The sequence below is a fragment of the Callospermophilus lateralis genome, chromosome 11 (genome assembly GCF_048772815.1).
Source record: "Callospermophilus lateralis isolate mCalLat2 chromosome 11, mCalLat2.hap1, whole genome shotgun sequence".
Classification (NCBI taxonomy): domain Eukaryota; kingdom Metazoa; phylum Chordata; class Mammalia; order Rodentia; family Sciuridae; genus Callospermophilus; species Callospermophilus lateralis.
This window is the reverse complement of record NC_135315.1, coordinates 100,728,499-100,872,677: the sequence shown is the minus strand read 5'-3', so window position 1 is coordinate 100,872,677 and position 144,179 is coordinate 100,728,499. Positions and strand designations below refer to the sequence as shown.

General features: G+C 33.8%; 1 protein-coding gene across 1 annotated transcript; it reads left to right on the top strand.

Moving 5' to 3' along the window:
• The first annotated feature begins 28,062 nt into the window (after positions 1 to 28,062).
• LOC143410724 (A-kinase anchor protein 9-like) lies at positions 28,063 to 100,828 on the top strand. Its single transcript, XM_077110658.1, is given in 30 exon segments — positions 28,063 to 28,223; positions 30,149 to 30,200; positions 47,669 to 47,914; positions 48,437 to 48,481; positions 52,041 to 52,094; positions 52,464 to 52,637; positions 53,574 to 53,729; positions 54,502 to 54,699; positions 59,088 to 61,448; positions 68,816 to 69,026; positions 70,747 to 70,909; positions 81,067 to 81,166; positions 82,290 to 82,382; positions 83,139 to 83,495; positions 85,173 to 85,376; positions 86,827 to 86,967; positions 87,441 to 87,465; positions 87,468 to 87,556; positions 88,089 to 88,211; positions 89,604 to 89,694; positions 89,866 to 90,004; positions 94,869 to 94,970; positions 95,841 to 95,901; positions 96,016 to 96,051; positions 96,129 to 96,196; positions 96,307 to 96,407; positions 96,591 to 96,728; positions 97,677 to 97,753; positions 99,342 to 99,504; positions 100,515 to 100,828. Coding segments are annotated over 30 exon segments (6,243 nt in total).
• Positions 100,829 to 144,179: the final 43,351 nt, after the last annotated feature.

The window sequence follows — 144,179 nt, the reverse complement described above, 5'->3', positions numbered from 1 at the left end:
GCTATTAACTTTGGTTTGTTTCAACTTGAAGAAATCTCTATAACATTTCTTGTAAGACTGGTCTTGTAATGATAGACTTCTTTAGCTTTGTTTCAGAATATCTTTATGTCTTCTTCAACTTTAAAGACAATTTTGTCGGATATTATATTCTTGGTTGTTGCTTTTTACCTTTCTGCATTTTTTTAAAATTTTTATTATTTAGTTTTTGGCAGACACAACATTTTTGTTTGTATGTGGTGCTGAGGATCGAACCCGGACCACACGCATGCAAGGAGAGCGTGCTACCGCTTGAGCCACATCTCCAGCCCACCTTTCTGCATTGTGAAAATGTTCCACTGCTGTTTTGTCTGCAAAGTTTCTGCTGAGACAGCCATTGACTATCTCGGGGAAAATTCCCAGTATGTGATATGTCACTTTTCACTGGCTGCTCTCACAGTTCTCTTTGTGTCTGACTTTTCACATTTCAATTATAATTTCTCTCAATGTGGAATTCTTTGGGTTAATCTTATTTAGATTTCTTTGGATTTCATAAGTCTAGTTGTTCCTTTTTTAAAAATTTCAAAAGTTTTTTTCCCCATTATTTCTTTGAGTAAGTTTTTGGATCTGTCTTTTCCTTCTTGGACATTCATTATATATATCGGTCTACTCAATGGTGTATTCACCAAGCTTCCTTCATTCTTTTTCACGTTTTTCTCTTTTTATCCAATTAACTGGGTAATTTCAAATGACCTGTCTTCAAATTCAGTGATTCTTCAGCTTGATCTAGTATGATGTTTTGATGCAGACTGAATTTGTTTGGTGAATTCTTCAATGTAGTTACTGTTTTCTTTAAGGTCTAGACTTCTTTTAGCTCACATGTATCTTTGATAAAATTTTCATTTTCTTTATTCATTTTTTTCCAAGTTAATTTTGAATAATTTGCCAGGTAATTCATATATTATGTGTCAGTAAAATTGGGGTCTTGAAGTTTCATCTTGTTCCTTTTGGACAGGCATGTGTTCTTATTTGTTCATTTTGCTTGTCTCTTAGAGTTAATACATGCACATTAGAAAAAACAATCATCTTTTCCAGTATTCATAAATAGGAGTTTTATAGAACAAGACTCTCAGTAGGAAGCCCTGCCAGGGACCTTTCAAACTCTCTGTGTATGTGTCTTTGCTGGATTTGGTTGTGTAAATTCCCAGTTAGGGAAGTTCTTTTTATCTTTGTTTGCATTTATTTATTTATTTCCTTCATGAATTCATGATCTTCTGCTGCTTCTCGTTTCTGTCTATGGTATCACTGGTTTTCTGGTGCAGCAGCACACCTGGATTCTTTTGAGGTCTCAGAGGCACACAGACATTTAGATTATACCAGGTCTCATTCATGCTCTGAAAACAGTGAGACTGAAGCCAATTCTGAATGTTTGGTATATTTTTCTTTCTTCTCTCTTCATTGCAGAGATGAGCCAGGCTCTGAGATTCTCATTGATTATTTTGTGCTGAGCCAGGAGAGGGTAGAAATGACTGCATAGTAGTCCAAACTTTGCCTTTATTTTCAGTTACCCTTGTATATCTAGAATATGCCTGGTCTCACCAATGCTCTTAGACAGATGAGATAAAGTCAGTCCCTCAGACAGCCTCTGAAAGTGCTGCAACATTGCATGCTTGATCCAGCTATTCCCTTGCAGGGAAAAACTGAGATTTGGTGGTTTCTTTACCCACTTTATTGAACAACAAAGACAGGATATGTATGATAAGTACTTACTTGATAGTCTAAACTGCCACCTTTTCCCCCGGTGTCTCAGCCATCTGAGGGATACCATCAGTGCTTTTAGACAAACAAGACAGAAGCCAGTCTCTCTGGCAGCCCCTGAAAAAGTTGGAAACTTAAACATACAGTCTAATCCTTTTCCTCCTCAGTAACTGGAATTTGGTGGTTTCCATCTGCTTACTTTTCAGTTCTATGAAGTTGAGGGACTGTGGCAGGTGCATACTTGCTAGTCTAAACTACCATCTTTGTTCTCAGTGTCTCCTACATGTCCACAGCATGTCAGCTTCTCACTTGCTTCAAGATAGGTGAGAAGGAACCAGACTCTTGGGTAGAATTCAGTCCATGGAAAATTTAGAATGTTGGACACGCAGTCCATCCCTTTCCCTCCCATGAGGAACCTGGGATTTGGGGTTTCAGCAGTGAACTCTGTGCTGAGCCTTGGGAAGGGCTACAGAGCATACTTGCTTAATAGATATCCTCCTCATTTTTCTTTTTGTTCTCAGGGACTCTCACCCAGGGTCCCTTCCTGTTAGGACTCATATTCATGCAAGAAGTGAAGTACCCAAGGGTTACCCTTGGGTAGCCCTCAGGAAAGTCAGAAAATTGGATTTGGACATACAGTTCAGACCCACCCTTCCCTCCTCAGGAAGAAGCTGGTGCTGCAGTTTTCTACTGATACTCTGACACTGTGCTGGGAAGGACTTATGTTGTTAGGGTTTCATGGGTTTTGCTACCAGTTTCAATGTGGCTAGTTTTGTGCTGCTCATACAATAGCATTCTTCATATTTCACAAAGCAACTTGATCTGTGTTTCTTTGAATCTGTGTGTCCAAGAGGGAAGGAAAGGTCAAAGCTTCTCATACCATTTCTCTGAGGTCACCTCCCACTTTTTCTTTCTGCTTGACTGTCTTTGCTTTCCTTCTGCCTTCTCCATGCGGAGCTGTTTCCGCCCAACACTGACATGTTTTTGGACTAGTTTGCCTAGCTTACTGCATCCAGCATAATCAAATCTCATGTAGATCTGTCACAGGCTCATATTCATGTACATGTTTATAAATACTCATCTATCTGAATTTGGCAGTATTTACAAATATACTTTTCTGCATTTTATGTCTCAATAACATATTGTGGGAATTTTTTGAGTTAACAAGTATGGTTCTATCGTATAGTGGCTATGTAACATTCCATTATGAAAGTGCACCATTATTTTCTTCTGAAGGTAATTACGTTATCTCTACTTTTCCCCAGTACAAATATTTGCATAAGTGTTTGCAGATACTGAGGCTTTTATTTTGATGGGAATTTTCAGGAGTGGAATTTCTTAGCCAAAATGTTTTCCACCACTCCACTTTCCTAATATCCTCCTTTACTGTATTTGCAGGGAATTGTGTTATTCTCCTGTTCACATCCTCAAATAGTCCCTGTGACCTCCTGAGCTCCAGGACTTATTTGGCTGAACACCTCTAGAGAGGATTCAGTGGCCATGAGTTTCTAATTTCAAAGTGGAACAGAGAAGGGCTGTGGCTGACAAGTCAGTTTCTACATTGGGCAGGGGCTCTTGTCCTTGTTCTTACTGATAGGAAACTCAAGCTGAGCCTGTGCCCGCCTGGTCATCCAGTTAGAACCATCACAGCAGGTGAGAAATCACAGGTGCCTTTGTATACTCATCAGTGTCCTTACTCATAAGTCTAAAAGCAGTCATCTTTGAAATAAATAAAAAAAATGAATCAATGAGGTATTTATAACACCAGTAGAACTAACTATAGTTTCTGTTTCTTTTTAAATAAGAAGTTCTAGGTTGCTTGTGGTGAGTCAGCATGCGTTAGTCTGTCTACATGAAAGTATGGTTGTCACAGAATTTAAAATGTGACTCTTATCTGAAGTTGAGGGTTGGTAACCAGAAAAAAACTGGAAACACTAGAAGACATTAGCCTAATACTGGGTAGTCTTGAGAAAACAGATGTGTCTCTTTTTTAACTGTCTTTCAAACCTACATACTCACTGATTATCAAAATACAGTCTGGGACCTAGAATAATTTGACTTTTGATTTTTTCAGCTTTATGATAATGCAAAAACCATGTACATTTGGTAGAAATCTTACTTTGAAATTTTAATGTTGACCTTCTCCTTGCCAGGCAGGTTTATGGCAGATGGTCTCTTAGTACTAGGCAACAACAGCCAGCTTTGTCTCCTAATCAGCTCTGTGATCAGGAGGGGAAACAACCAACACTAACACTCTGTGGTGTTCTGTGAGTTCAGTGGGTTTTTTGGATATAGGCATTTGATAAATTAAATGAGATATTCAGTGCTTTATTATAAAATGGGTTTTATACTATAGGCTAAGGTACGTGTTCTGAGCATGCTTAACTCAGGTGAGGGAAAGTTATAATGTTCTCTAGATAAATTTGGTTTGTTAAACAAATTTTCAACTGTGATATTTTCAATTTATGACGGGTTTATTGGGAGGTAATACCATTGTAATTTGAGGAATTCCTATAATTTAAGTTATATTTCTCCCCATTATGTCAGAGAAAGTACCTCAGATGGAGGCTACCTGTTTTGGATGCAACCTCCTCTAATTGTAGATTATGATATCTTTGAACATTGGGGACAATTTTGCATTTGAGCATTAATGACAATTTAAACTCAACTTGAACCAGGGCAAGTCACTCCATGAATGTTGAATATGGAAGGAATGTCTTGCTTATTGGTATGAAAAGCTGGGAGTAAAAATAATTTTTTTCTTTCCTTTTATAAACCAAAAGTTTTTGACCACCAGCATGCTGAGTTCCCTTGTTAACTGAACTGAGGGAACTAATTCAGTCAGTGTTTTGCCTAAATCTTGGTTCATTTAGCATTACAATCTGTATGCAATATTAGCTGGAACTGTTTACAGTTGTTTTCACATGGATACAGGTTACCGTGTGTGTGTGTGTGTGTGCGTGTGTGCACACGCACACTCATGTGTATATGTATGCACACATATTTATATATTTGTGTATATATATGAATATATATATATATATATATATATATATATGTATAAATTGAGGTTTTTTGTTAGCCACCACTATTATAAACTTTTTTTCTTTCTTTTTGGGAGTGTGATGCTGTAGACTGTGAACCCAGGGCCTTGCACATGCCAAGCAAGTGCTCTGTACTGAGCTACACTTCTATCCAGGTTGAATGGCTTTTTAAGCTTCTACAATGCAATATGTACTATTTTCTTGCTTTAAACAATATAAAGGTAAATTTATCCTGATATTTGATGCTTAAGTTTGATATAGATGAAAAATAAGAATGATTACAATTTTTACCACAATTTTTAAGTTAGAAGCATTACATGGAAAGACTACAAGAGATTTTTTTTTTTCATTTAGAGTTGTTCTCTGAGCTCTAGGGTTACACAGTTTCTTTTTGAACTCTATTTCAGAGTTAATGTCATCAAATATTTTAAGCATCTAACCTAAATACTCTTATTTTTGTTTTAGCTCTTCTAACTCTCTAGAGCAGGATCTATGATTTTGGGGGGGGGTCACAGAAATATGACCTACATAAGAGAATTATGAGTCCCCCAAACCAAGTCACCAGTGAGAGATCAAGCAGAAAGGAGAAAACTGGTTTGAAAATCACTTGTAGGACTTTATGTGCTCATTGGACAACAAATATTAAAATATGATAGGGGCTGGGGATGTGGCTCAAGTGGTGGCATGCTCGCCTGGCATGCGTGCGGCCCAGGTTTGATCCTCAGCACCACATACAAAGATGTTGTGTCTGCTGAAAACTAAAAAATAAATGTTAAAAAATTCTCTCTCTCTCTCTCTCTCTCTCTCTCTTTCTCTCTCTCTCTCTCCCCCTCCCTCCCTCTCTCCCTCCCTTCCTTCCTCCCTCCCTCCCTCCCTCCCTCCATCTCTCTCTCTCTCTTAAGAAAAATATGATAATTAGATGTAAACTGAACTTCAACAGGAAGTAAGACCATATTTTATTTGGAGATTATGTCTCCACTAGGCTACTAAATGACATACCTGGGCACTGTGGTGCATGCCCATAATCCTAGCAACTTGGGATGCTGACGTAGGGGGACATGAATTCAAAGCCAGTTTCAGCAAAAGTAAAGTGCTAAGCAACTCAATGAGAGCATAACTCTAAATAAAAATAATGCAAAATAAGGCTGGGATGGCTCAGTGTTTGAGTGCCCCTGAGTCAATCCCAAACTCCCTGCCCCAAAAAATAAAAAATAAAAGATAAATAACTTCTGTTTCTATCTTTATAAAGCTTTAACCAAGGAGTGGGATAGCTGGGTCAAATGGTGGTTTCATTCCAAATTTTCTAAAGAGTTTCCATATTGCTTTCCAAAGTGGTTGTACCCATTTGCAGTCAGTCCCACCAGCAATGTATGAGTGTACCTTTTCCCCACATCCTCACCAAAACTTATTGTTTGATAACTACCATTCTGACTAGAGTGAGATGAAATCTTAGTTTTGATTTGCATTTCTCTAGTTATTACAGATGGTAAATATTATTTCATATATTTGTTGATCAACTGTATATCAGCTCCTTAGCCCATTTATTATTGGATTATTTATTTATTTATTTAGTGTTGTTGAGTTCTTTATATATCTTTATATATCCTGGAGATTAGTGCTCTATCTCTTGTGTATGTCAGAGACTTTCTCCCACTGTGTAGGCTTTGTCCTCGTATTATTCATTATTTCCTTTGCTGAGAAGAAGATTTATAGTTTTACTCTGTCCCATGTATTGATTCTTGATTTGCATTATTGTGCTTTTAGGCAAAGAAATCCTTCATATTTCATATATACCAGAAACATATTTGAGGTTTACAAAAGAGAACTGTCCTTTTTTGTGCCTGATTACTAAATATTGTGCTGTTGTCAAAATGTCCTTTGGCCAAAGTTGGTCACATGCTCAACTCAGATTCAAGGCCAAGATGTAGTCTGTGCCTGTGTATGGAAATATGTGCAGTGTCACATCACAAGGGTTTGAAAGGATGGAGTGGAAATGTGTATGTGTCTATGGTAATTGTAAGCAGCTTATATCCTGCTCATGTATGAAATTAATCTTATGATTTTGTGAGAAACAAAATTTTTTTCTGATGAAGAGAAGCTTTGAAAATGTACCTGTCATGAATGCATGAGAATTGGTAGCATGTACTGCACTTATTGTCTTGTGCTTGAAAGTTAGTTGACTTTGAGAATAGACTCCGCAGACATTGGTCCTGTTGAAATGTTTCTGATGACTGTTGTCCTTTATCTTTTCCTTTACCATACTAGTGTGAGATGGACATTTTATTATGACTGAATGTGGAAGCAGAAGCGTGTCTATCTATACTTCTTTAGGTGTTTGCCCAGCTACTATGAACACAGGGGTAAATGTTCCCAGTCTTGGGACACTTTCTCTTGCATCTACACTCACATTGTTTATGTGGGAACCACCTGCCATTCCTGTTAAGTTCCACTGCCCACTGCCTCTCCTTTCTGTTCTGATATCCTATTTATTATTTGGTTCATATGTGTTTGTGTCTGTGCACCTATGTACCAGAAAACGAGAAGCAATAGTCTTTCACAAACTCATTTTTGACTGGTTTAATTTTGATCAATTTTATTCCCCAATGATTTTAAAGTAGCTTTAAAAATTAATAGTATCAAATACAACAGCATAGGGAAAAAAGTGAAAAAAGAACCAGTAAATGGAAAATAAGTGTAGTAAAATAAAATATAACAGGAAGTTAAAAATAAATAAACTGCAACCAGAAAACACAGTGTGATATCTTGTTTTGTTCCTCAATCTGAACACACATATAGCTCTCAGTTCTTGTCTTCCAAAGACAAGGTGTGGCCAGGATGTCAACATGAAGTTGAATGAGGAACACCTCAGAAGTACTAGATAGGGTGAAAATGTGGCAGTTCCTCTCTGATGAAGAGAAAACAGATGAACTTTCAGGTCCTGTCCAATCTTGCTCTTGTTTGATGGTGATGGAGATGGAAAGAATTAACACATCTTCAGAATTTACCATATGACTGCCCAATTTTAGTTCACTGCATATTTTAACTCCTTGAATCCTCAAAACAAGCACAGGAGGTAAAGTCATTATTACCTATACTTTGCACATGAGGGAGGAAGGAGGCTGAGGAGATTGACAGCAACTCACATCTCTGAGCCTGGAGCCAGGACTGTTAACTGCACCCATCTTCTTCCTCAAGAATTATTCTGTCAGTTTTCAAGCTAACTTTATTGACCACTAATTATTAGCTTCTAGAAGCATATGACAAAGCCCCTGAAATTCTCATGTTTTTCTAATTATTGACTTTTATTTCTGTTCATTTTAGAATTTCTGCTTATTTCTTTGTTTTAAATTTGTATCACTCCTGATGTTTGGAGTCCTGTCTCCACAGCACTTTCCCTTTTCCTTGGTCTTTAGAGGAGGAGCAAGACATTTCAAGACTGCCTCATTCAGTCCCTCCTGCTGGGGGAATACCACCATTGTACCATTAAAAACCCTTCCATGGACCTGGTACATTAGTACATACCTGTGAGAAAATGAGACAAGATGATAGTAAGTTCAAGTGAACAAGAGCCACAGCAAATTAGTGAGAACTTGTCTCAAAATAAAAACTATAGAGGACTGGGGATATAGCTTAGTGGTGGAACACTTTTGTCGTATGTGTAAGGCCCTGGGTTTAATACCCAGGACTCGTGGAAGCAACCCAACTATTCCATGTGAATGAATTCTATTCCCATATAAAATGTGAGACGTAATGCAGAGAATGGATTGTCATGAATCTAACTTTGTAGGAAATGAATCCCAGGGATCTAGTGTCAGTTTGAAATTACACCCCTGGGTTCCAGATGTGGGAGTTCCACAGAGAAGCAAAAGAAGGTGACCTACCCCATTACATATCCAGTGATCAGTTTCTTTTGTATGTCCACTTACTTTTACTTTGATGGGCAAGAATTTGCTAAGGAAATCCTCATTTAAAAGGGACTGGAAATCTGATCTCAGAAACTTCGTGCTAAGGATGTGGACACAGTCACAGAGTTAGAACTGAGATATCTCGTTTTACTCACAACCTCTCCCATCACAGTAGAAAAGTGTCTTAGACAAAGCAGATACCTACTAAATGTGTTTGTTATCAGTAGCTGATCTAAACATAATTCCATGTAACACTGAGGAAAAAAAAACTTGACTGATAAATGTGAAGGATCTTCCCCTTATGGCCCATAGTTTGGTTTGTTAACTGATTCAATATTATTGTGATTCTTCTAATGGTATTCCAGAACAAACTTGGATAATGCCAAATTAAAACCAAGTGATCATGGGGCCATTATTCTTTGGTGGAGTACAGGACAGGGATTGGAGTTCCAAGTATAAAATTAATGCATACATACATTCCCATTTAGATTATTTTTTCCCAATCATTCTTCCTCTCGCTTTGTTCTTATAGGCAATTTGAACCCCAGCCCAAATGTGTGCATGAATCACTCTGGACTATCTTCCTAGGTGGTTATTAGCATGTTTGTTTATTCATAGAATCTAAGTGGCCAAAATTCAAGCATCATGGGGAAGGATCCATGTTTTCTGTACTTCCATCAGTTGGAGATGGTATTAGTTGGACTCTTGATTTGCAGTTCTCTGATTTGACACATTAGGCCCCTGCCTATATATATATATTTCTTTTGTAATATCAAGAAAGCAGAAATCCTTCTAAGCACAATAATAAACAACCGCATATATGAATGAGTAGAGCCTCATTTTTTTTAAAGTGGAATGACTACCCTTTGAAAGTCCATGGAAATGAGGCTGTACTGAACAGAAAGCTTTTAAAGTGTCTTTGCAGAAGAGAGCTGATGAGTGATAGGGATACCTAGGTGCATCTCATAGCATCTACCTACGTGTGCTGAAAATATTCAGGTAAATAATGAAAAATCTCAAGACTTCAGAACTATGACAAGAAGGGCAGTCCTTAAAGGGCCCTAATATAAATACTGATTTAGAAGGACCCACACATTGTGAGGACATGACAGGTGCCACCCCTGTGCTTTCCCAGGGCTCTGGGGTCAGAGCTGGGATCTTAAGGCCATCACTTAGAGCCTGAAAGCTATCACTAAGAGCTGACACCCTTCAACTCAGTAAGGCACAGATACCAAATCATTCTTGGCTTTGACAAATGGACAATGTGGTGGGGCCAAATAGTTCAGAGATTTTAGGCATAAACAAGAGTGGTTGACCAGTGTATCTGAGGTGCATATGGTAAAGATTTTCTACAATTCAGTAGTCTTTTTCTTTATATTATTGTTCTTTATGCTGAGAAGAAGTTTAAAGGCTGCTTCTTTTACTCTATCTCATTTATTGATTCTCGATTTTACTTCTTGTGCTTTAAAGGTCATATTAAGAAAGTAAGTTCCTAAGCTGACATGGTAGAGGTATAGGCCTACTTTTTCTTCAGTTAGTTGCAGGGTCTCTAGTGTTCTAGTGCCTAAGTCTTGATCCACTTTGAGTTTTGTGCAGGGTGAGAAGTAGTGGTTTAATTTAATTTTGCTGCATGTGTTTTTCTAGATTTCCCAGTAACATTTGTTGGAGATGCTCTCTTTTCTCTAATGCATGTTTTTGGTGCCATTTTCTAGTATTAGATAACTGTATTTATGTGGGTTTTCCTCTGTGTCTTCTGTTCTTTACCATTGTTCTGTGTGTATGTTTTGGTGCCAATACCATGCTGTTTTTGTTACCATGGCTTGGTGGTGTAAGTTTAAGATCTGGTATTGATTTTGATGCCTCCTGCATCACTTTTCTTGCTAATGACTGCTTTGGATATTATGGTTTTCTAATATTTCCAAATGTATTTTATGGATGATTTTTCTAGCTCTATACAGGAAGTCATTGGTATTTTTATAGGAATTGCATTGAATCTGTATTGCACTTTGGGTCATATGGTTAATTTGACAATGTTAATTCTGCCTATCAAGGTATTTCCATTTCTTCTAAGGTCTTCTTTATTTTCTTCAGTGTTCTGTAGTTTTCATTGTAAAAGTATTTCACATTTTTTGTTCTATATATTCCCAAGTATTTTCTTGTTTTCTGAGGCTATTGTGAATGGGATAGTTTTCCTACTTTCTCTTTCATTTCATTTGCCATTGATATATAGGTACATAATTGATTTATGGGTGTTAATTACCTAATAGATTTTGATGTATTTTATCCCTATTCCCATTTATTGCTGAAAATTTTTCTCCCCTAATTTTATCTGTGATCCAATCCTAATCTAGAGTTATATATTTTAACCTCCAGGCATTAAATGGTTTCTAATTCTTATCTTGTCATTAACTTCTTATTTCTTTCTTTTATGATCATATTGAGTGCAAGAAATTATCTCTATTTTTTGTATTTACCTTGTACCCAAAAATATGATTTTTTTTGGTTGTGTGTTTGTTACCAGAGATTAAACTCAGAGGCACTTGACAATTGAGCCACCTCTCCAGCCCTGTTAAGATACAGGGTCTCACTGAATTACTTAGCACCTTGCCATTACTGAGGCTGGCTTTGAACTTGCAATCCTCCTGCTTTAGCTTCCCAAACTGCTGGGATTACAGGTATTCTCCACCACCCTTGACAATATGAGCTATTTTAAAGAATACTCATTGTTTCATGGAGAAGCAAACAGTCCACAGATATCTATTTGGTCTATCTGATTAATACTATTTATATAGTTCTGAAGAAGCCAGGCTGGCAGGGTTTCCTTTTTGGATGGGCATGGTACCAAATGTCTCCCTAAACCTCAGCAGTGTGAAGAGCATGGAGTGTGGTCCTCACAAGGCCTTTCATCTGCTACCACAAACTCTGTCTTACATCTGTGACTTCCTCCAATTATCACCTCCTCAAACCCCCACCAACACCACAACATTTTATAGTAATCTTATTTTGTTTAAAAACATTGACACAGGTGTTGGGTATATGGCTTAGTGGTAGAGTGCTTTAGCAAGTATGAGAATCTGGGTATGGTACTCATCTCTTTAAAAAAATGCCAAAATGATTCTTGCCAAAGAAGAAGCTTATCAAGGGAGATGGAGGGATCATGGATACTGGCTGGTGTGGGCCATATGTGGAGGTCCTGAACTGAAAGCTTAGAGAAGCAGAGAGGCCCTGATTATATCCATGCATCCATTCACTCATTTCACAAATTTGACTTGAGTCCTGGAAGCTAAAGTGTGAGTCAATTATATAGGATAGAACAATTTCCAAGATAATATATTTGTTGTCCTTCATTTCAGTGAATATTTAGGGATAAAATATATTAAGTACAGTGAATACAATGAATAAGTCTGTGTAAATTACATAAACTAGGTGTTCAGTGTGCAGGGGTCTAAGACTGGCTTGCTTCTGTGTGAGGCTTCATTATCCTATGATGGCAAGAAGAATAGGTCCAAACCTTTAATGAGCAAGGTGTTACCAGAGGCATTCGAGCAGGTGCAGGGATATGAAATAAAGCCACAGGCCCTAATGGGAGGGAGCAAGGTCAAGAGAAGATACAAAAAGATTAGGGAGATCACTGACTGGTCATGGGTACTATGGGCCATGGTGAGTATTTTGAGCTTTATTCTAAGAGGAGTAGGAAGTTATCTGTGCCTGAAGCAGGGTGGGTGTCATGGGTTGGCTCCTGGTGTAGACTTTCTTCATTGAACTGATTTTGTTTTAACCCAGATGTTATGTTGTGCTTCCATTTTCATTATATCAAGTTCTCTAATTTTGTTGGACCATTCATTTACTGAAGGCTTTTAGTTTTCCTTGTGTTACTTCTTCTTGAGCCTAGTAGCTTGAAAAGGTGCCTGCACATTTGAAGAAATCATCACTTCTTCCAAAAAAATGACTTACTTAATGACTTATTTTAGGATGGGAGGGATTTTGCCTGCAGAACAGCATGGGAGGATATACTGACCGGGTATAGGTCTGGTCTAGTGGCATGGAGCACTAAATTTGTTATCTGAGGTTGAATGAAGCATTGCTTCTCTTTTATTTGGCACAACTGTTGGTGACATGAGAACCTTCATGGTCATTGGTGGCTAGAGCTATGGGAAATCTAGAGTTGCTATGAGGACTAGCTGGGACATTGTAGTGCCTCTAGGTGCATGCAGAGGGGACTAGAAAAGGTGAGAGATGTATGGGCCAGGCAGTATGAATAATTTGGTGCAGTGTCAGCTGCAGGCATGTGCATTGCAGATAAGAGTATCTGTTGGCAGAGAAGTGGTAAGGAATAATTAGGACCAAGGATGGAATCCAGGGCTGGCTGAGTGCCTATGACATGGGACCTAGTTTTTTTAATGCACCTGGCTATAAATCAGGTCTGATTTCAGACACATAAGCCTTCAGGGAAGCAGTCAGAAGCAGAACTTTATCTGGCTGCTCTGTATGTACATCTCTGGGGCCTAATCATGGATGCATAAAGCTACAAACCTCAGCTGTAAATTCAAGTATGGTGGCAGGAACATGCAGGTGTTGAGCAGGGCTATAAACATGCATTATTGTTTGGTGAGTGGAGCTGAGGAGAAACATGTGTGCAGTGGCACAGAGCAACTGTTTTCTGGCAAACCTACATGGTGGTGGGTACAGTTAATGGGACTCTGGATGCTGTACATATGTTCATATCACCATGAAATAGAGCTGGTGATACACAAGTATGTAACTGAATAGGCTGCTAAATATGTTGAGCAGTGGCTTATGACAGTTGTTGCAAGTGGTGTTGTGCATGTGCAGCTGTCAATCCAGCATTTGGTGTGGTACATGGATCTGGCTGCACGGGTCAGTCACAGGTGTACGCCCATGGCAATTCCCCCATGGTGGCTCTTCTAGTGAAGAGGAAATGTAACATTAACCTGTGTGACAGTGATGGCAACACACCCTTGTTGAAGGTAAATGTAGCCATTTGTTTTGTAGGAAATGGATTTGATGAAATGTTTAGAAAGTAAAATGATTAATACCATTTAGTTATATCTAATGAGTAAAATGTGAAATATTTTTCTTGGATTTCCCAAATTTACAATCTATTTCTTGGTTAAAACTGAACAGGCCCTACAATATGAAGAAGAGGATTGTGAAATTATTCTTATATAAAATGTTGCTAATACAAATATTCACAACAACAAAGGTAAAACTTTTCTCCACTATGAATCATTTATAATAACAAATAAGTAACAACAAAACTGCTTTCATTCAATGCAGATATTGAAGACAAAAACTTGGTATATACATCAATCACCATTATTTCCAAAATATTTGAAATGTTTCCTTAAAATTAACAGTGGTGTATGTTAATAAACACTGATTATAAGCAGATTTTTTTAATTACAATAGTAGCAAATGTGGGAAGTTTTCCTTGTATTCCTAGTCCATCTTTTGTAGCTCATTTGTATGTTTAGTTTGCCTTCATGAATTGGGTACATATTTAGAATTCAAGAGACTTATACAGGAATCTGAAGTTCAAGCTTCTGTGAGGGAACCTGATGTGGTCCCCCTTGAGCCATAATACTGTTCTGTGGGGTCTGCAGGGTTTGCCTCCCACATACTGTGCACACATGTTCTTCAGTTTGCTACTGGCAACTTCAACATTCACTCAAATCATCTACTTTGTTTCTATAAATCAGGTTACAACTCCTCTTTTATAATATATTTTTATAAAGATTTAATGGTGATTTCTACTGATATACAAGAATATGGGCTACATACTATATTAAGAATCTCTTTTAAATGGAATTAAATTTTTGAATTTAGAATTTGGCATTTAAATAGTTTTCTTACTATATACAATAAAAATCATGTTCCCATTGGAATTTTTGAAAGGCTGATTAGGTTACTTATTGCTAGAAGTGGATATAATATTGCTAGAAATAGTAACTCATTGATGTTGCAGGCTGTACTATGTATTACTCTTCAGCCTTGTTTCTTAAAAATGTAGATGCTTTAGTGTCTTTCATGATGATAAAAATAATCTGTGTAGATCAGCATGAATCTTGATACACAAAATTTCTAATTTAATTTTGCCTAAAATTATAAATAATTTAAAGTAGCAATTAAAGCAAAATGAGAGTCAAAACAATTTTGGAAAGTAGCTTACCATTATGTTACCAGGATTGTCATTACAAGTGAGGATACATTTTCAATATTATTTTTATTAGAGTTTATAGTTTGACATAGTAGTTTAGTTTATCCCAACAAAATCATACATGCATGGAATTCCACTTGAGTTCATGATTCTCTCTTTTCTCTCTTGGCCTACTCTTCTTTCTCCATTCTCCTCATTCTATACTCCTGGACTTCCTTTCACTTGTCTATTTATTTATATTTTATTGTTTCTTTTTACTTATACATAAAGGTGCAGTCTCCTGTGGTATACTTATATATGCAAATAACATGAATTTTAAAGAATTCCTTCTTGGACTGGGGATGTGGCTCAAGTGGTAGCACGCTCGCCTGGCATGCGTGTGGCCCGGGTTCGATTCTCAGCACCACGTACAAAGATGTTGTGTCCGCTGATAACTAAAAAATAAATATTAAAATTCTCTCTCTCCACTCTCGCTCTCTCTTTAAAAAAAAAAAAATTCCTTCTTCATTGCTTTTCCATTCCCATTTCTACTCTGCCTCTGAATCTCCTTTTTCTGCATTAATGATCTTTCCTACATCTATGATAATTTGTTCTTCCCTTCTATTTTTTTACTTAACTCCAGATTACACATATGAAATATTTGACCTTTGAATTTCTTTGTTTGACTTATTTAACTTAGCATGATATTCTTTGATTCCACCCATTTACCAGAAAATGACATAATTTGTTTTTTATGGCTGAGTAATACTCCGTCATATGTACGTGCAGCACAATTTCTTAATCCTTTTATCTATTCAGAGGCACCTGGGTTAATTTCATAATTTACTTATTGTGAATTGTGCTCTTGTAAACACACATGTGACTGTATTACTATAGTAGGAAAATTTTATTTTACTAATTTTGGGGAAATACCAAGGCATGGGATAGCTGGTTCATATTGCGGTTCCCTTCTTAGATTTTGGGGAATCTCAAAACTGTTTTCCAGAGTGGTTGTACCAGTATGTAGTCCCACCAGCAGTGTACAAATGTGCCTTTCCCCCACATCCTTAGCAGTAAGTATTACTGTTTGTTTTCTTGATCATTACCATTATTCCTGGAGTAAAGTCTTAGTGTAGTTTTGATTTGCATTAACCTCATTGTTAGAGATGTAGAAGAGTTTTTTATATGTATTTTGGAAATACGTGTTTATTTTAAGAAATTCCTGTTTAGTTCTTTTGCCCAGTTATTGACTGGGTAGTTTTTTTGTTGTTGTTGTTGTTGTTGTTCGTTTGTTTGTTTCTTTGTTTGCTTGGTGTTTTTTTAATATTTATATTTTAATTGTCATTGGACATAATACCTTGATTTTATTTATTTTATTTGCTTCTGAGGATCAAACCCAGGGCGTCACATGTGCTAGGTGAGTGTTCTACCACTGAGCCACAACACCACCTTGGTGTTATTTTTTTGAGGGGGGGTGGTTTTTTCTGTTTGTTAATACCCTATCAGTGAATTAGCTTGCATAATTTTCTCCAGTTATGTAGAAGAATATATTTTTGTATTAAGCTTTCTGACATGTAAGATAAATATCTTATCTTAAAATAAGAGAAGACACAGGGACCAGTTATGTAAAAGCAATATAGTTTATTCAAAGTCTATCGATTTTAAGCAGAAATGTCTGGCATATGTATCTGGGATTCTGATTTCATAAATAGAAAAGAATCAAGGGGACTTGTATAACATGGAGAAAACTTCCATGTCACTGGGAAGTTCTCTCAGAAATATATATCCCTGTAACTTCAATTGTTCACTTGTGAGTATGTGCTATGAAAATTCAGTGTCAAATAGATGTTAAGCAATGGTAAAGCTATTTCTGTAATACTGAACATATAATGCACAGTTGTATAAATTTTCTCTAACAGTAATACAAGGAATCTTTTCTATGCAGCTTGGTATTTGTGAAAAAGTAGGCATTCTACAGAATATGACTGATAAATTCCTACTAGCGAATTGAGAATTTGGTTTGTTAATTAAATATAATACTTACATCCTTTACTGATATGTATTAGGGAATGGGTCTACTGAGATAGAAGATAAAATTTATGTACTCAAGATGCTCTTGGTTGAGGTGAATGCAAGTTGTATTACTCTAATATGCCATAATGAATGCTTGATAGCAGCAAAGAACCATGGAAACAGTAAATGTATGAAGCAATTTTGAAAATGATTCGAGTTTATATGGACACTCTAGGCAGAGGAGAGGCATTTAAAAATGAAAAAGCAGCACATATGGAAGCAGAATGTGAAGAGAAGAGAGTGGCTACTCTTAATTTACATTACTATTATATGCTTATGTTCATACAGTATATTGTAAGATTAAGTTCAGTTGGGAAATAGTAGTTTTGAGAATAAACATTTTTTTTGTTTGTTTTTTAGAGTGGCCAAACACTAATTTTACTCACCATAAAGAAAAATAAACATATGATGGTATGTTTATTATATGTTATCTCCGCGTTGCCGAGATTCACTCCTCTGGGACAAACTGACCCCTCCAATAGACTTACTAATTCCCGGCAGATCTCCTTTCAGCGGAGTTTTACTAGAAGTCCCTCAGAAGGTCGCATGTAGGTGTATTAATGGGCCTGTCTGCTCCCGTTACTGCGGAAGCATTGAAAGTGCTGCCTCCTCGCCAACCACCATGTTGGGTCCCTTTTTTGTTGTATTTGGTTAGCTAAGTTTTGAATGACTGAACTTTGGTGTTTAAACATACAGTAATAAAGTCCACCTATTAAAAATAAGGTTGGTATTGATTTTATCTTCTGTAATCTTTCAATTTTCTTATGCTTGTGAAACAGAGGTCTTTAAAGTGTTATAAAATCTATAACAAGCTTGAATACACTGACTGTCTTCTCCCTGATAAATGGAAAATTAAGTGAAACAAAAGTAAGGGCTACGGAGGCTCTGCTACCAAACTTCAAAATGAAGGCTTCTGTTGGCTATCTCCACAAGAAGACCTCCTTATTTTTAGCCTAGTTGCTTAAAAATAAGGCTGTGCTATTTTCAACCTAATATTTTTGGCAGTGCTTCTGAAGACATCAGAATTAGCTGACAAATAGTGGAACTTCATCCTTAACATTATAGGAAAATGGAAACAAACACATGTGTTCTGTGAAAGGGATTTATTTGCTCGATGAGAAAAGTCCAATATGAAAGTCAACGTTATTGCAAAATCAGAATTACTCTGAGAAACTTGATGCCTCTTGAATAGGAGGTTCAACCATTTGAAGGGAAATTACTGGAAAATCCCTGTTCATGAATAATGAGTTAGATAAAATCAAAAGACACATCAGCATGCACTGAATGGCTAAGCCTACTTTACACTTGACATATACTTCTTTCTGCCCTGGAAATTAGTCACTATTTTGTGTCCAACAGATTGTTTGGGCTTCATCTAGCTTTCTTATTGGTAGATTTATGTAGAGGGATATTGCTTCTTTCTTCTGACCCAGGTAAGATTTAAAAAATGTAAGGGATATGGAGTGGAAAATATGGAAATCAATGTCACAGTTCAGCTGTTGCCCATCTTTTCCTCCTGCTGGCCTCTTTCTCCTGGTCCTCTTCAAAAGAGGTGTTTTCCATGGTATACATTATTAAAGGTTATCAGGATATACATAATTTATCTTTGGTGCTTTCTTCCATGTCTTAAGCTACATGGGTACATGCAGCTTATAACTAGTGTCAGTCATTGTCATTCTCATTCCTGCCTATGATTAAAATTAACCAGGACTATACTGTGTGAAAATGCTTATGAGTAAAAAGACTTCTCAATTCTCCATATTATTTCTATGTCCTGCCTTTTCCAAAGGGAGATTTGTCTTCTGCCTTCGAAATTGATCCAGCCAAAAGAAATCAATATGAGGAAACAAATTCTAAATCTTACAAATTATTTTACAGTAAACATTTATCCTCCAAGGGATTCTGATTTCAGATCCTCTCCTCAAATTCCCTCCCCCCTTAGAAACATTTCTGCACCTTTGTAAATAACCAAATAAATGTTACGCAGTGGGTAATCAAAAAGGAGAACATGTGCTCATGCAGGGATTGAGACTTAGAGCTACTGGCTGCACTCCCTCTGTCTTCTGCTTGGTTTGTAAGTCTAGCCACCCTTTATAGCTTCCTTCAAAACCACCCACTCTATGGAATACTGATGTGCTGTTTCTAGGCAGTTGTCAGACACAAACCTGTCAGACACAAGCACTTCTACTGCTTCTAGTGGTATTATGCTGAAGAACAGTGGCAGTGATGGAGTGAATGAGAGGAGTGGTGTGGGTGGATGAGGCGAGGCACAGTGTGGTAAGGGAGGAGGAATTTTAGCTCAGAGCCATGGCAGACACTCATAGGTATTATCAAGGAGCTAGTCTACCTGTGCATGCTCCTTGTGATATTAGAAACAAGAAATAGAGATCAAGCCAGATGGATCCAATATTATCAAGGCATTCCAAGAGAGTGATCTGTTTGTTATGTCATAGGGGCCTTCTGTTCAGAACTCTTATACCTACAATGATTTTAACACTGAAATGACTAAGAAGTGCTTTCTGGCATGCTTTGTTAGGTTTTACATTTCTAGACTACTGTAAATCATAAAGGTCACATAATACAATTAACAGGACTAAAGAAAGAAGTTGTCAAGAAAGAAGAGATGTTAGCCAGGCATGGTGGCACATGCCTGTAATCCCCATGGCTCAGGAGACAGAGATAGGAGGATTGCAAGCTCAAAGCCAGCCTCAGCAAATTAGGGAGACCCTATCTTAAAATTAGAAAGAAAATGGAAAGGGCTGGAGATATGGCTCAGTTGTTGAGCACACTTGGGTTTAATACCTGGTATAAAAAGACAGAGAGAGAAAGAAGAAGAAAGATGTAATGAAAGTTGTAATTTGGTCACATCTAATGCAAATCCAAAGAGTACTGTGCATTTCAAAAGAAGGAGGGAGGGCATATGTACACATATGAATACACACAGTGAATCTCACCAGAGTGTACATCCACTAGAAATTAATTTTTAAAAATAACTATGGTAAATGGCAGAAAGATCAATAGAGGGAAGGGAGTAGGGGGTGGGGAAAGGGAAGTAAAGATACTGGTGTCAGAATTAGAATAATTCCATGCTTGTATAATTATGTCAAAATGGATTCTACTGTCATGTATAACTAAAAAGAACCAATAAAAAAATTAGCGGAAAGAGACAGTTTTTTTTTTTAATGTAGGTAAAGAAGAAATTTGTGACACATGGATATTGGGGTACAAAGTATGGCCTTGTACTGCTTCCTGTCTCGTCTTCTATCTGGAATTTCTCAGATTCTTGCTCCTAATCACCCAGAGCAATCTGAGGTTCTGTTGTGTTTGCTAGATGTGCTTTGAGAGGAGTGCAGGAGCTGAGAAGGGTGAGTGAGATGTCTAGGCATGCAGGAGGGAGAAACATGCACATCAAGGTGAAGTACAGTCCTGGGATCTCTCTATATAGATTTAATATTTGTTTTATTAAATTGCTATCCTTTTAAATATTTTTCCCTGTTTGTACTCCTAAATACATCCTAGAAAATCATCATCATCATCTATAGTATCTACCAGGTACCAGGAAAAGTTCTCAAAGTATTATAGATATTTGCTCATTACTTTCCCCCTAAACCATATGGGGTAGGTATACTAGGTTTATAATCATTCCACAGATGAAGATAGTACTTATATACAGAGGTTATGTAGACCAGGGCTACACAGCTAGTGACAGCCATGTGTATATATCTGTTATGTGTGTGCACAAGTACACACACACACACACACACACACACATTTTCATACCCTGAATCTAAAGAAATATTGGTTTTAAAATTTAAAATATTTGGAAAACTTTTTATCAAAGTTCCAAAGAATTAATTTCTGGAGAAGGTCTCTACTACAATTCAAGTCATGTCTAGAGGAGCAGAAGTGTTTTCCCATTTGTGTTAATCAACTTTCCATCACTTGTCACAATTCCTGAGAAGATCAGTTTAAACAAGAAAAGGTATAATTTGGCTCACAGTTTAGTCCATGGTCATTTGGCCCTGTCACCTTGGACCTTCAGTGAATCAGTGGAAAGCACATAGTGGAACAGAGTTGCACACCTTATGGCAGCCAGAAAGCAAAGAGAAAGAGAGAGAAATGAAGAGACTGGGGATAGAATAAACCTTTCAAAGCCATGCCCCCAGTGAACTACTCCCTTCCAGTAGGCCCCAACTCTTAAAATTTCCATCACCTCCCAATAGCACTGCCAGCAGAGATCAAGCAAGCCTTCAACACATAAACTTTGGATGTGGTCCTACATATAGGCAGTTATGTGTCAGAATGTGTCTACTAGCACTTATTCTGTCCTGCTTTATTTGGCTTTGCCTTACATATAGCAGGGGGAACATAATATAGTCTAAAGATTTCAGAAAGGTCTCTAGAAGAAGTTATATATAAGTAAGACATGAGCAGCAAAGGATGAAAGAAGTTTACCAATTGAAGAGTAAAGCCAAATAGAACATTATGCAACACTGTTCTTAACATAATACATAGGTCACTGTAGTATTTCCTGGTGTGTCTATTCTTTTCCCCTGTACATCTGTTTTATTCCATCATGTCATGGTGACTAAGTTTGATGCCGAAAACATAGCAAGAGCTCAAGAAGTAACAGGATAAATGAATGAAGGACAAATTCTGCTCTGCATCCTCTGTATCCTCAACACTTACCATAGAGCATTCAATAACAACTCAGTAACAAAATTTTAATTGTTTTGGTGGCTACAGCAAGGTCTTGAATGTATTATAAAACTCATAATTCCTCAATAAGTCAAGCCTAATAATAAGATACAAATGCTCCTGTCCATTGGCTTTTACAGGATAATTAAATATTTCAATTTATAGTAGCCATAAGATAAGAAAACCTTTGAGTTACAATGCTACATACTTTTTTGAAAAATTGTGTGTAGTTTACAATATAAACAGAAAAGGAATTAAGAAAAAAATATTATTATTGTCAAATTGAATTTGCCATATTTAATAGATTAACACCATAAAAATGTTATCTGGGGATATTCTTGTTAGTATATATTTGAATATCTTTGCTTTATAATTTTAAATGTATTTCTGTAATTTATAGAGCTTATTTGCTCACATATATTTAGGACATGTGGAAACTTTATTTTTTGTGAATATAGTCATGAAAAATTTAAGTACAGTGATAAATTTTACTAGAGTAATAGATTTAGAATCATTTTGTCTCATATGAAATAAATAATAATAACCTGCATTTGTAATTGGAGAATGTGAGTTAATTAAAATTACAATTTGATTAGTTGGCTTTTATTTTTATTATGTTAGTCAAATTTTAGTGATATATATTTAATGAGGAGGAAATTAAATGCTTGGCAAATTATGGACACATATTCCTTTTAATTCATAGACATGTTTAACATAAAACTTAGAGGTAAAGATAATGATTCAATTGTGGTTAAAAATGGGGGTGGGGAGCATAGAGTGGAAGCACTAAAAATCCACCCACTGTCTTGTATTTGCTTTGTTCAGAAGGTAATGGTGACTTTGAAGTTGAAAAATATTGATTCATCATGTTACAGCCAGAGGGATAGTAATACATTTTCTTTTTTTCCTTCTAGCACACTGTTTATGTCAGTACATGGACAAGCACCCTGGGGGGCTCCATCCCGATAATGTAAAGGTAGGAAAAGAGATTTCTCAAGCCAGTGGTTACCACTTTTTAAGTGCATTTTACTGAGCCTAAGTCTAACATCTCTAACCATAATTTAAAGTTAAATTTTTCTGTGTAAAGAAAAGTAATATAGTCATTGCTTCAGTTTAGTTGGTAGAAACTTTTATCATTCAATATTTTCACTGGAGAATATTTATTTAGATCACATTCTGTTTTTCCTTCATGGAGAAGCATTTGCCAGCAGTGAGTGGGATACACTGGAATCCTATTTTAACACTGTTTTCAGTAGAGGAGTTCAGAATCTCTTAACTAGAACCCCACACATAAGTGACATTTGATTTCAACATAAAGCATGGTTATGATCCAAAGTGGTGTTATGATGTGTTCATAGTATATAAGTTTTCATTCATTTTTTTAATGGTTTTGTAGATTGAACCCAGGCTTTTATGCATGCTAGCACTCTACCACTGAGCCAAATCCCAGCCCCCCGATTTCTCATTTGTATGTATAAAACAGATAAAAGTTCTACTATCTACTGCTTCTTTTAATTTCCTTTACTAGAAATTTGATGACTCTGTTTCAAAAGAATGAAATTCTGAGATTGGGCCATCTTGAGAAATCATGACAAAATTTCAAGCTTAAAACAAGGGACTCTTCTTAGCATATGTTATGGATTAGAAGATTCCAAAACTATATCTGAAGACTTAGCATGCTTACATTTTGTAATTCAAATGGCTTCATTTCTTGATCCTAAAAAGTAGTTGAGTATTATGCATGCATTTGAAGTAACATGATTAGTCTTCATTCCTTCCATTTGTTATTTACATCAATCTTTGTAACATAATGTATTTTTTTGTTTTGTGCTTTTTACATTGCTTTTATACCTATGTTTGCATACATGGTATTTTGAGTATTTTTTTCCTTTAGAAAAATAATAACCTAGGGATGGGGTTGTGGCTTAGCTTTAGGGTGCTCACTTAGCAAGTACAGGACCCTGGGTTCGATTCCCAGCACCACATAAAATAAATGAATAAAGATTAAAAAAATACTTATTATCTTTTTCACTTAAAATATACCATGGATAGCTTTTAAAATCAATTCATTATGATGCACCAGTCTTTCAGATAGCTGTATATTATTTCATACTCTGAATAAACCATAATTTTAACAGTTCCTTATTTTGGAATTTTAAAATTATTTACAGAAAATTGCTCTTAAAAATGATCCTAGAGTAAATATTAGTATAAAACCATTATGATTTTATTTATCTTGTATAGGTACTTAATGATCTTGCTTGTTAAGGCAGAGATACAGTTCCTCTATTCATGAGTGTGACTAGAACTTTTGCCTCCAAGACTATAAACCACAGATGGACTGTTTTCCTTTACTCTTCCCAGCATTGAATATGGCTGAACATTTTAATTTTTGGCCATTCTGATTAGTAAGACTAAAACGTTCTTTATGTTGGTGTTTGACTCCTGGTGACATAGAGCATCTTTTTATGTTTCCTTACCATTTATAATTCACCTTTTCTGTATTGCTTATTCTTACACATTGTCCATTTTCTTACACATTTTCTTACCAGTTTGGTTTTGGTTTTCTTCATAAATCATAAGTGTTTTAATATTTGTGATATTAATAACAAAGGCTTTTATGGTGTCAAGTCACACAATTTAAAAACACAGAAACTTGGAGGAAATAAGTAATTTAATCAATGTGGCACTTATGTCTATCAGTCTATTGATTTTTATATATCCCTCTTTTCTTGAAAGATTTCCTTTATTTATGAATTTATGATTTATTTATTTTCATAAAAATCTGGGTTTTATGAAATCTGTTGCCATAGTTTTTTTAGTAGTTGGGGAAGAAATTTTAGCAGATGAAAATACTTAATTTAATATTTTGCCCAGATTCAAGTCTAACTGTATCAGTAATGTGCAGTATCCTAAAAGTATCTAACAATATAAAACATGAACATGATTTTATTATTTAACATTTCAAAAACTCAAGTTCTCTCATTTATACATTTACATACTTTCTTCTCAGAGTTAATTGGGTTCAGAATCAACAGTACAAATGCATTCATACTCCTGTTTACCACTCTCACCTAGAAATCTGTAGAGAGGTATTTACCTTTACCTCTGGGGAGCCCAAAGGTCTAAGAGCCACATTTAAAATCAGCAGGTATTCTGAAGTACTTTTGATTTTGGACTCAAATTAGTGATTGGGTGAAATTAAAGACCTATAGATTTTCAAAGAGTCATGATATCACTGGGGTTTTTTTTGTCCTAATTTAGTTTTCTCAATACCCCTCTTGATGTTGTTAGTTGTGGCTAAGTGCTGTAGAGAATTTTGTTGGTGAAACAAAGAAACAAAACTCATTTCACAAAGCATTTTTGTGCTCTGTACCCTCAAGCCATCATCACTAGTGACAGTTACATTTTTACTGTATATTCTTCCATTCCATTTTATTTTTTCTCTTTTCCTCTAGGTGGCTGTTTTTCAATATAGTCTCTCAAACTATAGCAGCTCTTATCCATGTTTCACATGTTTTTCTTTCATCTCATGGTCCTTCATCATATTTCAGATACTTAATATTTACTATTTATTTCAAGTCCACGTTGCACTGTGGCAATAAAAAAGCTTCAAATAATGCAAGAGATGCTTCCTCTTAGGGTGCAGTGAGAAACAGTGCTGAATGAGCATAGAAAAAATGTTGAAAGAATTAGGTGTGACACCTGCAATGAATCTGGGTATTGGTTACATACAGCAGGAATCATTTCCACTCACAAGTTGTCTAATGCGGTCACAGATTGATGCTGTACTTTCTATTTTTGCCTCTAAAAGAATTTGCTATCAACATACCTTATATACAGAGATATCATAAATTGTGGTATAAAGGTGTATTAAGAATTGTAATGCAAATAATAATAATAATAATAGAGCTCATGTAAAAATAAATAAATAAATAAAATTGAAAAATAAACAAATGAATTTGCCTACTTGTAACACACTTGGAATACCATACCTAAAATATACTTTGATTTCAGTGTAAATGTTTGAAATATGCAAATAATAGAAGATAAAGGAACACTCAAATATTAAAAGAAATGTTTCATTTGTTTGTTTTTTCTTTTGGACTATGTGATTGAAAATAAACTTCGGCCCATTTTTGGAATTTTAATATGGAGAATGTTTCAAATATTTTGGCAAACACTTATATTATTATTTGAAATCTGTGATTGCTTATGTGTATGTATTCTAGGGAATGTCCAACAATCCATTATTATTATATATTTTACTTCAACAATGTTTTTTTTCCTTATGAGCCAGAATACTTTTTTTAAAAAAATTTTTTTTGAGAGAGAGAGAGAATATTTTAATATTTATTTTTTAGTTATTGGCGGATACAACATCTTTGTTTGTATATGGTGCTGAGGATCGAACCTGGGCCGCACGCATGCCAGGCGAGCGTGCTACCGCTTGATCCACATCCCCAGCCTCTGGAATACTTCTTTAACAATGGTCCAAAATAGCTTAAACTGTCATTCAAAATCTAGTTATATAGAAAAAAATCCACATTTAGACAACAGAAGGTTTGGTAGCCAAGGGGCAAGCATAAGAAGTTTCAGTGGGTGGAGTAAATTTTTTGAAAGAACATTTGTGAAATTTCATAATGGAATTGAGATCTCAAAAAATAAGCAAAAGGATAGGGGATATTAATAGTAGTATGGCATTTTGGTCTTAATCTGACTTTATATACAAACATAGTCCCATATTTAAAAAAAAAACATTTCCTATCGGGTAGCCCTATAAACATTTTCTTGATAGGCTTTATGCACACACTGAAACAGCAGTGCAATATTAACTGTTTCTCAATAAACACAACAATGTTGTATGTGGCAGGAAACTGGTATTGCCCAATGCAATAGGAATTGCATAGAATCCTCTTTTGGGTGACTCTCAAAAATACTTTTTGGGGTTCTTCATGAGGCTAGGTCCTCTCTAACATAGTTCTATGTCAATGGAATTTAAAACTTAAAATGACCTCCAGTCCTTTCAAACTGAAAGGGGTGCTAAGGATATTGGGAATCTTACAGATATAATAAGGCAACAGTGTGCCCTCCTGCCTATTATGAAGAATTCATTTTGTCCACATTGAATCTTATCTGTACAACAATATCTACTAACATTTCTTTTAATTGTAAAATATACATAACAAAATTTACCATTTTAATCTTTTTTTTCCTTGATATACAGCTAGTGGCATTGGGTATATTCACTTTTTGAACAACCATCTTCACCAACAGACCTTTCCCTCTTCTTAGCAAACCAAAACTCTGAGCCTATTAAGCAAGAACTTTTTTTGTGGGAGAGTGTCTCATAATTCAAATCTATCTTTCTATCTATCCAAATATATACATATTTTATAGTGAAATGAAGCACTCATACTGTATGCTCCGTTTGCCTATTGTGGAAAATAATTTTGGCACATGCTCTTCCACAGTTATTTTTGTTCCTAACCACACATTTTATTTTGAATGTGAAAAAATTAGATTGCATTTGTTTTATAAAATATGCAGCTTATATGAACAATGAAAAAAATCCATGCTAAGATGATAAATCATATGTGTTGCAAATAGATTTTCTTTTGTCTTCATTTGCTTTTTCTTGGTAATGTTATTTATAGATTTTGAGGTTACTCTTAAAACCATATTTGATTGTTGCTTCCTGTCATTTAGCACTCAGAATACATATTCTTTGTCTTAATATTTCACCACAATCATTTGGCATTGTGCATTCTTTGGTTTGGATTAGTGAAATATCTGGATGAGCCATATAGCAGGAGTTTAGCCAAGAGAGTCAAAAGTAGTCTTCTCCGCAACTCTGCGCCGTGCCCCGCTCCGCCCACCCTGCGCACTCCCCAGCTGGCTCCCGCCGGGCCCTCCCGCGCCCTCCCGTGGCCGGGGGCGGGGGCAGCGCGCGGCCGGCTTCCCGAGGCTCGGCGGGCGCACCCGGGGTCTCGGCCCCCTCCTCCAAAGGCGGCTGGGGGCAGCGCGGTGGGGCCCGCGGCTCCGAGGGGCGGCGCTGGGTGGGCTGCACTTGGCGCCAGGCTAGGGCCATCCCCACCCCCACAGCGGTGCCGGCGGGGCGGGGCCGCGGGCGCACCTGCCAGGCAACACGGAGTTGCCAGTCTACACGGAGTTCGAGGCGCCTGCCTGCTGTGATGTGTCTTGACTCCCGCCTCACTCTGTGTTTACGTGGAGATGAAGATGGCGGTGGCGACTGCTGTACTCGTGTGGACGAGGAGGATTCGCCAGTGATTGCAGCGTCTGACTGGTTTTGTTCGGGTGGGGAGGCAGCTCCCGGCTGGGCCCTGCGGCCTGGGTCGCGGAGCTAGCCGTCCCACCTTGGTCAGAACCGATTTTTCCTTTCTACCCCCGACCCCCTCCGTGTTCTTTCCCTGCCTACCCCGCAGAAGTCATGGAGGATGAAGAAAGAAGGAGAAAGATAGAAGCTGGTAAAGCGAAGGTAGGAGAGCCGGAGACCGCCGGGCCAGAGGTGGGAGGCGGTGGCTGGGAAAGGGTGGGAGGAGGCCTGGGGAATGAGTTTGTGGCAGCCGGGTGCGCTGCCCTCGGAGGGAGGTACTGCAGGGTCTGGGTTTCCTCCCCTCCCTCCTGTCCCTTTTCCTAGGATGTGTAAAGCCCGGTGCTGCTACCTAGCTGATGAGACTTCGATGGTGACTGAATGGTGTGGCTCTTTTCTCACGACTGCCCCAATAAAACACCTCTCTCTCTCTTTTCTTTAAACAGTATTGATAATTAGGTGGTAATTAATAGCCTTTAAACCTTCAGCCCTTCACTTTTAAAGGGAGTTTTATGGGTGGTGCAGGCATTGTGTTTTCCAGGGTGGGGATTTAGAGCTTCCCTTTTATTCAGTGGGGAATTTGTGTGCTGATCATCAGCTTGTCTTCCTTAGGTGGCACGCTGGCACTCGAGGACGTGTGTGAAATTGGCCTGTGACAGCTGCCTCAGCAGTGGCCTGAGTATGCCACAAGTGCCAGCTGTGAACTTGGCTTTAGGGACGTTTTTAAAAGCGTGTCTTTGTACTTTCCTGTTTGGAGGTCTTTGTCATGGCAGTTGATTTTGTATCCTGTGGATTGGAAGTTCTGAAGACGGAAAGATTCCACAGAACAAAGCTTTAGAATTCCTGCTTTAAATAATTTGTTTTATGTGCGTGTGTGTGTGTGTGTGTGTGTGTGTGTAGTGAAGTTCTGATTTTATGTGTGTGTATATGTATGGAAATTGTAACGCAAACATTACAAAATTGTATTATGCATAGATATCTTTCTTGGGGCATCATGAAAAATTTAACGTAGTCAAAATATAAATTGAATAGCATTTTATTTTTTAAAAATTACATATTTGAGCAGCTCTTTAGGCTTGCCTGAAAGGCCCCCTTCCTCCCTACAATGAGTTACTTTTTATAGGTGATATTCTTTTTAGAGCTAATGGATAACAATCATACTTGAAACACAATTAACAATTTTTCCTCTCTTCCTTTCTTTCTTCATTCTTCCACATAAACAGTCACATTTCATAATAATTAAATTGCTTGCTCTAAGTAGATTTGGCAAAGTAGAATTTTGATTTCTTTATGTATATGTTTCTTTATCTTTCAAAAGTCTACCTATGGGGTAAAAATCTTTTTAAGTTAATTTTTATTGTAGTTTATTTTCCCCTAGAAATGAACCCAGTTTCCAGTAAGAGATCCTTGAGGCCTTTAAGGCAACATATGTTTGCTGTAACATTAACTATCTGGTATAAAATACTTAGGTCATGATTCCTCAGCCATGTAAGTGCAATGGAATATTATACAATCATTAAAAGGATTAAGGCTGAGAGGGACATGGTAAATAGAGTGAAAACAACGTTATCAGAAATAGTTTAGATGTTGCAGTGGTATACACCTGTAATCCCAGCTACTCAGGAGGCTGAGGCAAGATCCTGTCTGAGGGGAAAAAAAAGGGGGGAGCTTACATTATAGCTCAAAGGTAGAGCACTACTGCCCTTTATCTCCACTACTGCAAAAACAAAACTAAACAAAGTATGTACATTATTTCATTTGTATAAACATGTGCTTTTAGAATGGGATTGAGAAACTATTATAAATATAGTTATTCATGGGCTAGGATATAGCTCAATGGTAGAACACAAGTTCCTAGGTTTAGTCCCCAACACCAAACAAAATTTATAAAGCAGTTCTACTAAACATAGTTAACTTTGAACAGACACATAATCAGCAAACTTAGATCAAGAGGTGGAAATAGAGAAATGGCAACAGTCTCTGCTTTCCAAAGTAGGAGAGACAGATGCTACTGGGTAATAAGCACAGTGAGAGGTTGGATTTTGGATCTTACCCCCCCACAACATTTTGTTAAAATATTTAAAATGCTACTGACTCATTTTCTAGAATATTTTATAAGGAAAACTCTCAATATCAATTAAATGCAATCTAGCATAGTGCTTTTCAAATAGCAGGTATTCAATAAGTGTTTGCTTCTCTCCAGCTGTGCATGCTGGCAAGATGAGCTGGTCAAAAGAGCTGGCTGCAACATTAAAGTAAGGAAACAGCGAAGAATCATGCAACCTATGGACACCAGTTTCTCAGGTGGAGGGTAGGCCTGCTCTGCCACCTCAAGGGTCCTCTTCCATGCTGGAAGGCAAGAGGGAAAGAGAGCGAGTGCACTTGGAACCCCTCTATTTATTAGGGAAAAGACATTTGATAGAATGTTCCACCCCAATAAGGCAGGGGATAGTGTTTCAGCAGGGATTGCCCAATCCTGTTGGGTACTGCTCAAGCCCAGAGCTGAGGCTCTTCCTTGATGAGTGGGGGTAAAGGCCACTTGCTTGGTATAACACATGGTGTGGCGTATGTTGCCAGTCCAATATCCCCTTTAATCAAGACTTTTGGAGGGGCTTAGCTTATGCACAGGGCAGTCCCTGACATTTGCTTCTTGAATGAATGAGCAGAATGACAGAATAAGTTCTTAATGAGTGTAGTGTTACCAGCTAGGTTGGAATTTAATAAGAGTAATCCAGAATTTTCTTAATCAGAAGTCTCTTATTGCTGGTATCAGAAACCACCTAAAATGATCATTTCCCAAAATTTATTCAGAGACTTGGTTCTCCAAGTATCTCATTTATTCATAAGACTTAAGTGTTAACATTTGATAACAGTTTTACAACATACAACTTTTTAATCTTTTTCTTGGTAATTGGTCTTCTGTTTCTTTCTCTCTAGATTTCTCTAAATTTCCTTTTTCAAGACCTTATAATAAATGATCATTTTAAAATTCTCATGTATACAGTATAGTATAATTTTAAAAATTTTTTAGTTGTAAATGGACACAGTACCTTTATTTTATTTATTTATTTTTATGTGGTGCTGAGGATTGAAACCAGAGCTGCACATGTTGCTAGACAAGTGCTCCACCATTGAGCCACAACCCCGACCCCTACAGTATAGAAGTGTACTTTGTAAAGTATTTTATATTAACCAAAATCTGCAGTAATAGGAGAATGAATTATTTTATGTAGCCATTAAAATAATTCTACAAACACTTTTCAAGTTGGGAAAATGCCCACAGATAATGTCAGGTTAAAAAAAAAAAAGGGTACGTGTAAGTATTTATGTAAGAAGACATCTGAAAAAACATGCACCAAGATGTCAGTTGTGGTTATCTCTGGGTAGTGGGTTATAGGTATTTTAATTTTTTTATACTTTATTTTACAAATTCTCTACAACATTATTATGATCAGGCACAATTTTCAGGTATCATTTTTTTTTCATTTTTTTTTTGGGTGGGGTTCTTTTTTTTTGTATTTTTGGAACTGGGGGTCGATCCCAGGGCTTTGCTAATGCAAGGCAGACACTTTGCCACTGAGGTACATCCCAGCCCCAGGTATCATTTTTAAGAAAAAGATATTACATACAGTATGATAAACAGGTTAATGTTGTATGACTCTCATACAGAACAAGAATATGAAATGCAAAATAACTAGGTCTCCTACATTAGTGTAGTCCTGGAACTCTAATTCTTACTCCAGTACCGCTTGTATTATGTAGTCAGAATTCTATATTATTGGACATTTATGGATTGCCTTTTTGTTTTTGTCATTCTTATCCATTTTCCTTGCTGTCAGTTTTTTGGTATTTCCTATGAACTTGCTTGTCCAGCTTTGTATTTTCTCATTTGCCTTTTCCCCTAACTTGCTGCTTTAGATTTGTTGTAACAAAAGAACCCAGAAACTGAGGTTAATGGAATGATTTGTAAGAATCAAGGGCTAATGGAACTTAGTAGAAAGGACTTCGCGGCAATTCAGTTTTTCTGATGCTAGGTAGTTCTTTGGTTTGCTGTTGGGTCCTCAACTATCTCCTCAGTATTGATGTTGCAAGAAGCCCAATACTTGGAGATGTTAACTACATTATTAAATATTTTCAGAGCTGGGCTTGACCTCATTTACAAGTTCCTGACAGAGATGGCCCCACATAGGCTATCCTTGTAGTGAATCAACCAAACTATTTCAACTCCATTTTAAATGACTTCATTTTTTCCAAGTAAAATTATTTATGATTATATAAATAAAGTAGTTAATTATTAGTGAACAAAATTAAAGGACAGTTGTGTATTTAGAATGAAATTAGTCCTATAAATCACTTTTGCTATATTTTTTAAAAGTACTTCAAATGTATTAGAATTCTGCAAAACCAAAGTATTATACTTCTATAGCATTTTATATAATTGTCATTATTTATTGAATAATTAAAATTTTTACTACATTCAGTAACTTGGAATTATATGAGTTTTTTTTGTTGTTGTTGTTTAACAAGCATTTTTAGTTTGTAGAGTAATGCCAGTGTTGTGTACAATGTTCTGTGTAAGCTCTCTTTTTAGGTTATTGATAGGATTTTTCAATTACTGTGCTGCTCTGATAGGCAAGCTAGTTATAGTATAAAATTTTCCTTGCATTTTCAGATATTCTGCTCCACAGTGAAGAAAGCTATTCTCCCTCTCTGCTTTCTTTTAATCTTCCTAGTTTTTTATACTTATGACAGGTCTTACTTAATTTTCAAAGTTACATTTGATAACAGTTTTACAATGTACAATTTTTTAAGCTTTTTCTGAATATAGCAATTTGATGCCTCCATCAGAGATTGGTGCGTTCCTGTGATTTAAAACTAATTCATGACTTTTGGGCTTTGCTGAAATAAAAGAAAACATGGTGTTGAGAGGAAAGAATAGACATGACAGGCTTCTTTAAATGTATGTTAAAGAATTTCTCTAAGGCAGGAAAACAGAGCATCAGTAAAGTCCAATGAAGAGATAATTTTGTTTGAGAACAATTTTTATCCCACTCCTCTTCTCATCTAGTCCCTTGGATGTGTCTTTTATTTTACTTTCTCTTTTCACTTTTCAGTTTTATTGACAGAACATCACAGACATCCTTACTGAATGATAACCCACAGCAACGAGGAAACAAAATTTAGAATTCATCCAAAGGATTGGACTATGACAAGAGTGGGACAAAAATTTTTCAAACAAAAACATTTCTTATTTTTGTTAAATAAAAAGGTTTGTAGAAAGAGCAAAACTATGACTATTAAACACTTAATTTAGGCTGCTGATGATTGAAATGTGAGTTAATTTCTTCTAATATGACAAATAGAAAAAAGTTCTGGTAAATTGTGAAACATTAGTGATAAGGGACATTATTTTTATTTCTTAGTAAGATTTTTATAAAATTAAAATTTGGCATTGTATTTAATTGGTTAGCATCCGTTTAATTGGGAGCCAGGCATGGTGATGCATGCCTGTAATCCAGTGATTCAGGAGACTGAGGAAGGAAGATCACAAGTTCTAGACCAGTCTCATCAATTTAGTGAGACCCTAGGCCACGTAGTGAGTCCCTGTCTCAAAATAATAAATAAGAAGGGCCACGTGCAATGGTGTTTACATGTTTGGCTGTTTTCACTTAGTATAATGTTTTGAGGTTCAGCCATGGTGTAGCATGTGTCCATGCCTCATTCCCTTTTATGACTGAATAATATTCCAGTGTGTGTATATACAGCAATGTGTTCACACTTTAATCCATTGATGGGCATTTAGATTGTTTCTATGTATTGTCTATTGTGAATAGTGCTGCTTTGAACATTTGTATACAAGCATTTGAATACCTGTTTTCATTTCTCTTGGGATTATATTTAGGATTAAGAATTCTGGGTCTTATAGTAATTCCATTTAACATTTTGAAGAATCTCCAAATTGCTTACCATAGTGGCTTTACCATTTTACTGTACCATTTCATTTTACATACCCACTGATAATGCATGATAATTCTAGTTTCTCTGTATCTCAACAAATTTGGTTTCTTTTTTTTAAATCATAGCCATTCTAGTGGGCATAAAGGGATTTCTCACTGTGGTTTTAATTCTTGTTTTCTTGATGACTAATGACACTGAGTGTCATTTTTGTATGCTTTTTGGCCATTTGTAGATCTTCAGACCATTCAAGTCCTTTACCTATCTTGTAATTTGGTTGTTAGGAATTTGTTTTACATATTATTATTAATGTGTGTGTGTGTATGTATATATATATATATATATATATATATATGCATCAAGGGAGAGAGCATGTATGATCATGTACAAGAGAGGAACAGACAGAAATACACATTTCCAGTGGGATTATCTTCCATCTCTTTTTTTTTTTAAAGCTTGTTTGGCTCACCAAAATTTAAACTGGTACTTCCTTTGAATAAGCTGTTGGTGAGTTGATTACAGCGTGATGGTGAAGTTTGAGTTTTTTTGAGGTGCAGTGAGTCATTCCATTCCTTGACCAGCTGGTCAAATGGGCACCTGTTGGCCTTTTGGCTTGATCATTACCAATACATATCAGTTTGGGGGAAAAATGACTTAGTCTTCCATAACAAAAAGCCCTGTCATTTTTCTGTGTGAACATGATAGACATGTGTATGTATTCTACCTAGTACAAAGGATTTTTATTGTCATATCGACTCTCCTTTTACTTTTTGTGTTAGTTTTCACCAAAATAGAACTTAGGATATTTAATGCCCATTTTGGTACACCTCCTAAAGCTTGGTTAATTTGTTCATGGATTTTACACTGTTCAAAAGTGCTAAATGTTAAGACTGTTCATAAATTTAGCATTGTTCCAGGAGTAGTTTTGCCTAGGTTATTTATTTAAATCTATATTCTTTTGTTCTATGTAAAATTCCTTTTTCTTACACGAACAATGTAAATCTTGTTTGCAGTTGCTGTCCTCTTTTGGGTTACTGTTTGCTCTGATTTTTATGTAATCTAATTTTTTTTGTGTAATTCTAAGATTTTTTTGTGTGTGTTGATGTGTTTCCCCTTTTAGAGATCATTTTTTAGAGCCTCAAGTTATTTTGATGATTCAGAACTACTCTATATATTATACAAAGTCCTATTTAAAAATTTGACTTTATAAATTGTATTGATTGATTAGATTTTCTGACTTACAGATTTCTGAAAAACTAACAAGATCTACAGTTTCTTTCTCTAGCCACTCCCTAGCCCCTCAGCAACCCTGGGATTGAGCCCAGAGGCTCATGCATGCTAGGCCTTCTATTTCTTGATATTGCATATACTATAAAATTCCTTGTTGTTTTCTAAGGATTGTTCATTGTGGGGGTTCAGTAATTAGGTTTTATTTATTCCTCAGAAGTCTCACTTTTATTCAAGTTGGTGTTTCTTTACTAGTTGTTTTCCCCAGGGAAGATAGAAAAAGGAACCAATTATAAATGAAATACTAGTTCAAGAATCAAATTTAATGTGTGAAAAGTGTGTGAGGGAGATGTGGGGGGTTGTTGTTGCCATAGGTGTGGTAAATGATCTCAGTTAACTTCCCGCATCATTAATATTTTATTGAGTGCATGTGTATATGTTGATTCCTTGAAAGTTGAATAAATTAGTAGATGCTCTAAAGATCAAGGTATTAGAAAAGGTATAAAAACTGCATTAACAAATGTGCACTAGGAGGACATTTTTTAAATGAAATAATGGGTTTTAGCTAAAAGTCACAGAAATTCTATATTCTACTAATAGATAAATATTTTTGGTGTGAAATCTTTTATATTTGTCAAACTAATGTTTACTTTTGACTTGCATAAATTCCTTTTTAGTGAACTACATGTCTGAGTATTTCTAATGACTTTCATTTTTCTGCTTCAAACAACCAATACCAATTTTTAAAATAAAGTTTGACAGAAAAAGTTTAATTTGAGATTTATTTTTGTATATGATATTTATTTTTTGTAAATTAAAAAGATGAAATAATATTTTATATAGGCCTCAAGATTTTAATTTTTTGAAAGAAGAATCTATACTTATTTTTTTCCTAGGATATGAACTTAAATTGTTTTAATGTTCTAAGTTTCCTCTGTCTCACACACAATCATATTTTCTATGCACAGTAGTATTTATTTCGAGACGCATCTTGGTTGAAAAATCCTTTGAACATTATGGGATTATTTTTTTATACTCATAGCCAAATCCCAAACCTGATTTTTTTTAATTCAAAATCTGCCTCATTCTATTCCTATCTCACACCCTAAAAAAATCAGGCCTAACTCACCTTTTATGTGCTTTTTTTTGACTCTGTTAATTTTCTCAAGTTGATTCTGTACATTGTCACTGTCTTGATCTTAAAATGTCCCTTTCATTTTGTTACTCAGGTATTTTCAGTCTTAATAATCTATTTAATATTCATTTGACCTCCATGCAAGTCGGTGTAGATTCAGAGATAAAAATACCCACAGGCCTGCCCCTAATATTTTCACATTCTAATAGAGTAGAAAATCAAATACAATACAGTAAGTGAAGTGCAGATAATCATTTATTTACTCATTTGATAAATACATTTGTGCACTTACTGCTTGTTATTTCCTGTGCTAGACTGTAGAATGTGAAAGACCTGAAATCTGCTAAATACAAGATTCATTTAGTTAGTAGTAGGCAGAAATATAAACAGATATTTATAAATTTAGGAATGTAATATAATTCTGGCTCTATGAAAAACACAAGGGAGGAATATCTGATTCCATTTGGCAGATAGAGAAGGCTTCTTGCATGGATAAACTCTGAATGAAGCCTTGAAGTTTTGAGAAAAACTTGGTGAAAAAGAGAGAGGTATGGGTAGAAACTTCAGGAAAATGAGACAGGAAGAGTAAAGCACCGAGGTGTGGAACAGTTTGACTTCTTTGGGGGAAGGTGTACAAGAGCATTGGTATTATTGGAGTATAAAGGTATAAGCAAGATAGGGCAAGAGATGAAGCTAAAGAAGGTAGGTCTGGGCTCTATCCTGAGGGTGTTGAATTTCATGTTAAGGAGATTTTTATCCTGAAGGTTGTGGGATATGTTGATGGGTTTTAAGACAAGGACTAATATGGTTACATATACATTCATTCATTTAAATTCTTGCAATTAAAAAATTATTTTTAACTGATACTTAAAAAGATTGAGTTTCAGATTGATCTATTTTGCAGCTGTATGGAGGATAGACTTGAGGGTAAAACTATTTAGAGGCTGTTGAACTACAATTGATACAGTGAAATAGGAGTGAAAGTGTAGGGATAATCAAGAAATATAGAGAGGATAAAATCAGAATGTGATTGGTTGGTAAAGGAGAGAACATGGATAGAAGGTTGGTGTTATCATTAAGAGAAAAAGAAGAACAGTTTCAGTTGTTGACTTCAGGCAAGATTGGGAAATCAGTTTGGAATATTTTGTATTAGAAGTTCCTTATGAGACATCTGAGTGGAATTTTTCAAAAATTTTGTTGAGAAAAGTATAACCTATAGTGGCTAACCCAGATTGTCTGGGATCAAGTGTGAATTTGTCAGTTATGGCTATATGTCTTTATGAAGTTATACTTAACCTCTCTGTAACTCAGTAACTCATCTGTAAATGTTGATACTGGGGTTGATGTGAAGATTTAGCCTTTTAGTATAAAATACTTTAGAATTTTGTCAGGCTGTAAAAAGTCTTAAAGAATTATTAGCCATTCTTAAAATCATTGTCATGTTGGGATTTAGAAGATTAATGCTATATAGCAGAAAACTAGAGTAGAGAAATATGCTTGGATCAGATAATGAGGGACTGTATGTATCACTTAAAAGTAGTATGAATTTTAACCTAAATATAGCAGAAAACTTTTTTTTTAAGTGTGTTATATCTTAACCTCTGAAAGGGTTCTTTCCAAATAATTTATTATTTTTAGGTAGGTATGCTGCCACCAGATGCTAGGTATGTGTTACTGTTGTACAAATGAAGCAATAAAACTATCATTTTTTTCAATGAAGTATTGATTTGATTAAGATCGCTGAATATAAACAGTCTAATTCTGGTAGGACTTCCTTGTTTCAAAACAAAAACTAAGATTAGTTAAGATGAGGTAAGAGAGGGTTGTTGTAAAAATGCAGAGATTTCAGAGGAAGGACGGAGAAGTGTAGTAGGGCCTCAGAGAATCTGAAAAGCCATGGGAAATTGATGCCATTCTTGCCACCATTTCTTATCTCATTTCCATATTTTTGTATATTAACTTCCTTTATTTACACATCAGTTTGTGTATGAACAAAAATTATAGGATGAATTTCCAAACCTATGCTATATAGTGGAATGTTTTCCCATTAAATACATTTTAAATTTTTTTTAAAAGGCAAAAAAACCAATATATAAACAGTGGAAGCAAATCTCATAAAATAAACCACTATCCGTTGGTTCCCAAATTTTGTTGTACACTCGAAGCTTCTGGTAAGCTTTTTAAAAATTCTTTTTACTGTTTAGAACACACACCATGCCAAAATCAGAAAGTCTCACTCTTTTAAAAAGATTTTCAAAGAGCAGAAAAGTTTAAAACCATTGATAGAGCCACTTTGCAAGATTTTGCAATACTTGAGTGATTATATATTATGACTTCTTATAAGCCAGGTACTTTACTTGGTGTGCTTCTGTAAGGATTATTTAATGCCAGAAGGAAAACTGGCTGTATTGGATATAGAGAAAAGTGTCTTGGGCTGCAATTTATCTTGTAGGATGATCATGTGTACTGTTATTTAGAGGTCATTTTAGTGGTGTGGCTGTAATTACATGAGGATCAAATTATGCACTAATTTTAGAATCCTTCATACAAGATATCTCTTCTCTATAACCTTTCTGGACAGCTCTGCTACTTCCTTGTTCCCTACTTTCAAGAGAAAAATCTAATTGATTCACTCCTCTTATCAAAAGAGGGTGAAAACAGATGTCATGGATGGTAGAAGTTGTAAGTACTGGCCAGTTCCCTCAGAAGGAAGTTCTACATACTTTAAAAGTACTTCAGTGTTTCACCTACAGAAGAATGCATGGTAAATATATATATATATATATATATATATATATATATATATATATATATATATATAAAATATTAAAACAAGTGAAAAAAAGACCTCTACATCTGTTACTTAGATTAAAAACATTCATCTACCAATGCAATAAAATCTTTATCTAATTCCACCCCTAGCACCTGAGATAACTATAGTTCTGAATTTATCATCACCTTGCTTTTTATACCACATATGTGTACATAAACTATACTTAGTTTTCTGTTTTTGAACTTAGTGGTGTCATTATGTGACGTCTTCAGTGATTTTCCTTTTGTTCAATATCATTAGAGCATTTTCACTCCTGCAATAGTATTCCATTAAAGAAATTTATCTCAGAGTCCATTCTCATCAGTGAGCATTTAGGTCATTTCCAGTTTTGTTACTGTTACAATATTTCTATTGTGTTAGGTTTTGTCTGCAAGTGCCAAGGGTTTAGAGTTGGATAGAAATCATGAATCCTGTGTTCCCTTAGTCCTTGAGTACTAGAGAGTGTCTTTGAAAATGAGGTAGAAAGAGGGAGTGAAATCAAAAGCAACCTGGTGAGGCTGGGGTTGTATCTCAGTAGTACAGCACTTGGCTAGCAGATATGAGGCACTGGGTTTAGTCCTCAGCACCATATAAAAATAATAAAATGGGAATTGAGTTTATCTACCACTAAAATATAAAAAAAAATGAAAAAAGCAAAACTTGTATTTGTTAATATTATCTACATGGTTTCATTATATAAATCATCAAACAGACATCCCTGGGAACTATTGATGAACACTTGATACCCATTGACCATTAACATGGATCACTGACCTGAACAGAGGTAGCAGTTCTTTTATTTTTTTTTCTATTTTTTTTAGTTGTAGATGAACATAATATCTTTATTTATTTCCTGTGGTGCTGAGGATTAAACCCAGTGCCTCACACGTGCAAGGCAAGTGCTCTACCAGTGAGCCAACCCCAGCCCAGTTCTTGTATTTTTGAGTTGATATTGCCTGCCAAAACTATATGCTTACCAGAAGGAGTCATTTATAACCTAGACTTAAAATTTAATAAATAATAAAATAGCCTGCATGACAGTGAAATGAAGCAGAGGTAGGTGGTATCTGATACTATCCCAAGCAGCAATTGTAAATGATATTCTTGCTAGACATTTTCTATCAAGCATCTGAAATGAAACTCTCACATTGATTTGGATTGCCCTAGAGCCAGGAGTACTGGATTCAGTTGACTTCAGGCTAAAAAGAAAACACTCTTGGTTTTCATCATAAACATAGGAACCAATGTGATAGTAAAATGAAATGAGACTCCAATATGAAACTGTAGCCACTGCTTTAGCATTTATCACTTTGTCCCTCACTCTGTCTTGGTATTCTAGTGCTAATATCATTGTATTGATTCATGGAAGAAACTAAAAAGATTGTTTAATGACCTAAATTTTTTGTTGTATATGTTTATATGTGCATATTAGATACAGAGATCTCTCTGTGTATGCACATATACTTACATGCATCTATATGTATAAAATAAGAAGATGTAAATGGAAAACATAGGCACCATAAAAAATAGTTATAGTAACACATGGAGCCATGATAATATTATCAGTGAATATTCTTTAAAGATATGTAGGGGTAGAAGGCAGTAAAGATCTTTCAAAGAAGGAAAAATTACCTGTAGTCTCATAATCTACAAGTAATTATTTTTAATAATTTGTTTTAATTTTTAATAGTTTGTTTATATGCACAAATATATTTAAAAACTCCACTTGATTCATTTTATGCAGTTTTGTGCTCTTATTTTACCCAGCTTTATACTGAGAACATTTTCCCACGTTAGAATTTTTTGAAAATATTTTTTGACAGCTGCATAACATTACATTGCATTAAGTAATTATAGCCATGTGTAGCCATGGACCTGAATGTATCATCTTAGGGTTTTTTGTTGTTGTTAGTTTGTTTGTTTTTGGTTAAAGAAACTATGTAGGAGTTCTGAAGTTCTGAGAAATAATGCCTATTATTAATGCCTAGAGGTGCCTCTTTCACAAAAAATCAGTTTTTTTAAAAATTCAGCAATTATTCAGAGCTAATATGCAGTCACTGTTCTAGACTTGGAGTGTATAATGATTGATTTTTATTAAAAATCCCCTCCTTTATGGAACTTTCTAGTAATTTGTTCTGAATGATACTTAAAAACATGAGAATCAAATAATGTTTTGGTAATTTTATGTAGTTAGATGTGATTCGTTCTGAACACTGAATCATTCCACTTTTTCTGTATCCTATACCATTTTTCAGTTGGGATTATTTAGTAATAGCTATATACTTTTTGTTGGCTTGTATTTTCAAGCAACAGTTTACAAATTTTCATAAGTAAAATGCTGGTTTCCTTAGAATTGCAGGTAAAGAAAGGAGAAAGGAAAGGAAATAATTGAAAAATTTTCTCAAAAAACCCCAAGACCTGGAGGAAATTTTAAATGATCCTTCTAATGTATCTCTTCATTATACAGTTGAAGAAACTGAATTCTCCTGATGTTAAGTGGCTTGTCCACTGTCACATAGCTAGTACTATATGACAGCTCAGCACTATATTATATGTAGTCCATATGGTTTTGAAATTCAAGAAATATTTGGGTTGTCTGTATACCCAGGCCATGAAGTACACAAAATTAAGATGATTCCTTAAGCTACAGATTCTGTTTTCTTTTTAAACATGAAGGTGATCGAATTGAATGAGATTATAGGCTATAAATAGGTTTGGTTGCTCAATGATTTAAAGTCTTATGGTTTTTTCCATTCTTGATTTCCTTAGTTTTATTTAGCACTATTTTTTTCTTACAGGTTTTTTTTTTTTTTTTGAACGGTGGGTGTGTCTTGCTGATTCTGAGGCTGACCCCAAACTCCTACATTCAGGAGGTCCTTCTGCCTCATCCTCTCAAATAGCTGGGACTACAGGCATTCTACTAGGCCTGGTTTGTACCTTTTTGTTATTTTGGAAAATATGATTCAGAGCATCCTAAAATGTTGCTTTTATCTTTGCTCTCATTTCCCCTTCTTCAGCTGGTTTTTAGGTTAGTCGTTATAATGTTTTTGTTTCCATGGTTAGGCCACCAAAGTTTTTCTGTGATAGTTTATATAGCTTCTTGTTTATCATCCATAAAGAAATATTAAAAAGGCTTAATGACACCCCTGGAAAGAACAAATAGTCACCATAATTAGAATTATTTGGGATTTCTTCCATTTTCTACATAAAAATCACTTTTTATAGTTATTTTTAAATACTATAGAGATTACCAGATTACATATTTTTGTAACATTCTCTTTGAGGTATGTGCATTCTCACGTTTGTTTTTCCTGTCATCAAAAAACACTTGTCAGTTTGGCAATTTCATTTGTTCATGCTTTAAAATTAATGTTCTAGGATTGTGAAATACAATGAAAAAGGACCTAAGAATACATAGAAAGCAAATTAGTATAATGAAAGGTTGGATTTGGAGTCAGATACTCTAGTTCTGTTTTGTTTTGCCACTGATTATAATATTGATCAGGTAACATTGATTTTTTAAAATATTTTTTATTTCTACATAATACATTTATTTTGTTTATTTACTTTTATGTGGTGCTGAGGGCCTCGCATGTGCTAGGTGAGCACTCTACCGCTGAACCACAACCCCAGCCCCTAACAAATTGGTTTTTATATATCAGCTTCTACATTTTTGTCTCAGTAAGATATTTTCTGACCTCTCCCTACAGTCCCACAAATTGAATTTCCATTGTATGCTGTCTTTAATGCATATACTTTCTCTTCAAAGCACTTTTTATAACTTGGATGTACGTATTTCTTTATTTGTTTAATATTATCTTTCTTACTGGATTACAATTCATGAGAGTTCATATGTGTTATTTATCACTACATGCCCTGTCATAGCTCATGATAGGCAGTCAATAAGTTTTTGTTAAATAACTGAACTATATACTTACAACCTGACATAAATCCAATTTTTATGCTTTCCAGGCATAAAACTACAACACATCTCTTTCGGAAGTCCTTTTTAAAGAAAATCAGGACAGTACAGTTTCCTATAACACAATACACCTCTTCTCTCTCTTCTCGCTGTCCATATATGTATATAGGAACGATTTCCAGGCTTAAGAAATTGTGCTCTAACCCTTATTTCTCACTCCATTTAATAATAGAGTTTGGCATTATACTCTGAAGTTCTACCTTTGGGGCCATGTGTTTCATTGATGTCTAGCACAGTGCCTGGCATGTAGTAAATAGTCAATGTACACACAAAAACCTAAAAAGACTTCAATTAGTCATTTATTTTTGAAGGAACATTATAAAAACTTGGCAAGTTTTTATATATAACATTTTGAAAATGTATTGTTTTATTGAGAATGATCATTTATAAAATTATAAATATTGAGTTTAAGGAACTCAATATATTTATATTCAGTTGTTTATTCATGTTCTGGTCAAGATAAGACATTTACTTGTGATCTGGTCTACTTTTGAAAGACAAATATGTGAACATAATATCTTTCCAGTAAATCTTGCAACTATTTCTGTGCCTACATATGTTAACACTTTTATAATTGGCTTCCAAATGACAAACACAGATGGCTGTAGTCTGAATTTTCAGCATGTTTTAGAATAAATGTTTTCTCAGTAATTTAAAGTGCATCATTTCAGTATCAGATGGTTATCTAATTGATTCAGATTTTTTTGCTTATCTGCTAGCTTGCCATTTTTCAAATTTAAAATAAAACTAAATAGTTATAAATAATTGAATACATGATAAAATCTTATTCCTCTCACATTTTTATAAAACAGTAGTCTTACCAGAAAGCTATTATGGATATTATTTTTTATGAGAAACTTTTTGTTCTGTTTTGGTTTTCTTGGTGGAGGAGGGAGGTTATAGTGAGAAGGATTTTTTTTATGTTCTTATTCATTTATTAGCCATTTTTGTAGTTGGTCTATTTAATAGTTACAGTAATTCCAATCATATATTTCCTCTTTTTAAGGAACAAAGAAATTCACTTAGTCTCATTCTTTTATCTTTCACCTCTTAAGAGTGATTCAAGTAATTTGAAAATTGTTCATTTTAATTTTGAAACCATGGAACATTTTAATAAAGTAGAATTAGGTATGCCTTTTATATGATCTTGCTTAGTGTGGTGACTTTTCAATAAAAGATAAATTATCCTTTTAAAAAATTCAACATAGGGGCTGGGGATGTGGCTCAAGTGGTAGCGCGCTCGCCTGGCATGTATGCGGCCCGGGTACAATCCTCAACACCACATACAAACAAAGATGTTGTGTCTGCTGATAACTAAAAAATAAATATTAAAATTCTCTCTCTCTATCTCTCTCTCTCTTTCTCTCTCTCTCTCTCTCTCTCTCTCTCTCTCTCTCTCTTTTTGCCGCAGTCCGGCTGCAGCAAACTAGCCAGGGGATGACGAACAACTTGTGTATGTTGATACAGCAGGAATGGGAGCCGTTTATTGTAGGACAGGAGCAGTATTTATACATTCCACACAGCTTATCTAATTAACATAAACTAGATACAGCAGTCAACCAATCAGGAATCTCCACATTTAATGGCTCAGTGGCGTTATTTCACAAACCACTCCCTCTGGCAAAATGCCAGGCACCCATCCAGACTTGTTTACAGACTCTAACATCTTTTTAAAAAAATAGATAAAAAATTCAACATATATTTATTTAATATTGCTCTAGGCTTTTAATATATAGAAGTAGGGAGGAAAAAAATCCTTGCCCTCATGGGGTTTACCTTCTGGTTAGTTTTTCTGAAAAAATAATATGACTCATATAATGAGTAGTATAGGCCTAGAACAGTATCTTTAATTATGTTTGTAGAAGTGATTCATTCTAAATACTATAATGGAACTATTTCTACTTTTTATTCCATATCTGTGTGCTTCTTTTTGCATTTAGTAACAGATATTAGTATTTTGGAGGGTTTTTTTTTTGTTATTTTGTTGTTGTTGTTGTTGTTTAAATCAAACTTTCCATTCTTTATTTATCTATCTTTCATTTTGTACTGATGGTTGAACCTGGGCCCTCTGTGCTTGCTAGGCAAGCACTCTACCACTGAGCCACATCCCCAGATCTAAGTCATTCTTTCTATAATGCAAAGTTAATAATTTTTTCCTTTGTTATATATTTGATATTTGAATAAATATTAGATATAAATTATTGATATAATCTAACACTTGGAATTTTAAGCAAAATCTTCATCTTTGCCTTGATAAATTTTGCTGACTAAATATATTCTGATGCAGAAACGTGATATTTCAAGAAGTTTCTGAAATTGAGTATAAATATTATAAATGTTATTATTAGTATTTATTTTTTGGCATTGCATTCTCTGAAAGGGATGTTTTTAAATAATGCTCCTGGATTTCTGATTCTATTTATAGATAAAGTATTTGCCAATATTCTAGTTAGTTTATTTTTAAGAATGATCTGCTATGCTCCAAGTAGTTCAAGTACATTTCAGCAGCTTAATAATGTGAAAATAGAGGCAACTGGTCTTGCACCTGTTCCTCAACACACTGGGTAGTTACTAAATAACTGGGAAAAATGTTAAATGTCATATATTTTTATTCTCTGTAAGTATAATCATGAGCTATTTCTGACTTATGAATTAAATATCTTTATTAAGGGAATAGAACTTGTTTATATGCTTTTCTTCATCTACAGCAGATAATTTAAGTATAAAATGTTATTTATAAATAATGTATTTGCCACATATTTTGATAGTAACATTAGCAAGATTGCTTTAATACTTTAGATAATAAGAAATTTATTTGCTGTCTTTGTAATTGGTCTGGTTAAGAGTTATGGTAATTCTAGGCATATATTTCCTCTTTTTAAGGCAGAAAGGAACTTACATGAGGTCTTCTTTTTTCTCCTCTTAAGAGTGTTCAGGAGCTCAAATTAAATTTAAGTCTTTCTCAGTAGTTGCTTTATATAAAAATCAGAATACTTACTGTATTTAAAAAAATACAGTAATAGCTCAGCAATATATCCTTTGCCTAGCACATACAAGGCTGTGGGTTTGATCCTCAGAACTACATAAAAATAAATAAAATAAAGGTATTGTGTCCATCAAAAAAAATTCTTAAGAATAAATAAATAAAATGTAAGTGAGCAATAGGAAAAATACCTGTAATCTGAACTCCAAATGTAAACAAAAGTTGTTAAGGTTGTAGTTTTCCAGAATTTACCTATGCCTATGAATATAATGATGTTTAAATTCATACTGGATATAATCATTGAAAGCTATGAGCCTAAGACTTGCCTTATCTTTTAAAAAATGAAGTGTAATTTTCCTTTCATCAAAAGAAATAGATATGCTACAATACTACTTTATACCTGCTATTATATCACAAAGTCTTTAATAGCAATTGCTTGCATTGGCATTTTTAATATAAGTTCACCATAATTAGTTCTAGTGTTACCTGGTATATAATGTGTACTTCTGATTTTAGGTGGTAAGAAAATATTTTAGGTCTTAAAAAACTTTGGATAGTATAGTAAGAAAGTTTTTACCTTTTTCAGTTTTCTTTCTGCTTATGATAACGAAAATCTGTTTGATGCTTGTCTCTCTTTAACAGTCTTTTATTTTGTCCATTTTTTTCATAGCCTTCAGCAACCTCTTACTAAAATTTCAATAATAGATTTATCATTTCTTTTACTTTCAATTTATCTCTTAAAAGAAATAACAAGTGATATTAACTTTCAATTTATGCCAGAGATTACATCTCCTTTTAAAATAAATTTAAAGAAAATACACTGTTTAAAATATGTTAAGTAAATGATAACGTGTCGACGACTAGGATTTGGTACAAATTCTGATGATGACAGACAAATGATAAAGGGTAGAAAACACTGCTGTTTAAAATTTTAAGTTACTTGTAAGGTTTTTCCCACTATAAATATGGTTGCATTGAGCATTTGTATAGCTAATAGGCTAATTATCTTTTTTTGTATAAAAGATAATTATAGACAATATCTTTTGTATAAAGTAGTAGACCAGAACAAGTGTGTTTGGAGCTCCTTGTTTTTGTGTGTATTTTCATATAATCTTAAATCCAGAGATTATACTGTGAATGAGAGTCCCTCTATTCCCCTATTCTAGTTATAGAATAGTTTTTCCCCTAACTCAGCTAATTTCCTCTTCTTTAGACTTGACATGTTAATTTCTTTTTTTTTTTTAAAGAAGGGTTTGTATTAATTTTCTTTCTTTTTTTATTTTTTAATATTTATTTTTTAGTTTTCGGCGGACACAACATCTTTGTTTGTATGTGGTGCTGTGGATCGAACCCGGAGCCGCATGCATGCCAGGCGAACACGCTACTGCTTGAGCCACATCCCCAGCCCTGACATGTTAATTTCTTACCCCTCAATATTTAATAAGTTCATTCACAAGTACCTAGGTTTACAACCTTTACAACCCGAATATTCAATCCAATAGTTATTCTGAAACTGTGAGGTCATCTATATTATTATGATCGTTTTAATTTGGTGATAGTTTGATCTTTTAAATAAAGTGATCCCAAAGAAAAATTATCATTGATATTAATGATACTTTTTTCCTGTAGCTTGCCCAGTTTCGACAAAGAAGAGCTCGATTGGATGGACAAAACCCTCATAAGAAGCCAAAAAAGAAGAAAACCTCAAGCAGTAAAAATGATGTTCATGGCTTGAATATTGATCAATCAAAGAGTGAGGAGATGTTCACAAATAGTTCTCAGGGTGTTGGATCAGCCGTGATGTCTGAATCCACAATAATGAGAACTCTAAACAATGAAGAAATGCTTAAGCATGAGGAGGTCTTTTCTATTGATGTAAGTATTCATCCAGATTTTAAAACATTCTACCTCTAACTAGAAAGTAGTGGCAGTGAAAAGTCATTAACATCCACCTGAGGGAAGATTGACAAAGTCATTGACTTTTTAGCATCAAGAACTGATGATTCTTTTAAAGAACTTGAACTTTTCTGATGGCATGTTAAGGATTTACTTTTATTTAATAGAGTTACATGAATTAGAGGAATGGTGTCTTTGATGCTTTTGGCTTACAGATGACATCTACTATATATGTAAAAGTTCTGGTACTTTTGTATTTATAACAATGCCTTGTTATAAACTTTATATGCATTATTATAAGTCATTATAATTCATAATGAAATGAAATTTTTAAAGATTTGGATAATTTTTACTAGTTTTTTAATAGTATTTTTTTAAATTTTCTATCATTGTTACTAACAGCAACGTCTTAGTAAAGCAGGATTATTTTTTTTTTGTAAAGTATGATATTTAGCAGGGAAAAAATGTCATAATTGTAATCATGTTTTACTTTTGTTGTAGCCGGAAAGTGAGATTTCAACCACAGCAGAAGATTACACTTCGGAGGTAAGACTAACATATCCCAATTAAAAATGTCATAGATAAAATTGATATTTTTTTGAAATTATTGATTTTTTGTACTTTATTTCTTATAAATTTATATGCTTCTGTATATATATTTAATATAATTTAAGGTAACATAATATAATATAAATGGATTGAAAAACTGAAAATTATATTTTACTGCTGTATCTTTTTCCAGTGGTTAGCTAAAGTCTTAACTGTTTGAATTGCTTAATCCTTAATTATATAGCAGCCCTATTTTGGTTTTTAGGAAAGTGAGTCTGCATTTCTACGATCCATGACCATTTTAAGATAGCCATTTAACACAGTAAAAATTTTATAATTAGTATGATTTTTATAGTAATGCTTTTTACAAATGTTTGAATACTAGTGTGTGTATATATATGTATGTGTGTATATATATATATATATATATATATATATATATATATATATACACACACATATATACACATTTATATATATAAATGTTTATTGGAATTAATGTTGCTGTAGTGTTGTGCGAGTGCATGGGCATTGAAATCAGGGCCTTGTAGATGCTAGGAAAGCACTTTGTCACCAAGCTACATTCCCAGCCCTTTTTCAGTTTTATTTTAAGATAGATTCTCACTAAGTTGCCCAGGCTATCTTTGAACTTGTGATCCTCCTGTCTCAGCTTCCTGAGAAGATGGGATTAACGGTGTGCATCACCATGCCTGACAATGATGATTTTTATTTCAGGTGATAAACTATACAATAGGCATTGGTCTCTTAAGAAATACCTGCCTTCTTTATATGTTTGCAATAAGTATCACTTTGTTATCTTATTCTTTTTAGATATGATTGTCATTTCTTTGCTCCCAAGTTTAGAGTACATGGAAAATTATTCTTTACTCTGAATGTTTACGCAACTTAGTATATTTCATAAGTCTGAATTTATTGTAGGCTTCTAATAGAAAAACTATGTCCTTTTTTTTAAAAGAGAGAGAGAGAGAGAGAGAGAATGAGAATGAATATGAATCTTTTTTGTAGATGGACACAACACGATGCCTTTATTTTATTATTATTTTTTAATGTGGTGCTGAGAATCAAACCCAGGTCCTGCCCATGCTAGGCAAGCACTCTACCGCTGAGCCACAATCCCAGCTCAAAAAACTATGTTCTTAAATTAACATATTAGTTTTTATTTTTGTTGTTTGAGTGTGGGTGTGTGTTTGTTGCTGGGGATTGAACCCAGGGGCGCTCTACCACTGAGCTACATTCCCAGCTGTTTTTATTTGAAACTTACTTGCTAAGTTGCTCAGGCTAGCCTTGTACTTGCAAACCAGAATTATCTCAACTTTTTCCATGGTGTGGTTCTCTGAGGACCTGCCTCTGAACATCTCCCAAGAAAATGCTCCATCAGAGAAAAATCTTGAAAGTCATTCACAAAGACATTGTTAAAATTTGCCTTGAGCTTTTTTCTGAGCTGGCACAAAATAAAGAAAACTATAGGGAAAAAAATTTCAGAGGCATTCTCTTAAACTCTCTAAAACCTGGAAGCTCTGAGGACTCCCAATAACTACTGATGCCTTTCTGAGCTGCTTGACTATCATACCTCCCAGTCTGGAGGTGAGATCACTTTTCTGTCAAAAATGTCTGTTGCCTGAAGGAGACTCAGGTCTCATCACTGATGAGAGCAAAGATCAGATAGCAACTCTGCTTTTGTGGAGTGGAGAAACAGGGCTTTCAGTTTGTATATTGATGAGTATTATATGCTGTAGCTTGGGGAATTTGGTGGGAAGGCCTGCAACTAACTAAAGATGAGGATGAGAAGAATGAAATGGAGGAGAGTGAGGTGAAGTTTGAGAACTCTTCTGCAAACTTATGAAAAAAATCTTAGATAAGAAGTTGAGAATCTTAGTTATGAAGGTTGTGACAATCCTCCAGTAGGCTGTCTTCAACCTGCTGCATTGTGACTAGCACTCAGGGCTAAACAGCGAACTCAGAGCAGATCATAACAGTCCAGGCACTTCAACACAACTCTACAATGGGCAACATGATGGCCAGAAAGTACTTGGAGATAGATCCTAACCAACTCATTGTGGGGCATTATAAATATGTTTAAACTGAATTAGAGGAGAACTAACAATGGGCAACATGATGGCCAGAAAGTACTTGGAGATAGATCCTAACCAACTCATTGTGGGGCATTATAAATATGTTTAAACTGAATTAGAGGAGAACTAACTGAATATTTGCTATAGAGGTATTAGATATAACTATTATACTGGATAAATAATTTATGTAATACTGATAACATGGTATTTGACATGATCTTTGATGATATTTACAAATATTCATTTTATTACACTGTTACTTCAAAATAGAAATTTTAGTGTGTACTAAAATTAGAATGTGTCATTTCTGAGTCATGAAAAACTAATTGAAATTTAGAAGTATTATAATTTGAAAATTATCACAAGTGACTTTGTATCTAGAAGTAGTATTCTACATTCTTGTGGTTTTTCACCAATTACAATAATGTGTTAACAAAACTAGTTTTTTTGCCTTCCCTTTAGCTTTATTTCTCAGAGATTATTCTTAGAATAAAAGTAGAGGAATCAAACTGATTTTTTAGAAGTCTCTTATTTAGGACCCTCTCCCCCTTTTATTTGGCAGTTGTGGGTATTGGGCCTTGCTCATGCTAGACAGATGCTCTACAACTGGGCTACATCTTCAGTCCTAGGATTTTTACTTTTTAATGTGTCATGGCTCATACAGACTTAATCCTAACTCTAGACATTCTGACTAGTCTGTCCCACATATTTCAATGTTAACAATTTCATTCTTCTGGGTTCTATTAACATAGAATTGTGAAGGCTTAAGATATGGGCAGGAATGTGGGCAGGAATGAAGTTAGTTTTTGTATTCTTAGTGGTAAAAAGGCAATTAAATGATTAATTGATAAGAAATTAATTTCCCACTCCTTAAACCCTATATACATATTCTATCATCCTCCTTTCTCTTACTACTAAATATCTGTTCCATAGACAAGTGGTGATATGTTAAAGAAAGCCCCCACATCTGTCTGGATTTGCATGACTAGCAATAGTACTATCCCCAGAGGAAAGTTTTTAGGGGAGTGTTCTTTACCTCTTTATTTCCCTTGGCTTGCTTACTAGCCTTTAATAAAATTTATACCAGTAAATGGTTTTATTTGAAAATAAATAAGGCTTAATTTTAAAAATATATTTAGCTAATTTTAAGGAAGCATTTTGTAAAAGAAGATCTAGTAACTTGAAGCTTTTAGTTTTCTTTCTGAAGACTAAATAGGAACTGCACTTAGAACTTCAGTTAACTTAAATGAAAGTGTCTTTTGCATTGTAAGAACTTAGATGTTTGAGGAATGATTGGCATTTGATATGCCTCTTAGATACTTCAGTTAAATATAATTACCATATTTGTTTTGCTATTAAGGCATTTTCCCTAGATGTAAAAGATACACAGTTAGTAGAAATATTATTGTTAGGTAAATAAAATTTGGTCTATCATAATATATCAGGAAATTGTTTTTATACAGGTAAATGATTGCTGTAATGTGGTGAAAACAGGAAAGCCTACCAATTTATTAATGGTACAGTATATAAAACTACTCATGATACTAATATTTTTTTTATTATTTAAAACCATTTGACTTACTAACCAAGCTTTCTCCTGTATGTAATTCTTTCTGTATGTGATTTCTAAAAGTTACTAGATCTTCTTTACTGCTTAACAAAACAAAGTTACCTCATTTCTATTATAACATGGAATTGGAACAAAATTTGCAGATATGCTGTTTAGGGGTAATATCACATTAATAGCAAACCAGATTACCATAGAAGTGAACTTCAAAGTGAAGAGTGATGTTTTAAAGTGGATTTTGCTATGGAATTCAATATTTGAATTCCTCTCTCAGGAATGTTGCTAGTACTGAATTATTAAAAATATTGGATTAATTTAGGAAGAAGAATTTGGTGTCATTGATTCTTATTCTGAACAAGGCGCACACTATAGTGAGACTCGCCTAGAGTTGATAGAAAACGAATTAGTTGGAAAACCTGAACATGAGCCCGAAGAACTGAATAGAGAACTGGAAGAAATGAGGGCCACCTATGTGACTGACGGATTGCATCAGGTACATTTACCTTCTGTGGCCTTTGTTTGCTACTCACAAAAACAAAAACAGGAAATTTTTTTTTCAATATTTATTTTTTTTTAGGTGGACACAATATCTTTATTTTACATTTATGTGGTGCTGAGAATCAAACCCAGTGCCTCATGCATGCTAGGCGAGTGCACTACCACTTGATCCACATCCCCAGCCCTCCAGCAAATTTTAGTGATAGTTTTTTTATTTAATGAGAATTACAGGTGTTAACTTAAGATTATCTCATTCACGAGAAAAATGGGGTTCTTGCACATAGTATTAAGAATCCCATTTTACACCTAGAATTCAACTAATAGGGGTAACATGTATGTTACTTTGTTTATTTACCTTAATAAGATAGAGTAAAATATCTTCAGTGATTTCAGGACAGATGTTTTTCTAATGAGCCTGAAAGAAAATTGTGGTATAAATCTTATTTTTTTTAAAATGATGACTTAAACCCATTAAGAATGTCAGCAAGTCCCTGTAAATATTATCTGCAGTTAGAGTGAGATCTCTTGTATTAAGTAATCAGTTATGAATCAAGATGAAAATGGGATATTAATGAGGATGACAGAATAGATTTCAGTTTCATCCTCTCCAAAAACAAGTTGGTGGTGTTGCCCGGTAACAGATTGGGGGAGCTCCCCAATATAAAGGCATTTGCTTCTAGAATTAGATATATAGAAAAGCCAGAACAAGTGAAAATTTTTTGCATGTGCACATTAATTTCTTTCAGATTGATTTGGAAGTAAAACAAATTTCTTAAAGCTCATAGCTTTCAAATGTGGGAGATAGCATTGTAAGAATTCCACTGATGTGTTTTGAATCTCATATTTTTTAAAAAGTTGCTTGTAACAATGATAACCAGTTTCATGTAAAATATAAGCCTGGAATGTAATTATTTTCACTGATTTCCTTTAGTTACAAGAATTTGAAGCAGCAGTTAAACAAAGAGATAGTATTATCACACAGCTCACCGCCAATTTACAACAGGCAAGAAGGGAAAGGGACGAAATGGTGAGAAAATGTTTAGAGTTGACGGAGCAAAGTCAAAAATTGCAGATTCAATTCCAACAAGTAAGTATTACAAGTAGAACAAGACTTACTCGATTTTTATAATGAATTTTTAAATTTTTTCACTTTCTAGAACAAATCTGTTATAAAGCCATTTGTTTATTCGTACTGGAAAAACTAGTGAATAAGTGTTACGTTAATCAAGAATTTAATTTATACTTCTTGGGTAGTTTCTTGCTGTTGTTTTCTTTGTACTTCTTCCCTGTCTCTATTTAAAAATTCTACAAAGTCTTATCAGGTGTATTTTTGCAGAAATTTAACCTGCAGTTACACCCTACTTTTTCCAACCCTGGTATGGTTTTATGTTAATTAGGTTCTCAATTATAACTAGACTGACAACTGGATATATTCCATTTATCTTTAGTTGGAACTATAATCTAATTGCGTTAAACAAAAGGGAGGAATTTAAGGTAAGAATACAGGCTTGTTTATAGAACTTAAGGGCAGAAATACAATCAGAACTCTGAGAGAAATTGGAACTAGAGTTTGAAAAGTCATCAAGAATCCAGGAAGAACTTTCAGTCTGCATTTTTCTCTGCCTGTCTGCCTGTCTTATTTCTCCTATTTTTTCAGCTTTATAATGTGAAAGGTAAATTCTTTGGCTCATTACCCAAAGTGCACATGACCTATCAGCATGTTGACAGCATGGAAACATGTTGACTGAGATAGTAAGCCTATGAAGTGAGCATAGTTTCCAGAGAACCCCTGTGGGCTGAGGGTACAATAAAGTGTCACTTCAAAATTTAATATTTTGAGATTTCTTTCTATTTTCAAGTTACAGGCTAGTGAAACTCTACGAAACAGCACTCGCAGTAACACAGCTGCAGATTTACTGCAAGCCAAACAACAGATTCTCACTCATCAACAACGGCTTGAAGAACAAGACCATCTATTAGAAGATTATCAAACAAAGAAAGAAGACTTCAAAATGCAAATTAATTTCTTACAGGAGAAAATTAAAGTATATGAAATGGTATGTGTGTCTTAAGGAAGTCAACCTACTTGTAGCAGCTTTGTAATTAACGTTAAAGTTTTTAATGGAGGTGTTTATCTTTTTTTATGCATATGCACCCAAAATTTCATAATTGAGACAAACTCTTTGAGTATATAAAATAATATATTTCAAAAACATTGAGAATTTCGTAGTAATAGTTTTAAAGATGATACTACTCATTACTCTGCTCCTTAAAAGTGATCTGCCTATGTTAAACTAAAGTCTCAGGAGAATCTATTTTTATGACTAGGATTTTTATCCTTTTTCCTCCAACTAAATGTATTTCTTCTTATTTTAGCCATGATTATAAAATTCTGAAAAAGAAATTTTGTAAATTTAAACTAGAAAAAATTGTGGTTGATTCTTTTTATTCACTTGAGTTATATTCCAGTTTGGGGGAATTATTTAGTCAATAAGTGCTCCTGGTAGGAAATGTATCACATGGATTGTAATCTTTAATCTTAAAAGCAATTCATGCTAGTAGATTCCATTTTTTTGTTTTTTTTTTTTGAGAAGTTGAAGTTTAGATGTGATTTGCCTGAAGCTTCCCCATTAATAGGTGCCAGAGTTGAAATTCTGAGCTCCTTGCACTACACTGCACTCTGATCCTTGCCATCTCTGTCCTCTTTTTTGCTCTGTGAGAGCTGAAACAAGGCAGTGTGATCACCGTGTTTGAATGTAGCTGAACATCATTTTACAGTAACTCAAATTTCTTTCCATCACTCTGTGTGTGTCTACAGATGTCTATGAAAGCACCATTGGTATGGATTTGTGGGTTTCAAATAAATTTGAGCAAGTAGGCAAATACAGAATCTGGGAACAATGAAGATGGAGAATACATATAATACAGCATATTTTATAAACTTAGAAGATTCTACAGGAAGTTGAGAAATTACCAAGACAAGAATATTGTTTGGATAACAAAAGCCTTAACTAGCACTTATTAAGTACTTACTCTATAACAGGCAGTATTCAAAGCCTCTTACACATATTAATGCATTGAATCATCACTACAACCCCATGAGATAAGGGTACCTTTATCATTTACAAATGATGGTACCAAGACAATGCAAGATGAAGGAAATAATCCAGGTGCAGAAGTGATGTATTGATAGAGCCAGATTTCAAAGCTCAGTTATCTGACTCCAGAGACTCCTCTTTGAAAAATAGGAAATGTACAAATTAAAATTATGAGAAGGGCATGCTTTTCAACTAAGGTAATTTAAAGATTATGCAAGTGTTTACAGAATACCTATTCTGTAGTAACCCTTGCAAAAGATATATGACGGACCTTAAGATGTCCCCTTTCTTCACTGAACCCATGGAGAGGTGCGGCATGTACACAAGTTACCACAAAATAAAAAGTAAGTGCAGGTAACAAGTGTTATGAATGTTTTGACGAGGTCTGATTTATGAGGAAAAGACTCAGGGTAGACATCAGCAGGGAAGTAATATTTGAGATAGATCTATAAATTGGAATAATGTGTTATTTATATTTTGTTTACCCATAAATTGGTATAATATATGGAACAGCTATTCAATACCTATTTGGTAATCAAGAGAATTGTTTATGAATTCATGACAAATAGAGATAGGCAGGATATTCTTTGTGGGGTATGGAGTGGGCATAAAGACCCAGGCTGAAATGTTGAAAATGTATAGGGAGCAAAAAGTAATTTACTTAGAAAGCAATAGGCTTTGGAAGTGTCTTTCTGGAGGGTAAGAGTAGAAAGACAATTGAGGCCTAAGTTGAAAGTGCCTGGATCTAGGATTTTATTATTTCTTATTGTCACTAGGCAGTATAATTTCAGATAATCTAAAATTTATGTAATTCATTTTAGTAATGAAAATAAACTGTTTATTTGAATGTTAGCAATAATACTTTTATTGTTCTTATTATTATATTTTAATTTCTCAGTTTTCAAAAAATTTAATCCCTTTGAGAAGTAGTTCTGTCAGAGCAGCTGAAGTAACTATATTGATAGTCAAAGGCTCATTATCCTAATCCTCCAAACCTCCTGTGTTATAGTAGTCACAAACAGGAAGTATATTATTCCCCACTCTTTCAGGTGTAGTTCTAAAAATAGAGGTTTCCTTGACTGAAGGGCTCTCAGTTTTGTAACATAGAACAAGTGATTTAAAACCATGTAATTTGAAAAAAGCTAAACAAAGAAAACTGTGAATTTGTGGTGTTTAATAGTTGAATGAAGAATTATGGATATCATATTAGGTGTTGGACAGTGTTGAATTAAGTTATTTTCTTTTATGAGGAGTGTTCCTTTTATCTTATAGAAAATCAGGAAATAAAATTATAACAGATTTTTATATCAATGTTAACATTTTTCAAAACTAGTTATTGTTTAACAGTTTAGCTAAAATTGACCATCATGAACTGATTTTACTTTTTTAAAAATTTTTTTAGTTGTAGATGAACAATATATCTTTATGTATTCATTTATTTTTATGTGGTGCTGAGAATTGAACCCAGTGCCTCATGTGTGTGAGGCAAACACTCTACCTCTGAGACCCAGCCCCAGTCCTGATTTTACATTTTATATAGGTTCCAAATGATTTATAAATTTCTTTCTAGTATATGAATATATTTGTATAAAGCTCAGTAAAAATAAAATACCTTAATTATTTTATTTTAACCTCAAACACATTCTGGGAGATAGAGGAAATTTATCTTTATTGTACAGATAGAAATACCAGGATTAATAGATTACACTAATTTACTAATGTTGCATTCTAGTGTAGAAATTAAGAAGGCTCAGCACTTGGTAATAACATATGATGTAATTGGAAAAGGAATATGTGACACTCAGACAACAGCTCATAGTCTCACTCAAGAGGCTGCACAAGATAACCTTGGTTTATGTAGTGCAAAATTTGGCCTCTATTTGTTAGGCTCAGAAGTCATATTTTTTTTTCTTGAGCTATATCAGAGGTGAATTAGTTCAAGAGGTTAATGTTTAAGTCTAAATATAAGACTGTGAATTTACAATGAGAAATAATTATCACAAACTTCAGATTTTAAGATCATTGGATTTTATATTCTTTCTATGGACAGATGAATTTTAAAAGCCAGGTAATAATTTAAAAAGTTGTTTATTAAGTATTAGATGAAAGGGTGTTGGAGGAATCAGATGTTCAGTGGCATGAGGTTGAGATAACCTGTTACATCCATCTCAGTGTAGTAATGTTCATGTCTGTAGACTAAACTTCTTAAATGCTCCTTGCTGTAACTCCCAACATTGTTTTCTGCATTCAGTATGGTTTTTCAAGAGGGATCAGACTTCTAAAAGGTTGATGGTGCGTTGGTCTTCTTCCAAGAACTATACTCAATTGATCAATGCCTACATTTTCTTAGTACATTTATTCAAGGCGCCTAAAAGTCCTGTTTGGCAAGGACTCGTGTCTCCTTAAGATAACTTTACTTCCTTACCTATATTTTCATCAGTTATATGGATTTCACTTATTTCCTTGGCTTTGGGACTATAGCTCTTAACTGTTTAATGAATATGCGTTAATATGTCTTGTCTTAGCCTAATCTCCAGTTCCAAAGATAGGAACTGGGGAAAATTATCTGATGGTCTTTTATCTTTCTGTGTGAACTGTGGGTCTAAGCCCAAGTTGGTATGCTGTAAATATACAGTAGTGGTCTTAGGTGTCACTTGATGTTCAGTCACTTAAGCATTGCAAATCCCTAAATTTCTGATTCACTTAAAACCCCAGGAATAAAGTTAAGGAAGACTTTAAGGAATCCACTTTAGTTCTTGTTGTTGTTCTCATTTTATAGCACTTGTCCATGAAATACCTTCAAATCACTAGAATCCAGGGGAGGACCGGTATTTATTTATTTATTTTTGTTTCTTATGGGAATCCAGGGGAGGACAGGTTTTTATATTTTTGTGTCTTCTGAGAGTGTCTAGATAGTATGTAGTACTATAACTAGCCATCAGAAATACTTATATTTAGAATATTGACCAGTTAATAAGAAAAATGAAAATGTGATAGTTTATATAGATATTTTAGTCAGACTGGTTTTTGTTTTGTTTTGCTTTTTTGGTGGTGCTAGAAATCAAACCCAAGGCCTCACACATGCTAGGCAAATTAGATTGCATTTTTAAATTTAAATATTTAATCACAGCACAGTGTAAGAGAAATTTCTTCCCAAGAAGGGTAAAACTGTTATATTGTTTGCTCATATGTACTGAGTCCTAGGTCTCCTTGTACTGGGAAAAACGGGGGGGGGGCAGGCCCAACAGTTGCTTTTTATAGAATTTTATAAAAAGGAGACACCCATAAGAAGTTGCCAGAAGCTAAAAATGTCATTCTTATATTTTCATTTTCTTTTCTTTCTAAAGGAACAAGATGAAGTAGAAAAGTCAAATAAAAAAGAATTACAAGAAAAGGAGGCGATCATCCAGGCATTAAATATAAGAATAATAGAAGAAGAAAAAAAGAATCTTGAGCTAAAGGATCAAGTCACAGCCACTGAAAAATTAATGAGAGAATTACAAGAACAAATTGCAAGTATGAAATTAGAGCTGGCTAATTCTAAGCAAAAAGAAAGACAATGTTCTGAAGAAATTAAACAATTAATGGGTACATTTGAAGACCTTCAGAAAAGACATCATTACACAGATAGCCAGTTTGAATCTGATGTGGTACAGAAAATGGTGGAACAAGAAATGCAGAAAAGATTAGAACAACTCCGAGCAGAGATGGATGAAATGTATGGGCAACAGATAGTACAGATGAAACAAGAGTTAATAAAGCAACACATGTCACAGATAGAGGAACTTAAAGCACAACATAAGGAAGAAATTGAGAGTGTTTTAAAATCACATTTAAATATTACAATTAATGAAGATCAAATAAAGTTAATGAACGTGGCAATAAATGAACTAAATATGAAGTTACAAGATACTAATGCGCAAAAGGAAAAACTCCAAGAAGAACTAGGAATAGTTACAGGAGAAAAATCTACTCTGCAGAGACAACTTGATGACCTTTTTGAAGAATTGAACTTTTTAAGGGACCAAATTCAGAGAGCTAGAATGATAATAGCTGAACAAGAAAGTCAACTGAATGAAGCACGTAAGTCCCTTAGTACAGTGGAAACTTTAAAAGCTGAGATTGTTCTGGCATCTGAATCTAGGAAAGAACTAGAGTTAAAACATGAAGCAAAAGTTACAAATTACAAGATAAAACTTGAAATGTTGGAAAAAGAAAAAAATGCTGTATTAGACAGAATGGCTGAATCACAAGAAGCTGAATTAGAGAGGCTGAGAACACAGCTCCTATTTAGTCATGAAGAAGAACTTTCGAAACTAAAAGATGATTTAGAATTTGAACATCGAATAAATATTGAAAAACTTGAAGATAGCTTAGGCATTCACTATAAACAGCAGATAGATGGCTTACAAAATTTAATGAGTCAAAAGATGGAAACAATGCAATTTGAAAAAGATAATTTGATAACTAAGCAGAATCAGTTGGTTTTGGAAATTTCAAAACTAAAAGATTTACAGAAGTCCATCATGGATTCAAAATCAGAAGAAATGACCCTTCAGATGCATGAACTCCAAGAGGAAATCGAAATATTAAGACAAGAAAAAAAAGAAAAAGGTACGCTTGAACAAGAAGTTCCGGAATTACAACTTAAAATTGAATTATTGGAGAAACAAATAAAGGAAAAAGAGGATGACCTTAAAGAAAAGTTTTCACAACTTGAAGCAGAAAATAACATTCTTAAAAATGAGAAAAAAGCTTTTGAGGACATGTTGAAAATTTATGTTCCTGCTGAACAAGAAGAAAAATTGATTTTCATTGACTCCAGAAAGTCCATATCCAAAGATTGCATCTGGCAAAAAGAAATGGAAATGCTTACAAAAGAGAATGAGGCCCTCAAGCAACAGTGTATTCAGCTAAATGAAGAAATTGAAAATCAAAGAAGTACATTTTCATTTGCTGAAAAAAATTTTGAAGCTAACTATCAAGAGTTACAGGAGGAGTATACTTGCCTTCTCAAGGTAAAAGATGATTTAGAAGACAGTAAAAACAAACAAGAATTAGAGTATAAAAGTAAACTTAAAGCACTCAATGAAGAGCTTCATTTACAAAGAATAAATCCAGCTACAATCAAAGTGAAAAGTGCCATGCTTGATACTGACAAAGCTTTTGTCGAAGAGCCATTAGAAATCTGTGAAGTTGTTGAGAAAGATACAACAGAACTTATGGAAAAACTTGAGGTAACCAAGCGAGAAAAGCTAGAATTGTCAGAGAAACTGTCTGATCTCTTTGAACAATTAAAACAGAAACATGGTGAGGTTAATTTTCTCAGTGAAGAAGTCAAATCTTTAAAGCAAGAAAAAGAGAAAATTCTATTGAGATGTCAAGAGCTAGAACTCCTAATTAACCATCATGGAGCAGAAAATATAAACATGTGTGATGTTCATTTAAGTTCTTTACAAGATGGAATAGTAACTATTATCAACAAGGATTCTCAAGGATCATTATCTAATGTAGGTGAAGATTTTGGAGAAGAATCAAAAACAGCAGTGGAAGAGAACATTTCTTTTGAAAATGTGGCTATTAGAAGAGAAAGCAAGCAAGAACAGTTATTTTCACCATCAGTAACAAATGAGTCCTCACCTGGGACAGATCAATCAAGTGAAAACGATAAACTCCATCAGGAACTTTATGTACTTAAATCAGAACACGTATGTTTACTTATTTACATATGGTATAGCACAGTGAAAATGTACATTTCATGCTAAAAAGAGTTTTCACCTTCTTAAAACAAATTTACAAAAGAAAATGAAAGTGAATTATGTAATTCTCATTTGGATCTATCATTTATCATTTAATTTTCCTATTTTTTTCTTAAACTGTTTTTCTTTTAGCTAATCTATTATGTATTCTGCTCAGAAATTAAAGCAATATTTTCTTTGTAAAGACAATAGTTTAAATAATATTGTTTAGAATCTCAACTTTACAAAAGTTATTGATTTTATAACTTAGTATTTTGTTGCAATTTCAAAGACTTCTAGAGTTTTTATTTCATACTGGTCTTTTTCAAGGTTCCACAATTGTAAACAAACTCTTTTGAGTGTTTTAGAACCTTATGCAGTTGTTCAATAGTTATAAATTCTTTTTCCTTTGTGCAAGAAAAACACTTAAGCCCTAGAGTTTTTTGAGTCTTATACCTGAGGAGGAAAAAAATAGTATTAATTCTCTGTACAGCTAAAGAAATAAAACACATAAAATAATAGGTTATTTTCTTTTATGTCAGCTATTCATATTAGAAATAACAGAAAAGTCTGATGTGTATCTTCAGTATGATAATGCTAAATAAACTTTTTATAATTAAAAACAACTTTTAGCTGTAGATGGACATTTTACCTTTATTTTATTTTTTTATAATATGGTGCTGAGGATTTAACCCAGTGCTTCACACATGCTAGTCAAGCTCTCTACCACTGAGCCACAACTGTAGCCTGCTAAATAAACTTATGTGTTTCTAAAACTTAGGTTATAAATATCTTTTGCAGATATAAGAGTTTAGTGTTGAAAGAGAGAAGAAGTTAAGGAGTATATATTTCAGTGAGGAAGACAGGTAATAAATGAGAAAATAAGACAGAAATATTGTTAACAGTCTATGAAGAAATAAAACATGATATCATGATAAAATAAAACAGGGAAGCTCACAAAAAAATTGAGAATGATGGGTGGGGGTGGGTGGTGGTCTGGAGATTGGAGGAATTAACACTTGAACTGAGATTCGAATGAGAGGGAAGAGGCTGCATTATGGAAATTAGAGCAGTTGTACCATGAGTAAATTTGAGGAACCGAATTGAAGGCCTATGTAGTTGAGTTTGGAAAGAGTTTGAAGAAGGAAGAAAATCATAGGGAGCCTTATAGACTTTGTAAGTTTAGATTTTTATCCCTAAGTACAATAGGAAGTCATTGGAAAGTTTTCTGTTTTTATTTCTAATGACATGTTCATGTTGATGATCTTATCAAATGTGGTCATACTTTACGTTTTTAATAACTTGAATAGACCCATGAAATTCAAATTGCTTAACTACTTTTGCTATGTTAAATATTGCAAATTGTTTTTAAAACTATAAATGGTGGTAATTACTCCTAAAAAATGTCAGACATAATTTAAATTTTATTAAAAAGCATTATTCGAAGAAGACCTGAATTTGAAGCACATTTGTCAAATTGGTGAAATTTTCTTAATAGGAATTTTGTTTCTGTATTGAAGATACTTGCAATGGTATTTAGATACTCTCTCCTTGAAATTAACTAAACACAGTGAAGAAAAGCAAGTCTGTAAATTGCTCCCATTTATCATTATTAAAATAAACCCCATCATTGATACAGAGGGGGGAGTAAGGTATTTATGCAGGTGGAGGGAAGCTCACAGAAGAAATTGAGCGGTGACTTACATAGTGAATCTGTTTACTTGTCTGAAATACTGCAGATGCAACAAAATACTCCTACTCTCAGTATTAAACTTAGTAATTAGAGCAGATATATCTCACTGAAACCAAAATAAATGTGGCTGTTAAAAATTTTTAACTGGCCAGCTGCAGTGGCAAATGCCTATAATCCCAGCTGAGGGAGGCTGAGGCAGGAGGCTAGTGAGTTCAAAGCCATCCTCGGCAACAGTGCGGCAGTAAGCAACTCAGTGAGACCCTCTCTCTAAATAAAATACAAAATAAGGATGAGATGTGGTTCAGTGGTCGAGTGCCCTGAGTTCAATCCCCAGTACCAAAAAAGAAAAAAGAAAAAGAAAAAAATAATTTTTTAACTGAAAAGAAAGAAATGAATAGTTTTGGAGTATAATTCCATATTATCAAAGAGTCTTTTCAACATTGGGATGCAAGAAATAAGGAGTGGCAGGAACATTATAGATATTGGCTAGTTATTGATGCTGAGAGAAGCCATAAATTCAAGTGTGTGTGTTTAAAATTGGAGGTAATTATTGGTATTGGAAGAGATACTGAGCTTAGAAACATCTACTGGAACTTAGAAACCTCAAGAGAAATCATAATATCAGTTCTGTGAGTGAAGAGACACTACTATATAGGCTATATAGACAGCTACTATATCCCTAGTACCTAGAATAATGTTTTGCACATGATCAGCAGTTAATAATGTTTTACAAATGGATGAATGAGGGGTGAATAGGGGAAATAAACAAAGCCGCTTTATCAAGAATCAGCTGTGAATCAGGATAGGCCTTCATGTTAGAATGAAAATCAGAATAGCTTTTGTCGCTTGCTATTTAGCATTGTTCTATAAGCCCTAACCATTCCAAAGATAAAAAGATACATGGCATAAATAGAAGTAGATAATTCACAGGTGTAATTAAGAAATTGAGAAAAATAATCTAAGCAAAGAAACCAAAAATCCTAATGTAAAATAAATGTCAAAATTAGCCAAAAATGTGTAAGACCAATATAAATAAAATTAGAATACTATCAATTTAATAAATGAGATATTGAAATGAGTTAAGTATTAAACAGCATAGAAAAGTGTCAAGAATATCCACATTCAAAGGAAGTAGAAGGAAGGAAATAAAGAGCAAAAATAAGAGAACTTGTAATAAACAAGTGGGAAAATTTTTCAAGAACTTTGGAGGTTTATTATTTGAAAAGATTATTTACAGGTATTAGATCTCCGAAAATATGACCAAGGGGGGAAAAACACATAAGCAAAATCAAGAATGAAATAAGGACATAAGTACAGGTACCACAAGAAATTTTAAAAGTCATAAAAAATGCTACAAATAATCTCTGCCAATAGATTTGAAAATATAAGCAAACTCTAGATGGTGTTCTGGAAGAATATAAACTACCAGAACTAATGCAAATAGAAATGAATAAGTTCAAATAACCATTAAATAGAAATGAATAAGTCAGTAATCATTAAAGAGTTGAAGTAGTTGTCAGAAGTTTTCCCTTTTGCCTCATCTCAAACCAAAATGCTAGACTTAAGATCATTTTACAAGTAATTGTTATTAACTCTCCAAGAACAAAAGTGTAATTGTCCACTAAAGTAGGATTAAAGAGAGAATGGAAAAACAAAGGAAAGAAGAAAAACTGAAGAAAGAAAAACCACCCAGTTCACCTTAGAAGGCCAATATTAATATGAAGTCCTGATAGGAATTGTAAAGAAAATAAAATTGTAGAGTAATCTAACTTGTAAGTGTAGTTGCAGAAATTCCAAATAAGATATTAGCAAGTTATACCAAGAGTGGACAAATAGTTAAACATTTGAAAAAAAAAAATCTGTGACTGTAATCTCTACATTTTTATGTAGCAAGACAAAATCCATGATTATTTTAGTGCATCTCAGAAAAAAATACATAAAAAAATTGACAACCCATTTATAAGTTAAAAAAAAGCTTTAGGAAATCAGGAATAGCACGGAAATTTTCTAGTCATGATGCTGATTTTCATCAAAATGTTGACAGATTATATTTCTGATGGTGAAATTTAGAAGCATTTCCATTAGAATCAAGTATAGGACTAGGATACATACCCATTGTCAACATTACTATTGCAACATGGTTTTGTAGTTCTTAGTGAATGCTTCTCCAGTTCTTGCAATATGACAAGAATAGGAAATGAGAAAAAATATGAACAGATCAGGCAAAACTTTAAACCCAAGATACTAAGATGTTTTGAGTTTTTGTTAAGAAAGTTATAAAATATTGAAGACACAAAGACCTGACTGTGTGCTAATACATATCATATCCATAATGGAAAGATACAAAGAAAAATATCAGTTCTCTCCTAATTAATAGTTCTAGTCAAAATTACAATAAGGTTTCTTAATGAATGTGGAATACTGATTCTAAAATTGATATAGAAGAGTAAATAGCCAAGAATACTCAAGACAATCTTAAAAAGTATGTATTTGTTATCAAAACTTATTACAAAATCATTATAAACAATATGGTTTAATGCCAGGATGGTTAAGTAGATCAGTAGAATATAATGAAAAGCCCAGAACAGATCTGTATCTTGTAAACATTTAGCAAGAAGGCCCTACAAGTCAATGAATCACTTAGTGAATCTCTACTACATTCCAGGCACTGTTCAAGTCATTCATAATTTAACAGTGAATGAAAATGGTCAAGGAAGAATAAAGTTTACTTTTTAGGGTTTAAATGAACATTAGAAAATACAGACAAATATTTCTGGTGGTCTTAAGTGCTATGAATAAAATTACAGTATGATAAGAAGATCTCCCTAAGTGTAGGGCTTTTTTTGCATAGGGTAGGTCAAGGAAGACTACTTTGGTGAGATGATATTTGAGCAGAGACAGAGGAAATCAAAAAATAAACCAAATTAGCAGAAGCTTAGAGTATTCAAAATTGTTTGGGAGGAAAAAAACAAAGTTGTTTTGAGCACAATTGACTTTTGATACTAGAGGTTAGAAGTTAGGGAATTAGATCATTGTCACTTTAGGGGAAAAATCAGGTTGGTTAAAAATGTACACATAAGAAGAAAATAGAATCTTAATATAGGGAAAACTTTTAATAAAGACAAAACATGGGAAAACATTTAAAATTTTTATTGTATCTTTTAAAAACAATGATGTAAAACAGATTTGAGGACTGGGACTACATATTTGCCATGAATGTAAGTTGCAAACAAAAGCTATCAAGAATATAGAAAGAACAATTAATGTAACAAGAGTTCCAAAAACAAAATAATAATGGGCAAAAGATGTGAAAGACATGTGCCTGAATAGGAAATCAAAGTATCTAATAAACATGAAAATATTCTTTCAACCTTACTATTCAGTGTAAAAATAAAATAACATTTTATACCCATTTAGGTTGGTGAAGTTAGTCTGATATAAAGAATGGTGAGGATGTGAGTATATAAGTACTCAACCTTCTGGTAGCATTGTAAATTAGTACTGTTATATAAAAATAATTTGATCAAATCTAGCACAGTTAAAAATGCACTATCTGTGACCTAGCAGTTATATTTCTAAGTAGTTCTCAAAGTGGGGTTCCTGACCAGAAGCACAGCATTACTTGGTAACGGGTTAGAATTCAAAGCTCTTTGACCTCTCCTGAATCAGAAACTGTGGGGATGGGGTTAGGTTCCTAAAGTAACCTGTTTTAATAAGCATTCCAAGTGATTCTGATGCATGTTACATTTGAGAACCACTAATTAGAAAGAAATTAGCACATTTATCCAAAAATTAGGAATAAACCAATTTATCTCCTGAAAGGAAATGGACAAATTTTGGTATAGTCATAATACCACAGTTAAAATGAATTAACCTGTTGCCTTCATGCTGTTTATTTTTTGTTTGTTTGTGGTACTGGACTTTAAACCCCCCATTACCTACATGGAATAATACCAGAGACATATTGAATGAGAAAATAAATTTGTAAAATTAATATCATTTGTGTAACTCCATAAAAATACAAAATATACAGTGCATTGAGAATGCAAAATGTATTGTAATGAGAAGTGATAATGTAAGAATTGGACTGGATTTGTACCAAACTATGATTATGGTTGCCTGTGAGAAAGGAGTGATGAGAACATAGAAGTTTATGGGGAGTACAGGGAATGAAAAATATAGAGAAAGTGTTATAGTACTTGTTAATTTGGGTTTTGAGTTTATTGCTTGCATTTTTCCATATTTAAGATAATATTTTAAATCCAGGCATGGTGGTGCATGCCTGTAATTCCAGCTATTTGGGAGGCTAAGGCAGAGGAGGGTTCTAAGTTCAAGACCAACCTTGGCAACTTGTTGAGACCTTGCCTCAAAAAGGGCTGGGGTTGGGATTGTGGGTCAGTGGCAGAGCGTTTGTCTCACATATGTGAAGCACTGGGTTCAATCCTCGTACCACATAAAAATGAAAATACTGAAAAAAAAGGGGCTGGAAATGTAGCTCACAGGTAGAGAGCATCCCTGGGTTCAATTCCCAGTGCCATGAAAATAAAATATTATTTGAAAATAAAAAGAAAGATAAGGAAGAGCCAAGACAACATGAGAGAAATTGGTATGAAAATTTGTTCTCCTGGTCTCCTTGGCTAACTACTCTTACACAGCTGTAGCCGATCCATTGCTGTTAGTCCTCTTAGGGTTTTTAATTGGACCCTGCATCTTTACCTGTTTATTTAATAAGATATATAAAACAAAAAATACATTCTGTAAAACTGATGGTCCTCCATACTCACTACAGTAGCTGTAAACCAATTATGATTAATTAATGATTTGATTAGTTCCATAAAACCAGTGGGGAATGTTATAGGCCAGGCTATATAAGCAATGACCAAACAGACTTCATTTTACCCTGAGACTCCATATTACATAAGAAGAGCTTCTCCCATAGGAAAGTCCCATCACTGTACCACATTACTAATTGCCTAGCATAGCCTACTTGCAATACAGAATAGCAATTCTTGCACAATGTAAAATTGTTCTCTTTTGTTCCCACTTTCCTTGGGCAGTGTACCTTTCTGGGGAATAATTGATTAGATGTTAGTAGCCATTCTTTAATTTGTATTCAACTAGGGTCACTTTAATCCACTTCTCTTTTGATTATGATTATGAAAAAATCCCAGGAGAAATGAATGAAATGAAAATTTGATTAAGACATTGCATTGTTTCGCTAATGGCTTTATTCAGCTTCTGTACTACTTCTTGCTTGCTTGCTTGCTGGTTGCCAAGTCAATCTGGATGTGGTTTTCGCCTTTAAATATCCTAAAATGTTGAGGCTCTAGGCTGTTTCCTGCAGAGACAACTTGTTCCTGTAGGGAGCATTCCCAGACAGTCAGAATAAAGACTCTCCAATATGGACAAATCATAAGCTATACCAAATATCAGAATTTGCTCTAAAATTGAGGTAATAATACTACTCTCCTTGAAAAAAGAAGTAGCTAAGTATAATTGAATGAAGAATGAAGAAAAAATGTCATTGGTTCTCTTATGAAGTTTTAAACTATAAATTATTTCTCCTCTTGTTTTAGTATATGCAAAAAGCAAATTATTTTATAGTAAATTATTTTAAATTTTTCTAATATATATTCACTTTCAGAATGATTTAAGGCTACAGATGGAAGCTCAGTGCATATGCCTTTCAGTGGTTTATTCAGCTGACGTGGATCAGGTTCGTGAATATATGGAAAATGAAAAAGATAAAGCTCTTTGCAATCTTAAAGAGGAGCTTATTTCTACTCAAGAGGAAAAGATCAAGGAGCTTCAGAAAATATACCAGTTAGAACTACAGAATGTAAAAACACAAACAGGTAAATAGTTTCTGACTTATAATTACCATGAAGCATCACTTAGAGTCCTCCATTTCATAATTCTGTCCTTAGAACTCACAGGGGAAGGTGACTTGTGTATCTAAGCCCTAGTCTTATTTGTTCATATAAACATTGGATATTCATTCAAGTGCTAGAGAAAACTAAAATTACTGAGTCATTTTCCCATAGGAAATTATAATCCATTGGGAAAGCATATATAAAATACACTGAAAATTTCTGAAATGTAAAGAATGGAGGGAGAAAAAAGAGTTTTGTCTTTCCTGGGGAGATGAGTAGGATGAGGGTATGGGTAGGAGTAACTGGGTTGGAAATTTGGGGAAGGCTATGGAGTCTTAAGCATTGAGCTCTATCTAAGATTGCATCCTTTTGGGAGAACTGGGAGTTCAGGTTGTGTTAGCTAGATAAAACTGGAGAGATTAGAAGGAGCTTGATCAGGAAATGTTTTATGTACTCTGATGAAACATGTTTATGTTTTATGCTATTGGTGATAAGACCTACAGCAGGATTTTAAATAGTGGGAGTAACAATAAGATTTTTATTTTAAGTTGATACCATTAGGATCAGTTGGAAGGGATGAAATTATTGATGGGAAGACCAGCCAGATTGAATTGAGTATGATAGAAAGTTAAGTTCAACACTTAGAGTTTGGTTCTAGTTTGTCGTTAATGTTAGCAGAAACTAAGAATGATACCCAAGTTTCTAGCTTAAGAAACTAGAGTATGGTTCTAGTCATAGAAAGGAACCAATTTGTGAAAAAAATAATAATTCAGTTTTAAATATATTGAGTTAAGAATAGAATACTTATTGACTTTGAAAAAATATATAGGAGTTAGATGAAAATAGAAGTCTGAAACCTGGGAGAAAAATTTAATTATGAGGTAAAGATTTATAATCAGCATGAATGTCAAGGACAAGAGGTCAAGGACAAGAATGAGTTATCAGGGGAAACTAGAGAGTGAGTTAAAAGACCAAGATGGCATAATGGGAAGTAACAGTGTTAAGGGACCATACAATGAACCATAAACAATTAGTCACAGTTAATGTTTTTCTTTCATGATTATTTGGCCAGTTAACTAGACTTCTTGTGTTCAAGGTATCTCTAGGCCTTCACTTTTGCTTTTAGGAATGAGTTTTATTATTGTAATTGCTTTGGTGAACAGAATAGAATTTCAAGCATATCAGATAATACCATGCTTTTTCACTTCAGGGGTTCTTTGAATATAGTAATATTTTAAGTTTGTATTTTTTTAAATTGATATCTTCTTGAGGTAGTCTGTCCACTATTTCCCAAATTGCATGTTAACTAATGGCTCATTTAATTGGCAAAAAAAGTTAGTTTAGTGATTAATTATCAGCATTTTTAAGAAATAAAAATAAAAGAGGAAAGTGAAAGGTGTTAACTACTCTCCTGTGGTCCCTTTTCAACACTTCTTTTGCTTCATGTTTCTGAATTGTTTTAAAGATATAAAATTGTTGAATTTAGAGATACTATACCATAAGGATAGGAGAAATGATCTTGAATCACACTGTTTTCTTGTTTTCATCAGTCAGAATGAGTCAAATTAAAACCTGAGTTTCACTCAAAACATTTTTCAAAGAATAAATATTTTTATACATTGAAATAAAATGATTGTTATTTCACTGAGAAGTTTGTATTGAAATGTGTATTGTCTTCTCTTCCTGTTATCTTCTCTGAAAGATACCAAAAAAATTAAACAACTTGAAGAACAAATTCAAGAATTAGAAAACTTCATATGCTTTTTGCGCAAACAATTGAAAGAAACTGAAGAAAATCATAGGGCAGAAATTTATTCTCTGCAGGAGAAGCTTCAAGCCATTAGTGAGGCCACGGTGGACCCAAGGTATCTATTTACTTAAAACTTCATTCAGCAGTATTTATAGCTTAGTAACAATGATAGTATCATCTGGAATGGTTATTTTAAGAATAAAATATAACTTTAACAAAGAGATAGGATGTAACATTTTTTAAGAAATAAGAGCAGGAGATAATTCTGTATTTGAAATGTGTGAAATAAATGTTGGTATAAACCAAAGACATTTTATTATAGGAATTTTACTTATACTTTTATAAAGATGTTATTATTAATCTATTTTCTGAATTAAAATAGGTCAGGTAGTAGACATTTACTTGTTTATTCTATGCCTAGGCTTTGATATGTTGATGTGGTGAGTACTTAAATAGTCTAAGTATGATCATTCCACTATTACTTGAATATACTCCATTTGATTGTCTAATGCTCAAATTCATCATGTCCCAAATAGAACCCTGATCTATGAGGAGAGAAGAAATGATCTTCAATTACCACTATGTATGTTTTCTTGGATCAGGATCTTCTAAAATTTGCTCCTTCTGTAGCCATCTTCATCCATCATGACTCCTTTCTGTCATAACTCTCTGCCATTCTATGAAAAAATCTTGTTTTTTTTAACCTTCAAAGTACATCACAACTGTGCCACTCCTTACTGCTCCACTGGTCCCTGCCATTGTTTTGTGTTTCACCTGGATTACTCAACTTCTGTTTACAGTCTATTCTCTATATAGTCAACACAAGTGCCAGAACCTTTGCTTTTATAATTTCAGTTACATCATGTTACTCTAATCCTCTTCTGCTCTTTACAGTCTCACTAGTCCTGAGGACCATGACATCTTTGACTTTCATTTCCTACTGACTTTCTTATCACTTACTGTTCTCAAACCATATAATCCCATGGGGTTGGGGTTGGAGCTCAGCGGTAAAGCGCTTGCCTGGCTTGTGTGAGGTCCTGGGTTTAATTCTCAGCACCACATTTAAATAAATAAAGTAAAGGTCCATTGACAACTAAAAACAATTTTAAAAGATTAAAAAAAAAAAACCTCATACATCCCCACTGTGATCCTCAATTATATCACATATCAGTACGCTTCTGCTTTAGGGATTGATTGGCTTTCTCTTCTACCTAGAATGATTATTCTGCAGGTATTTGTATGCCCATACCCTCATCTTCTTTGGATCTTTACTTAGATGTCATGTTCTTACATAAATTAAAATCGTCCCCAATGAGTCTGTGTCTTACTTTTGTACTTCATTTTTTCTTAAAATTGTTTGTTTTATATGTACAAATACATTATAATCATTGTGTGTGTGCATGTATATGTGTATATAAATAATGTATGTATGTAATTTATGTATCCAAATATATATAAATTTAGAGGAAATATTGTTTCATTTTGTTTGTTTTCAATTAAGGAATTTAAGCCTTTTTAAAAAACATTTTTATTAGTTGTTATTTTATTTATTTATTTATTTACATGCAGTGCTAAGAATTGAACCCAGTGCCTCATACACACTAGGCAAGTACTTTACCACTGAGCCACAACCCCAGCCTAGGAATTTAAGCTTATCGTTGTCTATTTAAGTCACTGATGTATTCTAAATCCACATGATTTCTAAATACTAATCTTGCCTTATTGTTATAAGATTAGACATTTTAAGAAAACATTGTTACAAAGTAGTGAATGCTTATATAACAATAAAGAATTCGGACATACATACCAAAAGATATGTGGGTAGATAAAATTAAAATTAAACTGATTGTAAGTTAAAATTAAACTAACTGTAAGTTAAGAACCTTCTCTTTCCTGTTGCCACACTTCATTTCCAATATAAGCAATCATTGTTACTTTTGATATGTATTCTTTCAGACATTTTCCTATTTATATAGACATATATGTTAAAACAGGCTTTTAAAGGAAGTGAGAATTTACAAGCTTTTTTAACTCAGTAATATATCTTAGGTATATCTTTATATATATACATACATACATGCACACACACATATATTTATATATATATATATATATAATTTTTTTTTTGTATCAGGGATTGAATTCAGGGGCTCTTTACCATCAAGCCACATCCTCATCCCTCTTCTTTTTTTTTCAGAACTACTGTTTTTATTTAAAATAACTCATGTTCAGATCTACCACATACCAGTTGGGTAATGTTAGACAAATCAATTTTAATGAACTATTATTTCTATATATGTAGTTTCAATAACTAATTATTATTTTTTAGTTCTAACAATTTTTTTTCTTCTAACTAGTTATCTAAGACAGTAGGATGCATTTTGACATATCATACATAAATGAAGTATAACTTCTCATTCTTTGGTTGTGCATGATGTAGAATATGTGATGTAATCATATATGTACCTGGGGTAATAATTTCTGATTCATTCTACTATCCTTTCTTCCCTCATAACCCTCCCCTCCCCTCCCCTCATTGCCCTTTGTCTAATCCAAAATATGTTTATTCTTCCCTACCCCCCCAACCCATTGTGAATTAGTATCTGCATATCAGACAAAATATTCAGTCTTTGGTTCTTTGGGATTGGCTTATTTAGCTTAGCATGATATTTTCCAGGTACATCCATTTGCCACCAAATGCCATAATTTCATTCTTCTTTAAGGCTGAGTAATACTTCATTGGGAAGATATATATCACACTTTCTTTATCCATTCATCTGTTGAAGGACACCTGGGTTGGTTCCGTAGTTTAGCTATTGTGAATTTAGCTGCTATAAACATGATGTGGCTGCATCACTGTATTATGCTGATTTAAAGCCCTTTGAGTATAAACCTAGGAGTGGGATAACTGGGTCAAATGGTGGATCCATTCCACATTTTCTTATGAATCTCCATGCTGCTTTCTATAGTAGTTGCATCAATTTGCAGTCCCACCAGCAATGTATGAGTGTACCTTTACCCCCACATGCTTGCCAACATTTATTGTTGCATATTTTTTCTTTTTCTTTTTTTGTGGTGCTTAGTAATGAACTAGGGCCTTGGTCATGTGAGGCAAGCAGTCTACCAAGTGAGCTATGTCCCTAGGCCTGTTGCTCGTATTCTTGATAGTTGCCATTCTAACTGGAGTGAGATAGAATCTCATTGGAGTTTTGATTTGCATTTCTCTAATTGCTAGAGATGTTGAATGTATTTTCACATATTTGTTGATCAATTGTATGTCTTCTGTGAAGTGTCTGTTCAGTTCCTTAGCCCATTTATTGATTGGTTTGTTTTTCTGGTCTTTTTATTGTTTTTTAATTTTTTTTATGTGGTGCTGAGAATCAAACCCCCCTAGGTCCCTCACACATGCCAGGCAAGCACTCTACCACTGAGCCACAACCCCAGCCCCTGTTGTTAAGTTTCTTGAGTTTTTTATATATCCTGGGGATTAATGCTCTGAGGTGTATGTGTGGTAAAGGTTTTCTCCCATTCGGTAGGCACTCTTCATGTTATTGATTGTTTGATGTGAAGAACCATTTTAGTTTGAATCTTTTTATTGATTCTTGCTTATAGTTCTTGTGCTCTAGAAATCTTGTTAAGGAGGTCAGTTCCTAAGCTGAGATGGTAGAGTTTGGACCTACTTTTTCTTCTGTTAAATGCATGGTCTCTGTTCTAGTGCCTAAATCCTTGATCCACTTTGAGTTGAGTTTTGTGCAAGATTAGAGATAGAGGTTTAATTTCATTTTGCTTCATGTGGATTTTCAGTTTTCCCAGCACCATTTGTTGAATAGGCTATCTTTTCTCCAGTGAGTTTTTTTGTTACCTTTGTCTAGTATGAGATAACTGTATTTATATGGGTTTGTCTCTATGTCTTCTATTCTGTATCATTGGTCTATGTGTCTGTTTTGGTGCCAGTGTCATCCCATTGTTTTTTGTTGTTGCTGTTATGGCTCTGTAGTATAATTTAAGTTCTGGTATTATGATGCCTCTTGCTTCACTTTTCTTCCTAAGGATTGTTTTGGCTATTCTGGGTCTCTTTTTTCCAAACGAATTTCATGATTGCTTTTTCTAGTTTTACAAAGAATGTCATTGGAATTTTAATAGGAATTGCATTAAATCTATATAATGCTTTTGGTAGTATGGCCATTTTGACAATGTTAATTCTACCTATCCAAGAATATGGGAGATATTTCCATCTTCTAAGGTCTTCAATTTTTTTCTTTAGTTTTCTGTAGTTTTCACTGTAGAGGTCTTTCACCTCTTTTGTTAGATTGATTCCAAATATTCTATTTTATTTTTTTATGCTATTGTGAATGGGGTAGTTTTCCTAATTTCTTTTTCAGTGGCTTTATCACTGATATATAGGAATGCATTTGATGTATAGTTGTTAATTTTATATCCTACTACTTTGCTGAATTTCATTCATTAATTCTAGAAGTTTTCTGGTGGATTTTTTAGGTCTTCTAAATATAGAATCATATTGTCGGCAAATAGTAATAATTTGAGTTCTTTTTCTATTCGTATCCCTTTAATTTCTTTCTTCTGTCTACTTGCCCTGGCTAGTTTCCAGGATTATATCGAATAAAAGTGGTAAAAAAAAAAAGGGTATTCTTGTCTTACTACAGTTCGTAGATGGAATGCCTTCAGTTTTTCTCCATTTAGAATGATTTTGGTCTTGGGTTTAGCATGTATAGCTTTTACAGTATTGAGATTTGTTTCTACTATCCCTAGTTTTTCTAGTATTTTAAACATTAAAGGGTGCTTTATTTTGTCAAATGCTTTTTGTGCTCCAATTGAAATGATCATATGATTCTTTTTGAAGTCTATTGATGTGATGAATTACATTTATTTATTTCTGTATGTTGAACCAACCTTGAGTCCCACTTGAATATGATGCACTATTGTTTTAGTCAGCTTTTTTATTTCTGTTACTAAAAGATCTGACCAGAACAATTTTAAGAGAGGAAAAGGACTCATGGTGTTATTTGAGGGCTCATCGTGTTTAGACATCTTAGTCCATAGAAGGCCAGCTCCATCCCTTGGGCTTTGAGGTAAGGCAGAACATCTGGAAGAAGAGTGTGACAGAGGGAAGGAGTTCACATAGTGATCAGGAAACAGAGTCAGAGACTTCACTCTCCAGATACAAAATATATACCCCATATAGAGACTCCACTCTCCATATAAAAAATGTATACTCCATAGCCATCCCCCCAATTCCCATCTCCTCCAGCCATACCCTGCCACTTCTTTTAATTCCTATCGGGGATTAATTCACTGATCAGGTTAGTCATTTCTCTTCTGAATCTTCTTGCATTGTCTTATGTGAACTTTTGGGGGATACTTCACAACCAAAACATAACAACTATATTTTTAATGTTTTTATATGTGAGTTGCCAGAATTGTATACAGAAGTTTTGCATCTATGTTCATTAGGGATATTGGTCTGAAGTTATCTTTCCTTGATGTGTCTTTGATTTTGATATCAGGTGAGAGTTCCCTCCTTTTCTGTTTCATGAAATAGTTTGAGGCTTATTGGTATTAATTCATCAAAGGTCTTGTAGTACTGGGTAAGAATCTTTTTCATCCTGGGTGTTATTAAATGGTTGGCTTTTGATGCCTTCTTCTATTTTATTGCTTGAAATTCATCTGTTTAAATTGTGTATGTCCTCCTAATTCCATTTGGGTAGCTCATTTGTCTCTAGAAATTTGTTGATGTCTTTAAATTTTTCATTTTTATTGGAGTATAAATTTTCAAAATAGCTTCTGATTCTCTACTGTATTTCAACAGTATCTGTTGTAATATTTTTTGTGATTATGAATTTTAGTGATTTGAGTTTTCTGTCTTCATTAGCACGATTGAGTTTATCAATTTTATTTATTTTTTCAAAGACACAAATTTTTGTTTTGTTAATTTTTTAATTGTTCCGATTATTTCAATTTCATTTATTTCAGCTCTGATTTTAATTATTTCCTGTCTTCTACTGCTTTTGGTGTTGATTTGTTTTTCTTTTTCTAGGGCTTTGAGGTCTTATGTTAGGTCATTTACTCATTGACTTTCCATTCTTTTAATGAATTTAGCTTAATAGTGTCCCAGAGATTTTGACAAGTTGTATTAGTTCTCATTTATCTCTGGTAAGTATTTTAAAAATTTCATCCCTGATTTCTTCTTATATCCATTGGTTAGTCTCTAGGTGTTGGAGTTTTTTATTTTTTATTGTATCAATTATTTCTAATTTCATTCCATTATAATCTGATAGAATGCAGGGTATAATCTCTTTTTTATTTCATAATTGTTGCTTTGTGGCATATTTTAGAGAAGAGTCTGTATGCTGCTGAGAAGAACATGTATTCGTTGATGGATATAATACTCTTTATATGTCTGTTAAGTATAAATTATTGACTATATTAATAAGTTCTATAGTTTTTTTGTTTAGTTTTTGTTTGACGATCTATCCAGTAGTGAGAAAGGTTTGTTAAAGTCACTCAGTATTATTGTATTATGGTTTATGTAATTCTTGAAATTGAGGCAGGGTTTGTTTGATATATGTATATGCTCCATTGTTTGGGGCATAAATATTTAATGTATTATGTCTTGTTGATGTATAATTCCCTTAAGCAGTATGAAATGTCTTCTTTGTCCCTTCTGATTAACTTTTGGCTTGAAGTACACTTTATCTGACATGGGGATAGAAACCCCTGTTTGTTTACTCAGTCCATGTGAGTGATATGTTTTTTCCCGTCCTTTCATTTTCACTGTGTGGATGTCTTTGCTTATGAGGTGAGTCTCTTGGAGACAACAGATTTTTGGGTTTTGTTTTTTTAATCCAATCTGCCAATCTATGTCTTTTGGGTTTATTAGTTTAGACCATTACCATTATTTTTGAGATATGATTTGTGTTCCCAGTCATTTTAGGTTATTTCTACTTTTTTCTTTGAATTAATTTCTCCTTTGATTGATTATTCCTTTTGTATGGCTCCTCCCTTTGTTGATTTTTGACTTTTTTTCCATCTTCATGGAATATTTTGTTGATAATGTTTTATAGCACAGATTTTCTAATTATGAATTCTTTTAACTTTTTTTTATTATGGAAGGTTTTTATTTCATGTTTAAATCTGAAGTTTTATTTTGTTAGATATAAAATTCTTGGTTGGCATCCATCTTCTTCAGAACTAGGTATATATTATTCCAGGACCTCCTGGCTTTGAGGGTCTGGGTTGAAAAATCACCTGAGATCCTAATTAGTTTCCCTCTATATATAATCTGATATTTTTTCTCTCATAGCCTTTAAAATTCAATCCTTATTTTCTATATTTGACCTTTTTTTAATGATGTGTCTTGATGTGGGTCTGTTGTGATCTTGTACATTTGAGGTCCTCTTGTATTTGATTTTCCATTTCATTCTTCAGATTTTGGAAATTTTTTCATATTATTTCATTGAAAAACTGGGCATTCCTTTGGTTTGTATCTCTATGCCTTCACCTATCCCGATAAATCTTAATTTGGTCTTTTCTTGTTATTTCATCATTCTTGGAAGTTCTGTTCATGGTTTCTTACCATCTTCCCTGTGTAGTCAACTTTATTTTCAAAATTATATATTTTGTCTTCATTGCCTGAGGTTCTATCTTCCAAATAGTCTAGTCTATTGATAATAATTTCCATTGAATTTTTAATTGGTTTATTGATTGTTTCATTTTGAGGATTTCTGGGGTTGTTGTTGTTGTTGTTGTAATTTTCTGAGAATCTCTGCCTCTGCAATGATCTTTTACCTCCTCAAATTTATCTCTGATTTTATTCCCTATATCATTCTTTATGTACCAGTTCAGTCTAATATGTACTTTCTAAATTCCTTTTCTACATTTCTTTTACTGTGTTGTCTATGGGTTTAATTATTGGATCATCTTGGTTTGTTTGGGCCACTTTGTTCCATTGTTTTCTCATGTTGTTCTTATGTCTGTCCTTCTAGCAGTGTGGATTTCAAGCAGTACAGTGTCTACCCTGTAGATTAATAGTGTCCCTGAAGATTTCTAGTACCTCGCCTTTATGGAAGAGACAAATAATAACTGCACCCAATACAAATAATATACAGCCTTAAACCAAATAGCTCCTATTAAGGCATCCACAGTTTTATTCCATTAAACTGAAATGATGTGTTCAATTATTGTCTACAATATAAACATTAAGTTTGCAAAAAAGTTTACAGTTTCCATTGGTGGACAAAGAGAGAACAAAAGTCATGTAGGGTGTGATGTTTATGAGAAAGGATCAGAAAAGATAGAAGTTAAAAAATTATAGGAAGAATGAAGGGAGGACTTAATAGAGTTTGGGTGTTAGCAAGAGAAAAGTGAGAAAGAGAATACAAGGAAACAGATAAATGAGAGGGGAATATATATATTTTTTTTAAAAGAAAATAATAACAAAACTGTAATGTACTATTCAGTAATACCAGTCCTCAATAAAATGATCCATGAAAAATACTTGGTTTCAAAAATGGTAGACATGTGAGAGAAGAAAAAAAAGGAATCTGGATGAAAAATTGAACACTTTTTTCCATTGCAGTTCAAGTTTCTCAGCTTCTCTTCTGAGCAGTTAGGTATGTTGTCTGGAATTTGATGCTAGCTCTACCCTCAGGGTAGTTAGGGTTGCTAGGGTGAGAGTGTTAGTCCTGGAAGCGGAACTACTAGAGCCAAGGTGTAGGCTTAGGTACGTTCCAATCTCTTCACTGTGTGCCTATTGGTCTGAAGATTTTAAGTCATCACACCTCCAAGGCTCAGCAATTGTCTGTCCACATTGGAAGACCGTACCTCGGGAATCTCCTTTAGGTTCTACACATGTGATGTAGGAATCTGTTCTTAGCCCACAACTTTGCTTGCAGACCCCATGAACCCTGGTCGTCATTTGGTCTCCAAACTTGATCTCTTTCTTTTCCTGTCCTTTCAAATTCACAGTCAGGCACTTCTCTTCCAGCCAGTACTGCAAGTAGCTGATTGGATGGGGAGGGGAAAGCCAGGTGGGTTTCCTTGATCAGTATTCTCCTGTGTAAATGTCCCTCCATGCTTGATTTTCTCCGGTCACTTTGGAACACTCTCTATCACACAGCATGGGTTTGCCTTGCACATTTTTGGGGCCAGACTTCGATCTGCCAATAATTGACTCACCTAACTTCAGGCCCCCCAGCCACTGCTTCACAAGGGTTCTTTCTGCTGTCCTCCATGCATGCCGCCAAGAAAGCTGGTGGCTTCCCTCCTGTACACACATGCTGTGCAGCACAGCTTACTGATTTTTTTTGTTGTTGTTGTTGTTTTTTGAGCAGTATCTCTGAGCTCTTAAGCTCTCCATACCGCAAAACACCTCTGTTTTCCTAGGACTGGGGGTTCCTTTATTGCTTTACTACATTCACATAGGGATTATTCTGGTTTGTACTTCCAGCTATTTTACAGCTCTGGAGCTGGGGATCTTTCCCCCTTATTTTATTATGCAGGATCTCTTGAGTCCATGATCTGTTTTGAGTATCCAGTATTAAATTCCAGTTAAGTCCTTCCTAGTTCTGGACCATTCACCCATCTTATTGAAAAAAGTGACCTTTTTGCTTTTGTTGGTTCACTCCACAGATCTGTCAGGGAAGCAAATACTTTATTCAGCCATCTTCCTGCATTTCCAACCCTTTTTTTTTTTTTTTTGAAAGAGAGTCTCACTAAATTGCTAAGGCTCATCCTGAATTTTTGATCCTCCTGCCTCAACCTCCCAAATTTCTGGAGTTGCAAGCACACACCACTGTACCTGGCTCTTTTAATATATTTAATCCAATATAATCTATTCTATATTATTATATGTTTTGTGTCTGTGTAATTTAGATATCCATGAAATATGAATAATATGTATCATATATCTTGGGTATATAAGTAGTGTGTAGTATCAGTGTATACAGTATGTTATGTACACTGTTGCTATATAAGCATATCTAAGATGTTATTTTTAAAAGAATTATTAAAAATTTTTTTACATAATAAATTTTTTATCATACATTTATACTGAAATTCATTAAATGACATAATATTCATTGTTACTTTTAATTGGAAAACTTAGTCAAAAATGTTTTAAGTTACAATACTTGTAACCCTGGGGGAACTATCATTTTTGTCTCCCCACTGCCTCAGTACACGTTATACATGGTAGAAACTTTGGATAAAACACACAACACTAATTTTTTTATATACTTTTTTATTTATATTTAGCTTCTCTGTTGATTCAGTGGTAATTAAAGAATCTGATGTACAGAAATCAGTAGTACATCCTGGAAGTTGTCTAAAAAAGAATATTGATCATGCAATTGAGGTATGTTATTTTTAATCTTCATTTTTAAACAGTTATGTACACTGATACTTTTTCTTACTATCAATTTTATGTCTTCAGTTTTGTAATTATGTAGTAAATATTTGGCTAAGATTAAGCATAAATCATGAGGATAATACCTTATGTAAAAGATCCAGAATGTCTATAGAAATATTTTTCATAGCATAGGAAAAACACAGAGAAAGTTAAATTTGAGAATTTTCCTCCCCTGTTACAGTTTAAATTTTTTCTTTGTAACATTTCTTTATGAACTGTGTAACAAATCAGCTTCAGTACCATGGCCAACATAGTCTTTTCTTCCCATTATGGAAGCGGAGGGTATCTTCAGAATGGTGTATAAGATTCCCTAAAATCCAAGGTGCTAGGGCTGGAATAATGGATCAGGCCACCTTCCAACAGAAATAATGATAGAAAAACGCTTTTTTTACCGTGCTTGCCACTGAACCACTCTCTGCCTGTCCTCGACATTGTATTATTCAAAACTTTTTTCAACCCCCAACTGCATCTTCATCTTCACTAAATAATTCTAAATTCTAGTAAAAATTAAAATCACTGACTATTGCCCATTCTCATTCTGGATATTAAGAAGAGATATGAGCCACACTCATCCCTTATTAAATGTCTGTTGGATGAAATTCAAATAATTGGTAAATAAACAAATACTTTCATGTTGACTGTATATCTACATTTCTAAAAGAAGATTTATTTTTTTAATTGATAAAAATAATTTGTATGTGGAAAATTGTGTTCTTTTAATAAATACCAAGAAGAAAATTTGCTCATGATTTCATTATCAAACATAGCCACTTGTTAACATTTTACCTATGTCTTATTAATTATATTTAAGTATCTTTAACCCACCCTAGAATTTATGCTAATAATTACAGATATGTAAATATATTTCTCTCTTTGCATCTTTAAGTTTATACTAAGTGTAATTATTTTGTTGGATTATTAGATTAAATGTTTTTAGTTAAAAGATAACTGAAATTTATTTTTATTTGAAAGTGTCCAAAAATAGTGATATTTTTGGAATATTGACTACATCCTTAAAATTAATGGTATAAAATCAGTGTAAATTGTCATATTTCACCCTTCAATTTAGTTTTCTAAGGAATGTGGAATGAAACAAAAAACAAACATGGTTAAATTTTTGGAAAAACAATACCAAGAAAGATTAGAAGAAGAAATAGCTAAGGTAAGTTTACAGTTTATCTGCAAGGTTTTCTTGGTTTATAGATTTTCTTGATCTTTGAACTGTCAAAAAAAAGCATGGATTTTATTGATGGTATGTACTTTGTTTTTATTTGTAAGTTTCATATATATTCCATCAAACAGTTGTGTAATAGCATCAACTATAATTGCTGCTTCATAGAATGTTTTGCGGTGCTTTTCAATGAAAAGAACATTTTTTCTTGATATAGAATAGTAATTACAATTTTTCAGAATGCCACAAGTTTTTATATATGTGTTACATTGTAAATAGTTACCTTGTGAAGGAGTTTGGCATTCTAAAAATGAGGGAAAAGTTATGAAGAGAAAAAGTAGTTGTATTACCCTGATAAATTATTGTAATGTTAGATAATAACTACAGATACTGATGGAGGATTGTCACAGAACATTATCACTCATGGCCAAGTGAATTTTCTTGGAAGGAAGAAATGTAAAGACTTTTATTTTTTTTTATTTTTGTACTGAGCATTTATTGATGTTATAGTTAGAAAAGTTTTGCTTGTTTTATTTTAAAAGGCAGGCAGTAAAACACTTTGATGTTAAATTTATTGAAAAATAGCCTATCTCTGTATCATTTTATCAGAGGATTTATTTTTGTTTTTAAAACTATGAGGCCAGGCTTTTTTCTAATTCATATAATTTTGAGTAATGACCCACTTTTTAAATCCAGCTGGTATTTATAAATCTAATCCTTTTTTGTTTGTTTGATTGATTTCTTTAGGTCATTGTGTCAATGAGCGTTGCATTTGCTCAACAAACTGAACTATCTAGACTATCAAAGGGAAAAGAAAATACTATGTCATCAAAACAAGCACTTACTTTCTGTCAGCAAAATGAAAAACATTATTTTAATGAAATGAAATTATCTCAGGATCAAATTAATCTTCACACCTCTGATGCATTGTACATGAAATTTAAAGAAGAATTTAAGCCACTTAGTAAAGAGTTAGGAGAAGATGGAGAAGTTCTATTACCAAACAGTGATCATCTTGATGATATAACAGAATCAGAGGTCCACCAACTAACTATTTCAGAAGAAATGTTCTCCAAAGACAAAACATTTATAGTTAGCGAATCTGTAAGTATGCTTCTTTGAATATAAAAAAAGAAAAACTTATAATAATATCTTCAGTTTAAAACAGTAGCAATAATGCTGATTAATAGAGAATGAAAGTATGAAGTCCAGTCTTGACTTTAATGTATTTTATTAATTATAAGGTATTTGATTAAGTGAAACAATATTGGTGTGAAGTATAAAATAAATCAGGTCATAGTATTCTTGGTTGTCTTATGGACATAGTACATGTTAAGTTCTCATTGTAAATTATACCTGTGTTAGTTTTTTTTAAACTAATTGAAGATTAATTATATTATAACTAGGTAATACCTGTGGCCAAAAGATTTGCTCAATTAAATGTAAGAACATAAAAGGAAATTGCTACGAATTCAAGAAGACAATTCAAAGTATCTTATTATCTCTATACTAATTCTTTTTTCTTGTTAGTTGAGGATCTGTTACCCCAACGAATTGCAGCCTTTATTAGAAAACAATAAATTCTATTTCTTTTAAAATTATCTGAATTTCAAATTTATTTTATGTGTTCACGATAGATATATCTTGTTCAGAGGAGTATTCAAATAAAACTGTCAGCTTTTTATGTAATGCAAAACTTGTGAAATGTTTATGAAAACTAATTTAGCTATAGCTGTTCAAGGCAGAATGATTTTAATTAGTATCTTAAGGGATTGAAGTATTCATAGAACCTATTGACTTGTCATGAGTGTGAGAAACTCATAAATGTAAAGCATTTATTTCCAAATAAAATTTATTATAATTTTTCTTTGAATAAGCAGTTTTCTATAATACGGTGATGACCAATGAATAAAAATTAAATAGGCAAAATTCCTTATATTTTGTGAACTTAATTTTTAAAAATATTTTTCTAGTTGTATATGGACATAATACCTTTATTTTATTTGTTTATTTTTATGTGGTTCCCAGGATTGAACCCAGTGCCTCATGCATGCTAGGCAAGTGCTCTACTACTGAGGCACAACCCTGGCCCTATAAACTTTGCGTGTGTGTGTGTGTATATTTGTTGTTGTTGTTTATATTATTTCCCCATTATAAAATATCAAGAGATATAAAGGAGTTATAACTTTATTAAGAGAAGGGGCTAGAGATGTAGCTTGGTGGTAGAGCACTTGCCCAGCATGTGTGAGGCCCTGGGATCAATCTCTAGTATGGGCGGAAAAAAAAGTGGATGGGGTGGGGGTTGGAGGGGGTGGATAAAGAATCTTGAGTATTTTTTTTTTTCTCTGTTAGAATTAGATTTTAGCTAAACTATCTTGTAAATAGCTGTTTCCTTTTGGAAAATAACATGTATGGTGGTAATAAATTAACTTCACGTTGTTTTGGAATTATAAATAAGAAAAATACTTTTTTAAAAAAAGTGATTTATGGGCTGGGGTTGTGGCTCAGTGGTAGAGTGCTTGCCTTGCATGGGTGAGACACTAGGTTTGATCCTCAGCACCACATAAAATAAATGAAAAAAGGTATTATGTTCATCTACAACTAAAAAATAATTTTTTTTAAAAAAAGTGATTTATGCTTTTGTTTAATAATAAAACTAAAACTCAGATGCTTTATGTTGTTAATAGAATTGTTTTTATATTCAGTTAAATATCAGTGCTGACTAATTACCACAAAATATGTTATGATTGAGTTTTTTGCTTGTGTTTTTTCCTATCAAAGATTCATGGTAAGATGTTGACATCAAGCATGGATGCTTCTAGACAAATGATGTCAAACGAAGAACAGTTGGAAGATATGAGGCAAGAACTTGTACGACAGTATGAAGAACATCAACAGGCCACAGAACTGTTGAGGCAGGCACACATGAGACACATGGAGCAGCTACAAGAAGAGATTAAGAGACTTAATAGACAGTTAGCCCAGGTATGGAACTTTAGAGTCTCTTTTCTCCTCAATTGAAATAATGGTATTTTTTATGTGGCTTTTTTTTAAGTCAAAATTATTTTTCCTAGATACAAATAAATTACAAATACTTAACATCAGGAAGTTCCTGGGATCAACTTTAGACCTTGTTAGGCACACCTAACTCAACTTATATAATGTGCATTATCATTTTATTTAACTGCCTTTCAGGCACTGGAAATGTGACTACAATATAAATTTAAAAATTCTATTGACCATACATAGCTAAAGCACTTTGAGAGTTTTGGAAATATTATACTGAGGTACTTGAGTATACAGTTGCTGTCATTCACTTTTTCAATGTTCATTTGTAGTTCTGTGAGTCTACCAATTACCATCTCCAAGGTTTATCTTTAGCTATCTTTTTTTTTTTAAAGAAAGAGTGAGAGAGTGAGAGAAAGAGAGAGAATTTTTTAATATTTATTTTTTTTTAGTTCTCGGCGGACACAGCATCTTTGTTTGTATGTGGTGCTGAGGATCGAACCCGGGCCGCACGCATGCCAGGCAAGCGCGCTACCGCTTGAGCCACATCCCCAGCCCATCTTTAGCTATCTTTAATCCATCTTTTTAATCATGAATGGAAATCTTCTGAAGTAATCTGTTTCTAGAACTCTCTCAGAGGACACATCTCTTGTTGATTAGAGAAATTCAAATTTATATAACGTTCTTTTCTAAATTTAAATATCTCATGGTATTTGGGAGCTATATTCTCATCAACTGCTATATAAAATATACTCACAAAATTATTGCAGAAAAGCAAGAAATATTTGCATGAAAGTTCTTATGAAAACAAATTTATTGAATTTAATTTTGAAAACTAAAACGTGTATTTTTTAAATATAAAATAATAGGGAAATTGATATTTGAGAATAAAATATATCATTTGAAAAATCAGTTTTGTGGGGCTGGGGATATGGCTCAGGCGGTAGCCCGCTCGCCTGGCATGCGTGTGGCCCGGGTTCGATCCTCAGCACCACATAAAAAGATGTTGGGTCCGCCGAGAACTAAAAAATAAATATTAAAAAAAAATTCTCTCTCTTTCTCTCTCTCTCTCTCTCTCTCTCTCTCTCTCTCTCTCTCTCCTTTAAAAAAAAAGAAAAATCAGTTTTTCTTTTCTTCATTGCATTTTGTGAATTTATTCTTCTAAAATTTCAATGCAAAAATTGACAGAGAAAATATTACTCGAACTATAGAAACTCCTGAATATTTAAGTTTAAATAACTTTTTTTCTAAAGTTGCGAATTTTGCATTGAACTACATATGTGCCTTTTAATCCCTAATAATGAAATATGAATCATAAGGTAGAACCAAGGTCTCTTGGTCCCAAGGGGTTAAAAGAAATCTGCTTGATGTTTCTGCTTTTTACCTCTATCGCAATCAATATTCTTCCATGACCTCTTTTCTTATTTAGAGATCCTCATTAAATAACAAAAACCTGGTTTCAGAAAGAGAAAGGGTGCTTTTAGAAGAGTTGGTAGCACTAAAGCAGCTGTCTTTTGCTGGAAGAGAGAAGCTGTGTTGTGAGCTGCGCAGCAGCAGTACGCAAACACAGGTAGTATTGACTTCGGTGCATTTAGGAACAGTAGATCAACAATGCAGTAGGATTTGTTTGTCTTTATTGTTGATAGGTGACGTATTTTTATAGTTACTGAGCTTAACATATTGGTGATCACTTAGATGTAAGGTAGGTGGAGTCAAAATGCCTTGCTTTCTGTTTAAGATAATTTGAATCTGGCATTGCTGTAGGAGAAACTGTTCTACCAAGGAGCAACCTTTATTGACAACCCTTATTGCCACACTATATAGAGTATATTAGTTTGAAGCCATTAAAACATTTTTCATCTCTACACTTGAATGTTTTATCCTTTTCTTGATACTGCTGATCTCTTGATAAATTGTAGTTAAATATTATTTCAAGCACTTTCTGGTTCACATCATACCAGTACAGAAGAATGATATGCTGTTTTTAAGATGACAGGTTTTCTTTCTGTCTTGTCCTCTCTGCCGTTGCACAAACTTAAACAGAATGAAAATGAAAACCAAAGGGAAATTGAGAACAGACATTGAAAGAAAAGGAAATGGACATAAAACCTGAAGATGTACCTCCTGATAGTCTGTCCAGTGAAAGCTATACAAAATGTGTATTTTTTCAGTGCAAAGTCAATTAAAATGGTTGTTCAAATGTAATAAACTTTATTCATCCTGATTTTTATCTTGTATATGTGTATTTTCTTAAAATGTCAATCAGTTATTAACTTGCATTGCCTCAAAGAAACTTTTTAAAGCAGAAAATTAAGTATTTTATGATCCTCTTTTGAGTAGTTACTGATTCACTGGCCAAGGGAAGATTACATGATAAGGAGTCTAAATTTAGGAAACAGTCATATGTGCCCAGCCATTCCTGCTGGAGGTAAATTATTTGAATTGGCATCAATTTTCTGGGGAATGCAATAAACAGGGTCAACTTCCTGAGAGCTCTGATGTTCTTACTGCAGCTGTGAGAGTTGGGGCCACTCTGCCCTCTTCCTTAACCAAGGTCTCAACCTCCTCGATTGAGGCAGGCCACCAAGGAGTATGATTCTGTATTTCTTTGTCTAAGTCTTGTAGTCCTGATGTATCCAGTGCAGAAATCCCTCCCTAACCCATAGGAATTCATGTGTTTTGACTTTTCAGTTGCAGCAGGAAGTCAAAGACTGGTGTACATCACACGCTGAGCTCAGTGAACACATCAAATCATTTGAGAAGTCCCAGAAAGATTTACTTGTATTTCTTAATCACAAAGATGATACTATTAATGTAAGTTTATACTCCAAATACATGTTTCATCTCATGATTTCTCCTGAAATCTTCTGAATTAAAATCGAGAGTCTTCCAACCTTTTGCTTCTTTTCTAGGCTTTGACTAATTATATCACACAGTTGAATCAGTTACAATGTGAATCTGAATCTGAGGATCAAAATAGAGAAGATGAGTCAGATGAATTAACCAACGGAGAGGTAGCAGGTAAGATCAGTCTCAGGGAGGTTGAATCCTTTTTTTTGCTTTCCTGTCTTTAATTAAGTATTTATACAGATGCCACTTTTCAGCTGGCTGATTTTCTTCTTAAGCTTCAGGGTTGTAGACACATATCACTGGATCTATAGATATGTCTGTTGCATTGGCAGAGGTGGGGTGCTGGGGTATAATGTAGCAATAGGCATGTGAAGAACACTGACTTTTTCTATCCCATTGAAAACTAGTAAGTACACTGCAGCTACAATAGTCACATCCTGTACAATACTTAGAGTATTGAACATTGTACAGTAAGAGAAATTTATTTCTTAACTTATGCAGATGATAGTTGATTTTGATACTCATCATCTCTATGGGTCTGTGGTTTTAAGGTCCACAGTCAGTCTTAAGAGTCTGGAGGTAGTTGGAACCATAAACTAAGGCTGTGAGAACAGAGGCTAGAGACTATCAGAAAGCTAGAGAGAGGGAGTGTAACAGTGTTTACTGATGAGGAAAATATTTCCAGATGTTTTCTCCCAAGTTGGATATTGCTTACATAGCAAGTATTTCAAACCACACCTGGTAGTAGATTCAGGGAGAAAATAGAGGATTGAATCTTTCTAAATAAGACACTTACTTGCCCAGGTGAAAATAGATCTGAGAGAGAAGAAAAGCTTTTATCTTACAAGAATAGCATAGATAACATTTTAGTTGTGCAAACTAGAAATTAACCTTTTTTTGTTTTGTTTTTAAGACAGACACAGTACTTTTATTTATTTTTATGCTGAGGATCAAACTCAGTGCCTCACACATGCTAGGTGAGCACTCTACCACTGAGCCACAACCCCAGCCTGAAATTCACCTCTCTCTCTCTCTTTTTTTTTTAAATCTAATCTTGCAATTCTCTTAAAAGTCATTAGTCTAATCAGTTTAGTTATTTAATTGATTTTTTTTCTTCTGGTGTTTGAACACAATCATTATTTAGTTTGGGAAGTTAGGAGAATATAGAGTTAAAAGTAAGGAAAGAAAAAGCTAAAGTCTTTTGTTTTTTAGTTGATCGGAACGAGAAGATCAAAGATCAAATTAAGCAGATGATGGATGTCTCTCAGGTATAGTTCTTTGTAAGAGTCCCATAGTACCTGTGAATTCTTCCTGTGCCTCACTTTTAAGAATACCTCTTTTTTCTGCAATTTTTAGACACAAACTACAATATCAGTAGTTGAAGAGGATCTAAAACTTTTACAACTTATGCTAAGAGCCTCGATGTCCACAAAATGTAATCTAGAAGGTGGGTTCTTCTTGAGAAGAAATTGCCATGTTGGAAAGACTTAAAATTTTATTGGAAAGATAAAGAATGGCTTCTTGCTTTCATGCTTCTTACTTTTCTTGGCACTGCTCCCTCAAACAAGTTCTTAAGTCCTTGTACACATATAGAGATAAGCTGTTTTATCATTTACAGACCAAATAAAGAAATTAGAAGGTGACTGCAATTCACTACAGTCTTCTAAAGTTGGACTGGAAGAGGAATGCAAAACTCTAAGGCAGAAAGTGGAGATTTTAAATGAACTCTACCAGAAAAATGAGATGGCACTACAAAAGTAAGATTTTCATTGCTTGTTATTGTTATCACTGTGTGAACTAATAGATAATTTTATGTTTTCTTAAGATTATTTACAATTTCTTCTAGTTGTAATAAGTAGAGATTTGTCTTTTTTCCTTTGTGTTTTGTTTCCTATAAGTTGCATTTTTCTTTCCATCGTCAGTCTTAAGAGTCCTGAGGTAGTTAGAACCATAAACTAAGGCTGTGAGGACATCATAATCAATTGTCAAATTCATATGAAGGCAGGAAGTGGTAAAAAGGTATTAACATTCACTGTGGAAATACCTCTCAAAGTTCTAGACCCTTTCTATGATCCCCCTATTTATTTTAATTACCTTTCATTGTGATCAGTTATGTAATTCTAATGTTTTGAACTTGTATCTCTAACTCTGGACATTTAAAAATACTGAGTGATTTGGAATGACATGTTTTAGTAGAATAAAAACTTCAAAAAGGAATAATATTTACTTATTGATGGTACAAGTTTTGGACTTGAATATCTCAGATGTTCACACAAAATTGAACTGTGCAAGGACCTTAGGAGTTATGATTACAGAAGTACTTGTTTGGAGTAAATATTTATATATTAATCTTCTTAGTGTGGAGGTAGTTATTTTTTGAAAGTTCATTTGAAGTTTTTAATCCACAAAAATACTTGAATTCTCTAAAAATAGGTTGTGTCAGATTTTATTTGTTTGCACCTGATTTTACTCTTCGGCATATATATATCTTGTAAAGCAAAGACAGACCTTCTTACAGACCTAACTATTTTTAGGTATTTTGACTTCTGTTGCCTAATTAATGCATTAAATATTGAAACCTTTCCATTAACTTTTCTAAAATTCTGTGATCTCCAAGTGACCTTTTTAGAATCTCAAATTTTTGTTCAGGCCAGTTCTAAATTCCTGGCCTTTTTCAAAGAAACATTTCTCATTTTATCACTTTTTTTTAAAGAACACTTGTTTTCTCTGTCCCTACTAGTAATCTGAATGACCTAAATGGCAATTAATTTTCTTTGTAATGCAATTAAATTGTAGCACTATTTTTCTCAACTCCTCCAAAATTCATTCAGTCATCATCTGTGGTTTGTACTCTTTTTACTCATCCCCAGGTACTATGTCAGTTCATGCCTCTGTCATCTTTTCTGTTTCTAACCTAGATCATTTGTCTTCATTCTCCATTTTTTTTTATATTTGTATATAACTTATTTCAAATTCTTAGTAGTTTTCTCTAAAGCTGCTTGAGTGGACTTTCTAAAATATAAGTCTGTCCATGTCAATATGTGCCTGTGGTTTATGAAGAATTTGCTTTCTATTTGATGATCTGTTCTTTTTTTCTTCCTTGTATCTTTTTAATAGTTTATATATTTTTAATTATTGTCCTCATCCCCTGTATATGCTTGATGTAATCATAAATTATAATGGAATTATAATTATATAATTATAATTTTATTCATCTTCTCATAATTTAAAGGCCATGGTATATATTCTGGATTTAATAAAAACCTGACATAGATTAATAGGTTTATTATTATTTTTTATGGGCTTTAAGTAGCTCCTGAATCAGATAACTGTTGTGGCATTATATGTCAGTACTTCATATACTGTGAACTCCACAAGACATTCATTCAATTTATACACATATTTAAAGTTTCTGTAGTTCTGCATTCTACACTGTTGGTTTCTTATTTGAAATTATTTTCATTCTATTTGAACATTGTCCTTTAATGATAGATTTGATTAGTGTATCAAAGGTAGTACAAGGATAAACAGAGAATAGTATTTTATCCACTAAATATTGCTACCTTTATAATCCGTATTAGGTTGACATGAACTTCATGATTAGAGTTAAAACCAGTTTCCATTTTTAAAGGATCTTTCTTTTGGCTACTGAATTTTGACTGTTACTTAGTTTTAGCAATTTAAAAATATCCAATTAATTACCATCTGTTTTAAATTTTTTCTTTAAGGAGTCCATTATCATTGTTATTTGGTCTTATCCCTCCCCTAGTTTCTGTAGTCCTTTCTCTGTTTTTTTAACAGTTGTATTGGGAAGTGCCTAGGTGTAGTTTTCCCCACCCCACCCACTTTTCCTCTTGCAGTTATGTTGCTTGGGACCATTAAACACTTCTTGAATTTTCGAGTCTTTTTCTAAATGTTGATTTTACCTCATTCTCTCTTGTGATTATAATAATGCATATTAGAATTTGATTTACCCTGCCTCCTACATTCTGGATTTACTTCTTCTGACCTGTCTTAAAAGTGCTAGGATTTATTTTACTTCCCAAATCTGCTGCTAAAATCATTCATTGAGTTTAGGATTTTAAAAAATTCAGGGTTTAAAATATTATTTTAGTTTTAGATGGACACAATATTTTATTTTTTATAGGATTTTTTAAGAGAGAGAGAAAGAGAATTTTAATATTTATTTTTTAGTTTTTGGCAGACACAACATCTTTGTTTGCATGGGGTGCTGAGGATTGAACCCGGGCTGCACGCATGCCAGGCGAGCACGCTACCGCTTGAGCCACATCCCCAGCCCGACACAATATTTTATTTATTTTATGTGGTGTTGAGGACTGATCCCAGTGCCCCACACATGTGGGGCCCATGCTTCACCACTGAGCCACAACCCCAGTCCTATTTCAGTACTACAGCTCAAACCCAGGACCTTGAGCCATGTGCTCTACTATTGAGCTACCTCTCCAGACTCCTTGCTCTTTCTCATAAGGGACTAGGGTCTTACTGCTTTCCAAGCTATCTTTAATCTCATAATTCTGCCTCTGCCTCCTGAGTATCTTCGACTGTAGGAAGGTCACCACACCCAACTATTTCTTGGTGTTATAGTTTCTAATCCTTTGACAAAATTCATAATCTTTTTTTTCCTCTTTAGTGGTGCTGGGGTTTGAACCCAGAGCCTTGTGCATGCAAGGCAGCACTCTACCAACTAAACTATATTCCCAGCCCTGAAATTCATAATCTTGACTTTACTTTTTTGACTATATAAAGCACAGTGATTTTAAAACATGTGCAGATAACCCCATTAGCTGGTTTCCTTTTCTGTGGGATTTTTTCTCACAGAATTTTGTCTTATGGAGTGCCTAGTCAGTTTTTTTTAATTAATTTTTATTGTAGGTTGTTCAAAACATTACATAGTTCTTGATATATCATATTTCACACTTTGATTCAATTGGGATATGAGCTCCCATTTTTACCCCATATACAGATTGCAGAGGATAGGAAAGGCAGCAGAATACAACAGACTCCAGAATGGCAATATGTAAATCAATGGTTGTGAAACTGAAGCCTAGTCAGTTTTGATTGGCCAACATTGTTGTGATAATTATAGATGAAATTTGAGGACTAAGACGAAGTTATCTTGTTATAGAAAAGTGTTGAGGTTACTTGAGTAAGATTGTCACTTTAAACTTAGTCAGCAATTAAGATAATTCAAAAATGACTTGTCTTTTCAATGTTTCAGTATTGTTCCTTTTGGATTTTTTGCCTGTTCATCACTTAAGTGTGCAGTACTTTCTAATCTAAACTCAAAGACTAGGGCTTTTATTAAGGGTCCCTTTATTGGTAGCCTCTTTTTTCCTCTAAGCCCAGGAATTTAATGAAGGCTTGGTTCAGACTCATATCTTTGTGTTATTTTTAATAGGAGAAAAGTACCTTAAAGTGCCAGCCTTACTTGTAATTCTGAGATTCCTTTTTCTAATGGATCTTGGCCACATACATATATCTTCACTGACTTTTTAGCTTGGATCCCTTCAAACACAATTTTATATTCTTATAAAGATGTTTTGATTGTTCTTAGTGCTCTCAGACTAACTCTTTGATAATTGGAAACAAAATTCTCTCTGTTCTTCAAGATTCAGTTTTCTCCATATTCCTTCTTAAGCCAGTGGGGAAAATTATTATATTCCTTTAGGCATCATTTATACCTGAAACAGTGACCTCTTTTATTCTTTAGCATCTTACCAAGGTAACTAGTATATTATAGCCACTCATAAAATACTTGCTGAAGAATTAAATGAGAAGCTATATAAGAATATATAATCCCCTTTTTCTATTTGGTATCAGTAATCCTTTTTTCTGTAGTTCTTCTGATTTATGGAAATTAAGTTTCAAGTTAATTATCTTTTGAATTGGAACTATGGCTAAAGTAGTACAAGGATAGCAGAAAATAGTATTTTTTAAATCATTAAATGTGGCTACCTTTGTGTCAGTAGATGAACATCTTGAGTTTCATGATCAGAGTTAAAACTTGTCAGTAGATAATACTCTGATAGTGGGTCAGTTTGGCTTCTTTTTCTGGGTGATAGACATTATCAAAACTCAGATTTGTCTTTTTGCCTAATTTACAATTCTAAAGTGTGAAAAATGTTCTGTGGTTAATTGCATAGCTAAAAGACATATTCTAGAAGATTTTTTCTTTGACTGACTATATGTTTATTATGGTACCAGTCTTGGATTGAGAAAAGAGTTCCTCCATGACAAAGATATACTTAGTATCCTACCCATGGCAGAAACGAGAAAAGAATTATCCCCTGCTTTATCCTAATATGTTTAATTATGTTAGGTTGATCAGTCCTGATCTTCCACATTGAAGTAAAGTGAGTTTTTATTATCTTACACACAGGAGACTTGCCCTTGGGGTACATGTTGTTTTCACATTTATTTTATTTACTGGTAAGTAGAGAATTAAGAGGAGAAGTTAGAAAATGTAAGTGATTTGCCAGAGTTTGATTTATGAAATTGCAGGTTTGAATTCCCATTTTATGTGCCTAAGCATTTTATAGAATTGTGGGAAGTGATATTCACAAAGAGAAACTTTTGATTTGATTACTGGCTTTATTTTAGGAAACGGAGTCAAGAAGAATGTGAGAGACTAGAAAAAGAGCAGCAGCTGTCAGCTGCAGATGAAAAGGTGGTTTCCGCTGTACAGGAAGTTAAAAATTACAAGTGAGTTCAGTTTCTAAAGGAGGGTGTCAATGTCTAATGAATTAGTGTTAGCTTTCTTTTTAATCTTTTTTTAAATAATGTAGATAGAAGAAAATAGCATGGAAGTATAATAACGAGAGGATATGAACACATTCAATTCACACAGGAGAAAAAATAAATTTCAACTTAACAAATAAAAAATGTTAACAAAAATTTACTTGTACCCAATGGGCAAGACCATAGGGAACTTGGTCAATGCAAACAGTTCTGGGGGTTTTTTATGTTGTAGTAATTCTTAAGAAATCAGTTTGCTGTGTGTTATATCAAGACCCACAAAAGTGTGGCATTTGATAGACCTTGGAAATCTTCTATGGATATAATTTGAAAAAAAGAAAAAAAAGTTTTAAGGAGGAAGATATTTCTAGCATAATTACTTGAGAACACACTGATGAGCAGTTAAGGAAATTATAATTTATCAATTCAGAATCTCTAGCAATTAAATGATAAAGAAGTTATTAGTATTAGGTTTTTATTTTATTTTATTTTATTTATTTATTTATTTATTTATTTTTGGTGCTTTACTACTAAGCTACATCCTTAGACCTTTTTTTTTACTTTGAGACAGGGTCTCAGTTGCATAGGTTCTCACTTAATTGCTGAGACTGACCTCGAACTTGTGATCTTCCAGCCTCAGTTTCCCAATCTGGCATGGGATTACTGGCATGTGGCATTGCACCTGGTCTGTAGTATTAGTTTTGATCACACTGGATTCATATAACTATAGAAATGTTTTTCTTATGTATGATAAAAGTCTTTAAAAAGTATAGCTGATGGAATAAAGAGAAAATGGTCAGAATGTTTCAAATTTTATTCAATTGTTGTAATTCTTAGGCGGAGAATTGAAGAGATGGAAAAAGAATTACAGAAAACCGAGCGCTCATTTAAAAACCAGGTAGTAATTAATACTGTCCTGTAGTTGCAGAATTCTTTGATATCTAATACAGACAATTATAGGCTATTTTAATGAGTCCCTAAAAACATTTTTTTAATGTGTTGTCTTTTTCAGATTGCTATGCATGAGAAGAAAGCTCATGATAATTGGGTAAGATTTTTTTCCCCCTTTTCTTTATTTTTTGCATAGCCTACCGCAACTGAATTTGAATATTTTCTCTTTAATAGCTCAAAGCTCGTTCTGCAGAAAGAGCTATAGCTGAAGAGAAAAGGGAAGTTGCTAATTTGAGACAGAAGTATGTGATTTTTGTGTCTTACTGTATGTTTTATAGTGTTTTAAGGTTATGCTAGATATTATTTAGGATTGCTGTTTCATAATTCAGCCCATTCTTTCTCAATATTCAAGACTACTGGAAATGACCCAAAAGATGGCAATGCGGCAAGATGAACCTGTGATTGTAAAACCAATGCCGGGGAGACCAAATTTACAAAATCCTCCTCGGAGAGGTAGGGGGCACTTTGTAAAAGGAGCTATTTTATTTCTTGGTGCAGAATGTATGTAAATTACTTTTTATTTCTGTGTGTAATGGTTATGAAATAATCTGAATGATTTGCTAAAGCGGGAGGTGTGGGGGTTGGTGTCAGGGAGAAGGCTGCCTTAAAGTAGTAACACGGCATTGTTGTCTTTAGGTCCACTGAGCCATAATGGCTCTTTTGGTCTATCCCCCGTGAGTGGTGGAGAATGTTCCCCTCCACTGACAGCAGAGCCAGCTGGGAGACCTCCTTCTGCTACTCTTAATCAAAGAGATATGCCTAGAAGTGGATTTGGTGAGCATTCGCATGTTGCTTTAGAGTAAACTGCTTCAAGGTTTTGTTTCTTTTTCCCTTTTGAATATTCTAATGAAAACATAGAATTTGGGCCTGTACAATATATAGAAGATAATTTCTTACTTTATCTTAGTGAATGTTTTCTGTAAAATCTGTTCTAGAATAGAAAACATTTTTTTTTTTCCTGGAGGTCCCTGTATTGTTTTTTTCTTTTAAATTTTACACTGTGAAGTGTAAACCTTTATCTTTAAATTAAATCTCTATGGTGTTCCTTTACCAAATATTATAAAAGTAGCCTTAAACTTTATGTAGCATACGTATTTCCAATATGAAATACTGAGTCTTATTTCTAATTCTAAATAGGACTGTAGTCTTCGTAAGAATTGAAGTCAGGTTATATAGACTAAAGAAAAGCCAACCTACACATACTTCAAGTCTATAGCTTAAAGTTTAGGACCAGTACGTATTAATTTGCTGTTCTATCAACCCAAGGCTGTTCTTTATTTTACTTAAGTCTCTTCATAAATTGTGATTTTTGTATTGGACAACCCATTTTTTATAAAAAATATTTTTAATTGTAGATGGTGTGGTGCTGAGAATCAAACCCAGTGCCTCACACATGCTAGGCAAACACTCTACAACTGAGCTACGACCCCAACCCCTCGGCAACCCATTTTTAATGTTGCTTTCTAGTTATTGTTGAACCCTGACCTGTCCACCAGTGGTTTATTTCTTCTGAAAAATACATACAAGGGCTCTGATCTTTCTTTCCCAAGGGTCAATGGATGGACCTTTACCTCATACTCAATGGTCTTCTGAGGCATCTGGGAAACCCATTGCCTCTGGTAAAGAGACCAAGTAATTTCAAAGAATCTGTAATTGTGGATGCAGGATTTTTATTCTTTTCATGTTAGCATAAGTCTGAATCCATTCTTTGATCTCTAACAGACCCAGGATGTGGTCCAGCTCACATGAACAGCAGCTCCAGAAGTTCTTCTCCAGCTAAGGTGACAGATGAGGGCAAGGTAAGTTCTGTAGTTACTGTGAATCACGTGGTCGTGGAGGAACATGTAGCTTTATTACAGTACTTGCTCTTTGCTTTATCCTTCTTTGTGTTCTATTTGTACTATCCCATTTGTTTTTTAAAAAGCAAACTGTTCCCCAAGAACCTGAGACCCACTCATTTCTACCATTACTTCTTTGACCGAGCATCCAGTTGGAGTAAGAACTTAGAGGTTGAGAACTGAATTGGGTTTTATTCTGTGCATTTCTGGGAAGGATATTCAGAGCATGACACTGATCTTGTTTGCTTTAAACTGCATGCAATTTTGAGCTTACTTTTCTCCTTAACTTGGAAATGTGGCTTAAGTGTGTACAACTATAATGAACTACAGAATGTGAAAAGTTATCACTCTAACTTTATATGGTGTTTTGTGTTGAATGTTCTAAGGCAAAGTAAATTCATTATAAATTATATAATTCATCATTTTTATTTTTGTTTGGAAGAATGCTATTTAAGAATTCCTCCATTTGAGCAAACCCTATTTTGAGTGATTTGAATTATATTGGTATCAGATTTTCTGAAAGTGAAATACTGATAATCTGAAATGACCTCTTCAGCCAGTCCCAAGCAATGGTCTCATTTGTTCACATAAGTGCATTCTCTTGTAACTGTGTTGCTATTATATCTGGTAGGTCTTCTGCAGCTCTATAATAAAATAAATTTTTAATTGTTTAGTTTCAAACCCACTACTCATAGGAAATGATAAATCAATATCTCAAATGGTGTACAGTAAATTAAAGTAAATATTAAAGCCTTGTCTTCCTAATTTGTGTATATAGCATTGTGTTGGAAAATACTTCTCAAGTTCCAGTGTATACATATTCCAGGAACATACATCTCTGGAGCAATCTAAGGGCAGCTTAGATAAGACCCCCAAACCCCTTTGTAGTAGAAGATTTAAAAGAGAGCAAAGACCTGTTGTTAGAGAGGAGTAGAGGTGGGAAAGCATGGCTTGGAGGCAAACCTGGGATTGAGATCCTTTAATATGCAGTGTGGCCGTCAACAAATTATGATAATCCATTTGCTTTTGTTCCCTCTTATTTAAAACAAGACAGTCTACTTAAAGATCTCAGAGGTTGAATAATATATGAAAGACGTACTGAAGATACTCTGAATTGTAGCTATTATTACATGGGTAGAGAATGGATTTTTCATTTTATTCTGTTCATTCTTAATATGGAAGTAATGAGCTACTGTGATGAAAGGGAAGTGATGGGGAGGGGGGGACTCCCTTTGAAATAGGTCGTAGTGAATACAGGATGACATACTGGTCAGAAATCACCTCTGTTAATAACCTCTGCCAGTCCTCTTGCCTTTCCCTTTCCTGTGCAGATATAATCAGTAACAAACTGCTCCCTCTTGTGGAATCCTTATAACTTCTGTAAGCTGTCAGTGGGAATACACAGGAGGGGTGGGTAGAGTTTTGTTGCACTGATGGTGTTCTCTGGACAGGTGCCTGTTTTGGGTTTTAGCTTTTATCGGTGTTAGTACTTTGTCTTAATACATAGGAATTTTAAAACTTTTAACTGCTTTCAAATCTTAAATTGCAGGTTAATATGGCTATGAAAGGGCCCCCTCCTTTCTCAGGGGAACCCTTCATGGGCCCCCTTATGGGACCCCCGATGGGACGGCCTCCACCACCTCCCTTTTGGTATGGACCGCCATTTCAGCTCGGTGGGCCTTTTGGGCCTCGGCCAATTCCTCCACCATTTGGTATGATGATCTGAACAGTAGTGATTGACTTATAAATCACATTCATCTTTCATTTCTATTGCTTGCTAAAACAGTTGGTTGCTATCTCAGGTCTTAACAATGAAAGGATACAGCTGAGTACATTTTAACTTTTCCTCCAGTTTTCTGGGACATATGGAACACTACATAATCTTATACTGAGATAGGCAATAGCTATCTCATTGACAAGGATAAGGGGCTATATAGAGAAAAGCCAGAAATATTACTTCTGCAGATGTTTGTTGAAAATATGTTGATATGCACTGCAATAGATGGAAAGGTGGATGAGACACATGCCATAACTTAAAATTTTGTCACAGATATGAAAATCCTATAGCATAAAGTTTGTAATCACCCATAATGGAAGCATAAGCAGTAGGTTATAGAATATAGAAAAGGAAAAGTCAAACCCTCCTTACCTTGAGAAAAGTCAGAGGGAAGTGTTAAAGAGGAGGATTTAACAGTGACCTAATAAATGTTGCTGATTTAATTAGGTGGCTGTGGAAGGCCTTTTCCAGGAGGGCATGCACCTTGATTCTGATGGCATGTGTAAAGTCCATGCTGAAATACTTCATGAATTTTTAATGGATACAGTAATAAATAGTGGGATTTCCTTTTATCAAAATTTCTTTGATGTAGCAAAGTTCTTATTTCATAATCTATCATCTTGTCATGGTAATATAGTACTTCCAAATATAAATGGAGCTCTTGTGAGATAGAAATAATTCTGCAATTATATAGTAAGGAAAGAAAAAAGATAAGCCTGGAGCTAGGTAGAGCCATGTTTAAATCCTTAATATGTTGCTTCATGGCTGGTTGGCCAGGCTATAACCTAAACTTGTTCCATTTCAGTTTGCCTCATCTGGCAAGTCAGGATGTTCACCAGTTGATGTTCTAGGCTTGGGAGAAATTAAAGACTATATTAACATACTTGAAATCACCCAAGTTCAGAAATTTCTGGGTATTTACATAACTTCCTTTTTATTTTCCAGGTCCTGTTATGTGTCCACCAATAGGCTTCAGAGAATATGCACCAGGTGTTCCACCTGGACAACGGGATTTGCCTTTTGACCCTCGTGATTTTTTTCCAGGACCTGCACCATTTAGACCTTTAGGCTCATTTGACCCAAGAGAGTACTTCATTCCTGGTGCCCCATTACCACCTCCAACTCATGGTCCCCAAGACTATGGGCCACCACCTGCTGCAAAAGACTTAATGTCTTCAGGCTTTAAAGATGAGCCTCCAACTACACCCGATTCTCAGAGTAGTGAGGGCTGTTCACAGGCCTTAAAACAGGGCCCATAAAATTAATCTCTGACACTTAGTCAGAAAGTGGACTATGAACTATTCATTGTGTTGAAGGATTATTGGCTTCAAAATATAAAAGTTTTTTTAAATGGTTTATGTTTTTAGAATGAAGCTGCCTTGGCACAGTATACATTTGGAGCCAAAATATTTTCCCCCTAAATATCCCCCACTTAAACTAGAGTATCCTTCCAACTTTAAAATGTGCAATAAGGAATACCTTTGTTTTAGTTAATGTAGCATATACAATTGCTAAATGATTTAGAATGTCATAATTATGGACATTTCCTGTGGAAATGCTTTAAGAACATGTATTTCCATTATCCTCTTTTTAGTGTATTCCAGTTGATAACAGAGAAATGGTGTTTTATAAGCTTGATTTTTCTCTTTAAATATCTGGCCGCAGAGACTGTTACGCTAAAAATGTTTACTCAAAGATCATAAACTTCATTTTCCGTCTTGCTGAAGTTCTTTGTTGTAATAGTTTATAAAAAATTGTTTATTAATATTTCCCAAGTGTCTGTTGATTCATTGGATTGTCATGAGACTTTGTGCCATTGGGGAAGCATGTAAACTCACTCTCAGAACTGAAGATGGTGACTTGGCAGCATATTTCCTGTTGCTCACTGTTAAGGAGGCTGGACCTTGGTCAACTGTGGACTTATACAGAGGAATTTATTTTACTTGTGAAAAGTCTTGTGGCTCTATTTTTGTAGCACATTCATGTACTTTTTTCTAACCACTGTCCATGTGAGAATAGTTTTCTGAGAATGAGTTTACATTAGTAGCAAGAGTTGTTTGACCTGAAGTTCTACTGCTTTTGCCATTATTGCATTATAACAGTAAAATATAGGGTGGTATGTTGTGTCTATAAAAAATAAGGAAATTTCTTTTAAAAAATGTACACACACACTCTTCTCTTTCCCATACCTTGCCACTGATTTTCAAGAAATATGATAAAAAAATTAGAAAAGTATAATCCTCTGAGAAAGAATGAATGAAACTCTAAGGCTTATAATGTCTTTAATCAGCAACTATGGGCTGAATTAAATTCTTTTTTTTTACAGATACTCAAATATATTTTATTTAAAAATCAATTAAAGCAAGTCCTGAATCTGTAACTACTGTCATTAAAACAATGTTTCTAAGAACTAGCTCTCCAGAGCTGTAATTTTAATTACAGCAATTTTAACAGTACATTTTAAGAGGTTTAAGATTTAAATAAAATTATAAAAGCCTGGTACTTTTGTTTACTGCTAGACCATATTCTTCCATTCTTTAAAGTTCTAGAAAGTAATAGGATTGTTGAAACCTAGAACATATCATTGTTCTTTTTATGTCCCCTAAGTATTCTCAAAATAGAGGCAAAAGCTTCAGTGTGAAACAAAATCACTGTGAAACAACATCTCTAAACTACTGAAGATGACGCAGAATCAAAAAGAATTTGAGTCTGTTAGGAAGAATTCAATCTACATAGCCTTCATTTAATATCAGAAGCAGCAGCTGTGTGTAAGAGGAAAACCATATAATAGCTTATGCCATTTTTAACCATGTAAAATAAAATTTAAGTCACAAACACCAATTTTGAATGTATCTTTCAACCTCTATAGGACACAAGGCAATGCTGAAGTTACTAAAACTTCTAATTTTAAAATAGCATTTAAATAAAGGTGATGTCAGCTAGGAAGATAGATTTTCAAGGAAAGGCAGATTTATTTTTTTATCCAAAGCAACAGTAGTTTTCCCTCTAAAGCCTTTTTTGTATTTATTCTATTGGTAAGCTATAATGCGTTCTATGTAGTTTATCTGAGCAGTTCTGAATCCACCCATAGTTGCCTCTCCTTACATCCATCTGATTGTACCACTTCTGTAGCAAAGCCCAAGGTAGCTTCCCATATACCAGTTGTGAGAGAATACTGTCTCTTGATTCAATTATACTTTTGTAACTCAAAAGTTTTAGAAGTCCTCTCCAGCAAATTGTGTTTGAGTTTAGTTACTAAAATCATTTCATTTGTGAAGCAGTAGTGTTTCAACCTGAAAGTATTACTGCTATAGTTGTAATTATTGTCCAGTGACTCATCCCCTCCCACACTAGAAAGTAAATTTAAACAACTAATTTGTGAGATACAGATTGTTTTGTGTTAATTGCTTCAAGATAAAACCACCTTTTTTGGCAGGGGAGGTTTGGTCATTCAGGTCTGAATTAAAGCTAAGCTGATGACAATGTTCAATTTAAGTTTGTTTAATGCTGATGAAAGACATTCATACAAAGCATCCTCTTTTTTTTTTCACATAACCGTGTTCTTTGGTGGCAGCTGGGGTTGTGGCTCAGAGGTAGAGTACTTGCCTAGCGCAGGCAAGGCCCTGGGTTTAATCCTCAGCATCACATAAATAAATAGAGGTTAAAAAAAGCATTCTTATGTGAAGGATGCTAAATGTTTCTTTATATAAATTATCACTTTGAGGGGCTGGGGTTGCGTGTGAGGCACTGGGTTTGATCCTCAGCACCACATATAAATATAAAGGTACTGTGTCCATCTACAACCAAAAAAAAAGGTTTTTTTTTTTTTTTTAAATTATCACTTTGATATACATGTTTTATAGTCTATGAAAAAACAGAAAGAACAATGTATCAGTTTTGCTACATTTTAATAGTAGATTTTAAGGGAGCAACTTCAAACATCAGTAACATCAAACAAAAGAAACTGAGTACTCCACAGGGTACAGAGTGCTGCCAAGCACCTTGTAAAGTTTACATGACATGGAGAAGATGAGGCCCTTCTCTTGAGAAGTTTACAGTCTGGAAATTTTGACTACTCAAAGTTTCAGTTGAGTGAACATTTTATTAAGGCAAATTCTTCATTTCCTAGAACTACTGTAGACTGAACTATTTTTGCACTTGTGAAATTAACCCAATCCAGATGAAAGAAAAGACTAAATTTGGTTGAGAATTCTTTCAGGCTCATATAGTTTTATTAACATTCATCTAGTAAACAAAATTGACCTAACAGACAATTGAAAAATTAAAGACTAGATCTCTTGAAGTGCAAGGGCTAAAATAACTGTTATTCGGTTTAAAAAGCAAACAGATAGTATGATTAGGGTTTACACTAGTTTAAAAATAGGCCAAGTATTGCATTCACTTCATGCATTGTTCTTTTAAAATAGTGAATATTAAAATACATGGGTTCTACATGTAACCCACAAAAAACCTCCTCACAAATTTTTGTTCTGTGTATCAAATATCCACCTTGTGTACTATGAAAGTTTTATTTATGTCTCATCATTAAGTTAAAAGTAATGTAAATGGTGAAATTATAATAGGCTAATGACCTGCATATTTTCATATGAATGTCAATATATCTAAATAGGATATAAATGGCAGTTGTATCTACCTATATTAAAAAAATAGAATATCTTTCCAGATTTTGCATACTCATCACTTTATAAAGACAAGGTATGCAGGTTTTAAGGTTTCACAATCAGTTGTCAGAAAAACAGCAGTTGTTCCTGCAGTATCTCATTAGCATCTGACTCATACATTTTTAGATGACATGATTTAAACCCACCCAAAAATTTGTAATTATTCTGAGAGAGATGGTTTTAATGTTAACCCTAGAATCATTAATGTTAACCCTAGAAACAATAGCAATGTGATGTAGAACAACTAATCAACATGACTAAAAATATGCTCACTTTCAGAAAAACAATCTGGTCATCTGGAAGAAAATCATAGCTACAATCTGGGGGGCACTCCCATATAAGATATTGATCTGGTCAAGGCACACTATTTCTAAGTAGAACTATCAGATGAGGGTGAATTTAGGCCAGCTCTAAGGAACAGCCTATAAGACAGACCATAACTGATCCAATTTCCTTTCAAAGCAATCTGGTACTATCCTACCCACTTCAATTCAAAAGTTTGAAGTTAATTCAAATCAAAAGACCATATTGGAGCAAAAGTGAGCAAATGTGTAAACTCTAGCACATTCTTATTGCTGTATTTTAAAGTTTGAAGATGAGCATACCTACCACAGCAGTATTGTTCAAGGAAGCAGGGTAGGAACAGTGGTAAATTAGGAAAAAGACTATTAATTGCACAATTAATAGAAAAGTAAAAACATGTTTCAAAATCTACAATAAACCTTGTATCCAAAGGAGTCATAACAATGAGGTGCTGGACTTTAGTTCTGTGGTACAGCTTTGCAAAGGACTCACTGGCCTATAGGTACGGCTCACTTCCTGCCTCCTGAAGGATGAATATGCTACCCCGAGCTATGATGGTTTCTACTGAGTGGTAAAATTCACAGAAATTCCACATTACTCATGTCAGAATCACTCCTTGTGCAAAGTTTGATGTAGATGAAGATAAAGTGGTTTCTTGGTCAATAACTGCAATTTCTTTCTTTTAAAGTGAGTGGGTTTCTTGTATCTGTAACCACAATAGAAAGATGATTGTTTAAAATACTTTGATGATTGATTTACTCCAATGTTACATTCTAGATAAGAGGGACTAAGAAGAAACATGAACCAGTAACCATTAGAACAGTATGAATCCTATATGTATATCACTTACAGTTCTATTACAATTGGCCCAGGTTTAATCTCATCCATCTCCATGAAAGCAAAACACTTGGTGCTGGTAACCCTTTTTTTAGGCTTGTAGTGTTTGAATTCAAAGAAGATAGCTGCACCTAAGGAATTAAAACAAACCACATAAGCCAGAGACCACACATTTCTTATGTGTCACCAGAAGCCTATGATTTTACAAAGTAACATGTCAAACAGTCTGATGACACAACTCTTGATAACTCACTGTGGCTGTAACTCCAAGCTCTTCTACCTTGTCTGAGTGATATTTCTCCATATCATTTTAATTCTACAAAGTACAACAAAATTGTATAGCAAGAATGTAAGTTATGTACACAGGTAGAATCATAAACTACCAAAGAATATAAAATATTAAATACCACAAGAAAAACAGAAGTTACTTAAGTATCAGCAGTACCTATAGCAATGGTTTCAATAAGCACCTCTATTAGATAGAATAGAAATTTAAGAGTTCCTTTGATATTTTCTCTCCCTCCTGAAACCACCATGCCCAGATTGTCCTTTCCATATTCTTACAAACTAACTGCCAGTTATAGTATCTTTTTACCTAATGCATCTTATTGAAAGAAATAATAATAATTCTTTAACTGTTAGAAAGTAATCATTAGGTTCCTAAAAGGACTTAAGGTAATTATTAGAGAACCTGCTTCCTTAACTCTGTATTATGAGAAAAACTTCCCTGTCAAATAATATTTAACCACATTATTACACAACTAGATAATGCAACTGCTAATTCTCATATTTTAAAAAAAAAATTGTTGATTTCACTTTCTTTAAGTCAATATTCATAACTATGTGACATAAGATCTTGTGTTAAGTACACTATCAACACAAACCCAGATAAGTACTGTCCTTAAGAAGTCCTTAAGAAGTCAGTAACTGATAATTACAAACCTTTGTTTAATTTTTCAATATGCTTCTGGAGCTCAATGTCCACATTAAAATGAACATATGTATCTTCTTTTCTTGAGGCCACAGGAGTATCTGGCACAAGAGTTAAATCTATGCCATTCAGATCTGGAGAAACAAATAAGTTTCTGCTTATGAGCATTCACATATACAGATGGAAAATCTAGAAACTGCAAAGGTTACAGTTCCTAAAGAGGCATGGAAAGAGCTGAGAGGAGATTCTCAGGCTAAGAGATTCCTATTTGGTGTGAGCAAGTATGTGAGAGTTGTTGAAGTTCATGGGGTATGTGGAGAGAAATGAATATCGACTGGATAGGAGACCTCATGAAGGGGACAAGGAAGCCTTTACATGGCCAAGTGGACAAAATTTGATCTTCATAGTGAAGTGGTAAAAAGAACAAACATGTTTTCCTTAGGGAATAGCCCACTATATTTTTCTATGCAAAAAAAAAAAAAAATCTGGAGTATATAATTTGCCACAATGGAGCTCTGCCACCAATTTCTAACTTTGATCAAGTATATGGCTTATTTAGAAAAGTCTTTAAACCTAACCTTATCATAATTTCCCTGTTAAGAACCCAAAATGGATGAGAACAGCCAACAAAAACCCTTTTGTTAATGAATAATTTTTCATATATATTTTCTAAATTCTGGTTATACTGTTTACAACATACCCTGAATTTACAACAACCAGATGGTACGTTATATGTAGTTTTAATTTTCTGGGTTTTAAAATCTCAGTTTAATCAAATTCAACATGGACTCATTTAATAACTCCTCAGTGTTTATGTGTTATTCATTTATGAGTCTCAAAAAGCTCAAAAACAGGGGGCTGGGGATGTGGCTCAAGCGGTGGCGCGCTCGCCTGGCATGCGTGTGGCCCGGGTTCGATCCTCAGCACCACATACAAGCAAAGATGTTGTGCCTGCCGAAAAGCTAAAAAAAAATAAATATTAAAAAAAAATTCATAAAAAAAAGCTCAAAAACAATTTAGTACATTTAATTATTAAAAAATATTTACATAAAAATATTTCAGTTTAACATATGCAAAGGTAACTTAATATTTACAACATCATTAAATATTTTTGTGTTTTAAGTATACTTTCTGAATGAGTATGCAGTTTTACAAATGGTCTATCAAACAAAGTAAATATTTTCCAGTACACTATATATTTGATAACTGGTAACATCGGAATTTAAAAGTGTACCAGTATTAGTGCTGTGGATTATGTTCTTTAAATAAATCTTTTTCTTTGTGGTCATATTTTTCTTTTAATTAGCACTAATGAACCCATGGATCTGACTTTATTTCTGCAATTGATAAAAGTTCCTCCATTTAATTTCAGCACCGATCTGTTCCTTTGGTGCAAAACTACAGATTAAAATAAGCCATTTGTACTAACTATAGTTATTTCTGTAAAATGGTATAATTTATTCCTTAATCACATCATCATCCCACGGGATTGCTTTCAGGGCATGGATGTTATGGATGCACCCTACTTCCCTGTCCCCTGATTTTCATCTGCCTCTGTAGGACTCACCTATGTAGATACCTCAGTAGCACAGGAAGAAGAGGGGCTGAAGCAGGAGAGATGGGAAAACAGGACATGGGGCTTTGTGTAGAAAACTACACACCCATGGAAGGTGAGGAGTGCTGTTGTTAATCTACATCCTGAAGGCTGTAGCTGCTGTTAAGGACAATGTGTATGTTTAGTCCACACGTTAGCTGGAATCTGAAGAGCAAAAATCTATACAAACTCAAAAGCAAGTAGGAAATATATTTTGTAAGTCTTTCAGAACTATGTTCTGTTATGATCTCTTCTAGGATTTTGCCTCATTATAGAATGCATTAAAGTAAGTTGTCACATATACAAGACCATCCCCTGTCAAAAACTTTGTCCCATATTGCCGCAGTCTCTGGCTGGGCACAAATCACGAGTCTCCACACAGCTTGTAGATTCAAACAGCAATTCTTTATTCCCAAACTCACACCGGCCGTCTACAAACACGTTCTGGGGAAATCCACGTTCTCTGCCCAAATCCACTTCTCCCAAAATCCACTTCTCTGCCCAAATCCAACACTCTGCCCAAATCCACTCCGCATGGGCTTCTGTCTCCCAAATATACTGTCTGACCCTAAGAACTCAAGAGGAACTCAGCAGCAGGATACGCCCTCTTCTAAAGGGGGAACACCCTAATCTCCTATTATGCTAAACCGCCCTGGTCCTTGAGCAAGGTCACCTTTCAGAAGTCCTTCCACTAGACAGCATGGGAGTAAGCTGGCAAGGAATTTGTCATACCTACTTGGCTGATGGCTCCCAGCACCATATAAGAAAAAACATAATGCAATTTGCCAGTTATTTACCCTTTACACTAACTGTAATATAGGGATCGATGCACTGTCCAGTGTCTTTTAGATCAATTTTCTCAATCCTGATAGTGAGTAATGTCATTCCTGGTTCTGATGGCAACCTTGGTAATAAAGTACCTGGCAACAGAGAAACCTCAATAAAAGTTAGCTCCACCAATAATTCAGAGTAAATACTTTGACAAACAGAAGATATAGCCTACCTCTTAAGAACTAGCTAGGCATTATGTATTTTTAATTTCCAAAATTCATGAACATCTGATTTATACTTTTTTAGAAAAATATTTAATTTTACACATAATATATCTGCATTTCCCAACCATACAATCACCTTTAAGCAGAAATAATAATTTCTATAATAATAGTGTATAGTATGTATAATAAAAGTTTGTTAAAAACATCACTTGAGGAAGCCCAATTATACATAAGAGTATAATATGCTCACATAATATTTATATTCCATATGTACTTCTATATTATACTCAGCATCTTAATATGAAGTGGTAGAACAAAGACAAGAAAAGCTTTTAAAATACTTGTTATTCTGTTCTAAAGTCTGAGACATTTAATATCAGAGTTGATCAATACATTCTTTCCTTTAGTTACTCCTAATAAAGAATAATTTACAATTTGATATTTATGTTTTAATTTAACTATATAGTCTAACTTCTATTTTTCATTTTATTTTGTATGATTTATTCTCAGAAATTAGTACTATACAGACTGCCATATAAAAGTGCCATTTGTATAACTGAACATTTTCCCCAAAACCAACTAAAATTTTTAAAACTAAAAACCCACCCAGAACAACATGACAACATTCACCCACCAAGAACATATGAAGGAAGAAATCAACTGTTCAGTATGTTCCCTTTTTTGAAACTACCAGTAGAGAACAGATGCAAATAAGCTGATTTTAATCAAGTATGTATACAGAACCTCAAAATACATTTAACAAAAGATTTTGGTTGATGTTTTTCAAGTTTCTATTCATCAATGTGTTATGCTACTTTTAATGATGAGTTATTTGAAATACATGAAGCAATTAACACACTATATTTGAAAATACACATTTGATTGATGGCAAATGTGGCTTGAGGAAATTTTGGGAGGTGATGGGAATGTTCTGAACTTGTATACTGATGACAGATGCAAAACTCTATAGAGGTGTCAAAAATCAATGAATTTTATTCTTACAGAAGGGAAATGTTATGATATACAAATTATACCTCAACAATGCTGTTAAAAATGTATTACTTTCTAATTTAAACAAATATGAAGACAATACAGACAAATGCAAGAATGGGAAGGCCTGGAGGCTGCATTCCACTGTTGCATTAACAAACCTAAATGGGCTCAGGCTGATATCATTAAATATATAATCATATTATGGGTTTTCCACTTTCACAGGCTGATATGTAAAGATTTTCATACAATTAACAGCCTTCATATGTGGGTTTTAAGGCTCTCAGTGACAAAAACACACATTTTGTGTGGATGATACAAATTTTCAGCTTTTTCTCATTGCTAAGTATACATCAATGCAATGGATGCAAGCTAATAATGAATCACTCAATTTCTCTGATGCCAGGATACTTTTATCCAGGTAAATATATTTGTAGTATTTTCTTTCTTCCCACTAAAATACATTTGTTTCATAAAAGGATTAACCACTCAGTAGAAAATTGGAACACATAAAATCAATATATTTCCATGCTTACCAAATCAACATGATGTATAACAGCAGGTGATTCTGAAATCCATTAAAACAATCTGGTTTCTAAAATATATGTGTAAATTCAATTGAAGTCTATAGGCATTTTGCTTTATGACTATATGTCAGGGAGATATTGTTAAGTACACAGATATAAAATTTAAGATGATTTCTCTATCAAGCACAAAGCCTGGTGACATCAGAGAAGAAACTGAGAATAGTTCAAAGAGAGAGAACCAAAGTGAATTTTCGTTTTTCCTCCCCAAATACAATTTTGTGTGAATTTTAAAATAATTTCTAGATTATAACCTAGATAAATATTATCAAATATGATAATTATTCTACTTGATATTGAGGGCATATCTGTAAACAGGTTTATTTCCTGGCATGGTATGGTTTCATTGAATAAATAGATAAAAAGACATATATAGCAATATTTATAAACAGTAGTGGTTATAAATTCCCTAAAAATAGTTAATGTAAATGCAGGGTCAGACAAAAACACCTAAGCATCCCAGTTTGAAAGCAGAACACATGAAGATTTGATGTCCTTCAGTATAGTTTTTTTTAAAATATTTTTTAAGTTGTACATGGATATAATAACTTTATTTTGTTTATTTATTTTTATGTGGTGCTGAGGATTGAACCCTGTGCCTCACACATGCTAGGCAAGCGCTCTACCACTGAGCCCCAACTTTGGCTGGCTCCTCAGTATCATCTTAGTATCTCTAACCAGCACTATTTTGAGCTAGATCAGATCATTTTTGCTTTAGGCAAAGTAAAGAAATGGAGTACTGGCAGCAATAGTTATTTTTTATCTTCTATCCTGAATTGCAACCCTAAATAGCATAATTGTTTCAGACAAAAAATTGAACTTCACTATTAAACTGGATTTAACACCTCTTAAGAGAGTGGTTATATAGCCTATGTTGCTTCTTTAGCATCTGTCTTTGAGCAAGGTTTCTATGATACAGAAACAATGGCACCCAACCAAGGGAACACATAGGAATGTAAAAAATAGTTTGTGCTTGGATTTGGAAGCTGTCCATCATGTTGTCCAACTGAATCCACATAGAAGCAGAAACATATACCAAAGTGCTGAGTGAGTTACAAAATGGTAACTTTTGATAAGCTTGATGAAAATAAAACTACATAAAAAATTATCCCTAAGAATTCCTGTAATTAAATTTTCTCTATCTCAACTTTCGGACAATGGCCACTACTTGAGTCTGGCTCCTGAATGTGCATTTGTGAGTTTTTCTAGAGAAAAGTACATGCTGGTTATCAGATTTGCTGAAGGGTTAAAATCTTAGTAATCATAAACTTCTCCCTTAGGGTATGACATTCACACTTTGGGGGCAGGAGTAAGATAGAAAGGGATATATCTTCATTTGAAGCAGGTTATTATATTGAAAAGAATTTGGAATTTGGTTTAAATCACTTTTCTCCCATCAGATATGTAATGTTTGCAGTAAGTAATATTTCTGAATCTGTTTGGTCACTTATAAAATCTCAAAATAATAAACACTTAAGATAAGGTATTCCTTATCTCAATATTAGATTAATTCTTTCACATATTATAGGATATTTTTGTTAATGCTATAATACTTTTAACAGGTAACAAAATAAAATATGTTTACACTTTTTAACATGCCATGAATATTGAAAGCCCTATTTGTGTGGTTCATAAAAGAAAATCATAATGTGTATGTGATAATAATTATATTCACATATTCTACCAGACCACAGAGTCAGGTTGTTTAATATATAAAATAGCATTTTCTTAAACACCTTAAAATTTTTTAGGTCAGCTAAGGATGAATTATGAAAAAAATTAAAATCTAACGACTTTTTTTAAACTATACATGGAAATAAATAATACTTTTATATAATCAACCTTGAATTTTAATCCAGACATTTCAGTTTTTAAAACCTTTTCCTTATATTTACAACTATGTAGCATATTTGAGTTTGTTCATTATCATTTTGTATTTCTAAAATGCCAGAAATTAACTTTCAATTTCTTCATTTTCCTAATCGTACATGTGGACAACCATAGTAGCAACATATACACAATTTTATATATTTTTATAAAAACATATGAAATTTCCACACCAAATTTTATAAGATTCATTTGTATTCAGTTTTTAAAATGAAACACTATTTCTAGGAAAACAAGATTTATGATGATTTTTATAAAAAAAAATATACAAATTATCCTTCCTATCTCTCCTGAAACAAACATTATTATTACTGTGTGTATATATATGAATGCATGAATAATGTGATTCTGCAACCTGTATACTCAAAAATGAGATATTTTATCCCATGTGATTCAAATGTATGATATGTCAAGTCATTGTACTGTCATGTGTAACTAATTAAAACAAACAAAAAAATAAAGAAAAAAATACAAATCATAAACTAAAAATAAAACTTTTCAACAAAGGGCTAATACTTATGTAGTGAAAAAAGTTAAGTTGCTTGTCAACAGAAACAATTATTGTTGAACCAAAGAGACAGATCAAAGACATTGACAGAAATGAATTTGAGCTCCAGTTGGGAAAGAGATGATAAGGAGACATCTTGTAATTTAGTTCAAGTTTTTTTTTTTTTTTAAAGACTAATTACATTCCAGTGCTACAAGGAGAATTGCATGTGAGTCAATGATTTTATCACTGAACTTTTAGGAAACAATGAGACAGGAAATGAGGCTGCAACCCTGGAATTTAGAGAAGGAATCTCAGCATTCAAAACAGAGAGAGAGAGAGAGATAGACAGACACATGGGGAGACTGAGACAGAGACATAGACAGAGAGGTCCTTTAAACAACAAACTACTTTTTATGTTGATCTAAATGAAACTATATTCTATAAGTTAATTTTCAGAAATGCTCTAAAGGAAAGGGGAAGACAAAAAATCACCCAATGGGCTTGCCATAAATTGCGTGACATTAAACAATTCCTTTCCCCAACTCAACATGAAAGTACAAAAGGAAAGTAATACAAAAATGTGGGCAAATTTATATGTTCATTCTGTTTGGCCCTTTCCATGAGTTTGAATAACTGCATTTACATATGCAATGCAAAAATACTCCCCCTTTTCCATTCATAATGGACACTCAGAATCCTTCTGTTTTTCTCTCCAATTCCATTTCATTTCCTTGCAGCTGCTGGATTTCTCAGATTTTAGACCTGCACTTAAAATTAATATCTTAATTTTCTATGGCTTTGACTCCTGCCACTTCATTAGGACTTTGTTCTGGGTTCAGCTTTTTAATCACTCCAGGTTTCCATGAGAACCTGCAACCTGTCAGTAGCAAACTAGTTGATGGCCCTAACTGACCTATGCCTGGATTCATCAACAAATACAACTGTTCCCTGCATCTGAGGATTGCATTTGATAGTTTTATGTCAGCTAACTTTGTAGGTAGTAGTCAGCTAGAGAAATGTCTGTTAGATCCTGAGAAGGCAAAATGGATTAAAAATGGGTATATGAATGAAGGGTGTAGAGTATTGAGTACTGGCTCCAGGTCGGTGTATACTTTCCTAGGAAGCTGGCTTAAGTCTGCCCTCTCCTACTGTGTGTGCGATGTGTATGTGTATGTGTGTGTGTGTGTGTGTGTGTGTGTGTGTGTGTGTGTGCGGTTAGGGACTGAACCCAGGCCTGGTGCATGCTAGGTAAGTACCCTACTACTGAGTTATATGCTCAACACATTCGCTTCCATGTAGAGGAGGAAAAGTTTGTTTGGTGCTCACAGTTTCAGAAGTCTTGGTCCACAGATGGCTAACTTCATTGCTATGGGACCCAGGTGAGGCAGAACATCATAGCAGAAAGGTGAGGAGGATAAAAGCAGCTCAGGATATGGCAGAAAGGAAGCAGAGAGAGAGCTCTGCCCACCAGGAAGAAAACATAAACTCCAAAGGCAGGCCCCCAGTAACCCATTTCCTCAAGCCACATCCTACCTGCCTATGGTTAACCACACAGTTAATCTCTCTGAGTGAATTAATACACTGATTAGATTAAACCCTCAGAACCCAATCATTTCACCTCTAAACTTTCTTCCATTTCTTTAAATGTAAGCTTTTGGGGTTTATCTTACATTTGAACTACAATGCCCAGCAACTTTGTTTTGGTTTTCAGCACCTATTCTAGGTGGGGTGATTATTAAATAGGCAGAAGACAAATTTAGGAACCTGGAACACATGGATAGTTGGGTAAAATTCCAAAAGATGGCTTAACAAGCTGGTGACCACAGACAGATTCTGACATGAATCATTAAATTTATAGAGAGAGAATATTTCAAAATGTGTATGTATGAAGGTTAGCATTTTTTGTATAAAATGATTTTAACTTTTCTTGAATGCTTCTTGTAAGTAAATAACACAAAAAGATTTCCAAAAAGTGAATGAAATCTTTGTATTACTTAGTAACATGCAGAATACTTGATGATACCATGTCAGTCTGCCAGTAAGTCTGCCAGTGGTCTGACTTTGACCACACCAAAGTCAGAGAAAAGAATAATAATGTGTTAAACTATTGTATTTTTTCAGGTGCCTTTTTACTTATTTTTTTTGTAGCAACCTCTATAAGGTATTTGTTGCTAGAACCAGTTTACTGATGAGAAAACTAAAAGTTATAGAAGTTAAGTAAGACTATAGGTTCTAAAGCCTGGACTTACAACATTGTCATGTTCTTATGTGTTTTTAAATGGACAAGTTCAGCCTATACAAATGGATCTTACCAGGTACTCAAACTGAAATGAATATGAGGAAGAAACAACTTGGGACAAGAAACTAATGTGTTAAGACTAAGCTTTAAAAGATTTATGTTAGATAAGATCTTTATAATAGGATGTGTTAAAAGATAGGGAATTACCAGTCTCTGCAGGTTTAAGAATAGGCTGAATCAACATTTGTCAAATGTACTTTACACATAAGTCAGTTAATTTGAGTAGGCAGCTTCTTAGGTATTTTTAAATTTAAAAGAAAATCTTTGATTTTAGAATATTTATGATTGAACAGGTTCCAGAACTGAATCAGAAAGCATAATTTGAGAAAAGAAGATAAGCAATATTCCAGACAGAATCTACTGAACACTCTGAATTGGAAGTTGATAGATACTCTAAAATAAGTTTCAAAGAACTAGAAGACTTTGAAATAGTCCTTTTCATATAAAATTTCTCTGGCTCCAGTAACTTGCAAGTACATCTTAATCCAGTATAATCTTTTAATGATTTTATTCTAATTGCTGAATTTGAACCCACAGCAGTCTTATTATTGTATATAGTATTCAGATATCATGAGGAAGTTTTAAAACTGTAATTTTTTATCCTTTAATTGGAAATTCTAAAACAGATATTCAAGGAGTTGAATGTAAAAATATAAAATACATACTTCTTCCTATGTGAAGTAACTACAGACTACATATAAGGAATGCATGCTCTTTCTTTTCTTTCTTTTTTTTTTAACCTAGAGGTGCTTTACCATTGAGCCACATCTCCAGTCCCCCCCCCCTTTCTTTTTTTTTGCAACAGGTATCACTAAGTTGCTTAGGCTGGTCTTCAGTTTGTGATTCTCCTATCTCAGCTTCCTGATCTGCTGGGATAGCAGGTGTGCAACACTGTGTCCAACATCTGGTTTATTTTTAAAAATAAAATGATTTTGCTGAAACAGTTATTATACTGGTTTTTCCTTATAACCCAATTAATTTCTAATGTAAGAAATCTTGTGATTTTCAGATGTATAGTCTGTGTCAAATGAACATAGTGAAGCTCAGAATCTTGATTCAAAACTACAGGAATCAAAGCAACATGATATTGGCATGAATACAGACATACAGATCATTGAAATGGGACAGAGAAATAAGAAATAAATTCGTACATTTAATGTCAAGTGATCTCTGACAAGGGTGCCAAGAATACAGAATGGGGAAAATACTATCTGATAAGTAGTGCTGGGAAAAATGGATATTTATATGCATAAGATTGCAACTAGACTCTTATTACCTCATATACAAATATCAACTCAAAGTGGATTGATTTCTTAAATGTAGGACCTGATTCTGTAAAACTACTGGAAGAAGACATATAAGAAAAGTTTCCTGGCATAGGTGTGAGCAATAATTATTTTATAGAACTCCAAAAACCAATAATAAATGCAATAAAAGCAAAATGGATAAGTGGAATTGAGTGAAACTCATCAGCTTCTACACAGAAAAGGAAATAAGAAAACAGTTGAGAGACAACCTACAGAATTTGAAAAACCATACATTTGATAAAAGGCCAATATCCAAAATATATAGGCAACTCAAACGACTCAATAGTAAGCATATGGTTTTGATAAGTGTCTCAAAGGCCATATATTAAAAACTTAGCCTCAAACCTGTGGCACTATTGGGAAGTCAGAGAACCTTCAGAAACTAACAAAAGTTAGGTCACTGAAGAGATGAAGGTGATATTAGGATCCTGTCCATCCCTTGCTCCCTCCCTCTCACTCTCCCCACCCCCAACTCCCTGACATAATGCCTTGCCTCATCACAGATTCAAAAACAAGATAGCCAACTAATCATGAACTGAAACCTATGAAACCATGAGCCAAAATTAGTCTTTCCTCCTTATAAGTTTATTGTCTCAGGTATTTTGTTACAGTAATGAAAATCTGACTAATAGCCAAAAAAGAAAAAATCCAAATAAAAAGTGGAAAAAGGACCTGAAAAGATAATTTTCTACAAAAGACTTATTAGTGGCCAACAGGTATATTAAAAGGTGCTCAAAATCACTAGTCATTAGGGAAATACAATTAAAACCATAAAGACATCACTTCAACAATTGTTGGAATTGTTATTATCAAAAGGAGAAAAGATAAGAGTTGGTAAGATTTTTGTTTTGGTCAGATTTTGTGCTTCTGTGACCAAAATACCCAATCAAAACAACTTAGAGGAGGGAAAGTTCATTTTTGCTCATAATATCAGAGGTCTCACTCCATATCCAGTTAATTCTATCCCTTTGGCCCAAAGTGAGGGAGAACATCATGAATGAAGAATGTGGTAGCAGGAAGCTGCTCCCCTCATGACAGGAAGGAAGCAGGGGGTGCTGCAGGGAAGAAGACCCCTTCCAGGGCAAGCCCCCCCTGTTCCCCGTGATTACCTCCTCTAGTTCTACCCACCCTCCTACAGTTACCATCCAGCTTGTTCATTCAAACTAGGATGGACTAATCCGGTTACAGGTCTCATAATCTAATGACTTTACTTGTGAACATTCCTGTCTTAACACAGGAGCTTTTGAGGGATACCTCACATCCAAATCATAACAGATTTGAAGATAAGGAAACACTTATACACCAGTGGAACTCAAACTAATATAAACATTAAGAAAAATATTATGAATATTCCTCAAAAAATTAAAAAACTACCATATCACCAACAGGCCTATTTCTGAGTATATATGCAAAGGAAATGAAATTAATGTCAAAAAGATATCTATAATCCCATGTTTATTGTAGCACTTTTCATAATATGCATGATGTGGAATCAATGTAAGTGTGTAACAATGTTTGTTTGCATGGAGATATGTGTGTGTGTGTGTGTGTGTGTGTGTGTGTGTGTGTTTATAGATATATACAATGGAATATCACTCAGTCTAAATAAAGGAGAAATCTTGGCATTTGCAACAACATGGATGAACCTGGAGAAATTATGCTAAATGACTACAACAGACACAAAAAGACAAAAACTGCATGATTTCACTTGTACATGGGATATTAAAAAGTCAAATTCACAGACCCAGTAGAACGGTGGTCACCAGGGGGTGTGGGAAGAGGTGAAATGGGGAGATGTTAGACTAAGGGTATCTAGTTTCATTAGGATAAATACATTTTTGATATTTATTGAATAGCATGGTGAGTAAAGTTAATAATTCTATATTAAATATTTGAAATTGCTAAAAGGATAGATCTTAAGTGTTCTTACCATAAACATACCAAAAAGATGATTATATGAAGTTGAGGATGTGTTAATTGGCTTGACTGTAATAGTCATTTCATAATGTATACCTACATCCAAACATCACTCTGTACACTGTAAAAGCATACATTTTTTTGCATGTGGATTATACCTTAATAATGTTGGGGGAAGTAAAGAGAACATGAACCTCTAGTTTAAGCCAAAGTATTTTAAATAAGCCAGTATTTTAAAAGTGGATAATTTGGGATTTTGTTTCATTTTTTTTGTTTTTCCCTTTCTCATATATACTTTCGCTCTAAAAGAAAATCTCCTTAGGCAATGTAGGTCACTAAGAAGAAAATTTCCTTTGCTAACTCATCTTCCATTTAGCTTTGGGCCTAAATTCTGTTTAAATAATTATCACCTATGAAAACTAGACCATAAATACTAGGATTCTTTTCCAGGCAGTTAGGTAATATAAAGGTGATGCCGTTTCATAGTATCTTTCCCATGACATTGAAATGTTTCATTATTATATCACATATGTTATTTGTGTCCTCAAAATATGCTTAACTCCAACATCCTAAACACTTTTCATCCCACAAGGATATGGAGAAAGTCCTTGGAGCATAACGTTAAATAGTGTATTTGATTTTAAGTACACTAGGGAACATTTAACCAGGAATAGGATATAATGATATCTCATTTTTTTTCTCCTCAATCTCATTTTTTTCCATTTTCTCTATTCTCATTCTCTCTTCCCATCTCATTCATTTCAATAATTGTAATAACTTCAATAATATAAAAATGCATTTTTTACAGTAATGAAGCCTATGCATTATGAGGCTGAGTTACACATAGAACAAACATAAAGGGTTGTGCCAAAATCATAGAGAAGGTGACAACATTTTTGCAGTGAATTAGTATTTCCTGTCATGCTCTGATTCTTCTACATATCCTACTCTACCACCTCCCACTACAGCAATTCACCAACTCTCCTCTACTAAGTTTTTCCATCTCCCTATTAATAATTACCTCTTGTAGTTGTCTTTGCTTCATTCTTTAACACTTTCATGCCTAGATTCTTTAGGCTCCCATTTAGGCTTCTGTTCATAATCCATCCTGTATTATGTAACCAAAACTTCCTTTCTGAAATAATATAATTAATCTATTCCCTTTCACAAAATAAAAGAAAAATAAATCCTTAAATGGCCATCCATTAAATATAGGGTAGAATTATTTTAAGGCCCTTTGATACCTGACATTAAGTTTTGTATTTATTACATTCTGCTATCACCCCCCTCCCACCCTTTTTAGCAATAATGAAAGTGTTTTTCATGTACATTCATGATACCCATGAGAAATCAGGCTCAACCGTCAAAAATTAGTTCAAATATTACTCCTTCAGTAACTTTATTTTCTAGTAAATCTGTTGTCAGAAATTAGAGAGGGGAAACAAAATTTTGAGAGGGGAAACAAAAGCAACTTATTCATTTTCATATCCTCTATGTATACAACTGGAGTGCCAGTATGGTTTTTGAATGAATGAGCTGGTTCACAGAAATGAAAGAGAATCTTTCCTTTTCACTGGAACTTAATCAAGGAAGGAAATTATGAAAACTACAGAATTCTAAGAATGTTACATATGTCTCAAATAGGAAGTTATAGGAGCCTAATGCTTATCACTTATTCATGTTTATATAATACACCGGAAGAAGCAATTTGAAAATAAGATGATATCTAACCAAGAATAATAAAAATAAAACTCTGAAGTTATGAAATAGTAAAAAAGAACTGCTGAGATAGTGGATGCTTATATGTGATAAGATTTTATTGTAGTGTTATAGTGGTAAGATGCATTAATCAGGTAAATCCAGTATAGTAGTACATGCAGTCACATTTATTAGTGGAATTAAAAATCTTTTCCTGTAAGAAACTGTCCATAACTCTTTGCAAAGTGGATATTTGTTGTTCTTAGAAGATTAGTATCAACAACTTCAGATTTCTCTGTATGCAAATTAAGTTTGATCATCATTAGAAGCTCTCCTGAATGTAAGGTATAAACAGTGTCTGATTAGAGATATGGAGATATGATAATACTACTTTTGCTAGATTCAAGTTTTACTTATATATTCTGAGTGAGTAGCTTAATAGCCGCAGATGTTGTGTTATAGGTAGTAATCGCCTCCTCCTCTTGATCAGGAACTGGCCATCTGTCCCAAGATATCCCAAGTGAAAGATGCAATATCTGAAGTCAGAGACTGTGTACAATTAATCTATAAGTAAAATAAAGTTATTAAATTCCTCATTATATCTCTCATAACTCTACATATGCATAAATATTATTTTATGTTTATTTTCTTTATAACTGAATAATGAAGAGTAAGTTTATGGGCCATTATTCTTGCTAGAGATTTGTTTAAAAGAGTTAACTCATTGTGTCCAAGATAGTTAAGTAATACAGTCAGCATAGAGTCTCTATGTTTAACTTCCCAGCCCTTCTAGTTATGAAACTAACTCATATCCACTAGAAAAAGTACTAAAAGATTAAAAGAGAAAGAAAAGAAATACAAATTAAGTGTCATGAGAGAGAAGAGGTGAGAGAGAGTGAGCCATGGAGAATTAGATTATTTTCCAGGTGGAAAAGGAAAAAAAGGAGGGAAGGTTCTTGTATATGTTTTATAGTATCAACCCCATTCCCTTTGGACTGAGGCCTTCAGTACCCTCAGCTACAATGTTGGCTGCTCCAAGAACACAGCTAACTATTTGCTTGGATCTTGCTCTTGACCAAAAAATCACACCCATAAGTTGTCAATGAGGGGATTCAGAGGATCACTCAGCCTCATTTCTGAACAGACATTTGAATTTCAGCAGAATCTGTGGGGTTAGGCAAAGCCCTTTCTGCAACTGCATCTCAATTCACTCTCCCCAGCTATGTATTCTTTACTCTGTCTCAATTGTTGTTGACAGGAGGACCCCTACCCCCTCCATAAGTATCCTGAATGCAAATCCTGGTCTAGGGCCTATTTTCTATAGAATCTAGCCTAAGATAGGATAAAATGGAAGCAAAGGAATAAAACAACATACAGGTAATTTTTCAGATACAATAATGTAGAAATATAACCATCTACAGGACCTGGTTAAGTTTGAAAGGAGCAGTAGTAGTTCCTCATAAGGCCCAACACAGCTCCAACTGATAGCTGTTTAGGAAACGAATAACTAGAATTCAGTCAGGTATGCTGCAAGTATAAAGAGAGTACGCTAGAAAAGACATCTGGGTGTTGAACTCTTAGATTGCAGGTCTGACTTGACAGAAACAACCAATGATTCTCAAGTTAATGTATTAAGAGCATTTGGAGACATTCTATCAGTTATTGTGATGGCACTGGTGTGGCAGACACTGGTTTATCAGCATAATGCAGACTTTAAGAGAAGGAAAAAAACGAACTGAAAGGGACATACATTAAGACCTATGAGACAGGTCCTTGCTTTAAATGTTGAACAAAGACTTATAAAATATTTTCTATGCAAAAAAATTCAAAAAATTTATTAAATCATTATACTATGCTGGAAGAATCCTCCCAACTTCCACATAGTATGACTGCACTGATTAAATTTACATACAAAGTTAACTTCTTCATGTACTTGGGAGAAAACAAACTATTATTGGCTTTGAATCAATAAAATTCTCAAATACTAAATAAACTCTTAAGAAATAGCACTTAGCTTTTCTTTCCCTCTGTAATGTCTCCAAATGTGTGATTCATCTGATAGGCCTAAATATTGTACTAATGATCATCAAGGATAACATTTATTTCTCTAATACTCTTTTAAGTGTAAATGACATCATCCCAGTCCAAAGTGTAATTAAATGTCTTCAGAATATCAAATAATTCATGAAGAGTTGTTCTGTTGAATTTCAAATTAGAAACATGCCAGAACATAAAAATACCAAAATATTGTTTACATATAAGCCATCTGAGAGGAGGAAAGATTGCCTCTGCTTGCTATTCATGCCAATTATGAAATGAATACCACAGTCACAGATTGTTAACTGAATTTTAAGGTTTGATACACAATTTGGAAATGAAGAACTTGTAAAGCCATCCTGGATATGGGCAAATATATAATGGGCAAATGTATTCATGGTCAAATACAAAAAAGAAAAAAAGTAATAAATAAATGATATTTCACATTTTGCTTTGAAATTGAGTTAAAATATTGTACAGTTAAAAGTCTGAGCCCAGGGCTGTAACCTTTTTCAATCAAGGTGAACATGAGAACTTTCCTTAAGTGGAAGCTTCAATCCCTACCTCACCAATCAGATGAATGTGGAAAGCTTGCTCTGTATCATAATGCTACATACTGAGTAAGACTGTCCTTCAGGGGAAAATTTCTGCAAATATGATGGAATTTTACAAAGAAATAAGTGCACATTTCTTGAATGGAAAAGAGTAACAGAAATGAAAAAATCTGAAGGATCTTGGGAAAGTTGTAAATTGAGAGAAAATATGTTACAATAATATAAATAAGGCCTTTCAGTGTGCATCTAACCAGAAAAGCAATTACATTTTTGATTCTAGGGAAAAATATAATTTTAATGATTCATTTAAATGATGGTGACCTGCCCACCCAGAAGCTGTTTTTCCTTCCTTCCAATTTATCTGTAGATGAAAATATGCATTACATATTGCCACACAGCTGTCACTCTCTACTTGGCAGGAAAATTGAAGCTATGATAGCACATATTGCTTATTATACTAAAAGCTGAAAACAAGTACTTAACTAGGTACATGTCAAATACAATTTTTAAAAAATTCACTCACAACAAATGAACACCACAATAATAGATCTTGAAAACTCAATTTACAAGATATATTTTATATGATGGAAAGAGAAATTCATGAATAAAGACCAATTTTATTCTCACACCAAAATTCCACATTTACAAATGAATAATTGTAGCTGCTGAAAATAACCTCTAAATCTGCACATGACAAAAACCTCTAGGTGTATAAATTAGAGCCTCAATTCCTCCCTGAGTTTGGCATAATTTTCACTAAGACTTGAAATTAGACACAACACCAAAATTTATTTTCCTATCTTCTGTAACATTGTATCCATGTCAATAGGTGGAGGGGAGAGAGAGAGAATTGCAGATGCTCACTGGTTGGTATCATCTTCATATCTAAAGTTCTCTTCAAAACTTTTTCCTAAAGATGTCTAGTAATAAAATTTCCAGGAAAATGATGCCATATATACTATAATATATGCTTAAATAAGTACATATAAGAATTATATATTTTGTAGTACTTTCTGCAGATTATGATAATGAAGGCCTAATTTTAGTGACATTATGAGCAAGTCACATTGTCTATCTGTATTCCAATTTTCTCCTATTTAAAATTGAAGGATTTACACTGGTTATCTAGTATTTCTGGGGTTCTAAGTTAAAACAATAACAACTAAAAGTGAAATATAGAATAATATGATTTATCAAGATAAATATTTTTAAAAAGAGATGAATCAGACACAATTAATCAGAGTTGAGTTTGATTTCTGATTTCTACTTAAACATGTGACTAGAGACTGGTACCTAAAATTTTGTCTAAAAGAGTGTGTTCAAAGGTTAAAACACCATCAGGAAGGTGATTTCATTAGACAAACTACCATGTCTAAGTAATTTTTGACATGTAATCACTCGTCTCCATTTATAAATCTTTTAGTCACTTTATCCCTATAAATGAGAATAATCTTTCCACCAGAGAGATTAAAATGCAATGAATATACAAATTATCTACATAGAATAATTGAAAAATGTTTTAAAAAGTTTTTTTAATGTGTTCATGTCCCAATAGGTAAAATAAATAAATAAATAAATAAATAAATAAATAAATAAATAAATAAATAAATTTCAGAGTTTCTTAATATCTCCTGGAATTTGATTTCTATTTACCCAAAAGATTTCTTGGCATGATGCCCTCACTGTTCCAAGTGATTATTTTGGATGAAGTTGTTAGGTTGGCATATGACCACTTCTGTACTTACAATTATCACTAATAATTTGAGTTACTGCACTTGTTGTCTGTCCTCTACTAGGCCATAAGCTTCATTGAGGTCAAGAGAATTGGTCCACCCAGTTCACTGCTGTCAGCATCTGTCACAGCAGTATGCCCTTAGTCAATAAATATTCTGCAGTTAATGAATAAATAAATCCTGCACATCCTGACATCTCCACTTCGAAGGTCTCCATTCTCATGACTTTTTTCCTATCTTCTTTTCTAGCACACAAGAAAACACAAACAAAGGACTCTTTTATAAAAGTTGAAAACTTAGCAGCTTTTATTATTTTAAAATTTTTCTCCAAGTAATGGAGTTATTGACAGTTGTTTTTTCCATGTCTCTTTTAAAATTTATCTCGAAAGAGTAATTTGAAGCTATATATTTGAGACCCTAATAGAACCATCCTTTACCTGAAAGGGGAATTGTCAGGGTTTTTAGCCCGTGTCTCCTCCTGGCCAGCGGGAAAAGCACACCCAGACCAAGAGGAGCCAAGAAAGGTAAAGGTCAACTGGCTGCCTCCTGGGAGGACAATCAGATGTGCCAGGGAGAACAGTCAAAGCAGGATCTCATTTAATAAGGAAGTACACACAGTTTATACAGGAGCCAATCAGAATACAGGTCAGAGGAGTGGAGCAAGTTCACATGTACACCCATCCCATAGTCTGTAAGGGAAGGCACAAGCTGTCCATGAAGGCGGAAGAGCCCTGGACCTATCCTGAGGTGGTCCGCCTCTTCCATCACCGCCCATAGTACCACCTCCTGGCTGATCTCCAGGAGCTGTCCCAGCCACATGTGCAGCCTCAAGACAAGGAAGCAGGCAGCCATGCCCTACAGGGAGTATTATTTTATGTAGTTTCACTGTGCTAAAGTAGGTCCACAGAAGACAGTCTCATTTTATAATGAAATTAATTCACGAATCTAGCATGTATTCTAATTTAAGCTTAAAATTTTTTCACCCAAATTTGAGCCATCCATGAGTATAAGGAACTGAACTGCAAGAGGTCCATTTACATGTTTCATCAGGCAGCCTTCTCTGGGAAAAGAACTTACTAAAATAAAAGTGAACACTGCATAATTTTGTCTGAAGACATATGCTTAGAGTTGCTCATTCATTCAACAAATAATTGCAGTCCAAACCAAATAAATCATAGTTCTTGCTTTCAAGCATCTTACAATAGGGAAAACTTGGCAACAAGTCAATTATAACAAAACAGTGCACCAAGTGTCACAGAACAATGGTGGCTATGAGTATGGCCTGTCATCTGTCACTCAGGTTGTTCTCTGCTCAGTCCTTGAAGTTTGACAAGTGTCACTGGAATGTCATCAACTTTTTTTTTTGGTACCAGGGATTGAACCCAAGACTGTATAACCACAGACCCACATCCCCAGTTTTTTTTATATTTACATACAGTGTCTCACTATGTTGCTTAGGGCCTTGCTAAGCTCCTGAGGCTGGCTTTGAAATCACAATCCTCCTGCTCAGCCTCCAGAGGTGCTGGGATTACAGGTATGAGCCACCATGCCTAGCTTGTCTCCAACATTGGATATCCACCATAGTCTTGGACATCACCATGAAAAGCAAGAGCAAGATGGGACAATGTTGACTGAAACATTGTAGCTGTGAAGAGAATCCTCAGAACACCTTCATGTTAACACATGGGAATTTCTAAAATAATAATAAAATATTTAGAGGTGAGATCAAAGTTCCAAAGAGGGTGAGAACAGTGTCAGACATTCACTAAAGTGCTATTGTTTAGCTAGTACACCTGAAAAAAAAATCAAATATGAAAGAGGTTACCTTATTTATAAGATGGCAAATTCTCTGCCTATATTTTTTCAAGCATTAGTTTCTGCCAGAGGTATATGGAGTAGGCAATTATTGAAACAATAACCTCTTCATCTCAGATCTCATGAGTCTATAATGGCCTAAAATAAAACACTGCAAATATATATATATATATATATTTGCGGGGGGATCAGGGATTGAACTCTGGGGCACTTGATCACTGAGCCACATCCCCAGCCCTATTTTGTATTTTATTTACAGACAACACCCACTTTTGCTGAGGCTGGCTTTGAACCTGCGATCTTCCTGTCTCAGCCTCCAGAGCCACTGGGATTACAGGTGTGCGCCACTGCGCCTGGCTGCACACACATTTTGAACCAGCATTGTGCTCTTTTCTTACAGACTTTCTTTCTTGGCAATGTGATGAATTTTAAGGAAATGGAAAGGATTTGTGTCTATAAATGCAATAAAGTTTGTGCCATTTCCTGGACCCTTTTCAGAGACAACTCTTGTCTAATCCCATATCAGAGTTGGAATGAGTAAAATCTGCAAATATCAATGATTCATGCTGACTAAGATATTTTGGCATCCCCTGATTGATTTTTAAATGGGAATGCCTGCTCTCCATTTGGTTTTAACTATTGATAATAACCAGCATATTGTTTTCATGTGTTCTTTTCCTACTGAGCTCTCCACTGACTTTCCACTAACACTCCTTTCCTACCACTTCCTGTGGTGGGTAATACCATGGCAGCTTTTACCTAGCATGCAATTTACCTAGGCTTGCTCTGCATGATATGGGAAGTACCAGCAAGAATTATAGAGGTTTCAGAGACAAGAAAAGGTATCCTGCTATGTTTTGAATGAGGCCAAATTTAGTGAAGGAAACTTAGGTCTCTTATGTACAATAATAATTCTGGCACTTAGAGAAGTATCATGTAGTTTTATTTGGAAACCCAAGAATATAAGTTATAAAATAAATGTTTAAAATATACAACACATATTTTTTCTGTATTAAAAAAGGCCACTCACAAAAAGAATAATATCCTTGGGCTGAAAGAACTTGCAACATATTTGAGCAAATTACATGGAGAAAACCAATGATGAACAACCAAACATAACCTTCACTAAATGATAATGTGGCATACACTGTATATGCTCTCTAGAGATTGTTTTACTTATCAATTAATTCTTATTGATAAGTAAAATCCTCATGAAAGACACAGACATGAAATTGACTAAATAAGGTTTGAAATATGCATTCCAGAACAGAAACTAAAGGATGCATGCAAACACAGATCAGAATCATTTATATGGAATACACCTGAATTCAGTTAATTGCAAAAACAAACAAACAAACAAACAAAAAACTACCTTTGGGTTGCTAGAAAGAGAACATGGGCTCACCTTGATAATAAAGTTTTAATAAAAGTAGAGGCATATAGACTTGATTTAGGCAACAGAATAACATCACAGTGTTGAACTATGATGAAATGAAGAATGTGGTATAGAACAAACATATAAACAGGCACTGTCACCCACGATGACTTGATTCCAGCAGCAAGATTTCAGGTACAAAACTAGTTTGAAAAGCCTTGATAAAACTGAAATATCTTATTACTCTTAATTAAAATATTGCCAATATTTATTTTATTTGCATAAAATAATAATATTAATATATACATGGCTGTCAAGTTCAGTGTCAGACTCATGCCCTAAGTAATTCATCCATATATTGAACTTTTGTGTACGTAGCATGGTTAAAACATGATAGGTTTGGTTTAAAGATATAAAGATAGTAAATTTTCTTTCTTTCTTTCTTTCTTTTTTAAGTAATCCTATCCTATTACCTAGTCACCTGGAACACTTGGATGCCAGACTCCTAAAATTGTTGCCATCCTTTTCCCTAGACACACTTTTGGTGAGTTACCAAGTTTTTCTACTGTTGAAATGTTATCCAAATCTAACTACTATGTTCCTGTTGCATGACTGATCAAATCCTCATAATTTCTCCCTAAGGCATCATATAATAGCTTTTTTCTCTGGTCCCCATATCTTTAGTCTCACATCTTTTCAATCTGTTCTTTACACTGCCACGAAGAGATTTTCAGAGAAAAACAAACAGATTACATTTTATTTTTTCCTTCTTTTAAAACCTTAGTTTTTAATTCACACATAAGATTATACAAATTCATAGGGTACCATGTGATGCTTCAATATGTGCATTCATTGCATAATGTTCAAATTATGATAAGTGTATACATCTACTCTAAAACACTTAATAACCACCTATGATCTCCTGTTCCATATAAAACTCCTCAGCATGTACATAAGGCCCCACCTACCACTAAGGCTTTATTGGCCACGACTTCAGGTCCCTGATCCCACTGTTTGTCTCACAAACCTTTTATGTTTTTCAGATTTCATGTCTTCATGATCTTACCTTGAATTTTCTGACCATTGTTCAATACTCAGGGCAATTCTTCTAATACTTTAAGGAAAATTCGAATGTTCCTTTTCTTATGGACCCTTCCCCAGATTTCCTAGGAAAGTTCACAGGATCCTGTGTTTCCAAGTATTATGTATGTTCTTTTGTTATAAATCTTTGGGGATAGCTTTATATTATATGTGTACCTATTTCTCTATTTTTGGCAGTTATCCATCCAGTAGATAGATCATGTCTTGGCACAGAAATTTGAAAGAATTTCTGAAATAAGCAAATGAATTTATCCTGTCACATAAAAGTATTAAATTTATTTATATTTAATAGCTTTATTGAAATGATTTACATACTATAAAGTTTAATCAACTAATTGTTCAATTAAATATTTGATAGCCATTAGTATATTTACAGAGTTGTATAACCATGCCAAAAAGCTTAATTTTAGAACCTTACCATCATCCCCAAAGAAAATTTTAATCTATTATAATCACTCTTCATTCCCCTCTCCCTCTAGCTCTAAACCACCTTTAAATCTAATTTCTATCCCTATAGATTTACCATTGTATACATTTCATATACAGTAATGCTCTATGTAATGATGTTCTGGGCATTGGTTGGCTGTATATAAGACAGTGGTCCTAAGATTATACTGCCTAGTAACAATGCTGTCTTAATTTCTTTGAGTATACTTTATCATCTTCCTACAACCATGAAATTGTCTATTGATACACTTCTCAGAAACATCCTTGTCATTAAACAACATGTGATTGTGAAAGTTCCTAACAACAGCATCAGATAGAGCAGTGGGTGGAAAAGTCAAACATCTCAACTAATTCTCTGAGAATACAGCTGTCCAAATGGAACCTAAGGTCTGAATGAGACTCTCATCCTCAGAAGCTTCTCTTGCCCTTGGTTAACTCTGTTGCTTAAAATTTTCATTATTGAAAACAAGCTTGTTATTTTAAAGGACATATAACTGCACCACCAAGACCTTTAGTTTTCTTGCTCTGTTAAACCCCATAATTTGTCATGACTTGTGCTTCTGTAGGATTGTTCAAGGGTTTGGTAACTTCAACTAGTTGTCAAATCAAAAGACAGGGAATGTGCACTCATTCTTGTGCTCACAAAAGTTGTTTCATTTTATATTTATTTATTCATTTATGGTGCTGGGGATGGAACCCAGGGCCCTACACATGCTAGGCAAGCATTCTAACACCAACCTACACCGAAAGCCCGTGGTGTGTCTTTGACATTGACCTCCAGGAGGGAGGCTAGAATCTGATACACATGGGAATATCTGCTTAAATGAATTAGAAATAAATAAGAACTTCAAATGAGCAGTTAGAAGAGACACATAAGGGGATCTTTTGAATTACTTGCATACCACCAACAAAATAATGATGATACCTAGTCAAATATTTATTATAGCTTATTTGGAAGTCACTGAAAAAGCATATACTAGACATTCAAACCCACAAAGAATTATGTGGATATAATTTTTATAATTGACTCTATGCTAACAGTGACATTTTAGAAATACCATTCAATATGTCTGAATATTCCTTTGTAATCTAATGTGATTAGACAAGATAGCTACCAAGTTTACTCCTAACTCTAATATGTTCTAATTAATTCATTTTTATTTCTGGGTATCATATATATTTTCTATTTCTATATATCTATTATATATATTTTCCCTGTTCCTGCATTTATGAATAAAGATATTTTCTTCAAAATTTAATATTACAGCTTGAATTGGCAGAAAATAAAGCTATGATAATTAACCCATGCAGTAAAGAATTAAAAATTAGAGATAATATGCCTCAAATACTTTGAAAATATAAATCAAAGCACATTATAAAATGGCTTTGCATTAGCCAATTAATATTAAACTTTATTACTAAACAAATATTTTATTCCATATTGATATGCTATTTGGTTATAGTAAGGATGTTTTACTCATTTATCTTATTTAAATGTCTGGCTATTTAAAAATCTCAATGCTTTCCCCAAAATAATGTTTAGTGAGGGGTTACTATTGGGTACAGAATAGGGAGAAAAAAATACAAGGAATAATGTAAACCATACAGAGATATTTTGGCTCAAATAGCTACAAATAGAAAATAATAAGTAATTCTTGTCATACTACTTTGAGCATGTTCTTAGTAACAATTCACAATGTTTTTAAATAAAGGCAAAATTGCAGCATATGCCCTGGGTTATTTCTTATCTCCTACTTACTAACCCCTGTTGCAGCCACAGCAACAAGACACAGTGCACTGTCTCTGGAGTAGGTTGCACCTGAGTATGAATCTCAGCCTGATAACTCAAGAGCTAATTGATCTGGTTAACTAAGTGATCTAAAATCAGTGGGTAAGCATTAAATAAGATAACTTAAATAACAGGATCCCATAGCACCTTGGTACCTGGAAGCACTGAAAGAATGGCTGCTGTCATTATGACTCCTCTAATTTTTATGGGCATAATAAAAATATATATCATAAGAATTGATCTATTCACTATTATTGGTGTTTACTGGAAGTGTTTAGAGAATGTTAATTTGATTGCTATGTGAATGTTTACAACTTTTATTCAATTATGTTTGAAGACAAGAAATTAAAATATAAAGTGAAGCAGATTTTACTTATTATCTTAATTTTCCACTTATTATATTCAGAGCACAGTTTGTATGGCCAAGACAACAGTGTCTATTATCTATGGCATTATACAGTGCCTTTTAACTCTTTATTTAATGAAAATATGCATATACATTGGGGAGACTTTGTCTGTACTTAATATTTTCTGAATAACCAATCTTTAGCCAATCTAAGATATATAAGTCAAGGTACATCAAATAGCAATAACAAAGAACTCCAAAATCTCATTGGTTTACTATGCTGCATGTTTATTTCTTAATTACTCAATAATTCAACATAGTTGGCAGTGGGCTTCTGTTCCTATGATCATTCAGTTATACAGGCTACTTCCATCTTACTTTTCCCCACAGCACAGGGGCTTAGAGTCCTCCACTGGATATTTCTTAGGGTATGAGGAAAAAGATGGCAGAGAGCTTTACAAATTATATAGTAGGGCTTTAATGATCCAACACTAGAAGAGGCTTATATTGTTTTATTATTACTTCAGGACCTGTATTAGTCATATGATTCACTCAACCACAAGGTATTCAGGGAAACTGCATCCAAGTGGGTGACAAAAAGATACAGAGTATTGTTTCTGACACAACACACTATCAGTAAGAAATACTAATTAAGAAATATATAATCCTTTCGTAAGTGAACATGTTCATAAAAAAGAACGTGAAAATATTTGGAACACAAAAACAAATTATATGCAATATTAAACAGATTTCCAACAAAAGTTAGTTCTTAATTTCCAAGAAAAAGATATGCTTAGGATTCTAAATGATCAAAAAATATTTCCTAATTAAAAATTAGAAAGTTGACAGGAAAAAAATATGTTTAAATTTTATGGTCAGCAAAGCATGATGGGAAAGCTGCGGATAGGTCTGCTGAAAATAGATACCCCAACTGTGATTAACAATAAGGAAGCTTAAACTAAGTTAATGAATAAACATGTTGACTTTCAGCTTCAATTCATTGGAATAATTAACTCACATTATCATATCAACAAGCCACTAATCAACAGTCTAAAGTCTCAGGTCACTGACTACTTCTACAAATATATTTTAAGAATTTTTTATTATTACACAGCCTTCTGCAAAATTTCTGTCCATATTTTTACATGCTTAATTGCACAGAATCTCATAAATTCTTTCTGAAAGTGTTTTGTTAATGTTAATTTTATCATTATGTTAATGAGAATATAATAGAACTGCATTCCAATAGTAATACTGACAGCAGAAGCCACCAATTTGTTAGCAACCATCAAACACAAGCCGAGCCAGCACATTCATCAATGGTGGACAGAACAGCATGGCAATTATATTCTTTTCTTGATAGATTTAGAGAATTGTACTGTTGTAAGTTATAATAAGAATTAGATTATGTTCCAAATAGCCCATCTTCTTTTGTATATTTATAAAAAATAAATGTATTATCTTTTTCCATTTCCCTACCTTTTTGTCACAAGGTTCCTACAAAACAATCTTAGAGTCCTAACTACTTTTTCATCCTAACTTAGGCAAAGATATTTCATAGAACATACCCTAAGATGTTATAAATCTTGGCCACATGACAGCAACTAATTCACACTCTAAATCTACCTAGACCTCCCTGTTTTAATTTACCTTTTATGTCTTGCTTGGAATCGTTTTGTTTCTCCCATAAATTGTGTTTCCCATCCAGATCAAATACATAAAAAGATTATGCAAAAAAGCAGAGAGATAAAAGAAATCCTAAAAATTAAAACTTAAATTAGCAATTAAGGTTATTACTTCCAATACCAAAAGTACAATGATATTTGAATAATTTGAAATAATCAGATCCAAAAAAATAAACTGAATCATTTAACAGTTTTAGAGGTCTGTAATAAACACTTGATGACAGCATGTTTCCAAAGAATCAGATTTGGTTCACCTCCTGGGTCCAGCACTTGCCAGTCCTATGACCTTGGTTTCCTGTGCTGCAGTGTCCTTATACTGACAATGAGAGCATTAATGATGCCACTTCAAAAAGCTGTTTTGAGAACTGTGATTCCAGTTAAGGCACTCAGAAGAATTCTTAGTACACTGTAGAAACTCTGTAACTGTCACTACTGTCTCTTCATCTCATGGAATTAGGTTTCTAGACTCAAATTCCTACATTTTTTATTCATTTCATATTGTTTTTGCAAAATTTTAATTTAAAAGTAACAGAGAGGTGACACTGGTAATGGTATAACTTATACCCACATCATTATTCACATGCATAGATGTTGATTTAATAAACACTCACTGCTTTAAATTTTCTTTTTGGATATGTTAACTGCATATATTCTGATTTATCTGCTGATCAAAATACCAGAAAAAATTCTTTGCATTAAATTTTGTTAAATTATTACTAAAAAACATTTATTTTACCTATCATGGATAGACTTGATATGACATGTGACACAAAATAGTCACTATGCTTTGGTGCTTGTGATCATCCAATCCTGCAGTGAAGATGTAAATTATCATCAAATAACTATATATTAAAAGTGTCATATGAAGTTTTTAGTATTAAAAAGGAAGCAATATTATTTTACTTTCATTGAGATAGTGTTTGAGTTACAACTAACAATCGAACATCTATGATACTTTTTTCAACTTTTTAAATTCAATGCTTTTAATTTAAAACCATTTTTTAAAATTAGTGTTTATTTTTCACCCCAAAAAAGTAACATTAATTATGTAACTGGCTATGTCTTCCTGCTTTGACTATCAAGAAGCAAAATACAGCAAGGATTTCGATGTTGATGGTCATTTAAATTACTCATTACCTTGTTTTCTTTTATGTATCTTTGTCTTTTATTAATGATTTATTGTATGTTATTTTTAAAACTATTTAATTCTCTTTAATGTAATGCATACATAATTTTAAGCACCTGATACTTATATTTTAAACATTGCTCTAGTTTCCTATACTTTATTTTCTCTATCTTTTCATAACATAAAAATATTACTGCTTTATTGAGAAGTGCTAAGAAAACATCCCAAAACTGGATTTTTTTCCCTATGAGAATTTGAATGTTTATTTAAATGACTATGATTGTATATATTCTAAGGGAACTACAATGAAGAAAAGTATTAGAAGATATGAGCAGTAAACTTTGAGTTACTTATAAAATTTGTTAACAGATGATAAAGATTTTGACTTGTATGCTTCTGTTACTCAGCTTTCCATTACTGTAACAAATATCTGAGATAAAAAGAGAAGAAGTTTCTTTTGGCCAATTTTGGAACTTTCAGTCCATGACCAACTGTAACCTATTTGGGACTGTGGCAACATAGTATATCAGGGCATGACTTTGAGATGAAGGACCCCATTTGGCGCATGGCAGGGTACAAAAGGGAAGAAGGGGAAGGGGTTGGATTCCCATTTTCATCTTCAAGGGCATGTCCCCAATAAGTCTTAATTTGAACACAAAAATTCAAAAAAATCCTGTGTCCCTGATATTAATTACCAAAATTGTTTTCAATTAAAGTTAACATTTGAATTTTTTAAGCCACTTCTAAATGGTCTGATTATTCTACCCTTAAAAAAAAGTGAGCATCATGCAAGAGGTCAGAGTTTACCAATTATCTTAGCTTTAAGTAAAAAAACAACTGAATATACTGACTTTATTCTTGTGTGTCTCACTAAGAATTTAAATGCCCATGTCAACATAACTCATGACAGATTATATTCTCCTTTTGAGTTATATTTGGTGCTTTAGAAAAATCACAGGCATGAGGTCAAAGGCCAAGCACTCTCAATACTTATGAAGTAAGTAAATCTCATTATTAATCATTACTTGAACATATTTTTGTACTGCTATGAAGTACTCATGGATATACGTGTACACAATAATACGCTACTAAACTACTCTAAATATAGCCTTGCTATGAAAAGCCTAGTGTTCAAGTATAGGATGTCTAGGATATATAAGTGTGTGTGTGTATATTTCTATGGGAATTTTATTGTTTATTTCAATGACTATGATTGTATATATTCTAAGGGAACTACAATGAAGAAAAACATTAGGAGATAAGAGCAGTTAAATTTGAGTTACTTATTATATGTCATTGTTAACAAATGATAAAGATTTTTATTTGTATAGTTGTGTTACTCAGCTTTTTATTACTGTAACAAATATCTAGGATAAAAAAGAGAAAAAGTTTATATATATACATATATATACACACACATAAATATATATGTGTGTGTGTGTGTGTATATATGTATGTATATGTGTGTGTATATATATATATGTATATGTGTGTGTGTGTGTGTGTGTGTATATATATATATACACACATTTTATATTGTATATATATAATCTCCTTAGTTTAAATTCACACACACATTTTACAAATACATTTTCCTTAAATATTTGGATACATATAAATTTATTAAGACCAAAATTAGAAATAACAGCATTATTAAAATCTGTTCTTTCTAGTTCATAAAGTTTCATTTGCTTTATAATGAGCTTCATATTTTTGCCACTATCCCTGGGATGGGTCTCTCAAGTTCATAGTTCAAGATGCATCATCAGGAGCCTTTACACTCTTGCTCTGAGCATTATAATGGGAGAAAAGACCAAGAACACAGAGATTCAATAGTATAGTTCCTGGAACAGCAGCATTGATCTCATTTAGGAACTTGTTATAAATGCAATATTTCAAGCCCCTCTTCAGGTTCAACTGGAACTGAGACCACAGGTGGGGATCCATCCATCTGGTTTTTTGATCAGCCCTTGAACTGCAACAATGTATTTTTAAAATTTCAGCATTTTTCTCTTTTCTTCTCCTGCCCCTTCAAACACTGTGTTTCTGCAAAGTATCCCCATGATAATGTTAAAAGTCTTTTAAAATGTGAAAGCTAAAATAATAGTTTGTGTAGCAAGACAATAAGAACTTTACAATTATGATACTAATCAGAATGAGCTACACTTGACATTTTCTTCTATTTCTTGTTTATATTTCAATCATCAAAACCTCGAAGAAATAACCAGATTTTAATAACTGAGAAAATGTTAATAACTCAAGATAAATAGCTGCTGAGCACTAATATTAATAAACTTTGATTTGAAGTTAAACTAATGTGAGAACACAATTTTTAAGAGACAATGACAATTGACATTAAATTGTTGCTTGCTTGTTCTTCCATTTAAAAAATGAGAAAATAGTTGTTATGACAGCAACTATAATGAGAATGGAAAGTAATTAAAAGTTACTGTTTACTTTTGAAATCATGATCAGAATATTAAATTCCATTCAAGTCAGTATTTTTTTAATGTTTTGAAAATATTTATTGCCAGGGTTCTAATAGCAGAAACTATATAATATGATAATTTTCTCTCATATTTCAGAATTTTTAAATGAAAACAAAAATTGCTATGTAATTTACAAACATGAAACTGAATGCAATATAATAATCAACATGTATAAACAGTAAACATACATTGTAGAACACAGAACAAAAGAAACTCTGTTGAGAGGCCAAGTCAGTTTGGTGCTCAGAGCAGATTCCTTATACTGTGACCAGCGTATGTTTTCTAATGTTGCAAGAGTCTGTGTCATTAAGGGTGATTTGGCCATGACTCAGGCAAGCTCAGAGGGACCCCCTTTGCTGTGCTGTATCTAAAGCTGCACAATTAATGGCTGATAAGAACCACTTACCAATCTGAGAAAAGAAGCTGTTTTTCCTCTGACAACCCCAAGACATGAAAAGGAAATATTTAGTATTACCACTCCTGTAGGAAAAATTGCTCACAAAATTAATGCATAAAACTACATTTGTAATTTTATAAGTTATAAGATTTAGCCATATGGGATAAATGGAATGGTAATATTACACCACCCTAAAAATGATCTTATATATATGGTCAGAGAAAACAGATTACCATAGAGAGATCACAAAACATAACCCAAAAATTCATATTATATGAGTCCCTAAAATACCTTATATACATTATTTCAGTAAATTTTCACTCTCCATCTTTTAGGTATATATATTTTTCAATCAGAGACCAGAATTAAGGAAATTCATTATTGACAGTTATATAGTTTACTTAAAGTTATATAGTTTACCAAAAGTTTGTATTCTTTTTCAAATGTAGAGTCATATCTGGGATGCAGTTGTGTAAGCAAGAATTCTATTTATCAGTTCCTATCATCATCCAGATATGTCTATTGGTGAGTTCTTGCCAATAAATAAAGGTGATCATGCCATTTACACTGGGTCTTCTCCATGTTCTCTTACTTTATCCCCCACTGTAGGAGGGAGGCTGAGACCTCTAGGAGGCTAGAACTGTGAGATGGCAGAGGCCTTGGTCTATGAATTCTATTGTGCAGGACAGTAGCTTTGTATCTCTGTTGATTAAGCCATGGATATATTTGAAATTTTGTTCATGTTTGGATATTGTGCAATTTTAACAATAGAGAAATTAAGTTGTGAAACAGAAAAAAGACCTGTGTGTCTGACTCGATAAGACCAACGGTGGCTCTTGTTATCCTGATATACTTAGATTGATCTTAGTAGAACTGCTAAATATTTCAATGACTTCTTCCATCAAAGAGAAACACTCTGTACTGTACAGAGTACTCACAACATTACTAACTAGCTTTTAATATGTCCTGAGCATGTTAGTAATAAATTAGTTGTTGATGATGATGATAACCAAAATAAAATAATAATAATAATAGTAATAATAATAATAATAGGAATACTAAGTATATCGACTCACCAACTTTGCAGATATTCTTTTGTCTCTGAGATTTAGTGAAAAAAAGAAAATAAGTTTAAAAATCTATATTTAATGAAAGATTCAGATACCTCATTTTTGCTCAGGCCTAATCTTTGTCCTGCAAATGTACAGTTACAGCTTTTCCATGCATTTGGAAATTAAGGAGTGCTGTCCATACATTTACAGAGGTGAAATTGTGACATCCATTTGATTATTAATATTTTGCCTGTAATACTCCTATCCTTACTCCCACTCCACTATTCTCTCTGATATCTCTACTGCTGGGCACAATGACCAGCACAGAATAAGATCTGATTGATACACACATTGTTAAATTCACTGAAGGAAAATGATGGTAAAGATCTGTAAAATCAAAGTTTTGTTTTTTTACAGAGAAAAGGTTCTATTTATTGTATTTTTAGTTCTTGTGGTGGTGACAATGTAAAATTAAAAGTTAAAACTTGTTAACCAAAAATATATTAAAATTAGAAAGAAAAAAAACCCACCATTTTAATTTAGAATATTTCAGAGCACCAAATTTCTGATCAGTGATTCTGAACCCATCACAATCAAGTGGGTCTTCTCCCAGTCTCAGACAAGACTTAGATGTTCAGGCCACATATGACCCCATTAACTCATAAGATATGGTTCTGAAGATAGGGTATTTCTCTTTTTTATGGTTCACTTTTAAATTTTAATTTCTTTTAACTTACAAGGTACAGTGAAACATAACCACATTGAGAGTCATCTTGACAAAAACAAAAATATGTAGCCTGTAGAATAATAAATAGGTAACATTTCAATAAGTATATAGTAGGTACTAGCTAAGCATACTCTAATCTCCATAATAATCCTTTAACCCAGATTTAGCCTACTTTTACAGAATGGAAAACTGAACCTTAGACAGACTGGATATATTTCCCAGTGTCACAAGCTGTTAAATGATGACCCTTCATTCAACTCTTTTTCTTGGGAACAGAAATTATGCTCTGAATTCTATGAACTTCCTGTACAACAAAATACAAATAGTTTTCTGTGTAGTTTGATTATCTCAAATTCTTTGGGTTTTGATAGGACCCTTCCTAAAAACAGTGACAGTATACACATAATTCTATAGGTTTTGCTTTTAAGGTTAGTGATTTTTGGAACCATAGAAGAATATGTCTAAATATTGATTTCAATTAGTATTGATGGATATTTATTGGAGTTAATGCATATAGTGCAAAATGGTAAAGACTTCTGAGAGTATGGAATATATTGTAGGGAACATCAATGAAAAATCTCTGCTGCAAATCACTTTATTGTCTGAAAATTGCTCAGGATAGGAAATCATATAGCCCAGTCTTGGGACAGTATTGGTTTGTCCCAGCTTTTCCAGTAAAATGGGAAAAAAGAGTGATGTCTTAATCACAAGGCTTTTGTGAGATAAAATTTAACAATACACTTGAAGTTTGTGGCAAATGACAGTACATGTTAAATACATTGTGTTAAAAATTACTGTAATTATTATTGGTTCCAGCCAGATATTAAAACATCTCTTTTATTCTATTCAACATACATATTTATATTTTTATTGATCTTGAAAGTATGATTTTTTATAATTTCTCTTAGTTTTATTCTCCACATTATCTACAAAAGCAATTTAAGAAGCAAATCTAGAGTCCCTAAGTTCTAGAAATTGTTTTTATTTGTGGTAAATTTGTTTAGCCAATGAGTCCATTGTGAATCCCAATTTCAGGCACAGAATGTTTAAAATTGAGGTAATGACTCCATTACCCAAGCTGAAACACAATAATTCAGCTTCATATGTACTATATCAAGGCAAACATGGTAAATAGGTGTTTCCCTTGTGAAATGTAAACAAATTAAACTCCGGTCATATGAGCCAATAAATTAGAATTTGCTTTTTAGTTACTGTAGATTGCCTATCCTTTCCATTTCTTGAATTTCTGAATCTTACATGTGATGTAATTTACACACTTACTGAGCTGAATATATTGCCACACATTATAAATTGAGAGTAGAAAAAAGTCAGAATGTCTAACCGCCCTTTTCTTTATACTGGAATGCCCTTCAGGAGAAAAAAGATGTGAATTTATAGTGTGTTCTACAAGTAAATGCATGAAACATATGAAGCCATAATTCACACACAAAGAAACTGCAATATTTCTATTTTTTTTTAATTTCAAAGGTTTTACAGTATTAGCTACAAAATATCCTTATCCAAAATATAACCAAAAAAGACTAAAAAAAAAAAAAAAAGAAGAAGCTTATTAGATTCTGAAAAATGAAGTAGCAAATAGCTTGTCTCAACTAAATTAAGGTAAGGTCCTTAGTCTGTTTTCTAGAATGAAGGGAATATAATCATTTTATCAAAAAAAGAAAAAAGAGGGGGGCCTTGATACGTCTCCATGAAAGGTATGGTATGAGCAGCAATTATAAAATTAAATAGAATTGCAGTAAAATAAATAATATTTAGACTATTAATTGCATTATACTACTTATCAATAAAATATAAGGCTTAAATTCAATATAATTTATATTGCTCTGTCCCTTACTCAGGAAATGGTGAAAATAAACTCCATGTGTTTTCACTTAAACCAGTATCACATCAGTTTTCCATCAGTTTTTGAAGCTAGGCTGGTTATAAAATTTATGAGTCCTTCAACCCTCTGTCTACAGTTTGATGGGTTCACCGAATGCTCTGGAGAAGTCACTTTTCCACTTCTAGAGTTAGGATGGAAGCTGGCCTTAGCTGGAACCATGAAAATAGCAACCTCAGAGTTCATTACAATGTATGTTATCCCAGAGTTTGGAGCTACTAATACACAGACACAGAATGAGACTCACATAGATGATTTGATTTCAATTTGGTTGAAAAATGACAGACTTTTGAGATTCTGGAATTCTCCACATTTTGGGGTGGAGTGGGGTGGGGGAAACACCAAAAGAAAGCTATTTTGTGTGAATTTCAGATTGTTGACATTCCATCATGGGACAAAAAGATTAGAGAAAAACCAAACCTTAGATTGTTAACTGAAATACATTTTAATTTAAAAATATCAATAGTTCTAAAATTGAACTGTGACAAGATCACAGGATATTCAACATCTTATTAAAAAGTTTGTTTCTTAGCTATTTTTTTCCATAATAATTTCTTAGTTGTATGTTTTTCAGACATGTAAGTATTAAGCCTTACATTGAGTCAGTTCTCACTGGTATAAACTCACAGATCATTAGAGTACAAAAACTTCTCTACTCATTGTTAAACACCTAATAGCAAAATTTCCGGAGGGACCACTTTACCACACTAGTCCCCATCCTGGTTTTCTTTGCCCTTTCCTTTTCAAGAGCTGGCAAATAAAACTGCCATAAAAGGAGGTGATAAGGACTTTGCTTCAGTTTCAAAGCCAGTATCTATAGAGTGCCTTACAGATTAGAAAACATACTGAATGTTAACTCTCTTGTGCTAATCTTGTGGAAGATGATGTGTTAAAACACCAGTATAATCCATGTTTTAAATTTCCATAATGTCTAGAGTGTCACACTTAGATGCTGCTTTCAGCTAGGACTTTTTTTTTCATGTGAAATGTTGGGCATTAAATCAGGTGAGTCACTGGTATAGCATTTGTGAGAATCCTGGCATACAGAGACTGGGAAGAAATGGTGGGGACTGTCAATCAAAACACAAAGAAATGGGGAAAAGACAGTTCCTTCCCAGGCAGGCTTTAGGATCAAAGTGGGGAATAATCCAGAAGAGCAGAAGGAAGGAAGTGAAGCATAGGCAGAGGGAACAGAAATACCAAACAGGGAATAGATAGTAGGATATAGGTGTCGTCAGATGAGGAAACATGATAAACAAGACTAAGAGAGGAAATAAAATGTGACCTACATGCTAACCATATAGCTGGAATTCAGGCATGCTTCTCCAGAGACCTGACAGCACTGAGGGACAGAACAACTCCAGGTACCTAGAAACAGGGAATGAGTCCCAGGAAGGGATAGTAACACTAATAGTAATAGTACATGGATAATCATTGTTCAGTCTTTGTCAAAAAAAAAAAAAGAAAAGAAAAGAAAGAAAGAAAGAAAAGAACTGATAAGATTTTAATTACCCATAAAAATATAGTGACTGAATTCCAGTACAAATTTGAGTCGCATGAAACTTTAATTTAAATTCTGGGATATCCACATACTAATTTTGTGACCTTCGCAAGTATGAAATATCTCTGAACATTTTTCCCCAACTGAAAAATATTTTAATGGGAAATGAGAGCACAGATATTTTAAAATTACTTTGGATTCATGTAGCACTCAATAAATGAAAGCTATGTAGATAACGATTCCATTGAACATAGGAAGACTCATTAGCAGAGCACCTCTAATACCTTGCCAGCTAAAGCCCTCTGGTCTGAGGAATGAGGAAAGTGGTTACTCAAGGCTACGGTTTTCAAAGATGCTCTCACTGAGGAAGCACCACACTCTACTTCAATATACAGACCCTTACATGGAAAACGTTTGTTCTACATTGCTCAGACGAAAAACAACTTACACATTTTCATTTTCAGTTGTATAAATCAATGAAAGATGGTTTTGAATACCCATCTGTCTGGTTCATTGGCTCCTCAAAGTTAAAAATTAGCTCTGGCTTTTTACAGTCCAGAAATCTTGGGGGAAAAAACAGCTCTCAGTCCAATAGAGATTCTCAATATTCAACTCTGATGAACATGTTAACTCTCTTGTGCTAAGCAATTGGAGCTTTGCTGTTATTCCTAAGCTACCAAACTTGAAGTTTAGTCTTCAGATATCCACCCCCTCCAGAAGTCCACTCCCACCCATCAAAGGCTTTTCTAGTACCTGTGGAAGTATAATAGAACAGAGGAGACTCCACACAGAACCTGCCACACAATGCTCCTTAGTTCCCAGGTCCAAAATAATCCTTGCTTTTCTGTCAACTCTGGTTTTTCTTTCTTCCCACAGTCTAGGCATCCTAGCTTAACTTCTGTCTGGCAGGGGCAGTGCCTAGACAGAAGACAAGGCTGCTTTTTGGCATGCCTATAATAGGAAAACCAAACCTAACTATATTAAACATGATTTTCAAGTATTCCAAAAGAAATGAATTCTATTCTTCCACTAATAGTTGCCTACTATTTAATTACTCAAAGTTATTTAAATGATATGCAATTCAGTGAGTGGAAGAATTCTTAAAGACTTACCATAATATTATTAAAATTATAGACTAGTAAATTCTTTAGATATTTAAATATATGCTTCCTTAAAATTTATTCTAAAATTAATAAAACACTCTTCATGACAAAATATTAAGCTTTTTCTCAATAGTATACATTTATTCAAGGATTATTATTTAAGAATATATTTAAACATTTAGAATGTTCAAAATGTTAAACACTAAAATGTAACCAAATGAAAGTTAGAAAATAACTGTCAACATGTCTGTAAACATGGATGCATGTGTATGTGTGAATATATTTATATCTTCTATATTGTATCTAATTTAATAGTATGTCTTCTAAGTGTATCAACGAAAAGTAGTAAAATAAATGTTGTAAAACAGCATTAAAAACTAGATATGCCACATAAAGGTATTTAATATGTGTTACTTTAAAATTCTCTATTTTAGAAAATCAGTGGGTTTCAAAATTATTTTTTATTAAGGTCTACGCAAGTAAACTATAATGTGAGACATGCTGGCTCAGCACATATCTAAACTATAACTGAATGTAAATACTGAAGTAGAGGATTCTTTTGTTATACTCAAAAGTTTTAAATTTTAGCATGAAGACAATATTGTAGCACAAGATTTTACCAAAACTATCACATAATGGTTTTGCAATTCATCCAATCATTTCTGGAGAAAATTAATATAAATTAATTTATAATGGCATATAAACAGTTGCCAAGTGAGAATGTTCAATTTTACCTCACCAATTTAAAAAAAAACACTTCTCAATTTATTGCATTGTGATCAGAAAAACATTCTCAGGCTGGCAACCTCAAAAGAGACAAAAAGGGTTTTAAGAAGTAAAAAATACAACCAAGGCTAAATTTTGTTTCTGAGGCCTAAAAGAAATTAGTGGAAATTAAAAAAAAAATTCAATTGTATTA